Below are 122,915 nucleotides of genomic sequence, written 5' to 3'. Positions count from 1 at the left end.
TAACAAAAATATTGATAAGCCCCACCCCTTTGACTAAGCTCAACCCCATCAGAAATTCACCAAAAGAAAACAGATCAGCAAAAGATTAACTCCTTTGTTATCTACAAGAACAAGCAGAAAATCCTGCTGACAGTAGAGGGGGGAGTTTAATCTAGGTGTACTGTCCCTTTAAGGAGAAAGCCACTTTAACTGGGTGTCACCTATAACTATGTAATTCCTCTATAGCGCCACCACAGGGGAAATCAGGCATTACACGAATTCCTCCATTGATATCAAAAGTCGGTCTGTGTAACGTGCGACAGAGGTCAGGACCTCCGGATACAGAGACCGCTTTATAGCCGCTTTGAGAATGGGATACACCCCTCCTCTTTTTACTAAAGCAGAAAATGCTGGGATTTGTAGTCCTGCTGATGCATTACAAATAGTAACTATATGGTGTGTGTCAAAAAGAATGAACAAAGTCGGAACCTCATTCTCATTCTCAGTTTGGCACAAATTCATTGAAGTTGATTAAATTTGGTAAATTTCCTGCGGAATTTTCTTTTTTAGACCTTTCACAGCAAAATTGAGAGGCAACGACTGTGATCCGATCCTGCAACACAAAAAGTCCATTAGAGAAATGTATCCGCTGTTATCACGAGCTCCGGCCAAGCAAAAATTACCTGTCGGGGATCACGGTGAAGGCTCAGATTTTAGCTTTAGGGCTGACTGTTATGTTCTCATTAGATACATCTCCTGTGATAGGAAAGAAAAAAATCAGCAGGTCTGCACCATCAGGACACTCAGCAAAATTATATCCTATATGTGCTTAGGGTGACACTGACCCTCGAGGATTATCTCCACCCTGGAAGATTATCTCCACCCTCCAGGACTATCTCCTCCTTTGAGGCTTATCTCCACCCTGGAGGATTATCTCCACCCTGGAGGATTATCTCCACCCTAGAAAATTATCTAGAGCCTGGAGGATTATCTCCACCTTTGAGGCTTATTTCCACCCTGAAGGATTATCTCTACCCTAGAGAATTATCTCCACCTTGGAGGATTATCTCCACCCTCGAGGATTATCTCCACCCTGGAGAATTATCTCCACCCTCGAGGATTATCTCCACCCTCGAGGATTATCTCCACCCTGGAGGATTATTTCCACACTAGAGGATTATCTACATCCCAGATTATCTCCACCCTCGAGGATTATCTCCACTCCTCCCTCCCCATTGTCATAGAGCCCATAAGTGTAGTGCACTGGTCACCACCATTTTTCCTTCTAGGTACAAATCAGTATAATCTTTTCACAGAAAATCCGTCCGATTATACCCTTCGGAATCTGATCAGAGATTGAGTAGGAACAGATTTTCTTGGAAGTGGAGAAAAAAAAAGTTTATCCATCTTGTCTACGTCTACATTGTCAGTCCATGAAGATCACACTGCACTCAGATGTCATCTGAGTGAGCTCCAAAGTTTTCCACGGACCCATAGAGTTGAATGGGCGAGTGCCATCTGATTCGCGGGAGGCAAATTGTGTACACTGCGATTTTTTTCTTCACACTGATTCGGTCCTAAGTAAAAATCAGACGTGCACGGCCCCATAAAATAACATGGGGTCGTGTGCTAGTCATCAAAACAAGGGATAGTAATAGTCCAATTTTTACGATAGTGCGCACAAGCCCTAATAACACAGGTCAACGAAAAAAAATTTTTTTTCTGGTGTCCAAAATATTTTAATGAATTTGGGGTATTTTTGGGGTGCTGATTCTGAATATGTCATCAGTTTTGCCAGATTGGCTCAAGTTTTTGAGATTTTTGGTATCTTATTTATAGCACTTGTTGGTAAATGCGACGCATCATCTCATTAATTTCTTTGGATTAGTACTTGAACTGAGCAGTTCTCAATATAGTTTTGTGTTAATTAGTGTTCTAAAAGTTTGTTCATAGCTTGATTTTTGCACTAACTTTATGTTGTTGTCTGTTTTCCAGTGAAAAGCATGAACTCATCATGAAGAAGTTGTCTTAACGATCCAGACTCATTCTGTTACATTTGTGGTGAATATACACTGCCAAAACATAGAAGAAACATAACACACTTCGTAAAAAAAGTGTATTTTGCCTATTTTGGGGTTATGCTTGGGGACCAAGACAAGTTTTGGGCACCACACATAGTGTGCAAAGCATGTATCGAATTATTACGAAAATGGAGCAAAGGACAAAGAAAAAGCTTCAAATTTGGTGTTCCAATGGTGTGGAGAGAGCCAAAAAATCATCATGATGACTGTTATTTCTGTGCAGTGCAAGTGCAAGGATTCAATAAGCATAAGAAACGAAAATGGGAGTAACATGGAATCTGCAAGAAGGCCTGTCCCTCATTGTGAAGATGTGCCTGTACCTGTGTTTACCATAAATAACAGTCATCATGATGATTTTTTGGCTCTCTCCACACCATTGGAACACCAAATTTGAAGCTTTTTCTTTGTCCTTTGCTCCATTTTCGTAATAATTCGATACATGCTTTGCACACTATGTGTGGTGCCCAAAACTTGTCTTGGTCCCCAAGCATAACCCCAAAATAGGCAAAATACACTTTTTTTACGAAGTCTGTTATGTTTCTTCTATGTTTTGGCAGTGTATATTCACCACAAATGTAACAGAATGAGTCTGGATCGTTAAGACAACTTCTTCTTGATGAGTTCATGCTTTTCACTGGAAAACAGACAACAACATAAAGTTAGTGCAAAAATCAAGCTATGAACAAACTTTTAGAACACTAATTAACACAAAACTATATTGAGAACTGCTCAGTTCAAGTACTAATCCAAAGAAATTAATGAGATGATGCGTCGCATTTACCAACAAGTGCTATAAATAAGATACCAAAAATCTCAAAAACTTGAGCCAATCTGGCAAAACTGATGACATATTCAGAATCAGCACCCCAAAAATACCCTAAATTCGATGAAATATCTTTGGCACCAAAAATGCTGTTGACCAGTGTAATGGACAAAACAGCCCCTTAGAGAGAAAACCGAAGATTAAAATATGACCATCCAGAGATAGCACTATACTGAGGAAAGAGAGAAAGAAAGCGAGAGAGAGAAAGAAAGAGTAAGAAAGAGAGCAAAAAAAAGACAGAGAAAGAGAGAAAAAAAGTGAGAGAAAAAAGAGAGAGAGAACAAAAGAGAGAAAAACGACAGAAAAAGAGAGAAAAAAGAGAGAGAACAAAAGAGAGAGAGAGAGAGAAAAAAGAGAGAGAGAGAGAAAAAAAGAGAGAGAATGAAAGAGAAAGAAAGAAAGAAAAACAGAGAAAGAAAGAAAGAAAGAAAGAAAGAAAGAAAGAAAGAAATTACTTTCCACTTGTTTTGGCATTGCTAAATGGAACCTGTCAGTAGGATCGTCCCTCCTAAGCTGTCTCTATGGGCATGCAGGTCATAGGAAGCTAAATAAAACCATACCTTGATATCTGGGATCTGATGTTTTATTCCAGAGACCTCCATAAGGGGACTGAAGCCTTCATACCCATCAGACTAACATCTGCCAAACCCACCGATATTGTCAGGATTGGCCAACAGTCTAAGGCTAGGTTCACACTGGGCGTTTTTGCTATTTTTTTTTTTTTTTTTTTTTTTTTTTTTTTATGCAGCAAAACCTGATCTCTTGGCAGGAAAGAAGCTGTGGCAGGTTTTGCTGCGTTTTTGGTGCTTTTTTTCTGTGGCTTTTATGCATTGTTTCCTGCTGTTTTGGCATGCTACATTTGTCTCTTGTGCATGCTGGTAAAGTTCATTCTATTTCATCTGTTTTTGGCACAAAATATACGGATTTTCAGCAGGTTTTTTTTTCACCAGTTAATACTTTCAATGGGTGAAAAATTGCTGAAAAAATTTATAAACAACGCTGAAAGAAGTGACCTGCTCCTTTATGCAAAACACATGCAAAGCACAAAATTCTCATAAAAAAACAAGCTGTGTGCATGAGATTTCTGAAATCTTACAGGCTTTGCTGGTACTGTAAAACACAGCTGAAAATTTGCATAGAAAAGCATTAAAAAAAAATGCTGAAAAAACACCTTGTGTGAACACAGCCTCATGCGTAGGGGGGTCTCCTGACTCTCTTCCAACAGATGATGTCAGGTGAGAAGGATCCCACGGGTCTGATTTCTGATAGCTGATCCGTTTGTTCTGTGGGAGATAACAGCAGTCCGGCAGCAGCTCGCTCACAGCACAGAGCTCTAAGCTTCAGCAAGGAGAAGCCACTGAACCCCTGACTCTCCCTGCAGCCTTCTGGTCTGGATGTTTGGGGAAAAGTTTATTGGGGGCCTTTCCCCTGTGGGAGTGGGTTGCAATAGACTGTGTACTATTGCTCGTTTGCTTGGTGGGCTTTTTTTTGGGGGGGGTGCTTTTTCACTTTTTTGAGTGCTCTTGGGTGGAGAGTATGATGTTGGACTTTCAATAGAAAAAGTCTAAAGTTGCAAAGATGATGGTTTCTGCAAATGGATAATGATCCTAAACACACATCACAATACACAATAGACGACCTCAAAAGGCGCAATCTGAAGGTTTTACAATGGCCCTCACAGTCCCCTGATCTGAACATCATTGAAAATCTGTGACTAAACCTCAAAATAGCAGAGAATGCAAGACACCCCAGGAATCACACAGAACTGGAAGAATTCACCAAGGAAGAATGAATGAAAATACATCAAACAAGAATTGAAAGACTTGTCTGGCTACAAAAAGTGTTTCCAAGTTGTGATACTTTTAAAATGGGTGTACTAACCATGCAGGGTGCTCAAAGTTTTGCATCAACCCATTTTCCTTTTTGAAATTTTTAAAATGTAAAAAATTGCAATACATATATTTTGCCTAAAATACAAAGGACGTGTGTCATCTGTAACTTTAGTCCTTTTAGAGATCATTTCCTCTTCACCTTGCTTAACTGTTCACAGTAATGGTCATTTTGACCAGGGGTGCCCAAACTTTTTCATGTCACTTGTATGTTCTTTTGGCTGCCAGATCTAAATAACTGATCATCTGTTAGTCAGGTGATGGACCCTCATGAATCTGATGTTGATGATCTCTCCTGAGGACAGGTCATTAGGTAGCGGAAGAGGACAATCCGGGAGAAGCTCCAGACTTTGCTTTCGGATGAGTAAACAATCGCATTGCGCACTGAGGCTAAGTGAGATCGGGTTTTGTGGCGGTAGATGTACGTAATATTTATATGTGTGGTAAGTGTTTATTGGGTCTTCTAGTGAAGAGGATCGCTAAACCTTAGGTCAGGATGAGCTGTTCAGACAAGAGCAGAGCTGGCACATGGAGCAATGAAGATCAGAATAGCTGGTTGGGCAGGAAGGCGGTGGGTGGATCAGCGGAGCTGGAAGCACTAGAAGCAGCAGGGTCAAATGTGTGGACAGTACCAGAACAGCAGAGTTGAGTAGTTGAGTTTAGGGTTCCAGACATAGTACCAGAAATAACAGGGCTTCCTCTTATATGCCAAAAAATTATAGATGTTTTCCAGCTGTAAGTTCTTGCCAAGCTTGCCCCAAGAAGAAGCCAACAGGCGAAACTCAGGGTCGGGTAGAAGATGGTGTGCTGTGTGTTTTATATTTTTTTTTATATGTTTTTAACTTATTTATTCTTGTGAGTATAATATAAAGTTACTGCAATTGAAGCTAATTGTCCGGCAGTGCTTCTCTACGTCCACTGTTTCTCTAAGGGAAACTCGTGACAGTATTGCTGGTGCTGATCGCTTGTGGAACTACTGGATTCAACAAGACTGATAGCTACATCAAAGGAAGAGTACACCGATCCTGGAAGTGTGATGAAGATGATTCCGTGTGATGTGGATCCTGCTCCAAGGATCATTGTTGTGATAAAGTTGCATTCTATCTGACTTTACCGTGAAGCGTGTTGGGCCGCTTCATTGAAATTTGCCTTGCTCCATTCTCATTGGTGACTTTGCGGCAGAAAGATGGCCTGGAGAAGTGATTAGGAAATAAAAAATGGCTGAATCTCCATCAGTCCCATAGATACTGTGGAGAAGCGGAGGGCAAAAATATGTATAAAATATGTATATATATCATCCAAAAAATTTTTTTTTTAAATTCTGTGGAAGCATGGTGGAAAAGCAATGTCTGACTTTCATTTGTTCATTTTCATAGATTTTTGATTTATTATTCCTTTTGTCAGATTCAAGTTATTTCTGTCACCATTGTGGGTTTTTCTGTAATCAAACGAGGGGTATCAACAATTTTGATCACGTGTGTATAGATAAATAATAGAAAGATAGATAAATAATAGGTAATAAATAGATAATAGATAGATATTTAGATAGATAGATAGATAGATAGATAGATGTTTAAAGAAATAAAAATAAATTATAAGGAAAGTTAGAAATACGTGATTTATTGAAAGAAAGAAAGAAAAAGACAAAATGAAAGAATAGATAGACCAATAGATGTTTAAAGAAAGGAAAAGAAATAAAGAAATAAAAATGCAGACAAAATGAACGAATGAATAAACCTTTAACATGGGAGGAACCTTCTATACGATCTAATTGGGATCTTACACTGCCGTGTAGTAGTGTTTAGTGACAGACTTAGCTCTGCTCCATCTGTGTACATGAGTCCATTACTGCTACTGTAATAGACCCCACAGACCGAGAGCTGCTCCCTTCATTAATCCTTAATCTATTGCATTTAAGACTTATTACCAGTCCGCCCCATCCAGAGTCTCCTACTTACACCTGTCACTTGCCTCATTAACCAAGTACATATAGTACAATTTGCCATTAAATTGCCGCCGTGTTGGATAAGTAGTAGTCATTAAGATCTGATCGGCGGCGTTGTCAGCTGGCATTGTTACTATGTCACTTTGTTCCTGCAAAGGTTTCTCCTTTAGCAATGTGAAGGAAAATGAATCTTTCCATTTTACATGATTATGTTGGATATTTTAATCTATTCTCTATTGTTATAACTATTAAATTGTATTCAGTAATAGGTGGCGATATGGTGAGATAACTGATAGGAGAGAGAAGATATAGGAACACCACAAGTAAAGAATGATATTACCAAGATATGAAACCTGACAAAGTGTAATGTCTGCATCTAAATCCATATAGAAAACGTGCAAAACCAGCACATAAGGAGCACGATATACAGTACATAGAGGATCTGTCAGCTCTGTGTGTGGTGGAGTATATAGAGGATGTGTCCCGTGTGGTGTAGTATATTGAGGGTGTGTCCCGTGTGGTGTAGCATATTGAGGGTGTGTCCCATGTGGTGTAGCATATAGAGGGTGTGTCCCATGTGGTGTAGTATATAGAGGGTGTGTCCCGTGTGGTGTAGTATATAGAGGAGGTGTCCCGTGTGGTGTAGTATATAGAGGACGTGTTCTGTGTGGTGTAGTACATAGAGGATGTGTCTCGTGTGGTGTAATATATAGAGGAGGTGTCCCATGTGGTGTAGTATATAGAGGGTGTGTCCCGTGTGGTATAGTATATTGAGGGTGTGTCCCGTGTGGTGTAGTATGTAGAGGATGTATCCCGTGTGGTGTAGTATATAGAGGATGTGTCCCGTGTGGTGTAGTATATAGAGGATGTGTCCCGTGTGGTGTAGTATATAGAGGATGTGTCCCATGTGGTGTAGTATATAGAGGAGGTGTCCCGTGTGGTGTAGTATATATAGAGAGTATGTCCCGTGTGGTGTAGTATATAGAGGATGTGTCCCGTGTGGTGTAGTATATAGAGGACGTGTCCCGTGTGGTGTAGTATATAGAGGACGTGTCCCGTGTGGTGTAGTATATAGAGGGTGTGTCTCGTGTGGTGTAGTATACAGAGGAGGTGTCCCGTGTGGTGTAGTATATTGAGGGTGTGTCCCGTGTGGTGTAGTATACAGAGGATGTGTCCCGTGTGGTGTAGTATATAGAGGGTGTGTCCCGCGTGGTGTAGTATATAGAGGATGTGTCCCGTGTGGTGTAGTATATAGAGGATGTGTCCCGTGTGGTGTAGTATATAGAGGATGTGTCCCGTGTGGTGTAGTATATAGAGGATGTGTCCCGTGTGGTGTAGTATATAGAGGATGTGTCCCGTGTGGTGTAGTATATAGAGGATGTGTCCCGTGTGGTGTAGTATATAGAGGATGTGTCGCGTGCGGTGTAGTATATAGAGGATGTGTCCCGTGTGGTGTAGTATATAGAGGAGGTGTCCCGTGTGGTGTAGTATATAGAGGTTGTGTCCCGCGTGGTGTAGTATATAGAGGATGTGTCCCGTGTGGTGTAGTATATAGAGGATGTGTCCCGCGTGGTGTAGTATATAGAGGAGGTGCCCCGTGTGGTGTAGTATAGAGAGGATGTGTCCCGCGTGGTGTAGTATATAGAGGATGTGTCCCGTGTGGTGTAGTATATAGAGGATGTGTCCCTGTGGTGTAGTATATAGAGGATGTGTCCCGTGTGGTGTAGTATATAGAGGATGTGTCCCGTGTGGTGTAGTATATAGAGGATGTGTCCCGTGTGGTGTAGTATATAGAGGATGTGTCGCGTGCGGTGTAGTATATAGAGGATGTGTCCCGTGTGGTGTAGTATATAGAGGATGTGTCCCGTGTGGTGTAGTATATAGAGGATGTGTCCCGTGTGGTGTAGTATATAGAGGATGTGTCCCGTGTGGTGTAGTATATAGAGGATGTGTCCCGTGTGGTGTAGTATATAGAGGATGTGTCCCGTGTGGTGTAGTATATAGAGGATGTGTCCCATGTGGTGTAGTATATAGAGGATGTGTCCCGTGTGGTGTAGTATATAGAGGATGTGTCCCGTGCGGTGTAGTATATAGAGGATGTGTCCCGTGTGGTGTAGTATATAGAGGAGGTGTCCCGTGTGGTGTAGTATAGAGAGGATGTGTCCCGCGTGGTGTAGTATATCGAGGATGTGTCCCATGTGGGCCCCCACATAGTCCTGCAAACAATATAATGCCCCCCCACAGACCTACAGACAATAAAACAGCCCCCATATAAGCCGGCAAACGCCACAACATAGCCCTCCGGCCCTCACAAAGCCATCTATTTAAATATTTGCCTTGTAATGTTTTCATTTCCTGTTCTGTCCAGATGTCACCGTATCCCAAAATTCCAAGTGGAGTAGTTCACCGACCGCCATATTGGGACACCCAAGTGATGGGTGTCTCAAAATGGAAACAACTGCTGGTTCCAACTTATTGCACGGTACCACCAGCAGAACACCTTCGCACCACACACACTCACACACTCTATACGCCGTACACACCTTACACACTCACATTCACACTCACACACTCAGACTCACACTCATACACTCACATTCACACTCACACACACACACTCAGACTCACACTCATACACACACTCACACACTCACGCAGCATCTTGCGCCGTACTACCAGCGGAACACCGTCGCAAACACGCAGGGGATCACAGAGGATTCATTTTGTGAGGTAAAATATTTCACTGACTGTTTTTAAACAGACACAGGGGTGAGAGAGACAGAGCACAGAAGGGAGACAGCTCAAATGGGACATCACATGAGGGGAGAACACAGCACAGGAAGGAGAGAGACAGCAAACAAGGGGGATAGCACATGGGGTAGACAGGTCAAAGAAGAGAGCACAGACGGGAGAAGTCAGCACATGGAGAAAGAGAGAGTGGATAGGTGGGTGAGCACATGGGGGGGAGATTCTCAACGCTGCAAAGCCTGACCCATCGTGACATTACCTCCCTCCCAATGCGATAGCATCCGGCTTCCATCTAGTTATATTTATAATGGAAGAGGTCTAGGAAGGGGAACACACAAATAAACTGCAGGAGAAGCAATAGAAAAAAACCTCAGCAAGATAATCCTTGGCTGGGGAACTGGGAATCCAAACAACCACCTAAGGCTGGTTTCACATTTGCGTCTGTGCGCACAGCGTTTGATCTGCATAGATTTGCATGTGTCATGCGTACATACACTCACTGGCCACTTTATTAGGTACACCTGTCCAACTGTGTGTTATGACTTAATTTCTAATCAGCCAATCACATGGCGGCAACTCAGTGCATTTAGGCATGTAGACATGGTCAAGACAATCTCCTGCAGTTCAAACCGAGCATCAGTATGGGGAAGAAAGGTGATTTGAGTGCCTTTGAACGTGGCATGATTGTTGGTGCCAGAAGGGCTGGTCTGAGAATTTCAGAAACTGCTGATCTACTGGGATTTTCACGCACAACCATCTCTAGGGTTTACAGAGAATGGTCCGAAAAAGAAAAAAAATCCAGTGAGCGGCAGTTCTGTGGCCGGAAATGCCATGTTGATGCCAGAGGTCAGAGGAGAATGGGCAGACTGGTTCGAGCTGATAGAAAGGCAACAGTGACTCAAATTGCCACCCGTTACAATCAAGGTAGGCAGAAGAGCATCTCTGAACGCACAGTGCGTCGAACTTTGAGGCAGATGGGCTACAGCATCAGAAGACCACACTGGGTGCCACTCCTCTCAGCTAAGAACAGGAAACTGAGGCTACAATTTGCACAAGCTCATCGAAATTGGACAGTAGAAGATTGGAAAAACGTTGCCTGGTCTGATGAGTCTCGATTTCTGCTGCGACATTCGGATGGTAGGGTCAGAATTTGGCGTAAACAACATGAAAGCATGGATCCATCCTGCCTTGTATCAACGGTTCAGGCTGGTGGTGGTGGTGTCATGGTGTGGGGAATTTTTTCTGGGCACTCTTTGGGCCCCTTGGTACCAATTGAGCATCGTTGCAACGCCACAGCCTACCTGAGTATTGTTGCTGACCATGTCCATCCCTTTATGACCACAATGTACCCAACATCTGATGGCTACTTTCAGCAGGATAATGCGCCATGTCATAAAGCTCGAATCATCTCAGATTGGTTTCTTGAACATGACAATGAGTTTACTGTACTCAAATGGCCTCCTCAGTCACCAGATCTCAATCCAATAGAGCATCTTTGGGATGTGGTGGAACGGGAGATTCGCATCAGGGATGTGCAGCCGACAAATCTGCGCCAACTGTGTGATGCCATCATGTCAATATGGTCCAAAATCTCTGAGGAATGCTTCCAGCACCTTGTTGAATCTCTGCCACGAAGAATTGAGGCAGTTCTGAAGGCAAAAGGTGGTCCAACCCGTTACTAGCATGGTGTACCTAATAAAGTGGCCAGTGAGTGTATATTTAACATGGTGTATGCAGGGACATGCGTTTGCATGCGTTCGCTTGCGGATGCGTATGCATGCGTAGTTTCGTGGTCTGTGGCGGTGTCCGGCAAATGCAACATGTTGCATTTTTTGAGGGATCAAAAATCCGTCAAATATGCGCATGCGGATGAGTGCGTAAAAAAATGCATTACTGTCTATGGGAACGCATGCATACGCATGCGTTGGATATGCATGCGTTGTTCAAAATACATACAGAAATCCCATGAGACACGCCCATTTTTGTCTGATGTCATATCAAACGCATGCGCATAAACAACGCAAACGCAAGCAAAAACGCATACAAACGCATGCACATGCACGTTTATTCCGTCATGCGTAAGATCAGGGGCAGACCTACCGCCCGTGCAGCCGGTTCATTGCACGGGGTCCCCGGGGGAGAGGGGGCCCCTCCAGCCTCCAGCACCACATGGCTAATTATTCATGCAAATTAGCCATGTGGACTTGTGGAGCGCCAGCGCCGCAGAGCCAGCAAGGAGGAGAGGAGAGCAGCCCCCCTGCAGGAGGCAATGGGAGGGGTCTGACTCCTCCTGAGGCTGCGTGCCAGCGCGGCCCAGTGCAGAGGAGCCAGCCCTGAGGGCTGAGGTGGGAGATCATCAGAGATCAGCCAGCAGCGTCAGTGCCGTGGGGGAGGAGAGGAGGGTAGACAGACTGTCTGACTGTCACTCACACTGCCTGCCCTGTGGCGCTGGCCAGACGGTGGCTGCAGTTCAGCCGCAGGTCAGTGTGTGACATCACGTGTCTGTCTGAGTCTGTGTGGCCGTGCCCCGGCCCATAGCAGCAGCTCAGTCAGGAGGAATGTGCGGAGTGCAGACACTGTGACTGGAGAGTGGAGTGGACACAGTGTGGAATGGATCCTCTTGGTCTGGACTCTGGCCTGCCCTGCCTGCCTGCACAAGGTAAGAGTACTGGAGCTGAGCAGGACTGAGGGACTGGGACCGAGGAGGCAGGCATGATTTTGGGGGGCTCCTTGGGTGGGGGAGAAAACTGAAGCATGGCAGGCATGATTTTGGGGGACTCTATCCTGGGGGAGAACTGAAGCATGATGGCCTGGCTGATCATGAATGGGGGCCCCTGGCCTTGGGAGAAGCATGGCCTGGTGTCTTGCTAAATTTTCTCCCAAATTAGGTTATTTACCTTAACTTACGTAGCGCTCACTGGCATCCCAACCAGGCAAAGATTATTGACAATCTTTTATTTTAGCAAGCAATCATTTTGTTTTACATAGCACATGAATAGTCTCATTGATTTAAAAACGACAGTTATGACATGAAAGATTTCAGCATCAATAATAATTACCGAGTTATTGTAGCATCACCCTTCACATCGGGGGACCTCGATCAGCGGGAAGGGGTTTTCCTCGGTCAGCATCACAGACTAAGTGCGTCCACTTGAATCGTCTGGAAAGTCCCTACCCGCTGAGGAGGTCAGTACTTTTTATAATATTAATTGGAATGATCACGCACTGACATGCGCAGTGAATCAGGTTTCACCTTGATCACGCGCTGTCATGCGTAGTAACTTGTTTTTTTTCACATTCCTCCTTTATCTCAGTTGGTTTGGTTCTCACATTCCTCCCTTCCAACTCCCACAACAATGCCTGAGCAGGTGGTTGCTTTTCACATTCCTGAGTGTGTGCTCTCCTCATGGTAGGAAAAGTTCAGATTCCGGTCACAATCCATAGTATCCAAATGGATGTTTCAATGTACTGCAATCACTACCTTATTGACTAGATGCCTATCTATACCAGTCTCTCACTCATGCATATCCCATTTGTATCACATCTGGCTGCTCATGAATGGGGGGGCCTGGCCTGGGGAGAAGCATGGCCTTGGCTTCTCATGAATGGGGGGCCCCTGGGGAAAAGCATGGCTGCTCATGAATGGGGGGCCCCTGGCCTGGGGAGAAGCATGGCATTGGCTGCTCATGAATGGGGGGCCCCTGGGGAGAAGCATGGCTGCTCATGAATGGGGGGGCCCTGGGGGAGATGCTTGGCTGCTCATGAATGGGGAGGACCCTGGCCTGGGGCAAAGCATGGCATTGGCTGCTCATGAATAGGGAGCCCCTGGGGAGAAGCAGGGCTGCTCATGAATGGGGGGGCCCTGGGGGAGATGCTTGGCTGCTCATGAATGGGGGGGCCCCTGGCCTGGGAAGAAGCATGGCTTGGCTGCTCATGAATGGGGGGGCCCCTGGCCTGGGAAGAAGCATGGCCTGGCTGCTCATGAATGGGGGGGCCCTGGGGGAGATGCTTGGCTGCTCATGAATGTTGGGCTCCTGGGAGAGATGCTTGGCTGCTCATGAATGGGGCAGCTCATGGGGGGAGAAGAAACCTGAATCAGGTGGCCCACATAGGGGGAGAAGCAGCATAAACTGGGGGGGCCACATGGGGAGAAGCAGCATAAACTGGGGGGGCCACATAGGGCGAGAAGCACTATGCTTTTGGGGGAGAGCATTATGAAACAAAGGGAAACGGGGGTGCCTATATATATTACCTGGAGGCTGTCTTGGGCTATTATATTATATAGAGGCTATGCTGGGCTGTATATATTACCTTAAAGCTATGCTGAACTGTATATATAACCTGGAGTGGAGGCTATGCTGGCCTGTATATATCACCTGGAGGCTGTGGTGGGCTGTATATATTACCTGAAGGCTATGCTGGACTGTATCTATTACCTTAAAGCTATGCTGAACTGTATATATAACCTGGAGTGGAGGCTATGCTGGCCTGTATATATCACCTGGAGGCTGTGGTGGGCTGTATATATTACCTGAAGGCTATGCTGGACTGTATCTATTACCTTAAAGCTATGCTGAACTGTATATATTAACTGGAGGCTTTGCTGGGCTGTATTATATATTTCCTGGAGTCTGTGCTGGGCACTGTATATATTACCTGAAGGCTGTTGCTGTACTGTATATATTAACTGGAGTCTGTGCTGGGCTGTATATATTAACTGGAGGCTGTGCTGGGCTGTATACAGTCATACAGTGGGGCAAAAAAGTATTTAGTCAGTCAGCAATAGTGCAAGTTCCACCACTTAAAAAGATGAGAGGCGTCTGTAATTTACATCATAGGTAGACCTCAACTATGGGAGACAAACTGAGAAAAAAAAATCCAGAAAATCACATTGTCTGTTTTTTTTTTCATTTTATTTGCATATTATGGTGGAAAATAAGTATTTGGTCAGAAACAAAATTTCATCTCAATACTTTGTGATATATCCTTTGTTGGCAATGACAGAGGTCAAACATTTTCTGTAAGTCTTCACAAGGTTGCCACACACTGTTGTTGGTATGTTGGCCCATTCCTCCATGCAGATCTCCTCTAGAGCAGTGATGTTTTTGGCTTTTCGCTTGGCAACACGGACTTTCAACTCCCTCCAAAGGTTTTCTATAGGGTTGAGATCTGGAGACTGGCTAGGCCACTCCAGGACCTTGAAATGCTTCTTACGAAGCCACTCCTTCGTTGCCCTGGCGGTGTGCTTTGGATCATTGTCATGTTGAAAGACCCAGCCACGTTTCATCTTCAATGCCCTTGCTGATGGAAGGAGGTTTGCACTCAAAATCTCACGATACATGGCCCCATTCATTCTTTCATGTACCCGGATCAGTCGTCCTGGCCCCTTTGCAGAGAAACAGCCCCAAAGCATGATGTTTCCACCACCATGCTTTACAGTAGGTATGGTGTTTGATGGATGCAACTCAGTATTCTTTTTCCTCCAAACACGACAAGTTGTGTTTCTACCAAACAGTTCCAGTTTGGTTTCATCAGACCATAGGACATTCTCCCAAAACTCCTCTGGATCATCCAAATGCTCTCTAGCAAACTTCAGACGGGCCCGGACATGTACAGGCTTAAGCAGTGGGACACGTCTGGCACTGCAGGATCTGAGTCCATGGTGGCGTAGTGTGTTACTTATGGTAGGCCTTGTTACATTGGACCCAGCTCTATGCAGTTCATTCACTAGGTCCCCCCGCGTGGTTCTGGGATTTTTGCTCACCATTCTTGTGATCATTCTGACCCCACGGGGTGGGATTTTGCGTGGAGCACCAGATCGAGGGAGATTATCAGTGGTCTTGTATGTCTTCCATTTTCTAATTATTGCTCCCACAGTTGATTTCTTCACTCCAAGCTGGTTGGCTATTGCAGATTCAGTCTTCCCAGCCTGGTGCAGGGCTACAATTTTGTTTCTGGTGTCCTTTGACAGCTCTTTGGTCTTCACCATAGTGGAGTTTGGAGTCAGACTGTTTGAGGGTGTGCACAGGTGTCTTTTTATACTGATAACAAGTTTAAACAGGTGCCATTACTACAGGTAATGAGTGGAGGAAAGAGGAGACTCTTAGGCTACTTTCACACATCCGTTTTTTTAAATCCGGCATGATGCGGCGAAATTTGTGTAAACCGGATCCGGAATTGGATCCGTTTTTTTCACATAGAATATAATGATCGCCGCATCATGCCGGATGGACATGCGGCGCCTCCGGGTTTTGCCGGATACGGCAAACATGCGCCGTCCGGCATCTGCAAAAAACGTTGGCTGCAACGTTTTTTTGCAGCGCCGGACCGGCTTTTTCAACTGCGCATGCCCGGGCACTATGAGTTTTAACCCCACAAGTGCCCGGCGCGCATCTCTCTCTCTCTCCCCCTCCCCTTCTCTCTCTCTCTCTCTCTCTCTCCATACGCTCCATACCTTTCTTTGGCTGGCTCTCTCGTCCCCCTCTGTCTCTCTGGCTGCTCTCTCGTCCCCCGCTGTCTCTCTGGCTGCTCTCTCGTCCCCCGCTGTGTCTTCGGCTGCTCTCTCGTCCCCCGCTCTCTCTTCAGCTGCTCTCTTGTCCCCCGCTGTCTCTCTGGCTGCTCTCTCGCCTCCCGATCTCTCTCCGGCTGGCTCTCTCGACCCCCGGTGCTGCGGCTCCTTTAAATGTCCTCCAAGCCGCATCAGGGGCCGCATGTACATCCGGTGTCACCGCTGCAGGCCGGATCCGGCGGCCCGGCTATTCGCCGCAGGCCGCCGGACCCCTGACACCGGATGTCTGAAAGAGGCCTTAAAGAAGAAGTTACAGGTCTGTGAGAGCCAGAAATCTTGATTGCTTGTTTCTGACCAAATACTTATTTTCCACCATAATATGCAAATAAAATGAAAAAAAAACAGACAATGTGATTTTCTGGATTTTTTTTTCTCAGTTTGTCTCCCATAGTTGAGGTCTACCTATGATGTAAATTACAGACGCCTCTCATCTTTTTAAGTGGTGGAACTTGCACTATTGCTGACTGACTAAATACTTTTTTGCCCCACTGTATGTTAAAGTTTGGGCACCCCTATTAATGTTAACCTTTTTTCTTTATAACAATTTTGGTTTTTGCAACAGCTATTTCAGTTTCATATATCTAATAACTGATGGACTCAGTTATATTTCTGGATTCAAATGAGGTTTATTGTACTAACAGAAAATGTGCAATCTGCATTTAAACAAAATTTGACCGGTGCAAAAGTATGGGCACCCTTATCATTTTCTTGATTTGAGCACTCCTAACTACTTTTTACTGACTTCCTGAAGCACTAAATTGGTTTTGTAACCTCATTGAGCTTTGAACTTCATAACCAGGTGTATCAAATCATGAGAAAAGGTATTTAAGGTGGCCACTTGCAAGTAGTTCTCCTATTTGATTCTCCTATGAAGAGTGGCATCATGGGCTCCTCAAAACAACTCTCAAATGATCTGAAAACAAAGATTATTCAACATAGCTTTTCAGGGGAAGGATACAAAAAGTTGTCTCAGAGATTTAACCTGTCAGTTTCCGCTGTGAGGAACATAGTAAGGAAATGGAAGAACACAGGTACAGTTCTTGTTAAGCCCAGAAGTGGCAGGCCAAGAAAAATATCAGAAAGGCAGAGAAGAAGAATGGTGAGAACAGTCAAGGACAATCCACAGACCACCTCCAAAGACCTGCAGCCTCTTGCTGCAGATGGTGTCACTGTGCATCGGTCAACAATACAGCGCACTTTGCACAAGGAGAAGCTGTATGGGAGAGTGATGCGAAAGAAGCCGTTTCTGCAAGCACGCCACAAACAGAGTCGCCTGAGGTATGCAAAAGCACATTTGGACAAGCCAGTTACATTTTGGAAGAAGGTCCTGTGGACTGATGAAACAAAGATTGAGTTGTTTGGTCATACAAAAAGGCGTTATGCATGGAGGCTAAAAAACACAGCATTCCAAGAAAAACACTTGCTACCCACAGTAAAATTTGGTGGAGGTTCCATCATGCTTTGGGGCTGTGTGGCCAATGCCGGCACCGGGAATCTTGTTAAAGTTGAGGGTCGCATGGATTCAACTCAGTATCAGCAGATTCTTGACAATAATGTGCAAGAATCAGTGACGAAGTTGAAGTTACGCAGGGGATGGATATTTCAGCAAGACAATGATCCAAAACACCGCTCCAAATCTACTCAGGCATTCATGCAGAGGAACAATTACAATGTTCTGGAATGGCCATCCCAGTCCCCAGACCTGAATATCATTGAACATCTGTGGGATGATTTCAAGCGGGCTGTCCATGCTCGGCGACCATCAAACTTAACTGAACTGGAATTGTTTTGTAAACAGGAATGGTCACAAATACCTTCATCCAGGATCCAGGAACTCATTAATAGCTACAGGAAGCGACTATTGGCTGTTATTGTTGCAAAAGGAGGATCTACAAAATATTAATGTCACTTTTATGTTGAGGTGCCGATACTTTTGCACCGGTCAAATTTTGTTTAAATGCAGATTGCACATTTTCTGTTAGTACAATAAACCTCATATGAATCCAGAAATATAACTGAGTCCATCAGTTATTAGATATATGAAACTGAAATAGCTGTTGCAAAAACCAAACTTGTTATAAAGAAAAAAGGTTAACATTAATAGGGGTGCCCAAACTTTTACATATGACTGTATATCACCTGGAGGCTGTGGTGGGCTGTATATATTACCTGAAGGCTGTGCTGGGCTGCATATATTAACTGAAGGCTATGCTGGGCTGTATACCATATTTTATTTGGAGGCTGTGCTGGGCTGTATATATTAACAACTAGAGGCAATGCTGGGCTAGTGGGCTATATATGTTATTTGGAGGCTGCAACTGGCAAATAATAAATACAACCCAGCAGTACCCTACAGATATTACATCCATCCCTGCATAGCCTCAATATTAGATATACAGTACATTTACGGTGGGAAAATCCGCAGCAAAAATTGACATTGTGTAGATTTTCCCGCTCTAAAAAATGCAGCATATCCGTTGTATATTTTAGTGGTACCATGAAACGCGGATCTAGCACAACTGCACTTGCCACGGCCGGCCACAAGCCCGATAGAGAATGAATGGGGCTTGCCGGATCGGTGCCACAAGTCGCCCGTTAGGCAGCAGAGATGGGGAAGTCTGCCGGATGTGCTGCTAGTAGGGGGGGCCCGAAAAATTTCTTGCACAGGGGCCCACTACAGTCTGTGTGCGCCCCTGCGTAAGATGATGCGCATAAAAATGCGTAAACATGCTTTTTGCATGCGTTTTTGCATGTGTTTGCGGATGATACACTGCGGACTCAAACGCTAATGTGAACCTAGCCTTACTTGGAATATAGTCAGAAAAGACTACATGTGCTAGTAGAGTATAAATAGCTCCTCCCAAGTGTTCTATTTATGTACTGATGATGATTTTGGTTTCGTATTCATGTACTGATGATGGTTCTGATGTTGAATATAGCATCCGAACCATCATCACTACATGACTACATCACCACAACCATACGTAGTACATGAATACGGCACCAGAACCACCATCAATATTGCAATACATCACCAGAACTTCCATAAGTACAGGAATACAGCACCAGAACCACCATCAATATAGCAATACAGCACCAGAACCACCATCAGTACAGGAATACAGCACCAGAACCACCATCAATACAGGAATACAGCACCAGAACCACCCAGCAAGCTGTATTTGTCACATTACGGACGTAAAAACAATCATACATATCCCTTTATTTGTAATGGGGTCCGATTAGTTTCCATTAGGGTATCCATCATATGCTGAACACCTTAAATTAAACCAATTGGCCTCGATTACAGTTAAAGTTCATTTATTTTCATAACTGTTCTTGTGTCTGACATAGAAAACATAACACATCAAGGATGAATATCACTATTTGTCCCTGGTATTGTCTACAGCAGGGGTCCTCAAACTTTTTAAACAAGGGGCCAGATTACGGTCCCTCGGACCGTTGGAGGGCCGGAATATAGTTTAAAAAAAAAATTATGAATAAATTCCTGTGCACACAATAGGCAGCACAGGTCCCCATTAGGCAGCACAAGTCCCCATTAGGCAGGTAGATGTCCCCATTAGGCAGATAAATGTCCCCAATAGGCAGCACAGGTCCCCATTAGGCAGGTAAATGTCCCCATTAGGCAGGTAAATGTCCCCATTATGCAGCACAGGTCCTCATTAGGCAGCATACGTCTCCAATAGGCAGGTAAATGTCCCCAATAGGCAGGTAAATGTCCCCAATAGGCAGCATAGGTCCCAAATAGGCAGGTAAATGTCCCCAATAGGCAGCACAGGTCCCCAAAAGGCAGGTAAATGTCCCCAATAGGCAGCAAAGGTCCCCATTAGGCAGCACAGGTCCCCAATAGGCAGGTAAATGTCCCCAATAGGCAGCACAGGTCTCCATTAGGCAGGTAAATGTCCCCATTAGGCAGGTAAATGTCCCCAATAGGAAGGTAAATGTCCCCATTAGGCAGCACAGGTCCCCAATAGGCAGGCAAATGTCCCCATTAGGCAGCACAGGTCCCCATTAGGCAGGTAAATGTCCCCATTAGGTGGCACAGGTCCCCATTAGGCAGCACAGGTCCCCAATAGGCAGGTAAATGTCCCCATTATGCAGCACAGGTCCCCATTAGACAGCACAGGTCCCCAATAGGCAGGTAAATGTTCCCATTAGGTAGCACAGGTCCCCACAGGTCCCCATTAGGCAGGTAAATGTCCCCATTAGGCAGGTAAATGTCCCCATTAGGCAGCACAGGTCCCCAATAGGCAGGTAAATGTCCCAAACATAAGACACTCCATTTGGGAGCAATCCATAACTCAGTTTCTGGAGGGGTTAGAACCGTGAAAATTAGGGGTTAGAAAGCTGGTTTTGTGCCCTTCGCAGAAATGTAATTATTATATCTCTGCGATGTATGGTTTTTGCGATATGACTTGTTTTAATACTTCCCATAGCTGAATTCAAGCCCCTGATTTTAAACAAAGACATGCTCTCCACTCAGCTTAATTAACATTCCTAGCTTCACAGGAAATGGCCGGTGTCCTGTTTCAGATGCAGGCAGACCAGCACACGCAGCTGCTAAGGAGGGGGGAAGGGGGGATGCTGCAGCTATGACAGGCCACAATGTCCTCAGTAGAGTGAAATGGGAGATTTCTAGCATGTTCCAGAAACATCATGCTTTACAGACATATCTTACATTACATAGAGATGGAAAGATTTCAGCTGCTTGCAGTTATTGCAGCTTTCTTTGCTATTAATGTTCTCTTTTTTATAAATTGCATCTATGTGGACAGTGAGATCTGCATGTTGTAGTAAGAAATATCTAGATAGTGTCCTGCCTGGACCTTCTTTCTCAATGACTATGTTGGAGTTCCGCGTTGACTTCATGTGTCAAAGTAAAATCTCAGGCTACTATCTATGGCTATTCCTTGGAAGTTGTGGTGCATAACCAATAGGAATAGAGTGACACTGGCAGCGGCAGAATGGAGGGAGAGGAGACCGATGTAATGAAAAATCACTAGGTTGAGTGGAAGACGGGAAAGATACAAAAAAACAAACAAAAAAAAGCTGAACTTAGGTACAAGAAAACTCCCTAAACTTTCTGTTTATGTATCAGTCTCATTTGAGATGCTCATCCGTCCCTAATGCTTTACACTGAAGCACAAGATTACCACGTTCACACGTTCAGTATTTGGTCAGTATTTTACGTCGTCGGTATTTGCAAAATCAGGAATGGGACAATCAGAGGAAAAGTATAATAGAAACTGTTGTGAGTTCATTTTCCCCTTCACCGTCGATGTCTGATGAACTCCCTCTTCTGGTGAAGGAAGGTAGTGAGGCTGATTACCAAACACCTGAGCTGGTAGATGATGACTGGGTAACAGGAACTTCTGACTGGATATAAGGCAGCCAACGCCCCTCTGAGTCGCTGGTGATTTCTCTGCTGGATTCTTGGAGACCAGTCTGATTCCTGCTTCCCAAAGATAAGTTTTTGCACTGCTATTGAACTTATTAGTTTTGTTTTGTTTTCTTTGTATTTTGGAGTTCAGCCATCCCCAGTCGGGGGTGTGCTGAGTTCCATTTTTGTCTCTGATCAGTTTGTCTCTTTGCTTTGTCTTCAGAATTTACCTGAGTGCTGATATAGTCATTTTGAAGTCCTAGCGACTTCAGGGCCTGTTTTTCCTATCAGACGGTTGGGACATTTTTTGGTAGGGTTTTTTACGGATTGCAGACAGCAGCTTTTCTATCCTGTCCTTTTTAGTTAGCTTGGGCCCCATCATTTGCTCAACCTATCTTTCAATCTGTGTTAGTGTTTTCATCTTGCTTCACCGTCATTATATGTTGGGGGCTGCCTATTGCTTTGGGGTCTGCTCTGGGGCAGTTTAGATTTCCCCTTTCTTTCTTTAGGCCTATTTAGTTCTCCGGCTGTGATCGAGGGGTCTAGGGCATCGTAGGAACCCCCCACGGCTACTGTTAGTTGTTGTGGATAGGATCAGGGGTCTGCAATCCGATAGCTACCAACCTCTCCTGTTTTCTGGACTTAGCTTGTATTTTTGTTTTTTCCTCCTTCGGTGACTCATCATAACAAGAAACATTTGCACCACTTCTGTATTTTTCACCCACTCCTGGTTTTGACTTACAAATACTGATGTAAAATACTGACCGGATACTGAACGTGTGAACGTGGCCTTAGAGTGCGTACAGAATGCCATATACTAAGGGAACGGTACATGGCTACTGATACTGTTTTTTTAAGTTCTTTAGTCACACATGTACTTTCTAGAATCTAAGCAAAATGTTTAGGAACATTTCTGCTTTGTTGGTCAAATTTGCAGAACGAAAATGAGACAGTAAGTGTTGCACACCATCTGGATTACCGACTCCTGCTGCAAACTGCAGACAGGAAAATAAAAGTCTGGACGGAGCAAATATTAAGATTGTCCTAGTCTTCAAAGACATGGAAGGTTGAAGCAAAAGTAAATTGCTAAAGGACACGTCAACCAAAGGTCATAGCGTCAGAAAGCACAAAGCAATCATATAAAACTAAGGCATGATGTCATGGTCACCACCAGTGATGTCACCTGTGAGTACAGGAGCCTGGAGAACAATCACATCTCACCCAAGAAGTAGGAGGCATGTAGGATCCATGTACTGTATACAGGAGAATGGGACAATGATCCTAGGTAGACAGGACATTCAGGGATAAGAGGGGTTGGATCTTGTTGCCCTCTTCTCCTGCTTCTTCCACACATACACTTTTGAGATAAAGGTGGGTTGAGACTCCTAATATTTTTCACCTGTCCAAGACTGTCAAGAAGTGAATTTCTTAGTGCCCCCTCAAAGCTGCTCATATGGTATTTATGGCGTTTTCTTGTCCCATCTGCTACCAACCCATCCAGGAAATCAGGCCATCATTACCCTTCAGCCTGCTTTAAGTCACCATTTCCTGAAACGAGGCATGGCAACAGCACATCACCCATGGTGAAAGAGGACATGTAAGCGGGGTTACTCTTTGTTCATTGAAACATTGCCATTACACACCTGTCCCTTATCTGGGCTCTGCTCCCTTCACCCTCTGATCTTTCCTGTTCTCCACATCAGTCTTTGCAAGTAGCCAGCATGACTCAAGGTGATCATCTACCTAGGCCTACATAATTCCCACCAAGACACACACCGGCGACTAATAGTCGGCTCACCATGCCTGGTCTTCCAAGACCTCTCTTCTCTGTCTGCAGCTATCAAGACCTCTGCTACCTGTTACCGGTCTTCCAGGACCTCTGCTATCTGTCATCGGCTTCCAGGACCTTAGCTACCTGTTCTCGGTCTTCCAGGATGTCTGCTACCTGTCAGCAGTCTCCAAGATGTCTCCTGTCTGTCTGCGGCCTCCAGGAACTCTGCTACCTGTTTGGGACCTGCAGGACCTCTGCTACCTGTTTCCTGCGTGCCTCTACTGCCTGCTACACAGACAACCAGGCCCATGTGCCCACCCAGACCTTGAGTTTTGAGGATCCACCTCTCCTAGTGAGCATAAAACTTGAATTTTCTATAGTATGCATCGCTTTGGCCACATTTTTTCTCATTGGTCTACCCAACATATATTATGTATTGAATAGAGGAAAATTAGGCTATGATATTAAAAACCTTTATCCTTTATTGTAATTCCATGAAAACATCTCGCTTACGCCGTTTCAGACCACACTGGGTCCTTAGTCATAGCCAACATATATAGAGTTGGATCCTGGATCCATATTGTGGAGAGTGGAGTGTTGGCTAGACCACTTCACCCAAGGAAAAGATGGCCATCTAACCTGTGGTCCCACTTCCACACTGATCCATCCTTCATGGGGCTGCCTTTTTATTATGTATGGTTTTTCATATGAACAATACAATGAGGCTACATTGGGATCCATGGTTGGTCCATATTACCCATGGGAAAAGTGGCCACCATCTCCACTGGCCCATTCCATCCATAGGGGCTGCCTCAATAGTATGTATGGCTTTGACACAGACTTGCTTACCCTATGAGCTACCCAACACATATAGGGTTATAGAGCTACCATGAAGAGGGGAACTGTCATCTAGTGACTAGGGATTGTGGGTGGAGTGCCCGCCAGGGCCGTGGGGATACTCGGTACCGGGCCGGTTCTTAAGGGGATATGTCATGGCAGCAGTGACCCGGTCCATGGCCCTGAGCATCCAATGAAAATTATCATAAAAGGGGAATAAAGTTTACAAGATATAGCTTGTGACGCCACCTGTGGTATTCGGCAAGGGATATCCGATGCTGCTTAAAGAGACCGCTGGGGCTCATGATGATGCGGCAGAGTTGATTCAGCTCTCCACAGGTAGAGCTAAGTCCCAGGGCACTTATGATGTTAAAGATAGTGGTGATGGTTGTAGTGCAGAGTGATGGATGTAGTGCAGAGGGGATGGTGTCGTAAATGACTCTGAGGACACAGCAGGGTGCAGTCTTCACACTTTTACTCACGGTTTGTGGTGCAGTCCAGGGCACTGATTACAGATGGTAATGGAGATCCGGGCAGCCTGGAAGCAATTTGGGATCCCCTAAGCCAGGTGGTGTTGGAGGCCTCCTTACTGCGCTGTCCTCTGAGGTCCTTGCTGCCTGAAGCTATGCTCAGTCCTCTGTTCCTTACTGTTTTTAGTTCTTGCCTGTATGGCAGGCAGCTTGAGCCTTTTACAGGTGTCACTCCTTCGTGATAGCTCCGGCTCTGGTATGCTGCTGTGCCTTCAGGTGTGTGATGGGGCCAGGAGGCCTGCAGTCTCCTGCCCTCCAGATTTGGCTGCTGGGACTGTTGTAGCCATGCAGCCATGGACTCCGGCGTCCGGTGTCAAGCGCTCTTCCCTGGGGTGAGCTTGGTCACAGCTCCAATCCCCAGGCTTTCCTAAACTTCCACTTTCCTCTCTCTTCACTCTGCTCATGGGACGAGCTCCTCACAGCTCCTGTATCCCTGTACAGACTCTCACAGACTGCAACTAACTAACTCCACCTACAGCCCAGAACTTATAGGAAAGCTCCCCTGAAACTGGGTTTAGAGCTCCCCCTTCTGGTCTGGAGTAGGAAAATTGTTGGATGTTGGTGTTATCTGGCTAGGGAAACCCTCCTTGCTTCCAGCCATGACATCACCCCCTGTGAGGGTGGCAATGCTACTGTGGCATCTGGACTCCTGGGGTGCCACATGGGCACCCACCTGATTCCTCGAACTAAGGGGCGCCCCTTTATATCCCTGTCCCCCAGATTAGCATGGAAGGTGGACATGCTGGGGTCACGTACCTTGCTATGTTCTTATCTTAAACCTTAACTGATCCCTTCCCACATAGGGAGGTGTGAGGTTGAAGAGTACAAGATTACACTAACCAGACACACAAGACAGACAGGAATGAAAGAAAACTACAAACAAATATATTAATACACGCTGTCATAAATAGGTGATTGACACCTCCAAATCAAGATATAATAACACTTCGTAATTAGTATTTGATATCCTCATGATTATTTCATATAGTAAAGTGCAGGTGGTGCTGAGAAATTTTAAGAACTTAGTATGTATTGGTTTATAGTAAATGAAAGTGCTGGGTACAATTTAGTGAATGTAGGTCAGGATGGGGTGCTGTGTTTTATAGTGGTAGGTAAGTACCTTTAATCCTAGGGAACCCATATAAGGATCAGTCTTTCATATCGTTAGTATATGGCTATAACAACAAGTATAATGATAGGAAATAATCTGGTGTACAGTTGATATTCAGAATGACTTACTGCAATAACGAGGGACTCCTGTATGCCTGGGCTGCCACCCCAATGACGCCGTTTCGCCTTAGCTTCTTCCAGTAATTAAGTAATATATTTTGACTATTTTAAAATAATAACTGACTACCGTGCCTTCATTTACAGAGATTCAAAAAATCTCTGGAAGTGTTATTAAATCAAACGAAAATACTTACAAAATAACAGAGTGGAACACAGGGGAGGGATAGGTAGGGGAAAACAAATAGGAAAGGATAAGGATACACGTGCAAACCAACTCCACTCATAAAGCCCCTGAAAAACTCTCCAATCACCTACTCCAAACACTGAATAATTCCTCCAACGCCTAACCAGGAAGTAAAACTATCCCTGGCAACTCCCAAGTGCCAGTGGCGAGCATATATACCAGATGGGAGTGGCCAACACAGAACAGATGAGGCAATTTAGAATGGAAGCAGTTCTAATCCTTCTATGACGGAATCACTGATTGGGTGGATCAAGGAAATGCTGTAGATATAGTATATCTTGACTTCAGCAAAGCATTTGACAAAGTCTCTCATACAATCCTTATTGAAAAAATGACTAAGTATGGAATGGACAAGGCAACTGTTAGGTGGATTCATAACTGGCTTAGTGATCAGACCCAAAGAGTGGTCGTAAATGGCTGCACATCCAGTTGGAAGAATGTCTCAAGTGGGGTACCACAGGGCTCTGTCCTGGGCCCTGTATTGTTCAATATCTTTATCAACGATTTAGATGAAGGAATTGAGGGTAAACTGATTAAATTTGCTGATGACACAAAGCTAGGAGGGATAGCTTATACTAGAGAAGAGAGAGAGAGAGGATTCAAAAAGATATAAATAAACTGGAGAAGTGGGCAGCAACTAACAGAATGGTTTTTAACAGGGAGAAATGCAAAGTACTACATCTGGGCAATAAAAATGAAAAAAGCATATACAGAATGGGAGGAATAGGGCTAAGTGACAGCACATGTGAAAAAGACTTGGGTATACTAATAGATCACAGACTGAATATGAGTCAACAGTGTGATGCAGCAGCAAAAAAGGCAAATGCAATTCTAGGATGTATTAACAGAAGCATACAGTCTAGATCACGTGAAGTCATTATTTCCCTCTACTCCTCTTTGGTCAGACCTCATCTGGAATATTGTGTCCAGTTTTGGGCGCCACATTTTAAAAAAGACATCAACAAACTGGAGCAAGTTCAGAAAAGAGCGACCAGAATGGTGACCGGTCTGCAAATCCTGTCTTATGAGGAAAGGTTGCAGGATTTGGGAATGTTTAGTTTGCAAAAGAGAAGACTGAGAGGAGACTTAATAGCTGTCTGCAAATATCTAAAGGGCTGTCACATTGTAGAAGGATCAACTTTATTCTCATTTGCACAAGGAAAGACTAGAAGCAATGGGATGAAACTGAATGGGAGGAGACACAGATTAGATATTAGAAAAAACTTTTTGACAGTTAGAGTGATCAATGAGTGGAACAGGCTGCCACGAGAGGTGGTGAGTTCTCCTCCAATGGAAGTCTTCAAACAGAGGCTGGACAGACACCTGAGTGGGATGATTTAGCGAATCCTGCTTTGAGCAGGGGGTTGGACCAGATGGCCCAGGAGGTCCCTTCCAACTCTACGATTCTATGATTCTAATCAATGCAGGATTTCGTGTGACCAGATGTAACGATCTTCTGGCCCCTCTTTGTTGCGGTATGCCTTAGACAGGAGCCCTAACCTATCTACATCACTCATAGGGGAGCTATGGTTTCTCTTCTCTCTACTGGCCAATCACATCCAAGGTGTTGGCCCCTAAAGTATGTGTACCTTTGGCCCCCATTCACATATCCCATCAGCTTTCCAATCCTCACAAGATTGTGAAGTCCTGGCTACACATATGGGGAAGTTTGCCACATGACTAGGGTTCCTCATTCTCCTTATCCATAGTGCCCTCAAGTACTGGCATTAGATTATGTATTGGTTTGGCTCGCAATTGCTTGCTCCATCCAACCTTGTAAGGCTGCACCGTTACTATGAAGAGAGGAGCTTGGCTTATCCATCTAGTTACCCCTCATATACTGTTCCAGAGCGTTCGTACGGGCTACCTGTATGCGCTACATTTATAGAATGATGTGCATTAATATTTCCACATCTTCAGTCAGTTGACAGGTCTGTGTGTGATTCACAGTGTGGAGACCCCCAGACAACAACCTGTAACATTCCCTCTAATAACTGGATCCGTCAATCAGGAGGTGGAGGTGAATGCATTACGTCCTCCGGAGGATGAAGTGTCAGAGTAAAATTATCCGTCATTCTCAGGAACATTTACGTGAAATCCTTCTACACTTGGCTTTTATTGTAAACTGTTGTCGTAAAAAAAAAGAGAGAATTTATGTAAAGTGGGAAATAAGTGTTTCTTCCTCAAGGTTGGAGGAACTTTAGGCATCAGATTTATTGTGTGTGAGTGTCCGGGCAGACGGGTCAGTGGCGTGGATCCATCGAGGCATCCAGTAGTGAGTCAGCCAGTCAGCTCGCCCCGGGTAATACTTCTCAAAGATCTGACGGTAGAAGTAACCTTCCTTTGTCTTGGGAGAATTAAAGGGAAACTTTTCGGCAGATTTCTCCAGCATTGTGTCATCGACCTGGAGATAAAGAAACAATGGTCATTCAGTCCTGCAATAATGTATCAAGCCGAGGTTCCATCAGCTCCTACTAAAGAACGGCGCAGCATGACCCAGAAAATAACTTGTGACCACAGCTCTGGTGGGCTGGGAGCCGGACAGGCGGACACAGCAGAGTTTAGGCCGCTTTCACACTTCAGGCTTCCGCTATCCGGCATGGTGCGGCGAAAAACCAGACTACTGGATCCGGCCGCAAACGCAGACACCGGATCCTTCTTTCTGCTGGATATATTCCTGGCAGAGGTTTCCGGGCATGCGCAGTGCGAAAAACCGGTCCGGCGTTCCGGAAAAAAACGGACGCGCCGCATTGCCATCCGGCGCAATGCGGCAGCTATGAAACAGCACGGGGAAAAAGCCGGATCTGGTCGTAACAGGCGCCGGATCCGGCAGTCCGGTTTTTCGCCGCACCATGCCGGATACCGAAAGCCTGAAATGTGAAAGTGGCCTTAGTGTGTTATAAAGGAATAAGACTATTATTGTAATTTAAGGAGCATAGCTCACAACCATGCCGGATTCAGCGTGACTGGCCGGCACGTCAGGGATTTTGTCCCGGCGTCTAATTCTCACCATTCTCTTGGACATCTCCATCGTTCCTCCTTCTCGGTGGGGAGGGGGGCCGCGTCTCTCTGCTCAGTGCATAAGTTAAATTATATCATTCACATATGTTCTCCTGTGATCAGGTCTCCCTGGGATTCAAACTCAAGCCTCCATGATCTCAGGCAGCAGTCCCAGCTAGGTGCCGAAGCCCATAATATCAACCATAGGAGAATTTGGTAATCTTGAGATTTATTGCAGGCAGTGACCCCAGAAGCAGATTATACATGTTCTGTACATTATATACAGTAGTGTATTTCTTTGTACTTCTATACTGAGGTTAGGAAAAAGTCAGATTTTTTCTTTGTTCCTAGCAAACTACTAGAAATAATTTAAAAAAAAATTACAAAAATGTTTTTTGTGTGAGTTTCCTACAACATTCAGCATTAGAGGCAGGAGATAAATCTACCACAGGCTCTGATGCTGTCACTGGGATAATTCTGTGTACTTGATCTGTAGTGCAGGCTCTGATGCTACAGGCAGATTTCATAGTGATAAATCTGTAGATAGCATTGTACTTTTATGTCTCTGAATTCTAGAGGGAGAATAACAGATTTTTTTTAATCCTATAAAATTAATTACTAAAAAACAATTCCAATAATGTCATTTTTAATTTGCTTTTTTAAAAAAAAATAATAAACATCATAACTCAGCACATAAGAGACATATTTGGTGTCACTGTAATCGTAACGACCCGCACACACAACACAGCGATCAGACTATTTACAAAAATTAATAATGGCGTAAAAAATGGCGTGATTCATATTTCTCTCTATTAAACCCATAGAAAAACGTAATAAAAATGCAACGCAGAGGTCGTGATTCTTCTACACATTTTCTCCCGATGTCCGCACAGCAGGGCGCGATAACAATCTTCTCTGATTATTGCAAGTTTGCTGCGTTTCTTTATGTGTGTTCCCCCGTATTTGATGCTTTTTTATTCAGATTTGAAGACATGTTTTCACTGCTTTTCTAATACTACAGAAAATCTTTGATTTTGCACTTAAAAATGCAACAGCGCTTTTTTCCTTGCAGTTTTTTTCAAGCGCTACATAGACGCCTTAGGCTATGTGCACATGTTGCAGATTTCCTGCAGAATTTTCTGTACAGAATCTGCATCTCTTGGCAGAATCCGCAGGTGAAAATCCACGCTTTTTTTTGCGGATTTTGTGCATTTTTTGTGCAGATTTACTGAGGATTCTTTGCGGATTGGCATGGGTTTTTACCCCTGCGGATTTCTATAGTGGAATGGGTGTAAGAACGCATGCGAATCCACAAAAAGACCAGCATTAGCTCCCACGCTGTATAATGGCCCCCACATTAGCTCCCACGCTGTATAATGGCCCGCAGCATTAGCTCCTATGCTGTATAATGGCCCCGAGCATTAGCTCCTATGCTGTATAATGGCCCCAGCATTAGCTCCCACTCTGTATAATGGCCCCGAGCATTAGCTCCCATGCTATATAATGGCCCCCAGCATTAGCTCCCACTCTGTATAATGACCCCAGCATTAGCTCCCACTCTGTATAATGGCCCCCAGCATTAGTGCCCACTCTGTATAATGACCCCAGCATTAGTGCCCACTCTGTATAATGGCCCCCAGCATTAGCTCCCACTCTGTATAATGACCCCAGCATTAGCTCCCACTCTGTATAATGGCCCCCAGCATTAGCTCCCACTCTGTATAATGACCCCAGCATTAGCTCCCACGCTGTATAATGGCCCCCAGCATTAGCTCCCATGCTATATAATGGCCCCCAGCATTAGCTCCCACTCTGTATAATGGCCCCCAGCATTAGCTCCCATGCTATATAATGGCCCCCAGCATTAGCTCCCATGCTGTATAATGTTCCCCAGCATTAGCTCCCACGCTGTATAATGACCCCCATATTAGCTCCCATGCCTTGGGTTCTGGTCTCTGTCTGTCCCTGTCTTTGTGCTGTTACTTGCATAGCCCTGATATAGATGACAAATAGCTAAATAGAAGAAAACTGAAGCAGTTAGTAGGTGCGTATAGAGGCCAGCATATGGGCAAAGCTCTCTGAATCTATCCAGGTAACACCAAAAAAATACTCCTGTCTGGACAAGACCCAAAGAGGGAAATGGAGGGAATCAGAAGAAAGAGGAGGAGGTAGAATATTACCAATCTAAAGAGGAAAGTGCGCCCCCCCCCGACTCGTATTTTCCTCTTCTTCTTTGGGGTCTTGTCTAGACTGAGCATATGTTCAGGGGCCTACACCCATATGTGAGTTTCTATACACACCTACTTGCTGTTTCTATTTTCTTCTATCTGGCTATTGTGTGGTAGCGCTGTCATTGAAAGTTGGGGGACACTCGCATGGCAGTGAATAATCACGTCCGGCACAGGTTTCCATAAAGCAATATCACAGACCATGAGGTTTATTCATTATCATAAACCAATCACGATATGCAACAGTCTTACAGCAGACATTAAGGTATCTTCACACTGGAGCTCTGCTCCCCTATAGCCTCCTAGTCACACAGGCTGTGCTTCATCTAGCCAACCGGCTATACAGCCTCTCAGTTGTAGTCCCGTCTCCGGGTTACCTTGCATGCTGCTTTACACTGCAAACGTTCATTCCCTCTCCCTGGGCACTGTCAGGCACACTTCGCCATTAGTCACAGTGTCCACACGTGCTGTCAAGCAGGAAGCCACACGAGACCTTCCAAACGGACCAATCGGGTCTCTGCATTCACCACCATGTGACCAGACCTCAGGTACCTTATATGGTCCATAACCACACCCACAGGTGATCACATGGCTATGACCTCACCCAAGGTCCTATTGCACACAGCCACACACAGGCTTCCCTGACACATTGTAACAGAACGTACTACTCAGCAGTACCTCTGCTGATCATTATGATCTTTCAGTATCCTACACCTATCAGGGCAATGGAAATGCTTATACGGCTGTCCTGGGACACCCACACAGTGTCCCCTAGTGGACACAGCGGTCACTGCACCACATACCTCCCCCCTATATTCAAACATGTGGGGTTGAACACACAGCATAACCCTGGCTCTCGAGACTGGGCACTCACTACACCTTGCCCACCAGGTCGAGAGAACTGTCTCCATTTGTCATACGGCCTCATCTCTACATTTGGTCTCCCCCCGCTCTCAGCGGGCATAATACCGGTGATTGTCTTTGACCCTCCAGTCACGGTTTGTCTGCGTCATCAGACACTCTCTAGTCTCCACCTGTCTGCAGTATGCTTCGTCACTTGATCTTTCTCTCACTGACCGTCTCTCTCGGTTGGTGCGGTCATAAGTCTTAGTAGAGCCTGCTGTCTGGTCTGAGTCTGACTCAGTCAGTGTCTCACAGGAACTATGGTCTTTCAACGTCATCCTGCCAGTCGAACTACCCCTTGCTGACACTCTTCTGCCATCTGCCCTGTCACTTCTTGGAGGAACCGTTCAGGTCCTTAAATCTTGGGTTGGAGGCGGCCGCCACCTGGTATTCTGTATTTCTTTATTAATTTGCCGACGGTCCAGCCTCAACTGCTCAATTTCTTGCAGGTACTCCACTCGATACTCCACCAGCATCCGAAAGTCTCTCAGGCTTTCCACGGAGCCAACCACCATGATGGAAATCCTATCCACTTCCCTGGATACCTGGTCATCATCAGGAGGGATCCTCACCCTCACCACACCGGAGATATTCACAAGGTCTTGCATTACCTTCCCGGACCTTCCAATGATTCTCCCAATCAGAGCTTTGGGTACCGGAACAGCATCTTTCCTCAAACCCAACCGATCCATAGCCTCTCTTGCTATGTCTAGGCATCGAGCAGCCTTCATATTACTCTGTCTAACCAATTGTTTGACACGTAGGCACTGCAAATGCATCTTTTTCAGGAGAGGTACTCGGTTTGATGTATCTTCCCTGGCTGATACTATCACCAACTGCCGAGTCTCAGGTGCCCAGTGCACCTCACACGCTTTGACCGCCTCTTTGAAAGCCTCATGTACACCTTCCTCCGCACAGGCTTCTTGCATGTCTTCGGGTACCTCAATCAGAGATTTGAAGGTCGTGGTCTTGCTCTCTTCCTGGACAGAAGACTCTGGCTTTGCCACGGACACTTCCCTCACTACAGTTGATCCGACCGGGTGACTGTCTTCTTCGGCTCTTTGCTCACCAACTTCAGGAGATTTTATCTCTTCGCGAGCCTTTGCCAAGATAGGTACCGGCAGTTCCGTCTTGTTATCACTTGGACCCAGCCACTGCACATCTCCGTCCAAGCTCTTCTCCCGCAAAAGACCTTCTACTACTCCTCTGAGTTCCTCCATCTCTTCCTTAAGGCTCTTGTTCACACTTTGCCCGGTGGACAGGTGACCTCGGAGCTCCAAGACTTCTTACTCGAGCCCCTCCACCTTGTGCTCAGCCACTTGTCTCAAGATTCTTTCTTGTTTGACATGTTCTTTCACTGTCTCTTTTATTAACTGTATCTCCTGATCTTGTTCTCTTTTAGCCAGCACTTGTCGCACCACTAATTCTTTAATTATATCGTCAAAGGGTACCCCTGGGTTAGTCCCATCAGGCGAGTGAACCCCCGAGTTACCCTCTGACTGTGTCTCTACTCCCGTTATCTTCTCGACCAGGTTACCCTCAGTCCTGTCACGAGTTTCAGTCAGCACAGCACTAGATTCTGTCCTAGGGGTGGCTACTGGAAACAACACGTCACAGTCACACCACATGGTACGGTGAACCCCCAAGGCACTCTCTATCCATGTGTCAACTCCGCTCTTTTTGTTTACCACACTCTTCTCATTCACACTGATGTACCCTTCAGGTGACGTCAGGTCAGTAAATTCGTCTGACGCAATTCTTTCTCCGATCACCCTTATGTCTGGCCTGTCCACGTTAGGAGGCGTCAGCGTCTCAGTGTCTGCTAGCGCTACCGTAGAAACGTCTCTATCCTCCTGCCCCACATCTTTAAACATGACAAAGTCCCGGCGTCTCTCAAAGGTATACACTAAGTTTGGTGGCATACTACCACCTTGGCACTCCCCCTTTGTCATCTCAATCAGGACTCTGTCCACTTTATAATTCACAATGACCCCGTGGACGCAGCGAACTCTGACGTTTTTCTCGGTCAGAGCTAAAACGAGTGGAGTTCCTGTCAGAGTCACCTGACTCTTTGAGTCCAGCCTACCAGGGACTCCTTCCCGGTGCAGCATCACGTTACACACCTGTGGCTCGTCGTTATCAGGAAAAGACACATCGCATTCCTCCCAAGACATGCACTCACACCGCAGTTCCACAGACATACCCACTGAGTCACCCAGCGCTGTCATTCCTTCAAACTTGGCCCCTTTCTGGACCACCACCCCACTTTGGGTTGCTGCTCCCTCCCGGGACTCCACCTCTTTTTGGGTTACCACCCCGCTTTGGGTCGCCGCCCCCTTTTGGGACTCCACCCCCTTTTGGGATTTCCCCATGTCCGTTATACCGGTCTTCTCTGACCACAGTTCACAAAACACAGTTTATGTCTTAGCGATACCACACAAGTCCTTGTTGGCACACCACAGCTCCTGCTGTCACGATCACCGACACCACCGGCTGCTGTTCACACACACAGCGGCTGGAGTCCCTGCAGCTCCTGCTGCGCCGTCTTCGTGGACCCGCTGATCCACCGGAAGCCGCTTGTCCCCTTCGTAACCCCGCCGGGTTACCTGGAAGCCGCTTGTCACCCTCGAAGATAAAAGAAACCACAACAGCGTGCCCATAGGGCCTTACCAGTGCAGGTATAATGGGTATAAAGAAATAATACAGGGTACTCACCCTTAATAGTTGTGTAAAGCCACAACTACTGTATCCGCTTAGTCACATGCAATAAAGCTGCAGCAGGATGGTGTAGACAGACAGCGTCTGCTACCAATGCTCAAAGAGGAGATCTCAAAAAGGAAAACACCAGGTCCCTGTGCTGCGAGACCTTCGTGACCCCACTGAGCCACAGCAAGCATCTTCAGGTTTTGCAGAGGAAAAAGAAAAAACACATGCACGAAAAAACTCCAAAAAAAACTCACGTATCCTGTCTGTGCACTATTCAGGACGTACTGTCTCCGCCTGAGACCGTCCAACACACAGGGCACAACGGGTGCTATTCAGGGAGCCGACCCTCCTCCCAGGGTCTCCCAACACACCAGCCTCACCAGGTCCAAGGTCATATCACGTGTTCCAGGGATCCGACTCCTCTCCCAGAACCTCCCAACACTGACCCTCCAGGATCTTGCTCACTGACCCAGGTCAGTACAACAACGAACACCTGTCCGTTACCTGTGTCGGCCACACAGGTCCTCGGGTCCCTCTTATCCGCAGAGGCACCCTAGCAATCACCAGTCTCTTTCACTGAGCTGCTGTCAGTATACGGCTTCCACAACAGTCAGCCCTGCTGGCTCAGCGTTGCCAGCACTGCAACATGTGCTGTTGGAACCGCAGCCCTTAGCAACAAAGTTTTTTTTTTGGCAGCCCTTTTCCATTGCCCCCAGCAACAAGGCTACTATATTGCCCTTAGCAATTCTCCATCATTTGTGAGGTAGCGCTGTCATTCAAGGTTGGGGGACACTCGCATGGCAGCGAATAATCACGTCCGGCACAAGTTTCCATAAAGCAATATCACCGTCCATGAGGTTTATTCATTATCATAAACCAATCACGATATGAAACAGTCTTACAGCAGACATTAAGGTATCTTCACACTGGAGCTCTGCTCCCCTATAGCCTCCTAGTCACACAGGCTGTGCTTCATCTAGCCAACCGGCTATACAGTCTCTCAGTTGTAGTCCCGTCTCCGGGTTACCTTGCATGCTGCTTTACACTGCTAATGTTCACTCCCTCTCCCTGGGAACAGTCAGGCACACTTCGCCATTAGTCACAGTGTCCACACGTGCTGTCAAGCAGGAAGCCACACGAGACCTTCCAAACGGACCAATCGGGTCTCTGCATTCACCACGATGTGACCAGACCTCAGGTACCTTATATGGTCCATAACCACACCCACAGGTGATCACATGACTATGACCTCACACAAGGTCCTATTGCACACAGCCACACACAGGCTTCCCTGACACATTGTAACGGAACGTACTACTCAGCAGTACCTCTGCTGATCATTATGATCTTTCAGTATCCTACACCTATCAGGGCAATGGAAATGCTTATATGGCTGTCCTGGGACACCCACACAGCGCCCCCTAGCGGACACAACGGTCACTGCACCACACTATTTATCATATATATTCATCCTCAACTTTTTTATTATTTAAAAGGTTTTATCATGGGGTTTTCATGTTTACCACCTTGGATTTGCTGATATGAGATCATACAGACACTGGTCTGATAGGACCCTGAACCCTGCTACAGGACTGTATATATTTACAGTAGGTGCGGAAAGTATTCAGACCCCTTTATATTTTTCACTCTTTGTTTCATTGCAGCCATTTGGTAAATTCAAAAAAGTTCATTTTTTTTCTCATTAATATACACTCTGCACCCCATCTTGACTGAAAAAAAACACAGAAATTTAGAAATTTTTGCAAATATATTAAAAAACAAAAACTGAAATATCACATGGTCATAAGTATTCAGACCCGTTGCTCAGTATTGAGTAGAAGCACCTTTTGAGCTAGTACAGCCATGAGTTTTCTTGGGAATGAAGCAACAAGTTTTTCACACCTGGATTTGGGGATCCTCTGCCATTCTTCCTTGCAGATCCTCTCCAGTTCCGTCAAGTTGGATGGTGAACGTTGGTGGACAGCCATTTTCAGGTCTCTCCAGAGATGCTCAACTGGGTTTAGGTCAGGGCTCTGGCTGGGTCAGTCAAGAATGGTCACAGAGTTGTTCTGAAGCCACTCCTTTGTTATTTTAGCTGTGTGCTTAGGGTCATTGTCTTGTTGGAAGGTGAACCTTCGGCTAAGTCTGAGTTCCAGAGCACTCTGGAAGAGGTTTTCATCCAGGATATCTCTGTGCTTGGCCGCATACATGTTTCCTTCAATTGCAACCAGTCATCCTGTCTCTGCAGCTGAAAAACACCCCCATAGCATGATGCTGTCACCACCATGTTTCACTGTTGGGATTGTATTGGGCAGGTGATGAGCAGTGCCTGGTTTTCTCCACACATACCGCTTAGAATTATCACCAAAAAGTTCTATCTTTGTCTCATCAGACCAGAAAATCTTATTTCTCATAGTCTACGAAAAAAAACTGCAGGAGAAATAAGTTCAAAATAGGGTCTTGTCCGATGGATATTCAAGATATATATTTCAGATTGTGCTCACCTGGTGCTGCTTTCATTGAGGCATGAAAATACAGACAGATTATCAGCTGAAGAAGATCAACGGGCCAGCAAATGACTGAACCAGGAACGATAAAATTGGAAATTTTGAATATAATCCGTGCTGCTTAATAAAATAGGAATCCAGATGTTTAAAATATAGATGTTGGTGGCTTATTATCAATGCGTTTCAAAGTCCATACAACTTCTTCCTCAGGGGACAACCTGTTGGGATATGTTTGGTGCAACAACTCCATTCCTGTCTATGAGTGTTTAGTTGCTAGATTTGTATGCTATTCATAAAGTTAGAACAAAAAAATAAACTCCCAGAGGCTCACACAGGGATACCATGTGACTGTATTTCCTGCTTTTTCCTGTGTCTGTGTATGAGAGAAGCAGCCTGCTGTAGATGCTGCACAGATAGAGACACACAAATGATTTATTCCTGGTCTATTAAGCTTATCATATATTGTTCCTGATTGTTCCTGAATAAAGAAGCTCTGTTGTCACACGCTTGGAGAGTATCCTGAATAATCCGCTGCCAACACAACCACATGTGGTTGTCTCCTGAGGAAGACGTTGTATGGACTCTGGACTACAATATTATTTCAGAACCATGGACAGCATCACAGCCAACATAGAGAGGTAGCAGAGCGGAGCTTGTCCTTTAAAGTATACCGATAATAACAAAGGAAAATAATCAAAGTCGCTGCAGGTATGTAACGCTAGACTATACTGGAGGTGGTGCAAACAAAATTGTAATCCGCCTTTGTTTGTGGTTTTCCATCCCTCTGGATTTTAACCCCTTAGTGATCAAGCCATTTTTGACCTTCATGACCAGGCCAAATAACTCTGGAACGCTTCAACGTATCCCACTGATTCTGAGAATGTTTTCTCGTGACATATTGTACTTCATGATAGTGGTAACATTTCTTCGATATGACTTGCGTTTATTAGTGAATATATCGAAATTTAACAACAATGTCAAAAATGTACCAATTTTCAAACTGTTAATTCTTATGTCCTTAAATCAGTCACACAAAATAGTTAATAAATAACATTTCCCACATGTCTACTTTACATCAGCACAATTTTTTTAATTTTTTTTGTCTTTAAAAGTTAGAAGGGTTAAAAGTTGACCATAAATTTCAAATTTTTCCAACAAAATTTAGAAAACCAAATTTTTTAGGGACCACATCACACTTGAAGTGACTTTAGAGGGGGCTATATGACAGAAAATAGCTAAAACCTGCACTCCTCAAAATGCTCAAAAACACATTCAGGAAGTTTATTAACCCTACTGGTGCTTCGCAGGAACTGAAGCAAGGTGTAAGGAAAAAATGAATATTTCACTTTTTTTCCACAAAAATGTTAATTTAGCTCCAAATCTGTTATTTTCACATGGGTATTAGGAGAAAATGGACCCTAAAATTTGGTGTACAATTTCTCCTGAGTACGCCGATACCCCATATATGGGGGAATACAACTATTTGAGCGCACGGCAGGTTTTGGAAGGAAAGGAGCGCCATTTCACTTTGATGTAATGATCTGCAGGGGTCATGTCATGTTTGGAGAGCCCCTGATGTGCCTAACCAGTGAAAAACCCCAACAAGTTACACCATTTTGGAAACTATACCCCTCAAGGATTTTACCCAGGGGTATTAGTGAACATTTTGAATTCACGAGTACTACACAAAATTTGATAACATTAGGTCATCATATTGAAAATTTTAATTTTTTTCCCGAAAATGTTGTTTTTAGCCCCAAATTTGTAATTTCACAACAGATAATAGGAGAAAACAGACCCCATAATTTGTTGCACAATTTTTCCAGAACATGACTATACACTATATATGGTCAAAAACTTCTGCTTGGGCACATGGCAGGGCTAGGAAAGGAAAGAGCACTATTTGCCTGGGATTTACTGTGAATGAAATGTCACCATCTGAAGATCCCCTGACGTGAAAACAACAGAAACCCTTCGCAAGTGACCCCATTTTGGAAACTAGACAGCTCAAGGAATTCATCTAGGGGTGTAGTCAGTATTTTGAACGCATAGGTGCCTCATAGAATTTTATAACATTGAGACTTGGAAATATGAATTTTTTGTGGTGAAATGTAATTTCTGAATTAGCTGCAAATTTGTCAGGTAGACAAGGGTTAATAGTTGAAACTAGACACCACAATTTCTTACGCAATTTGCTCCATATGTTGTCAGAAATTACTGTTAGGCCACACGTCAGGCTGAGAAGAAGTGAGCGCTTTTGGAGCACAGATTTTGCTAGAATAGTTTGCGGGTGACATTTGCGGAGCCCTGAAGGTGCCAGAAGAGCAGAAAATCCCCAAAAGTGACCTCATTGTACAAAACTGCACCTTTCAATGCATTCATCTACGGCTGCAGTGACTATTTTGTAACATCCATGCCAGGCTTTTTTTCAGGAGAATTTGCAAATCTGCCAGTCTAGTGCCCATATATTGTGTTCCTAAACAGTGTAGAGCCTCCATATATTGTAGCGCCCCCATACATTGTACCCAGTTTGTGCTTCTGGCGATATGCACCAGCAAATTAAGTGCCTTCTTTCTATTATAATAATGCCAAACATATGGCCGCTTACTGTGGTTTAGGCTTGTTTCACACGACCTGATATTTCCGGTATTGGATAAAACAGTACTGGAGATATCCGTGTTTGTGTGTCATATTTGTGGCAACCGTGTGCTGCATCACTACGCCATGTACCGGCACCAGGGAAGCAGCAGTGCTGTTAGCGCTATTACCCGGCACCAAGTGCTGAAGATGGCTCTCATCATTATCCTCTGCTCTGCTGGTGATCAGAGCGAGCAGGGGAGACTGATGAGAGTTATATTCAAATGATGACAGCGAGAGCAAGCAGCGGTTCATAGGACTACTAAACCCATCAGCCTATACCTGCTGCCACTAATAACAGTGAGAACAGGCAGCAGCTCATAGGCGTATTCATCAGCAACCATCTGTGCTATAAATAAATGAAAAATCCGGCATGGGTTCCCTTTATTTCTGATAACCAGTAGTGCTGAAGTTGTTAGTTTTGCCTGGCTGGTTATTAAAAATACGAGTGGTTCCCACAACCCCATTTTTGAAAACCAGCCTTGCTAAAGCAGACAGTTGGGGGCTGGAATTCTCAGGTTGGTAATAGGCCATGGATATTGAACCCCCCAGACTAAAAATAGCAGCCCACCGCCGCCCAGAAAAGGCACATCTATTAGATGCACCAATTCTGGTGCTTAGCCCGGCTCTTCCTGCTTGCCCTGTAGTGGTGGTAAGTGGGGTAATATTTATAGGGTTGATGTCACCTTTGTATTGTCTGGTGACATCAAGCCCATGGATTACTAATGGAGAGGCGAATAAGACACCTATCCATTACTAATCCTATAGTTATATTGTAAACACACAGCCAGAATAAAGTCCTTTATATTAAATCAAAACAAAACACACTTTTCCATTTTTATTTAAAAATAACAAACACAGCTATACTCACCTAATGTTAAACTCCACCGAAGCCCTCAACTTCTGTAATAAAACAAAAATACAACCAGATCCCTCACCTGTCCATCGGTCTGTCCCCCGCCATAATCCATGTCTGGTGATAAACAGTTTTCATCCTGGACAGTGCCAAGATGCGACAGTCCAGGTTGAGAACCACTGGGGAATGAGCTGCTGCGAGAGCATCATCAGTGTCCAGTGGTGACGTCATCAAGGTTACCACTGGTCACTGAGGCTGCGTTTCCAACCGGGCTGAACTGCAGTTACTTCACTGTGAGATTAAGTCACTGAATTCACCGCAGTTCAGCTTAGTGAGTTCACCGCAGATCTTTGAGGTGAGTATCTAGCTCTGGTTCACACAGTCCTACTAGCAAACAATGTTTGGTGCCAAACTCTCTCTAAAGTCTGCATGCACGCTCCAACCGGGATCCCAAAAGTGGGGCCTGAGGTCAGGACTTACCGGCTGTAACCCGGCCACTGATGAGCCTAGCTGATTGTATGCTAGGTTGTTTGGCTGGGAGGCCGAGGGGTGAATCCTGGACTTATTACCTAAAGCGTAGTTTTTAGCCTTATAGGAAAACAGGAGGCCTTCTACATCACAGCAGATGCCTTGGGGGGAATCCAACTCTGCATCCAAGTGTAACCGCCCCCAAAGTAATTCTTCCTCTATAACAGGAGTCACAGGAACAGTTAAACTTAAGGATGTCTATAGATTGTCATACTAGTCTTGTGTCAGCTCTCTGCACCAACTGAAAAACAACCCATGACCTACAATAGAGTCTACTTAACCCCTTTCCCACATCGAGCGTAATAGTACACCGACATCGGAATCCCTCCCTTTGATGCTTTTAGCTTGTAGAATGCTAGCGCTTTTCTAAGCAATTTGAAGCATCGCTTGGAAAAGTGATTGACAGGTTGGTCATACTTGTCAAGCATAGTGCTTGACAAGTGTGACCAACTTTTTACTATTGATGCTGCCTATGCAGCATCAATAGTAAACGATAGAACGTTAAAAATGATAAAAAAAATAAAAAATAGAGATATACTTATCCTCTGACGGCCCCCGGAGTCCTTCCGGTCCTTAGCGGCACTCCCAGTACGTTCCATTTCCAGGGATGCATTACGCGAAGGACCTTTGTGACGTCATCTGGTGTGACTCGCACAAAGCATCCCTCGGAACGGAACTTGCCGGCAGCATCGTTGACGACCGGGAGGACTCCGGGGGCCGTCAGAGGGTAAGTATATCTCTATCTTTTATTTTAATTCTATTTTAATTCTATTTTTTACAGGAATATGGTACCCAGGGCCTGGAGGAGAGTCTCCTCTCCTCCAGACCCTGGTACCATCCGCACATGAAGCACTCACTTTACGCATGGTGGGCATAGTCACATGCTTAAAGTGAGCGTTTCAATGCGATTCTGAAGACCTAAAATCCGCAGCATTAGCACAGCAACTGCGGAATCCCATAGGATTGCATTGGAATGCGTTTTGTTAGCGTTTTTTAAGTGTTTCCACGGCGGCAAAGATGCAGCGGAAACGCTTAAAAAACGCAACGTGGGCACACAGCCTTACAGTGTGATCTGGAATAGTAAAAAACATTATTCCCCAAAGTTTCCTAAAGTGTTTTTCCATGTAATCAATGTAAATACTTTTATGCTATCAATTATAAAAGTATTCTAGCAGTGATACCTTCATTGGCTAACCAGAAAAAATTCTATTTGTAAGATGTCAGAGCATAGCGGATACTTCATGTTTGAAGAAGAAGCCTCTGTGCTCTGAAAGCTTGCAAGTACGGTATGTTTTTTTTCTGGTTAGCCAATAAAGGTATCACTGCTAGAATACTTTTATAGTTGTTAGCATAAAAGTATTTACATTGATTTTTCTGGCTAACACAATGTCACAATATAATATTTTATTACACATCCATGTAACCAAAGATTTTTTTTTAGACAGATTATTTCAGGCGCTTTTGTCAGAAGAGACATTCACATCTGAGTCACTGTGTAAAGGATGCAGAAATAATAGCGGTTATAACATTAAACACAAACCTAAGAAAACTAGTGAAAGAACAGTACAACACCTCCCCCTGGGGATGAATGGGGAAACACACCTCAAAATCTCATGCATTCAACTTCAGAGACTATATATAGTGAAATTATGACTTGTTAACATTTAGTATGTGGCGCCCCTGAGGGTTCAGTCGCCACAGAGGTACTGCACCTCCTCCTGAGGTGTGGTACCCCACCATCCAGGTAAGGTGGAGACACCTGACCACACTCCAACACCTGCATCCCACACAACATAGTAGTGTAGCAGAGCACCTTTGGTGGCTCCCTGCTTGGAACATGAAGCGTGCTGGGAGGCGGGTGGAGCTTAGTCTGCACCAAAAGAGCGGGAGATTATTGGGACGAGGGCAGTCAGTCTGACGAGGAGTCAGGGAGAGGATCCCCTGAGTGGGATGGATTGAAGGAAGTGCTGCAGCAGACCTCAGTGACCTGGGTCTGCTGGCACAGGAAAGAGATATTCAGAAAGCCTAATTCTCCATAAGAAAGATTGATTTGTACGGAACGTAAGGAGAAGAAGTGAACTAAGGATTAGGGTTAGAGCAGAGCCCTTCCTCAAGTTCTAAGCGCATGGCCAGGGTCCGGTCCCCGAGGTTGTATGGATACTAATGGTCCTGGGACAGACACCGGAGGAATAGAAGTTGTCACCACTTTATTCCCACACAAGACTTGGGGGCACAACAGCAAAGAGAGTGAGCCGGGACTTGGTAGCAAAGAGTCCCCGAAGCAGGCTACAGCTGTCTGCCGTACAAGTAGCGTTCATTGGAACATCTGACAGGAGGATCTCCAGTGTAACTCAGTACTGTGAATACTTCACTGCGAGCGCTAAGGAGGGAGACGTTCAGAAAAGGCACATATGTTGGCGGAGTGGTGGAACAGAGTACTTCATCTTGCCTGGAGGTTGGCTGAGCCCCTGACCTTGAAGACACGGCACTGAGGCGGGCACCTGTACCTGCAACAGACTGTGAGTAAAGCTTTGGAACTACATGCCCTGGTGTACTCCACTTATTCCTGCGCCAACACACTCAGCACTGCTACATCACTGTGCCTGACGCCGCACCATCTACGTCTCCTCCCTATCTCTTCACCTACTCTGCCCTGTGACTACAGCCCTGCCTGTGGAGGGCCACAACATCATTGCTGCACCACACCATCTGTCCCAGAGGATCTGTCTGCAGCGTCGGCTTAACATCTTCATTGCCGAACACCACAGGTGGCGTCACGACTCATTCATTCATAAACTTTAATCATCATCCACACACTCAACATTCCCCCTTTTACAATGGACGCCAAGGGCCACGGACCGGGTCACAGCTACCGTGACATCTCCCATTGAAATCAACGGGCCCGGCTCCGAGTACCCCGCCGCCCTGGGTGCGGGGGCGATACAAGTACACTGTTGATGTGAGAGGTGACAGGAGTCAGACCCCCTCTGATTGAATATTGATGGCATAGATTAAGGGTAGACCATAAATATTTAAGTCACATGGCAGGAGAGCGCAGCAGCCTAAGCTTCTTGTGAGACAGTAGATAGATTTCAGTCTACCACGGACTCGCAACAGACAATGCAGCTCAGCTGGAGTCACTTGTCATACCCACCAGCACTGAAGAAACAGCAGGTATAACCCAGATGCATTAACACTGCTGCCTGTCTTGGCCTCTCCCTTCCTAGTAATACTGCTGCTTGTCTTGACCTTCCCCTTCCTACATATACTTAGGGGAGGTCCGGCAGAGTCATATGTATGCATGTTCCCCCCTCAGCTTCCTAATGTATCTCAGACCCCTGTACCTGCTGTTCTAAATGGTCCTGCAAAATGGAAAACCAGGACTTCTTCGTGGAGCTCAATCCATCACTGAACGCTTCCTTGGGTCTCCACAGAATGTCTTTAGGGATGAGGTCGGAGCTCTCGAAGGCTTCTCTCAGGAGGTATTTTTCGACGCCATTCTGGCAGAATAATAAACTATAGTCAGAATGTGTCACTATCCGAGAGTGATGAGTACAATGTACAGAATAAAGCACAATACCGCACCTTAGGTACCCGCAGCTCGGGAGGCAGAGAGATGTAGTAAGCCGTAAAGCGGTGATCCAGGAAAGGCACGCGAAGTTCAAGGCTGTCACAAAAACATTACAAATAATGTGTATGCAAAATGTGCTGCATAATAACAATGTGCTGAATAATAATGTGCTGCATAATAATAATGTGCTGCATAATAGCAATGTGCTGCATATTAGTAATGGGCATGTGTGCAGTTTGGAGGTCTACAAATTTCAATGGCTCTAAGCAAGGCTGCTACGTGTATGGCGGCTGCATTAAAGGGAATCTGTCACCCCTTTTTTCGAATACGAGTTGCCGGTACTGACATCAGTGGCTTATCTACAGCATTCTGTAATGCTGTAGATAAGCCCCCGATGCAACCTGAAAGATAAGAAAAAAGAGTTAGATTATACTCACCGGGGTGGCGGTCCGGTCCAATGGGTGTCGCAGTCCGTTCCGGCGCCTCCCATCTTCTAGCTATGCCGTCCTCTTCTTTCCTTCCTGTCGTGGCTCTGGCGCAGGCGCACTACTCTGCCCTGTTTAGGGCAGAGCAGAATACTGCAGTGCGCAGGCACCGGACCTCTCTGACCTCTCCCGGCGCCTGCGCACTGCAGGACTCTGCTCTGCACTCAACAGGGCAGAGCAGTGCGCCAGCGCTGGAGACACGACAGGAAGGAAAGAAGAGGATGGCATCGCTAGAAGATGAGAGGCGCCGGACCGGACCACCACCCCGGTGAGTATAATCTAACTTTTTTTCTTATCTTTCTGGTTACATCGGGGGCTTATCTACAGCATTACAGAATGCATTACAGAATGCTGTAGATAAGCCTCTGATGTCGGTGGCGGCAGCTCATATTCGAAAAAAGGGGTGACAGATTCCCTTTAAAGTGCAGAGGCGGCAGATAAGTGCATAATTAAACACAATTTCATAGTTTAACTCACAGCATAGTTTTCCTTTGTTTTTCTGCTTTTATCTGTACTGTTTATCCTCATTTAGTAGGTGCTCCATGGACAATGTTACCAGGTGTGCGTCTTGTGAGATGTATGCATGCCATGAATAGCCGTTTGAAAGTGAATATATCTGCGTTCGATGTCAACTAGTTACATGTTTGGAAGCCCAGGTAATAGATCTAAATTTGCATCTGGCAACGCTCAGGACTGGGATCACTACAGCAGACCAAGGACTGGGATCACTACAGCCGGCCCAGGACTGGGATCACTACAGCTGGCCCAGGACTGGGATAACTACAGCAGACCCAGTACTGGGATCACTAGAGCAGGCCCAGGACTGAGGTCACTACAGCAGGCCCAGGACTGGGATCACTACAGCAGGCCCAGGACTGGGATCACTACAGCAGAACCAGGACTGGGATCACTACAGCAGGCCAAGGACTGAGATCACTACAGCAGGCCCAGGACTGGGATCACTACAGCAGGCCCAGGACTGGGATCACTACAGCAGGCCCAGGACTGGGATCATTACAGCAGGTCCAGGACTTGGATCACTACAGCAGGCCCAGGACTGGGATCACTACATCAGGCCCAGGACTGGGATCACTACATCAGGCCCAGGACTGGGATCACTACAGCAGGCCCAGGACTGGGATCACTACAGCAGAACCAGGACTGGCATCACTACAGCAGGCCCAGGACTGAGATCACTACAGCAGGCCCAGGACTGGGATCACTACAGCAGGCCCAGGACTGGGATCACTACAGCAGGCCCAGGACTGGGATCATTACAGCAGGTCCAGGACTTGGATCACTACAGCAGGCCCTGTACTGGGATCACTACAGCAGGCCCAGTACTGGGATCACTACAGCAGGCCCAGGACTGGCATCACTACAGCAGGCCCAGGACTGGGATCACTACAGCAGGCCCAGGACTGGGATCACTACAGCAGGCCCAGGACTGGGATCACTACATCAGGCCCAGGACTGGGATCACTACATCAGGCCCAGGACTGGGATCACTACAGCAGGCCCAGGACTGGGATCACTGCAGCAGGCCCAGGACTGGGATCACTACATCAGGCCCAGTACTGGGATCACTACAGCATGCCCAGGACTGGGATCACTACATCAGGCCCAGGACTGGGATCACTACATCAGGCCCAGGACTCGGATCACTACAGCAGGCCCAGGACTGGGATCACTACAGCAAGCCCAGGACTATGATCACAACAGCAGGCCCAGGACTGGGATCACTACATCAGGCCCAGGACTGGGATCACTACATCAGGCCCAAGACTGGGATCACTACAGCAGGCGAAGGACTGAGATCATTACAGCAGGCCCAGGACTGGGATCACAACAGCAGGCCCAGGACTGGGATCACTACAGCAGGCCCAGGACTGGGATCACTACAGCAGGCCCAGGACTGGGATCACTACAGCAGGCCCAGGACTGGGATCATTACAGCAGGCCCAGGACAGGGATCACTACAGCAGGCCCTGTACTGGGATCACTACAGCAGGCCCAGTACTGGGATCACTACAGCAGGCCCAGTACTGGGATCACTACAGCAGGCCCAGGACTGGGATCACTACAGCAGGCCCAGGACTGGGATCACTACAGCAGGCCCAGGACTGGGATCACTACAGCAGGCCCAGGACTGGGATCACTACAGCAGGCCCAGGACTGGGATCACTACAGCAGGCCCAGGACTGGGATCACTACAGCAGGCCCAGTACTGGGATCACTACAGCAGGCCCAGGACTGGGATCACTACAGCAGTCCCAGGACTGGGATCACTACAGCAGGCCCAGGACTGGGATCACTACAGCAGGCACAGGACTGGGATCACTACAGCAGGCCCAGGACTGGGATCACTACATCAGGCCCAGTACTGGGATCACTACAGCAGGCCCAGGACTAGGATCACTACATCATGCCCAGGACTGGGATCACTACATCAGGCCCAGAACTGGGATGACTACATCAGGCCCAGGACTGGGATCACTACAGCAGGCCCAGGACTGGGATCACTACAGCAAGCCCAGGACTGTGATCACAACAGCAGGCCCAGGACTGGGATCACTACATCAGGCCCAGTACTGGGATCACTACAGCAGGCCCAGGACTGGGATCACTACAGCAGGCCCAGGACTGGGATCACTACAGCAAGCCCAGGACTGGGATCACTACAGCAGGCCCAGGACTGGGATCACTACAGCAGGCCCAGGACTGGGATCACTACATCAGGCCCAGTACTGGGATCACTACAGCAGGCCCAGGACTGGGATCACTACAGCATGCCCAGGACTGGGATCACTACATCAGGCCCAGAACTGGGATGACTACATCAGGCCCAGGACTGGGATCACTACAGCAGGCCCAGGACTGGGATCACTACAGCAAGCCCAGGACTGTGATCACAACAGCAGGCCCAGGACTGGGATCACTACATCAGGCCCAGGACTGGGATCACTACATCAGGCCCAGGACTGGGATCACAACAGCAGGCCCAGGACTGGGATCACTACAGCAGGCCCAGGACTGGGATCACTACAGCAGGCCCAGGACTGGGATCACTACAGCAGGCCCAGGACTGGGATCATTACAGCAGGCCCAGGACTGGGATCACTACATCAGGCCCTGTACTGGGATCACTACAGCAGGCCCAGTACTGGGATCACTACAGCAGGCCCAGTACTGGGATCACTACAGCAGGCCCAGGACTGGGATCACTACAGCATGCCCAGGACTGGGATCACTACAGCAGGCCCAGGACTGGGATCACTACATCAGGCCCAGGACTGGGATCACTACAGCAGGCCCAGGACTGGGATCACTACAGCAGGCCCAGGACTGGGATCACTACAGCAGGCCCAGGACTGGGATCACTACAGCAGGCCCAGTACTGGGATCACTACAGCAGGCCCAGGACTGGGATCACTACATCAGGCCCAGGACTGGGATCACTACAGCAGGCCCAGGACTGGGATCACTACATCAGGCCCAGGACTGGGATCACTACAGCAGGCCCAGGACTGGGATCACTACATCAGGCCCAGTACTGGGATCACTACAGCAGGCCCAGGACTGGGATCACTACAGCAGGCCCAGGACTGGGATCACTACAGCAGGCCCAGGACTGGGATCACTACATCAGGCCCAGTACTGGGATCTCTACAGCAGGCCCAGGACTGGGATCACTACAGCATGCCCAGGACTGGGATCACTACATCAGGCCCAGAACTGGGATGACTACATCAGGCCCAGGACTGGGATCACTACAGCAGGCCCAGGACTGGGATTACTACAGCAGGCCCAGGACTGGGATAACTACAGCATGCCCAGGACTGTGATCACAACAGCAGGCCCAGGACTGGGATCACTACATCAGGCCCAGGACTGGGATCACTACATCAGGCCCAGGACTGGGATCACTACAGCAGGCCCAGGACTGGGATCACTACATCAGGCCCAGGACTGGGATCACTACAGCAGGCGAAGGACTGATATCATTACAGCAGGCCCAGGACTGGGATCACTACAGCAGACCCAGGACTGGGATCACTACAGCAGGTCCAGGAATAGAATCACTACAGCAGGCCAAGGACTGAGATCACTACAGCAGGCTGAGGACTGAAATCACTACAGCAGGCCCAGGACTGAGATCACTACAGCAGGCCCAGGATGGGTATACAAGGATGGGGATGAGGAACCATGCATATCAGGTAGGGATGGTGGGACAATGCATACCTGGATTATACTCGAGTCAATAAGTTTTCCCAGTTTTTTGTGGCAAAATTAGGTGCCTCAACTTATACTCAGGTATATACGGTAAGTGGTGCAGAAATTGGTGCAGGAAGTAGGGGTTTGGGCTCATGGAGAACTTGGCTGACTTCTCTAGACTACCTGCTCTACAGTAGAGACGGGCAGCACCTCAATTGAGAGGGTGCAGCTGTGTTTGGGGGAAGAAATGGTCTGACGGATGAAGGAGCTTTTAAACTAGGATCTGGGAGGAGAGGGTAGTTGTGCTAATAAGTGGTGATAGAGTAGACAGAGAGAGTGAGATAGTTGGGTGGTTAATGAGGATTTATGGGGTCTGGGACATGAAAAGAAATGTAGGGAGGTGAGTAGGAGTACAAATGTACTAATAGTGGTAAATGTCTGCTGGCAAATGCACAAAGTCTCGCAAACAAAACAAATGAACTGGTGACTCTTATGACGGTCACAGAATACAATGTTTCTGGAAACCTGGCTGGATGAAAGGCATGACTGTGTGACAAACATAGACGGTTACACTACATTTAGAAACTACAGTAAAGACAAAAATAGGTGGCAGGGTGTGTATATTCGTAAAAGCCAACTTAAAACTTGCGCTCAATGATGACATTGGGGGCGCTGCAACAATGTAGAGTCAGTGTGAATAAATGTACATGGGGATGGCAATAATGGAAAGCTGCTAACTGGAGTTTGCTACAAGCTTCCTAATATAGCTGAACAGGTAGAAGATGAAATGCTGCAACAAATTAAAAAGGCAGCAAACAGTAATAGGGTTCTCATAATGGGGTATTTTAACTATCCAGACATTCAATGGGACATAGAATCTTCTAGTTGTGCTAAAAGCTAAAATTTCTTATCACCAGTTCAGGAAAATTACCTCTCCCAGCTGGTAGATGAACCGACCAGGGTGGTAACCGGCTGGATCTATCAAATAAACCATATACAATTACAGATCTACAGGTCAGGGAGCATTTGGGTTGTAGTGACCATAATATGGTAAGTCTCTATGCAATTTTCAATCAAACATTCAAAAGGGGAAATGCAAAAACCTGGAACTTTAGGAAAGTGGATTTCAACAAATTAAGGGAAGAGCTTAATCAGGTAGACTGACACCCCGTCATGTTAACTGGGGATACCGAATGTAATAGGGGCATGTTTAAGGAAATACTGCTAGAATCCTGTAGAAAACTTATACCCTCTGGCAATAAAACGTCAAAGAATAAACAGAAAACATTATGAATAAATAAGACAGTACAAAGTTTAATAAGACAAAAACTAAGGACAAAAACTAAGGACATTAAATATCCTGAAGACCGAGAATACAGAAATTGCGTTTCGGGAGTATGAAGATCTCAATAAGAAATGTAAAAATGAAATCAAGCTACAATGTTATCTACAAAGAAACAAATCACCAGCGACAATAAATAAATCCCCAAAAATGTTATAAATACATCAATGCCAAAAAGTTTTTAAAAAATGATAAGATAATTATAGAGGACAAAGAAAAGGCTGAGATATTAAACAGGCGCCTTTCATCTGTAGAGGTAGTAATGGCCGACACTACAACAGCTTTTATAAAAGGACTGGATGATTTCCTCAGTACACAGAACATTATGGGATATAGTTAATTTAGTGACAAAATGAACAATTGGTGGAGTAAGGTTGAACTTGATGGACCGGGGTCTATTTTCAACCTATTTAACTAAAAAGGTGCTGCATAATATGAGTGTGCTGCATAATAGTAATGTGCTGGATAATAACAATGTGCTGGATAATAACAATGTGCTAGATAATAACAATGTGCTGCATAATATTGTGCTGCATAATAATAATGTGCCTCATAATCGCAATGCGCTGCATAATACTAATCTGCTGCTTAATACCAATGTGCTGCAGACTCAGAAGTTTACTTACTGGTGATTGAGCTGTTTGCAAATCGCTTTGTGAAGAATAAGTGTGATAGCACTGTCAAGTACAGTATTCAGATGTACGGGACATATTGTTCTCCAGGAACCATTTTTGTGCTTGCGACGCCATTTTGTTGTTTACAACTTAAATTTTGTAACTTAACTAGATGAAAGTTCAAGGTTGTTATGAAACCAGACTGTTCCAGCTTGTACAAGATATGAGATATGAGACCCTGAAGAATGTGCTATTGTTCTATTTTCTACGTCATGCAGATAGGGCCATATTCCAATTTTCTTGCAATACTATTGGCTTATAAAGTAAATGTATTATGATTCTATTGGTAGCTGTATACTTTGCATAATTAAGCAGAATGCTATGTAATGTGAGATTCAATAAACGGGGTTAGTGATCTGCTTTGATCCTCCCATACAGAGACACATCTCCGTGTGGTCATTCTCAGTTGCTAGCAACATCCTATGAACTAATTTGGAAATCACTGGAACAACCGTGAAGGGTTAATTTAGCCCTCCCTCAATAGCTCCCTCAACAGTTTGGCGCCCAACGTGGGGCCCCCGAACAGGGACGCCTCTGCCCCCAGAGGACAACAAGACAAAGGACCCTAGGAGTGGACACAAGCGCTGGAAAATTGGGACTGATCATCCCCCACAACAGCCACGGTAAGTTGGCAGTTATACTGTTCAGACTGACCGTTCGTGTGGTTTTCCTGTGCTTGTTGCTACAAAGAGGATCTGAGGTTTGTCCTTGATGGTGGGGTGATTCATGGGTGGAATCATATATAGGTGCAGTCTCGTTGGGGGTCCAGTGCTCGAACCGTACCTCATAAGGGATGGACACCCCGGATTGACCAGTGATTGTGGCTCTCTTTATAGTCAAAATATCCTGAAATCCTGATCACTGTTAGTATCGGGCATGGTGAGGTGATCGAAGATTGGGTAGGATACGTAACTCAGGTATATATAGATATATATATATATATAACCAGAGGTGTCCGGAGGGATAGTCTGAGATGCCCTCCTCCTTTCACTGAGTACCGCATTGAATTTTGGGCTTCCCAGAGGGTGATTGACCCTGTGAAACAGAGACTGATACGGCCGCCAGTACTGTGCACAACTGAAGTAAGGATATTTAGCTCTAAATTAGAGAATCCGTGGAAGGAAAAGAAGAATTTCGTGGCTTGGCACATGAATTGTGTGACGAAGGTGTTAGGAAGAATAGAGAAAGTGAATTCTGAATGTTTCTGTTACTGCTATGTTGAAGAAGAAAAATTGTCTATTATGACAAGGACTGGATGTTTTGTGGTTCTAGGAAGTGACTGTGGTGTGAGAAAGTGATTGAAAAAGAAGGATCTAAGCTTGAGATTAATGTGTCAGGCAGAAAAATAGTTAAAAGTGATGATTTGAAAGAAGAGGTCTCCCTGCTAGATGACAATTGTACAAGGAGACCGGGAGAAGCAGCCCCCACCTTTCCTTAACGCTGACGGTACCTATTATCATCCGCCGCCAGCCTCAGTCCCCGCTATGCCTAATATTGCTAGTGGTTTTGAATATCCACCCCCTCCTACTTTAGTTACCAGGTCAGAGACAGGATACTCAGAGGAGATAGAAGATTTCCAGGAAATGTATTCCGATGTTATTCCTGGACCCCACTGTTATGATGTGCTCTTTAGGATAGGGACAGGGGATCTCACGAAGCAGCGTGTTGGAGCCATAGTAAATGCCGCGAATAATCAACTTCGCCATGCTGGAGGACTGGCCGCAACAATTTCACAGAAAGGCGGACCCATGATACAGGAAGAATCTGATTCGTATATACAAATGTATGGCCAGGTAGAAACAGGACAGGTCACAGCAACCAGAGCAGGACAGCTGCCGTGTCAATATGTAATACATGCAGTGGGACCACGATATGATCCTACCAATATTCCTAGGTCCCAACAATTGCTTACTGAGGCTGTTCAGAACGCAATCCTGTATGCCTCCTCTGTTCTCCCCGGTACAATGCCTCAACGCACAGTGGCCATACCATTAATCTCTGCCGGTATTTTTCAATATCCTAGGAAGGATTCTGCTATGGTCATAGTATCAGCAATAGAGCGGTGTATACAGGAAAACCCCATAAAATTGGAAGAGGTCCGATTTGTTCTCAACAGCCGCCTAACGGCCCATCAGGCAATACAATCTCTAACTGTAACAGAGCCTCCTGCCCAGCTCCCACAGCAGATGCCTCTTGTGCCCGTACTACCACCACCTCCTCCCCCCGAGTTGTCAGTAATATCCGAATTTGAAGAAGATAATGTGTAAACCAATCCTGACAGGTCAAAGTATACTCCCTTCACCCCATCCCAAATAGACACCCTTTGCAATCAATTACCCGATCCAGAGACTTCCCCCATGGCTTTCTACATGCAAATGGCAGCAAATTGAGAGTAATGTGCCGACTCCGGACGATGCATACAGAAGAAAAAAAAAGGTTTCCAGAAGAAATTAACCTGAAAGGGAAAGCTAGCAGCTGCAGCTGCTTCAGTACCCCCTCCCATTTCAGCCCACACCATATCCCCCTTCGCCCCCACCGCAGCTGGGAACATAACTCGTTCCTTATCAGCACACACAAATTCAGCTCCCTACTCCAATATCTGTTTCAATCCTATGACTGGGAACCCTGCTCCTCAGCCCCATCCTGCTAATTCTTGTCTGCAATGCTGGCGCTGTGGCTGACTCGGTCACTTTCAGAGAGATTGCCATTCCCCCGCTGTTTTAATCAGAGTAGATGGCAGACCCAATAAACATACTTTTACAAAACCCATCCCTGTGGGACCCTTCCCCGAGGTTACTGCTCAGTTCGTAATCTCTCCCATATGTCCAGTAAATTTACTAGGGGCAGATTTATTATCACAGTTTCTCTCCAGAATACAATGTCAAAGTGATGGTCACATGGTTCTTACGTTACATAAACGCTATGCAGATGAAGACAGTGAGGAAATCTGTATTTTGCATGCCCTTCCCACAGTAATGATGGCCCTGATAGGCCCAGATCCACCCTCAATATTGCCTGAGGATCAATGACTCACCCTATATCTCCCAGAGATACTATCTAAACTTGGGTCAAATGATATAGGGAAAATGCCCGTAGAACCAGTAAAAGTGTTTCTCAAACCTGATACCCCTTTTCCCAAAGTCCATCAATATCCTTTGAAACATGACCAGGAGCGGGGCCTCCAGGAACAAATACAAACGTTACTTGATAACGGTGCTTTGGTACCCTGTGTTTCTCCGTGTATTACAGTGGTGTTTGCAGGTATGCAGGATGCAGTGACGAGTCGCGAGACAATTTGGTGCTTTCTATAATAACGTTTATAAGACTAGAGGGAACTTTCCTCAGTCATGGCCTGATCACAAAAAGGGGTAACACGGGTTGCCCTCGCAGGGGCTCTATACAAGCAAACACAAACGGGTAGAACACGACTACTTCCGGCAATAGCCGGTCACTATAGGGCCGCGGTATGGCCGACTACGGGTCCTTAAATATAAAGTCACCTTAGCCAACCAGACGTCCCTCGCCGTTCGGGATGGTGGTCTTTCGATGTAGTAGTTGCTGGGCCCAGTTGCTGAGGCGATGACGAAGTCTTCGCGCACTCCAGCGCGCAGATGACACTGGAGCCCCACAGGCCCCGGCGGAGTCCTTGGCGGATGGGCCACAGCCCCTGGACCGGGGCAAGTGGCAGCGATGTGTGGTGGCAAATGACAGGCCGCCTGTTTAGCTAACGGCTGCAACGGGGAGTCCGCGGTCAGCAGAGGCCCGGCCCCTGCTGCGGACCGGAGCGGGACAGCGGTGGCCGCCGATGGCACTGTACTTGCCGCGGCCACTGGTGAGAGCAGGGCGGCTGCAGGTGGCGGGGAACAGGCCGCAGTCGCGGGCTGGAGCGAGACAGCAGCGGCCGCGGACGACCGCGGGTAGGCCGCAGCGGCGGGCAGAGGGGAGGCGGCAGCGGCCACGGGTTGAACTGGGGCCGCAGTGGCAGCGGGATGGAGCGGGGCAGCAAGTCTTGGATGATCGCCTTGGCACCGTCCTTCTGGAGTCCTCGGTGAGCGTCTTCCCTGGCACTGGTAAGTCGCTCTAGCTTATCGTCGCTCCCACGGTCTCCTGCTGCCTCTGTCCCGGTCTGCTGACTCATCGTCCGGGAATTCCCTGCCTCCTATATACTGGTCCCTCCCCCAGCCCTTCTGTCTGTAACACCGGTCCGTCCCCGAATTCTGTCCCCCGAGGACTGTTTCCCCCAGAACCCAGATGACGGCTCCCTTGGTTCCGGCTCGGACACTCGACGGGGGCCGTTCCTCCCACACTCCCCCGCCCTGTATGCTCGCCAGTCCTCGGGCGAGGGTTTTTGCAGACTTGGGTTAGTTTTTTGGGACGACAGTCCTTGTCACCATATGAACTGGTCCTGTTCGTAACGTTCAGGGGGTTTGCCAGCTGTTGACTGCTCGGAGCGTCGAAGCTCGGGTGTAGAGGAGTCTTCTGGGGTGGTGGAGGGAGGTCGAATAGTTGGTTCTGGTGGGATTTCCGGGTCTACTGTAGAGCCACTACTGGGGCGACCCGCATATGTGACGGGGAAGTCCTCTTCGTCATCCAGGTCCCAGACCGTGGGCAGGGGGTCGGGGACCTGGAGGGTCGGTTCAAGCCACGGGAGATCAATAGACGTAAAAGGTCATAACATGTTACGGTGCACAACCCGAGTGAGAGGTGCTTTGTTCCTTTCAGATTGTATTTCGTACACAGGCCCGTCGGGGCTTATTCGGCGCAACACTCGGTACGGGTTCACCTCCCAACTTGTTTTGGGGACGTTGATCAAGTACAAGTACCCGATCCCCTGTCTGAAAGGCAATGGGTGGGGGCAGTGCTCCCCCCTGGTGTTCTAGATCCTGGAGCTTTGTATGGACGATACGGTGGAGGGTCTGCAGCCGTTGCCGGTGGTTTCGGACCCACGAGGATACCCCGGTCCAGGGTTGGGGTTCCTCCGGGTTCAATTCCACCTCCGTAATTCCTTTGCCTTCCCGTCCGAACAGCAATGAGTAGGGGGTGTAACCAGTCACTCGATGCACCCGATTGTTATATACCCACACCAGCTCGGGGACATATTCAGGCCAGCGGACCTTGTGGTCGCTCTCCAGGGTGCGCAGCATTTGGATTAGTGTACGGTCGAATCGCTCGCAGGCCCCGTTTCCCTGCGGGTGGTATGGCGTAGTCCGTGATTTATCGATACCGTAAAGATGGTGTAGCTCTTCCATGACTTTTCCTTGGAAGCACGCTCCTTGGTCCGAATGTATTCGTTGTGGACAGCCGTACACTTGAATAAAGTTCTTACAAATCGCATATGCGGCCGACTCCGCTGTTTGGTCTCGGGTGGGGGTGACCACGGCGAACTTGGTGAAATGGTCCACCATAATGAGACAATGTTCATACCCCTGTTAGGCAGGACCTATGGTCAGGAAGTCCACCGTAAGAAGCTCCAGAGGGGCTGATGTTACAATAGTTTGCACCGGGGCTCGTTGTGCGGGGGGTTTAGCGAGCTTGCACGGGCGGCAGGTTCGACAAACTTCTTCTACAGCAGTGTGCAAGTGTGGGTGGTACACTATCTGCTGCAACCATTGTAAAGTCTTTTGAGCACCAAAATGAGCCCCCTTGTCATGGGCTTCCCGGGCCAGTTGTTTGAGATGGGCTCCGGGAACGATCACCTGCCATATCGTAGCTGACGTGGTTCGTGACATGGCTTTTCGATATAAAAGTCCCTTTTTGATGACTAGTTTTTCCCACTGGCGCAATATCAGCAACATATCTTGGGTCAAAGTCTGTCTCTGTGAGCCCGTGGGCAATTTAACGGTGGCCACCCATCGGTGCAGGAGTCGAATTTCTGTATCTTCTTGTTGCTGCTGGATCCAGTTGTCGCGGGGCTGTTCCAGCATCCCTCCTACGAGCCCCGGATGAGGCGCTTCTTGCGTGTTGACTGTAGGCGTGGCGGTGGTGGTGGCGAACGGCGTCTCGTCTGCTTCTAATTCGTCGTCTCGACTTCTCCCTGGGGTGGTGTGTCGGATTCTGGAGAGCGCGTCGACGTGCACGTTTTCAGCTCCCCGTTTGTAGATGATCTTATAATTGAATTTGGCCATCTGAGCCACCCACCGTTGCTCGAGGGCCCCCAGTTTGGCATTCTCCAAATGGGCTAACGGGTTGTTATCGGTCCGCACTACTACTTCGGAGCCTGCCAGATACTCTGAGAATAACTCCATCGTTGCCCACACTACCGCGAGGAGCTCGAGCTTAAAGGAGCTGTAATTGTCCGGGTTGCGTTCTGAGTCGTGCAGCAACCGGCTACCGTAGGCGATCACTTTCTCCCGGCCGTCCTGCACCTGTGACAACACAGCTCCCAGTCCCTGGAGGATCCCGTCGGTATGCAGGATGAACGGTTGCGAAAAATCCTCATATGCCAATACCGGGGCGTCCGAGAGAGCAGCTTTGAGATCTTGAAACGCATCCCTTTGTGGTTGCTGCCACTGGATCTTCTGTCCATTCGCCCCGGCGGGAGCCCCCTAAGCAGGTCTTGCAGAGCTCGAGCTCGAGGTGCAAAATTCTTCACGAACCGACGGTAGTAGCCGGCCAACCCCAAGAAGGCCGCACGTCCTTCACCGTCTCAGGGGTAGGCCACCCCTGGATGGCAGCGACCTTTTCCAGGGATGGTCGGACGCCCTCTGCCGAGACGGTATGCCCCAGGTACTCGATCTGGGTGCGGAACAGGTGGCATTTCTGGGGCTTTACCTTTAACCCGTACTTCTGCAGCCGGCCAAGCACCTGCTCCAACCGCCTCAGGTGGTCCTCGAACGTGGCGGAATAGATGATAATATCGTCCAGGTATATCAACGTGGATTCAAAGTTGAGGTCTCCTAGACACCGCTCCATCAACCTCTGAAAAGTTCCTGGGGCGTTGGCCAGCCGAAACGGAATCCGATGGAACTCGAACAGTCCCATGGGAAGGATGAATGCCGTTTTGGCTCTGTCTTCCTCCGACATCGGCACCTGCCAGTACCCACTGGCCAAGTCTAGGGTTGAAAAGTACGTCGCGTTCCCCAGGGCGGACAGAGACTCTTCTATGCGGGGCAGTGGATACGAATCCTTGATGGTGCAGGCGTTCAACTTCCGATAATCCACACAAAAACGCAGAGTGCCATTTTTTTCCCGAACCAGGACAATAGGGGCCGCCCAAGGGCTTTGGCTTTCTCATATGACTCCCTTCCGGAGCATTTGGGCTAATAGAGTTTTCACTTACTGGTATAGCTGCGGTGGTATTTGCCGATATCGCTCCCGGATGGGGGCCGCTCCTGCTGTGGGGATCCCATGCGTGGTGGCTGTGGTACATTCGAAGTCGTCCTCGTGGCTGGCGAAGACACAGTAAAATTGTCCAAGAAGTGACTCTACTTGGAGAAGCTGGGCTGGCGCTAGGCCGGAAAGTTCAGCCCGCATTCTCTCCAGAATGACTCGACCTTTTTCTTGGGCCGCGGATGCGGCAGCCTGTTGAGTTCGTACCGTTACTGCCCAGGGATCTTCGGGTTGCACCCTCAACTGGACTGCGGGGTCCGGCAGCATCTTCTCCAATGGCCTTACTAGTTTGGCCATTTCGGCCCAGGGCTTCAGGGCGATATCCTGATCTTCCAGGTTGACACAACGTACCAAGACGGTCCCTTCCCGCACTGTGGCCAGGGAGTGGGCCACCAGGATGCCAGGGTGCAGGCGCTCAGAGTTACATGGTTCCACCTGCACCTCCACGCCCTCCAGTGGCATTGGGGCGCGGATCGGAGCCACCACCATCTGCCCCGGAGGAAGCACGAGCGGGGGGGGCCGCCAGCGCAATGACCTTGCCCAGCGCCTCACCTTCCTGACACTCCTGGAGCACTCGCACCTCCCGCACCAACCGCTGGAAGACCTTCCCCTGAACCGTGCGAGAACCCCACTGACTTAGGATCTCCTGCGTGGAATCGTTTGAGGAGTAGATTGCCGAACTCCCGCAGTATGTTCATGCCCAAGATGATCGCATGACGGTCATTAGCCTCTCCTTGGGTTAGGACCACTCCCCGGCGGCCGAGGGATTTACCACACAATGTCATCTGAAGCCACACCACTCCGGCGAAATGTACCGGCAGTTGGTTTGCGGCCAATAGTCGTATCATGGGCCCCCACTGGGGCCTTGCCGCTTCCGGAAAATGCTGCCAGAAGTACTTTGCCGACATGGTCGTCACCTGCGACCCTGTATCCACTAGGCACCGCACAGCATGACCCTCAACTTCGGCCCATACTATTGGGCACTTAGCGACCAGTTCTTCGGGACTTCCACCACCCCTCGTTGTGGCTTCCGGCTCCGAGCGGCGTCCCCCATGCCCGGAGCCCTCTAGTTTAATGTCCGCCGGGGTGGGTATTTCCCACACTGCGGACACTCCCGTGCGAAGTGGCCCAGTTCTCCACACTCATAACCCCGGGTATTGCAAGGCCCCCAGGGCCCAGAATTGTAGCCAGGTCGGCCAGGCGCGGGCTCCGTTCTTTTCTTCACTTCAGCCAGCTCGCCCCAGATACTCTTCAGTTCTTGTCTCATTTCCTCAATCCTTTGAAGTTCTTCAACAACGCTTACGGAAGACTTCATGCTCCGGGCCTTCCCCACAGGAGCCGTCATCCCCTGCTCTTGCTCCCGCACCCGGGCCTGACTCCCCACTTCGGAGAAGGCTAAACGTGGGTTCACTCGGACCTGTTCCCGCAATGCCTGCTTGATTAGCGGGTCCCAGAGTCCAGTCACTAGCAGGTCACGCAGGGTAACGTCGATGGGCCCTACCCCTATTCCGTCCTTCCTTTCTATGGCGGTGTGTAGCTCCTGGAGGGCGTTCATATACTGAGTGATGGTCTCCCCCTCCCCGTGCATCCGACTGAATAACCAGGTTCTCAACTCCCCCACGTCTGTTGGATCCCCGTGGGTCTCTTCCAGGATCTGCAAGACCCTGGCGAAGGTGTTACGACGCCCCGGGGGTCTCAACATTACCGACTTCCGGGCTTCCCCATCTAGCGCCATAAGGGCCACCTCAGCCTCTAAATCGGGGGTCATGGGGTGCATGCGGAAAAGGCCCCGCATGCATTCTGTCCAGCTCCACAACAGCGTATCGGAGCCAGAAAACCGGGGCAAGTTACTTAGCATAGCCCCCAGGGAGTTGTTGGAGCAGGGACCCCCATCATCAGCAGCGCTCGCAAACCCACTCTGATCAGGCGCACTGACGTCTGCGCTCGGAGACTGCATCCTGCCGACTACGCCAAATGTGGTGTTCGCAGGTACGCAGGATGCAGTGACGAGTCGCGAGACAATTTGGTGCTTTCTATAATAACGTTTATAAGAATAGAGGGAACTTTCCTCAGTCACAGCCTGATCACAAAAAGGGGTAACACGGGTTGCCCTCGCAGGGGCTCTATACAAGCAAACACAAACGGGTAGAACACGACTACTTCTGGCAATAGCCGGTCACTATAGGGCCGCGGTATTGCCGACTACGGGTCCTTAAATATATAGTCAACTTAGCCGTCCAGACGTCCCTCGCCGTTCGGGATGGTGGTCTTTCGGCGTAGTAGTTGCTGGGCCCAGTTGCAGAGGCGTTGACGAAGTCTTTGCGCGCTTCGGCGCGCTGATGACACTGGAGCCCCACAGGCCCCGGCGGAGTCCTTGGACGGATGGGCCGCAGCCCCCAAACCGGGGCAAGCGGCAGCGATGTGTGGTGGCGAATGACAGGCCGCCTGCGCAGCTAACAGCTGCAACGGGGAGTCCGCGGTCAGCAGAGGCCCGGCCCCTGCTGCGGACCGAAGCGGGACAGTGGTGGCCGCCGACGGCACTGTACTTGCCGCGGCCACTGGTGAGAGCAGGGCGGCTGCAGGTGGCGGGGAACAGGCCGCAGCCGCGGGCTGGAGCTAGACGGCAGCGGCCGTGGGCGACCGCAGTTAGGCCGCAGCCACGGGCTGAGGGGAGGCGGCAGCGGCCGCGCATTGAACTGGGGCCGCAGTGGCCGCGGGCTGTAGCGGGGCAGCAAGTTTCGGATGATCGCCTTGGCACCGTTTGTTGTGAGCTCATCTGTTCATTCATCTTTTGTGTCCGAGGATCTCCCTCTTCTGGTGAAGGAAGGTAGTGAGGCTGATTACCAAACATCTGATCAGGTGGATGGTGACTGGGTAACGGGAACTTCTGACTGGATATAAGGCAGCCGATGCCCTTCTGAGTCACTGGTGATTTCTCTGCTGGATTCTTGGAGACCAGTCTGATTCCTGCTTCCCAAAGATAAGTTTTTGCTCTGCCATTGAACTTATTAGTTTTGGTTTTGTTTACCTTGTTTTTTGGAGTTCAGCCATCCCCGGCCGATAGGGTTTGAAGTCTAGTGACTTCAGGGTCCTTTTTGCTTATCAGTTGTGTTGGTAATATTTTTTAGCAGGGTTTCCTCGGATTGCAGACAGCAGCTTTTCTGTCCTGTCCTTTTTATTTAGCTTGGGCCCCATCGTTTGCTCAACCTATCTTTCTATCTGTGTTAGTGTTTTCATCTTGCTTCAACATCATTATATGTTGGGGGCTGCCTATTGCTTTGGTGTCTGCTCTGGGGCAGTCAGTTTTTCCCTTTTCTCTCTTTAGGCTTATGTAGATCTCCGGCTGTGACGAGGTGTCTAGGATCACACACTCCACGGCTACTGCTAGTTGTGTGATAGGATAAGGGGTCTGCAATCCTATCTATCTTTCAGTTCTGCTGACTTATCGTCCCGGGAATTCCCCGCCTCCTTTATACTGGTCCCTCCCCCAGCCCTTCTGTCTGTCACACCGGTCCGTCCCTGAATTCTGTCCCCCGGGGACAGTTTCCCCCGGAACCCAGATGACGGCTCCCTTGGTTCCGGCTCGGACACTCGACGGGGGCCGTTCCTCCCTCACTACGCCCTTGTTTCCCGTTAAGAAAAAGATCCCACCTGGCCAGCCCCCTGTGTACCGGCTGGTACAAGATCTACGGGCTGTCAGTGCAGCTACTGTTCTGGAAACTGCAGTGGTGCCTAATCCACATACTCTTTTGTCCCAAATACCCCAGGATGCTGCTTGGTTTACAGTTATTGACCATATCAATGCCTTCTTTAGCATTCCGTTACACCCAGATTGCCAGTTTCTGTTTGCATTCACTTATCAGGGCAGTTATGCCACAAGGGGCCCAAAACAGTCACAACCAGTTTGCAAAAAATATGAGTGAGTGTCTCTTGCCCTGGCAGTTAGATCCCCCAGGTTACGCTGCTTCAGTATGTGTATGATCTTTTGTTGTGTGCACGGACGGAGCAGGAAGCCATTGCTGCCACTGTTAGCCTCCTCAAGCATCTGGCAGCACTGAACTGTCGGGTTTCGGCCTCAAGACTTCAGTTCTGCCTTGGTCAAGTGATATTCTTGGGTCACTGTCTCCTTCAGGGTGTCAGACACCTCTCAGAAGAAAGAAAAATAGCTGTCAACTCCCTTCCTTTCCCAAAAGATGAATCTAAACTCCAGCGTTTTCTTGGACTATGCACTTATTGTTGTCAGTGGATACCGGCTGCATCCCGCATAATGCAACCCTTTTACAACGCCTTAAAAGACGGTATAATGAACTATAAGGAAAGATGGCAGTGATGAGGATTATCTCCAATATGACTGTTCCCAACTTCTGACTGAAGAAACAGCTACTCCACCAAATGTCAGTAAGAATCCACTTCCAAATCCTGATCTGGTGTTATACATGGAAGGTTCAAGATATGCTGATGAGTTTGGTAGATTCCACACGGGATATGCTGTTACCACCCACAGAGGACACTGTAGTGCACAAGAAGAAGTCAGCACAAGAAGCAGAACTCCAGGCTCTGTCTACTGCATGTACTTTGGCCAAGAACAGACGGGCTAATATATACACGGACTCACGGTATTCATTTGGTATTGCTCACGATTTTGGGGCTCCATGGGCCAATCGAGGGTTTATTACTACTGCCGGAACCCCAGTGAAAAATGTTGAAGCTGTTAAAACCCTCATGGACTCAATCAAATTATTTACTCAGGTGGCCATTATCAAAGTTAAGGCACACGGTCCTAGGAACAGTCCACAGACTGTTGGCAACGCATTTGCGGATGTGCAAGCAAAAGCCGCCGCTCTTTTACCCGTTGAACCAACCATAACAACTATGGTGACCACACGCTCTCAGCGTAAACAGTTACAAGGAGCATTGACCCTACAAGAACCTGATGATCTACAACAGACTGAAGTTTTCTGACGGACCCCGCAAGACCGCTTAATGACGATGCAGAGAATGTCTCCAAAGGAAGAGGTGAAGCAATGGAAGACTGATGGAGCACGTATGGATAATGTTCTCTGGAAAAAGGACCAACTGGTGTGTCTCCCTAGCGGGTGTACACTGCTATTGCCACATGGGCACATGGACCTACACATCGAGGAAAGAATCAGGCCCTCCCACTGGTGTAAAAATTCTACTGGGCCCCGGGAATTTCCACAGTTTTGACAACTCTCAACCGTGCCTGTAATATCTGTCAGACTTGTAATCCCAGTCAACTTTAACGTGTACCCCCGAAGCATCTTGCTAAGCCCGACTATCCTTTCCAAAGGCTCCAGGTGAACCATATCATGTTGCCTAATTCTGGAAGGTATGAATACTGTTTGGTTGTTGTTGACATGTTCTCCAGTTGGCCGGAAGCATTCCCTGTTACCAGCATGACTGCAAAAACCACAGCGAAGAAACTGGTGATGGAAGTCATATGCAGATATGGGGTTCCAGAAGTTGTTGAAAGTGATCAAGGTCCGGCCTTTTCTTCTCATGTGTACCAAGAAGTTCTGACAATGCTTGGATCCACTGTAGCCCTCCATACTCCGTACCATCCACAATCCAATGGGAAAGTTGAGAGGCTGAATGGCACACTGAAGGGACAATTGACCAAAATGATGCAGGAGACTATGGCTCCATGGCCAGAGCTCCTACCCATTGTACTAGACCACATCCATACTACCCCTATTGCAAAACATGGCCTGTCCCCATACGAGATATTGTTTGGAGCTAGGCCCCATGTTGCAAATTTCCAGCCTCAGCAGTTATCAGAAGAAACTGACCGTGCTATTCAATATGTTATTCAGCTTAGCAAGATTTTTACTAACACCCATGCTCTAGTTTCCTTTTCTTTTCCAGATTCAGCAGAAACCGACACCTGTCATAACCTGAAGCCTGATGATTTTGTAGTCGTGAAAAGGCATGTCAGGAAGCAAGGACTAGAACCCTTGTATGACGGTCCCTATCAAGTTCTCCTCATCACCCAACAAGCCAATAGCAAATAAAGGGGGGGCAAATGTTTTGGTTTTCCGCATTTTCCATATTATTATTGGTAGAAGTTAAAGTTAAAAGACATTCAAAGACTCAGAGATTAATACAATAAAGACAATGATCGTAATAAGGACAGTTGGTTGTCAGACACTTTCTCCTTTCTCAATCCAGCCAATTGGTTTAAGGGAATTGGGGGCTGGGTAGCTGGGATCTTACAAAGCTTGTTACACATCGCTGCCTGTATCCTTGCTGTATATGTGATGCTAAAACTTGTTTTTTGGTGTATTTCTGTATGTATTAGGAAATGCTGCACTAAGACAGCTAATGAGGATACCAAAGGTGTCGTTGCCCCTGCTCTTCTCTGCACCGATCTCAAAAGGCTACTTGATGAAGATGTTGAAGCCAAGCATATGGCCATCTTCAAAAGATCTCCACCACCGTCATCAAAAGTTGTTATTCGTGAATTGCAGTATACAGGGGGACGGGTGCGCCACGACAGCCATGACTGGTAACACAGCATCAGCCATGTGAAGACCAGTACCCCTCGAGCTTATGGCTTGGGATAGCACCTCTGATGCTGCATATGTGTTAACAAAATTTATCTAGGGAGGATTGTGAAGTACAGTATTCATATGTTCGGGACATCTTGTTCTCCAGGATCCATTTTTGTCCTTGCGATGCCATTTTGTTGTTTACAAGTTAAATTTTGTAACTTAACTAGATGAAAGTTCATGGTTGTTATGAAACCAGACTGTTCCAGCTTGTACAAGATATGAAATATGAGACCATGAAGAATGTGCTATTGTTCTATTTTCTACGTCACGCAGCTAGGGACATATTCCGATTTTCTTGCAATACTATTGGCTTATAAAGTAAATGTATTACGATTCTATTGGTAGCTGTATACTTTGCATAATTATGCAGAATGCTATGTAAAGTGAGATTCAATAAACTGGGTTAGTGGTCTGCTTTGATCCTCCCATACAGAGACACATCTCCGTGTGGTCATGCTCAGTTGCTAGCAACATCCTATGAACTAATTTGGAAATCACTGGATCAACCGTGAAGGGTTAATTTAGCCCTCCCTCAATAGCTCCCTCAACAGCGCCATCTGCAGGTGAAACTGATGAACTACTATACTTTATATGTTTGATGGCAGCGGTTCATCTACTCGGGGCATCCCAAGGAGGATTTCATCAGTAGTTACTGATTTCATTTCCTAGTAGTTGGAGATGAGGAGAAGAGAGCGGAGGGCGAGTCAGGAATCCTGAAGCTCTACTAGACTTTTTGGGTACGAAGAATTTCTTAAACAGTTGATAGGAGCTCAGATGAAACAGTTATACATTTTATAAACTCTCCATTAACATAAGCTCAATGATGGATTTTCAGTTAACTCATTCTACAGTCAAAAAACAAACAATGCAAAAAGGAAACCAAAATTTAAAAATTATTCTTAGCCCAAAATAAATGCTATTTAAGCAAAAGTAAAAAAAAAAAAGTTCTTCCAATTATGTCCTCAATGTGATGCTCACCCATGTGCGGCGGTCGTCCTGTCAGCGCGAAGCACGTCGAACAAGTACAGCTCTCGTAGTAAGCGCTCGCTGTCTTCTGCCGCCTCTTCCTCAGAAGGGGCCTGTAAAAAAAAAATTCCATGTAAAGCACAACCGCATCAGCAGCGAATACCAGGCCTGGACATATGAAGTAAGGTGTCTGCGTGTCCCGACATGGATAGCGCTGGATACCTAACAACACCCCCAGGACGTTCCCCTATGTGCCCGCCATCAATTCTCTGCACCAAGCTAATCAATGTACCGCCATGCGGGCTCAACTCTTATGTCTAAAGGCAATTTCAAAAAACAAATTCCATAGTAAACTATTACAAAAAATTCTCTATATGTAACAATATTATTCATACCCAAATAGGAGGATTACTAACCTTGTGGAAGTAGATGTAGCCCTGGGTGAGCTCGTCGGAGCCTTCCCCGGAAAATATCACCACGCTGTTCGTCTTTTTTCTTATGTACTTGGAAATCAAATACATTCCTGAAAAATATACAAACAAAATATCATTAATATTATTTGTACTCAGTGATATTTTTGTACAAACGAGCTATCGTTGCATGCTGGGAGTTGTAGTTCTGCAGCTCGCTGACCTCTACTGTGACCTTTACTACTTAGAGACCCAGGCAATTCTCAGTCAGAACTGACCCTATAAGAATTGCAAACCACATCATTTACATTGCGGTTTGATTTGCTTCTGTTGCAGCACTATATGGCGGTATAATGTAGGCACATTGCTGTATTAGTTTAACACTGGTAAAAAGTATTATATGTATTTTCGAGGCCACCTTGACTCAATAAAGGGACTATGGCAGAATTTTAGTTACATCCCAACTTATGCAATTCCACGTGTCCTATCCCTTAAACAATCCCTCCAAAACAAAGAATTGTCACAATCATCACAAACTATTTGTATCAATTTATTTATTTTATTTACTAATTTTTATTTTTTATTTAATTGTTTTATTTACATTTATTTACATTTATTTATTTACTTATTTTCAATTTGCTTATTTTTGTTTATTTGTATTTCTTTTATGTACTGTATATGCTTATTTTTATTTATTATTTATTTTACTTATTTTATTTATAATGTATTTCATTTTAAGATTTTTTTTATTTACTAATTTTTATTTATTTACTGATTTTATTATTTCTATTTTTTATTTACTTATTTTATTTATTTTTATGTTACGTATATACTTATTTTTATTTTATTTATTCACTTATTTTATTTTTATTTCATTATTTTATTTACTTATTTTTATTTTTTTCACTTTTTTTATAGATTTTATTACTTTTATTTATTTTTATTTGTTTTATGTAATTACTTTATTTTATTTTGTTTACTTATTTTATTTATTTATTTTCATTTACTTATTTTTACTTCTTTATTATTTCTTTATCACTATTATTATTTTTGTATGTTGACCCAGAGATCTCAATTGTTCTTTTTTATTTCAAAGCAAGAAAGTCTAAGCAAAGGATAAAAGAAGACGGATTTTCTCCTGGGTGGGCTACGTTAACACTCACCCCTTGCGGGATTACAGAATAAAATAAAAAATTGTATATTTAATTTTTAAGGTTGAAATTTAAAAAAAAAAAAAGGTATTCAACAGCGAAAGGTTAAGAAATTTGGTTTTGCTCAATAGAAGAAAAAATGTTTATGTTTATAGATCAAAGAAAGGAGATGACGGGCACGAGCCTATGGGTAAGGAGTCGAATTTAAGTTTTAGTGCTGGACCACTTTAATGGATAATTTTAGGATATTGCTTACAGTAAATGTTCATTTTTTATTTTTTTTTTCAATCTAACATTTAATAAAACTTTTTGTATGGACATAGTTTTGTTGATACAACCTCTGCTGCCTTCAGCCACCACTAGAGGGAGCTCCTATTGAACTCAATGATAAAACTGCAGACAGTAATGTTGTGAGCTCCCTCTAGTGGTGGCTGCAGGTAGCCAAGGTGCATGTATGGCTGACCATAAACAATGGAGACTATTTCTTACCTACAGACGCTCTCACATTTGAGACATCATAGGTCTCCACAGTGAAGATGACCTCATCCACCGCCTGGATTCCCTCCTCAGCACCAAAAATAATTTCATGATGTTCACTACCAATATGATTGGCGACCTGGGAGGACGATAGAGCTGGTATCAGTATCGTATGACATATATCTAACTGATATAAATTTGATAGCTCTGCATCGATCGTCAATCCAACATCGCCTACAACCACAAACATTTCTAATGATGGGAGTGATTTTCCATTTCGGGAATTAAGACTCCTGTTGGCACAGACACATGGCATTGGGTGTATAATGATACTACGAACATGCTCACATTCAAAGTACCCTTCTAGAACTTTCCATTCACACACACTGAGCTTTACTACATCCATTAGGTCTGTGCAAGACACAGGCTGTAGGCTTTTTGACCCCCTCCCCTCCCAGCTCCTTCTAGCTCCACACTCCGTGTAACGTGATACTAGTTTATGACCCTAAGTTGGCTGAAGGCAGTTGGGGAAACGTGCTCTTTTGTCTAAGGCCTGTTTCACATTTCCGTTTGTTGCCATCAGTCAAAATCCTCCGTTTTGCAAAAAAAACGGATCCGCCATTTTTCTTGGCGGATCCGTTTTTTTTCCCATTGACTTGCACTAGCGGCGGACTTTGACGGATGGTCATCCGTTGGATCCGTTTTTTAACAGATCCGTCAAAATTTTGGCATCCGCTGACTTCAGTGGATGGACAATGAAACGTTTTTTGTCAGCATCAAAATAGCTGATAGCAACGGATCCGTTTTTTAACGGAATCCTGCAACGGATCCGCTTTTTGACACTGAGCATGCCCGGAAGAATTTCCTTGCCGGAATTTAACCCCAAATTACGTTCTGGCGGTAGTAAAATATCTCTCTCTCTCACTCTCTCTCTCTCTCTCAAACTACCTTTAGCTTTCCTTAAAATTTCATTGTTTTCCTTAAAATTTCAGTCACTAACCTACTAAAGCGGATCCGTAAAAAAAAACGGATCCGTGCCATCCGTTTGGCCCACAATGGAAACGGATCCGTTTTTTTTAAACTCATGGCGGATTTTGACTGACGTCTAATAACTGAAATGTGAAACAGGCCTAAGCTAGAGTTTATTTAAGATCTAAATATTAGTGCATATCTTGACCCCAGTTGGTGTTATAGGTTTGAAAAGTTACATATTTGGGATGCGCTTCGATAGAGCTACCCACCCATTTAGTTTTCTAGACTCCAGCTTCAGCGGAATCCAAGAAATGGATTCCTACTTAACCGGTTCATACAGGTTCTTCGAGTTTGGGCTCAAATTAACGCCAACATCATGCTGAGGAAAGTGATACTTTGGTTGTTGCTCTACGAGGTTCCCTCCCCGAGATATGATACTTATGAGTTTATTAGGCAATTCTGAAAAGAGGAGGGCTTCCATAACTCAGCCCCCCCTCAGTGATGTCACGACCAGTGGGTATAAGATAGTGGGAGCTCATTTTGCAGGGATCTTTGCCCTGGAAGCCTGATACAGAGAGGCTCTGTGATGCATTTTGATGTATTGCCCCTCCCCCGCACTCCATGGTCTGCTATGAAATGACTTAAGCAACCGTGTTTTTCTTCTTTTAATCCCTGTTATTTTGTGATCACTTGTATATATGATTGTCTCCCTTTTTAATATCTTTTTATACATTTTGTAAACACTGCTTAACTTTTGGAGTAAAATCTATAAAATTACTAGCTTTGTTTCTCCTTGCTCTACAACGTACGTTAACGTCTTCTGAGGCTAAATTCGTTACTGATTGGGTTGGCTCCTGACACATTACTAATCATAGAAATAGAAGCTGGTGGCGGCGCCATGTCCTGGGCTTGTTGGGCAAAGCTGGCAGTGATGGAACAGGTTTTATAAGCATATTGCCTGGCTGTGGCTGGGAGTAGTTATATTTCCCTCACTTCGGCGTACCTAATAGCCAGTACACATCCAGGCGGCCTGTCTGGCGACTAATTACCCAAGTTGCAGTTCCCTAACTGACCTGAGGGTAAGGGGGCACCAGAGAGCCGCAAGTTCCAATACAGGAACTGGAGTGGGGTCGTAAAATAGGATCTCTGACGAACTGGGGGCAACCAAACACCCCAGTTCATGACAAGGTGATGTCAATATGTGGTTAGTATTAATGATTATGTCACGTGACCAATGAACTTTCCGATCCGTGGCTCTGGGCGTCCAATAAAAGGGAAATATTTACAGGGGAAAAATAGAGTTTGTAAAGTGTTTGTGATGCCACCTGTGGTATTTGGTCAGAGGCGACAAGTGCTGCAGTGCAGATCCTCTGGGACTGATGGTGTGATGCAGCAGAGTTGGAATAGCTCTCCACAGGCAAAGCTGAGTCCCAGGGCAGATGAGAGATGTAGAGAGATGGTGTTGTTGGTAGATGTAGCAGTGCTGAGTAGGTGTTCAGTGCTGAGTAGGTGTTGAGGAAAAAATTCACAGTGGGATGCAGTTCCAAGGCTTTACTCACAGTTCTGTCTGCAGTACAGATGCCCACTTGGTGCCGTGTCCTCCGGGTGAGGAACCCAGTCAACTTCCAGGCAGATGGAGCACACCATTCCAGCACTCCCTTCAGTATATGCCTTTCCTGGCCATCTCACTGTGTTGCTCTCTCGCCTCTTCCTACACAACACCTCACAGTCAGTGTCCCAGGCCAGCAACCGCAGACCTTGTCGGATAACATGCCCAATGCGTTTCCTTGCTCTTTTCTGGCTGCCTTTCCAGTGAAGATGACTGTGGTTAGTGGCTATGACCCCTAAAGTTGCCACAGCTGTCGGCTTACTGGCTGAGTCCTGTTGTCCACTCTACCAGGCTAGGGGTCAAGACCCTTCTGTGACCTGGATCCCTCTACCTGACGGCTATCAGCATTGAACGAGCCCCACGGGTGGCTTCTGCCCTGCCCCTGCCTCTGGGATCTCTTTCCCATTCAGGGAGCTTCCTTCAGTCCCTCTCCTTCCCAGCAGCTCCTGCTGACAGGGAGCTGCCTCCACACACATCCTCTCCCTTCTCCCCCTAGGGGGGGACTGATTTCACTTCCTTTCAGTTTTCCTGCTCTGAACCTAAACTCCACCCACCTCCTAACACCCTTTATGAACCAAGCAGGGGTCAACCAGGGTGCCCTGCTGCCATAAGTGTGTGTTGGATGCAGGTGTAAAAGTGCGGTCAGGTGCCTCCACCTTACCTGGGTAGTGGGATACCACACCTCTGGTTGAGGTGCAGTACCTCTGTGGCAATTGAACCCTTAGGGGCACCACACATGCACTATACAGAGCCATGTACCAGACACAGTGTGCACTATACACTGCCATATACCAGACACATGGTACACTACTGTATACACTGCCATGTACCAGTCAGTGTGCCCTATACACTGCCATGTACCAGGCACAGCGTGCACTATACACTGCCATGTACAAGTCACAGCGTGCCCTATACACTGCCATATACAAGACATAGTGTGCACTATACACTGCCAGGTACCAGACACAGTGTTCCATATACACTGCCATGTACCAGACACAGCGTGCACTATAAACTGCCATGTACCAGACACTGTGTGCCATATGAACTACCAGCAGCAGCCTCCCTCATAAAGTAAGAGAGTCTAGCCAGCTGGTGTGCCTTATATAGTGTCAGTTCCAACACTCTTCTAGTATCAGTCCACCAGTGTTCTGAATAAGAGACCCTCAAGATATCTCGTAGATGCAGTTATAATGACATGTACTGTACATAAGATGTACAATTAATTGTATGATCTCTCTATGGCCGCACTGGTGTTTTGATTTACAAAACCACTATGGGAATGTGTAAGGGTGGTATACTGTGCTGTCGCATTCCTACCCCTGAAAATCACGTTGTGTGTGTATTGTGTCATGTGTATGTTTGTAAATACCATGTCATGTATTGTGTATAGAATGTGATAATTGTTATTATAAAGTTAGGATATGATAATGTAAAGTATAGTGTTATCAGATAGGTAGCGTAATGTATAGAGCTGTAGAAAGAAAGTAAATGTTCGAGACTAGCCCATAGTGGGAGGGGTTATTGTTAGGAAAAGGGATTGCTTCCTGCTAGTTAGAGAGATGGGGTTTAGAGTGCAGAATGTGCAGAGCTGCATTGTAGGGTGACCCTGAGTGAGAGGAGACTAAGGACAAAGGCTAGAAAGATCCTAAATAAAAGTGACTGATAAGTGGCCTCCCAGAGAAGGGTCCTTGGAGACTACGTTGAGTAACAAACACTAGAGCTTGTAAAATAGAAGGTAACTAGTATAAACAATACTGAGTATGTGGGACTAGTGGGGGTCCCGAGTGCAAGGGTTCCACGGTGCTAGCAGTGAAAGAAAGAGGACACGGAACCGCTAACCAAGTACGGAGATTTATGGATCAGGACTGTGCTATTAAATCTGGGATGTGGCGAAGTAAGGCGAAACAGTGTGCCTCACCGGCCCTGGAGTAGACTACAGCAGAAAGATTATGTGTGGAAAAAGAAACCACCGGAGCAATAGGTGGAGGAGGGCATGACTTTTGTGGTGGGCGGATGTTTTAACTCCTGCAGTTTTGTGTGTATAGCGGTGTAGATTTTAAGCAAGAGTTTGTGCCTGGTGAGCCACTGTGAGGAGGGTGGGACTCATGGTGGTTAACAGGCTCGGCTTTAATGGCCAACCTCAAGGATGGTGTAATGGTAACGTCAGTCAGGGGCGGGCACAGTGTTAAGCACAGGAGTGAGGACAATAGGGTCATTGGTGCCCTGAAAGTTTACTGGCTCTGCTTGAATGGCAAGCCAGTGCGTGCCGCCCCTTTATGGCTGTCTGTCCTGGTGCCGCCCCTTTATGGCTGTCTGTCCTGGTGCCGCCCCTTTATGGCTGTCTGTCCTGGTGCTGCCCCTTTATGGCTGTCTGTCCTGGTGCCGCCCCTTTATGGCTGTCTGTCCTGGTGCCGCTCCTTTATGGCTGTCTGTCCTGGTGCCGCCCCTTTATAGCTGTCTGTCCTGGTGCCGCTCCTTTATGGCTGTCTGTCCTGGTGCCGCCCCTTTATGGCTGTCTGTCCTGGTGCCGCCCCTTTATGGCTGTCTGTCCTGGTGCCGCTCCTTTATGGCTGTCTGTCCTGGTGCCTCCCCTTTATGGCTGTCTGTCCTGGTGCCGCCCCTTTATGGCTGTCTGTCCTGGTGCCGCCCCTTTATGGCTGTCTGTCTTGGTGCCGCCCCTTTATGGCTGTCTGTCCTGGTGCCGCCCCTTTATGGCTGTCTGTCCTGGTGCCGCCCCTTTATGGCTGTCTGTCCTGGTGCCGCCCCTTTATGGCTGTCTGTCCTGGTGCCGCCCCTTTATGGCTGTCTGTCCTGGTGCCGCCCCTTTATGGCTGTCTGTCCTGGTGCCGCCCCTTTATGGCTGTCTGTCCTGGTGCCGCCCCTTTATGGCTGTCTGTCCTGGTGCCGCCCCTTTATGGCTGTCTGGCCTGGTGCCGCCCCTTTATGGCTGTCTGTCCTGGTGCCGCCCCTTTATGGCTGTCTGTCCTGGTGCCGCCCCTTTATGGCTGTCTGTCCTGGTGCCGCCCCTTTATGGCTGTCTGTCCTGGTGCCGCCCCTTTATGGCTGTCTGTCCTGGTGCCGCCCCTTTATGGCTGTCTGGCCTGGTGCCGCCCCTTTATGGCTGTCTGTCCTGGTGCCGCCCCTTTATGGCTGTCTGTCCTGGTGCCGCCCCTTTATGGCTGTCTGTCCTGGTGCCGCCCCTTTATGGCTGTCTGTCCTGGTGCCGCCCCTTTATGGCTGTCTGTCCTGGTGCCGCCCCTTTATGGCTGTCTGGCCTGGTTCTGTATGTCAGACAGCTGGGGATATCACAGTACTTGTGAATCCCAATGTACTAGCACTTCACCTGACTCCTACTGTGATTGTTTTAATCCTGTGATTTAACCCCTTACCTACAATTGACGTAATATTCCGTCCATGTGACCATGGACCTAATTACCATGGACGGAATATTACGTCATCGCGATCAGCGGCGCCCACGTGGTGAGCGCCGCTGATCGCGGCCGAGTGTCAGCTAATTATCATAGCTGACACCCGGCACAATGTGTCAGGGGCGGTCACGGACCGCCCCTGACACGTTAACCCCTTGCACACCGCGATCAAACGCGATCGCGGTGTACCGGGGGTTAAAGGGAAGCATCGGCAGGGAGGGGGCTCCCTCCGTGCTTCCCTGAGCCCCCCACGGCAGCGCAATGTGCAGCGCTGCTGCGGGGGACTCCCTTCCTCCAGGCCCCCGAATCCAAGATGGCGACGGGGGCCTTCGGGGGCCTGAGGAAGCTGGCTTCCTCAGTGCCTGCAAAGCGCAGGCATGAGGAAGTCTGCAGCAGTGCCTGTGACAGATCGCTGATCTGTCACAGTGATCTGTGATGTGACAGATCAGCGATCTGTCACAGGACAGTGATGTCCCACCTGGGACAAGGTAATAAAGTAAAAAAAAAAAAAAAAAAAGTGTTAAAAATAATTTAAAAAAAATCGCTAAATAAATTAGTTAAAAAAAAAAAAATATTCCCCAATAAATCCATTTTTTGAAAATAAAAAAAAAACAAAACAATAAAAGTACACATATTTGGTATCGCCGCGTCCGTAATGACCTGCCCTATAAAACTGTCCCATTAGTTAACCCCTTTAGCGAACCCCTTAAAAAATAAAAATAAAAAACGAAGCAAAAAATAATGATTTATTATCATACCACCGAACAAAAAGTGCAATAACGCGCGATCAAAAAGACGCATATAAATATCCATGGTACCGCTGAAAACGTCATCTTGTCCCGCAAAAAACGAGCCGCCATACAGCATCATCAGCGAAAAAATAAAAAAGTTATAGCTCGCAGAATAAAGCGATACAAAAATAATTATTTTTTATATAAAATTGTTTTCATTGCAAAAAACCGACAAAACATAAAAAAACGACCTAAATGAGGTATCGCTGTAACCGTACTGACCCGAAGAATAAAAACGCGTTATCAATTTTACCGCACGCGGAATGGTGTAAACGCACCCCCCCAAAAGAAATTCATGAAAAGCTGGTTTTTGTTCATTCTGCATCCCAAAAATCGGAATAAAAAGCGATCAAAAAATGTCACGTGCCCGAAAATGGTACCAATAAAAACGTCAACTCGTCCCGCAAAAAATAAGACCTCACATGACTCGGTGGGTCAAAATATGGAAAAATTATAGTTCACAATATGTGGTGATGCAAAAACTATTTTTACAATAAAAAGCGTCTTTTAGCGTGCGACAGCCGCCAAACATAAAAACCGCCATAAATCGTAAATCAAACCCCCCGTTATCACCCCCTTAGTTAGAGAAAAATAATAAAACTAAAAGAAAATGTATTTATTTCCATTTTCCCGCTAGGGTTAGGGTTAGGGTAGGGTTAGGGCTAGGGTTAGGGTTAGGGCTAGGGTTAAGGCTAGGGTTAGGGTTAGGGTTAGGGTTAGGGCTAGGGTTAGGGCTAGGGTTAGGGTTAGGGATAGGGTTAGGGCTAGGGCTCAGATTAGGGTTAGGGGTGTGTTGAGGTTAGGGTTGGAGTTATAATTGGGGGTTTCCACTGTTTGGGCACATCAGGTGCTCTCCAAAGGCAACATGGCGTCTGATCTCAATTCCAGCCAATTCTGCGTTGAAAAAGTCAAATGGTGCTCCTTCCCTTCCAGGCTCTGCCATGTGCCCAAACAGTGTTTTACCCCCACATGTAGGGTATCAGCCTACTCAGGACAAATTACAAAACAACTTTTGGGGTCCAATTTCTCCTGTTACCCTTAGGAAAATAAAAAATTGGGGGCAAAAATATAATTTTGCGGAAAAAAATGTTTTTTTTATTTTCACGCCCAGGCGTTATAAACTTCTGTGAAGCACTTGGGGGTTCAAAGTGCTCTCCACACATCTAGATAAGCTCAATGGGGGGTCTAGTTTCCAAAATGGGGTCACTTGTGGGGAGTTTCAATAGTTTAGGTACATCAGGGGCTCTCCAAACGCACATGACACCCGCATACCAATCCATCAAAGTCTGCATTCCAAAACGTCACTACTTCCCTTCCGAGCCCCGACGTGTGCCCATACAGTAGTTTTCTCCCACATATGAGATATCAGCGTACTCAGGACAAATTGGACAACAACTTTTGGGGTCCAATTTCTCCTGTTACCCTTGGGAAAATAAAAAAAATGGGGACTAAAAGATGATGTTTGTTGAAAAAATACGATATTTTTATTTTCACGCCCGGTCGTTATAAACTTCTGTGAAGCACTGGGGGGTTCAAAGTGCTCACCACACATCTAGATAAGTTCATTAGGGGGTCTAGTTTCCAAAATGGGGTCACTTGTGGGGGGTTTCCACTGTTTAGGTACATCAGGGGCTCTCCAAACGCAACATGACACCCGCAGACCATTCCATCAAAGTCTGCATTCCAAAACGTCACTACTTCCCTTCCGAGCCCCGACGTGTGCCCATACAGTAGTTTTCTCCCACATATGAGGTATCAGCGTACTCAGGACAAATTGGACAACAACTTTTGGGGTCCAATTTCTCCTGTTACCCTTGGGAAAATAAAAAAATGGGGACTAAAAGATCATGTTTGTGGAAAAAATACGATTTTTTTATTTTCACGCCCGGACGTTATAAACTTCAGTGAAGCACTGGGGGGTTCAAAGTGCTCACCACACATCTAGATAAGTTCCTTGGGGGGTCTAGTTTCCAAAATGGTGTCATTTGTGGGGGGTTTCTACTGTTTTGGTACATCAGGGGCTTTCCTAATGCGACATGGTGTCCGATCTCAATTCCAGCCAAAAACGTCAAATGGCGCTGCTTCCCTTCCGAGCTCTGCCATACGCCCAAATAGTGGTTTACACCCACATGTGGGGTATCAGCGTACTCAGGATAAATTGCACAATATCTTTTAGGGTCCTGTTACTTTTGGAAAAATAAGTATTGAGGGTGAAAAGATCATTTTTGTGGAAAAAATATGATTTTTTAATTGTACTGCTGTACGTTATAAACTTCTGTGAAGCCCTTGGGGGTTCAAAGTTCTCACCACACATCTAGATAAGTTCCTTGGGGGGTCTAGATTCCAAAATGGTGTCATTTGTGGGGGGTTTCCACTGTTTTGGTACATCAGGGGTTTTCCAATCGCGACATGGTGTCCGATCTCAATTCTAGCCAAAAACGTCAAATGGCGCTGCTTCCCTTCCGAGCTCTGCTATGCGCCCAAATAGTCATTTACACCCACATATGGGGTATCAGCGTACTCAGGACAAATTGCACAATAACTTTTAGGGTCCTGTTACCCTTGGAAAAATAAAAATTGTGGGTGAAAAGATCATTTTTGTGGAAAAAATATGATTTTTTAATTGTACCGCTGTACGTTATAAACTTCTGTGAAGCCCTTGTGGGTTCAAAGTTCTCACCACATATCTAGATAAGTTCCTTGGGGGGTCTAGTTTCCAAAATGGGGTCACTTGGGGGGGTTTCCACTGTTTAGGTACATCAGGGGCTCGCCAAACGTGACATGGCGTCCGATCTGAATTCCAGCCAATTTTGCATTGAAAAAGTCAAACGGCGCTCCTTCCATTCTGAGCTCTGCCATGCGCCGAAACAGTGGTTCCCCCCCACATATCAGGTATCAGCGTAGTCAGGACAAATTGCACAATAACTTTTGCAGTCCAATTTCTCCTGTTACCCTTGGTAAAATAAAGAAAATTGAACCTGAAGTATTTTTTTTGTGAAAAAAAGTTAAATGTTCATTTTTTTTTTAATATTCAAAAAATTCCTGTGACTCACCTAAAGGGTTAATAAACTTCTTGAATGTGGTTTTAAGCACCTTGAGGGGTGCAGTTTTTAGAATGGTGTCACTTTTGGGTATTTTCTATCATATAGACCCCTCAAAGTGGCTTCAAATGTGAAGTGGTCCCTAAAAATAAAATGGTGTTGCAAAAATGAGAAATCGCTGGTCAATTTTTAACCCTTATAACTTCCTAGCAAAAAAAAATTTTGGTTGCAAAATTGTGCTGATGTAAAGTAAACATGTGGGAAATGTTATGTATTAAGTTTTTTGTGTGCCGTATCGCTGTGATTTAAGGGCATAAAAATTCAAAGTTGGAAAATTGCGAAATTTTCAAAATTTTCGCCAAATTTCCGTTTTTTTCACAAATAAACGCAAGTTATTTGAATGCAATTTTACCACTAACATGAAGTACAATATGTCACGAGAAAACAATGTCAGAATCACCAGGATCCATGAAAGCGTTCCAGAGTTATGACCTCATAAAGGGACAGTGGTCAGAATTGTAAAAATTGGCCCGGTAGTTAACGTGCAAACCACCCTTGGTAGTGAAGGGGTTAAATAAAGCTGTGGCCATTTTGACAACCAAAATAATGTGTTGTGTATTTATTCTAGTCCCTAGGTTTACTGTAGTTATGGTGGTTTATGATGGAGTGAGGGTCTGTCCCATATCTAAAAGTTATGCTCCGTACTGTAAAAGAGGTATCCATTAAGCTTTGTACCCGCTATCCCTTGTTTATTGAATGGTGGTCTCCCTCCGTGGAACATGTAATCCTGGCAACCCTACCATAAGTTTCATGCAGCCAGCACCGGCGTAAGGCCCTCACCGCACGAGGGCACACATCCAGCCGGGACCCACATTTTCATGTAGTGTGCCGGGGTGCTGAAGGTTAGTGCCTCACCGACGGCTAGTTCCTTGCACCACATTACACATGCTGACACTGCCAGGCGTCCTACACCCTTGGGCACAGCGGCGAGGAGCTTGGCAGAGCCGGGTACAGATCTGTTTATATAACGGGAAAGTTCACCGTGTTCTTGGCTTGTTAGTGCCGTCTGTACAGGGCATGGCTGACACGGGCACCCGACAACTGCTCTTCATGCAGCATTATATGAAAACCCTTATTATAATGGCGGCTGAACGGCACAGAACAGTCACGTTCTACCACGTTCTACCTATCGTGCCCCCTATTTTCCTATGCACTGTAGCTTGCGAGCAGCAGGACCCTCACTCCTCCGGTAACTGGTGAACTCTGTGTTACTTGGTAATATCTTTACTGTCTGTACATCTCCCCGCTTAATTGTAAAGTGCTGCGGACACTTTCCAACTTTTGAAGAACAGAAAACAGGACAAATCATGTGGCACGTGTAGCGCCCCAGCAATGAGGGGAGCAGGTAGTAATTTGGGAATATAATTTCAGAATAATGCCCTGTTCACACGGTGCCGGACATTTCGGAAGTTGGTTACAAATCCACAATGTATCTTCGTGTAAAATCCACATGTTACTTGCAGATTTCCTTCTGGAATTAACTGCAGATTTCACCCTACTCCAATACAGAGCAATGTACGGGGTGAAATCAACAGCGAAAGTCCGTCCAAGAATGGGCGTGCTGCAGATTTAGTGTCCTCTCCATGCTGTCATAGTCATGCGGATTTTATTCTGCAACACGTGAACAGGATTTAAAAAAAAAAAAAAAACAATTTACATTGCAGCAGTGCAGATTCCACAGCAAAACTGCTGATCTTGTGGCCGCAGCATTGTGCACCATATGGCAATATTTTTTTTAGGAAATAAATTGCAGCATCTCTTGGACACCATTTTGTAATAGTTTTATTTAGAAAACTATCTGCAGTATTAGTTGTGCACCAAATGACGGTATTATTGAGGCGGTATATGGTAATAATATCCTGGTAGTGCAGTTGTGTTACCTTTCGTGCAGCCAGTAAATCAGGGCTATCATCCATTCCAATTGCAAATGTCTGCAGCGGGTAAGGCAAGTTACTTTCTCTCATCAGTTTGAGTAGAGTGGCAGCAACCAAACTGGAGTCCAGGCCACCTGGGAATAAAATAAATGATCAGCACCATACTGACCTGTGGCGCCAACTTTGTCCTAACGGCAGCAAAAATGACCCAATTTCCAACTACAAGTCCCTGACACTGACATAGGTCACCGATCTTCCAAAAATTGCACCACTCCTGTTTACAAATTGACATATCGGTCTGGTCATTAATATCCAGTGAAAAAGTTTGAGACTTTACTTAACATATCTACAGATCATCTTATGATCTTCTTCCAATTACTTAGTGTACGGCCGCCCAGCAGTTACTGTGCCTTCCATAATACTGTACACTGATTGCAGAGCTGGGAGCTACTGGCCACCGCATCTAATGTCCCCCCAGATAGTCCTCCTACTGTGAATGGTGGATCCTGTGTTATCTACTGTATATAGAGGTGTTTTCTGTCATTGTACAGGAGGAGGAGGTGAGCTGTGACATCACCTATTGTGAATGGTGGATCCTGTGTTGTCTACTGTATATAGAGGTGTTATCAGTCATTGTACAGGAGGAGGTGAGCTGTGATATCACCTATTGTGAATGGTGGATCCTGTGTTGTCTACTGTATATAGAGGTGTTATCAGTCATTGTACAGGAGGAGGAGGTGATCTGTGACATCACCTATTATGAATGGTGGATCCTGTGTTATCTACTGTATATAGAAGTGTTATCAGTCATTGTACAGGAGGAGGATGTGAGCTGTGACATCACCTATTGTGAATGGTGGATCCTGTGATAACACCTCTATATACAGTTGTGCTCAAAAGTTTACATACCCCGGCTGAATTTTTGCTTTCTTGGCCTTTTTTTTCAGAGAATATGAATGATAACACCAAAACTTTTTCTCCACTCATGGTTGGTGGTTGGGTGAAGCCATTTATTGTCAAACTACTGTGTTTTCTCTTTCAAAATCATAATCACAACCCAAAACATCCAAATGACCCTGATCAAAAGTTTACATACCCCCATTTCTTAATACCGTGTATTGCCTCCTCTAACATCAATGACAGCTTGAAGTCTTTTGTGGTAGTTGTGGATGAGGTTCTTTATTTTCTCAGGGGGTAAAGCTGCCCACTCTTCTTGGCAAAAAGCCTCCAGTTCCTGTAAATTCCTGAGCTGTCTAGCATGAACTGCACGCTTGAGATCTCCCCAGAGTGGCTCAATGATACTGAGGTCAGGAGACTGAGATGGCCACTCCAGAACCTTCACTTTGTTCTGCTGTAGTCAATGACAGGTCAACTTGGCCTTGTGTTTTGGATCATTGTCATGTTGGAACGTCCAAGTAGGTCCCATGCGCAGCTTCCGGGCTGATGACTGCAAATTTTTCTCCAGGATTTGCTGATAATGTGCTGCATTCATCTTTCTTTCAACTTTGACCAAGTTTAATGTGCCTTTGTAGCTCACACATCCCCAAAACATCAGCGATCCACCCACCTCTGTGCTTTACAGTAGGAATGGTGTTCCTTTCATCATAGGCCTTGCTGACCTCTCTCCAAATGTAACGTTTATGGTTGTGGCCGAAAAGTTCAATTTTGTCCCCACTCCAAATGACCTTGTTCCAGAAGTTTTGAGGCTTGTCTCTGTGCTGTTTTGCATATTGTATGTGAGATGCTTTGTGGCATTTGTGCAGTAATGGCTTTCTTCTGGCGACTCGACCATGCAGCCCATTTTTCTTCAAGTGCCTCCTTATTGTGAATATTGAAACAGCCACACCGCTAGTTTTCAGAAAGTCCTGTATTTTAGCTGATGTTATTTGTGGGTTTTTCTTTGCATCCCGAACAATTTTCCTGGCAGTTCTACCTGACCGTGGTTTTGTTTTTACAGGGTCCCTGATTGTCCATTTGTTAATCACAGCTTGAATGCTGCTGACTGGCATTATCAATTCCTTGGATATCTTTTTGTATCCCTTTCCTGTTTTATACAGCTCAACTACCTTTTCCCGCAGATCCATTGACAATTCTTTTGCTTTCCCCATGACTCACAATCCAGAATGTCAGTGACTGGATGAAAGATGCAAGAGTCTGTCTGGATCCCAGAAACTCACTCAGCTTTCATGCACACACGCTGATTACAAGCAAACAGGTCACAGGTGAGGATGTTACCTCTAGTAGCCAGTCAAACCCATTTGTGTCAACATGTGTGCATGTCATCAGGCTAAAATTACCAGGGTGTGTGAACTTTTGATCAGGGTCATTTGGATGTTTTGGGTTGTCATTATGATTTAAAAAGTGAAAACACAGCTTCACCCAATCACTAACCATGAGTAGAGAAAAAGTGTTGGTGTTATCATTCATATTCTCGGAAAAAAGGCCAAGAAAGCAAAAATTCTGCCGGGGTATGTAAACTTTTGAGCACAACTATACAGTAGATATCAGTCATTGCACAGTAGGAGGAGGTGAGCTGTGACATCACCAATTGTGAATGGTGGATCTTGTGTTATCTACTGTATATATAGGTGTTATCAGTCATTGTACAGGAGGAGAAGGAGGTGAGCTGTGACATCACCAATTGTGAATGGTGGATCCTGTGTTATCTACTGTATATATAGGTGTTATCAGTCATTGTACAGGAGGAGAAGGAGGTGAGCTGTGACATCACCTATTGTGAATGGTGGATCATGTGTTATCTACTGTATATAGAGGTTTTATCAGTCATTGTACAGAAGGAAGGTGGATAGTGATATGGAAAATTAAAAAGAAAAAAAATGTTTTAACAAAAAAATATCAATAAGTCATTTTCTGATGACGCATTCCCTTTAAATTGCTCAGATAAACGTCAGCTGTAGAAGGGGGCACATAGTATTTCACACCCGTTTATATTACTATCCTAGGACAGAATTGTGCCCGTCCTTTCCTCGCTATGATGTGTCTCGAATCAGGAGACATATAATGATATAATGAACGGTATCCTGCCTGATCCAGAACCGCTGACTACATGAGATAAATGTGTATGAGGACCTGAGATCTCCTCACCGCATACCAGAAGAAGGGAGCGGCCGAAAACATATTGCCCTAGACCCCCATACCTGACAGCAGGCAGCCGATCCTCCTGTGCGCCATTAACCGCTTTCTGACCGCGTTCTCAAACAGGAGGCAGATGTTTCTTTTAACCGTTTCACGATCCATGCCTGAGAGAAAAAAAGGGAAAAAATGAAATCAGAATCAGTTTGTTTTTCAGGGGTCTTTACGCAAAATTAACCTTAAAAGGGTTGTCCAAATGTATTAAAATATGGCTACTTTCTTCCAAAAACAGTGTCGAATTCATCCACAGGTGCAGGTCAGCCCAATTCACTTCAATGAAGCCGAGCTGCAATACTAGGTATAACCTGTGGTCAGGAGTGGCGATAAGGGGTGGAGATAAGGTGGACAACCTCCCACCTTCTCTATGGTTGTCCTAAAAAACCCAGCCCTAAAAATAGCTGATTACCCCCTCTCAACACATAGAGTGCTGGAGCAAACGTCTGGGTTTCAAATCACTGAAGCCAATAGCCTCGGTGAAATGTGTCCCCCCTTCATCACTTTGCCAGGGACTCTGTCACCGTAGTATAAGATAAGATAATCCTTTAATCGTCCCACCATGGGGAAATTCAGAGCATTACAGCAGCAAGGCAGGAACAAGTACAGATACAGATGCATAAAGGCATTACATTGACAGTAGGTAGGTACATATCCGAAAAAAAAAAAAAAATGTAACCGGACTGTCACAACTTTGGATCTATCAGTTCTCTGTTTGGGTCTTTTCTCCGTTTTGGACAGTGCTGGTTATACAGCCTAACTGCAGCAGGAAGGAAGGACTTTAGATAGCGCTCCCTCTCACATTTAGGATGAAGTAGCCGGTCACTGACAGTACTGCACATCTTTGTCACGGTCTCATGCATGAGATGGGAATCATTCTGCACCATGTAGCTCACCTTGGCCAGTATCCTCCTGTCGCCTACTTCCTGAACTGGGTCAAGGGGGCATCCCAGGACAGAGCTGGCCCTTCTAATCAGTTTGTCCAGCCTATTCCTGTCCCTGGTTGATATGCCATTACCCCAGCACGCCACACCAAAGATGACTGATGCCACAACAGAGTTGAAGAAGGATGCAAGGAGTGCCCCTCTAACTCCAAAGGCTCTCAGCCTTCTGAGCAGATAAAGCCTGCTTTGGCCCTTCCTGTACACTGCATCCAAGTGATGGGCCCAGTCAAGCTTATTATTGAGGATCACACCAAGGTACTTATAGGTGTCGACTATCTCAATGTCATTTCCCTGAATGTTCACCACTACTGGTGGATTTTTGCCCTTGCGAAAGTCCACCACCAATTCCTTGGTCTTCCCGGAATTAATCCTAAGGTGGCTCCTCTGACACCACTCCACAAAAGCTTGGTTAGTATCTCTGTACTCTCTTTCATCTCCTCCTGTGATGAGGCCTACTATTGCAGAGTCATCAGAATACTTCTGCAAGTAGCAGCCAGATGAGTTGCACCTAAAATCCGCAGTGTACAGTGTGAAGAGAAAAGGGGCAAGAACTGTACCTTGAGGTGCCCCTGTATTGCAGATCACCGTGTCTGACACACTGTCCCGAACCTTTACAAACTGAGGTCGGTTCGTGAGGTAGTTAAGGATCCAGGTGGAGAGTTGGAGGTCCACACCAACAAGGCCCAGCTTGTCTCTCAGTAGACCTGGCTGTATGGTGTTAAAAGCACTAGAGAAATCGAAGAACATTATTCTCACAGTGTTCCCAGGTTTCTCCAGGTGAGAGAGAGCCCTATCTAGAAGGTGGATAATGGCATCATCCACACCAATGCCCGGCCTGTAGGCAAACTGGAGAGGGTCCATATCCGAGCTCACTAGAGGACGGAGACGTGTGAGAACCAATCTCTCTAGTACCTTCATCAGGTGTGATGTCAATGCTACAGGTCTATAGTCATTAAGGTCTTTCGGATAAGGTATGATCCTGCCCTCACGTTACCTGCTTGCAGTTTTCCTAGAGAGTCGTACTCCGCGTGCTGAGGTTCATCCTTGAAACTGTGGAACTTTATCAATTCCACTGACGCCACTTTTCCGCTTAGTTTGAGATCGAAAACTTCACAGTGACCGGGCGGGAACGGATCAATCTTCGAACTTGAGGTCCTTGAGTGTTTTAGGTCAATAAGGCCTGTAGAAAACGATAATTATACACAATTATGGGTGAATTAAAGGAGCACTCTAGGCAAAATTGATACATTGTATCATGCCTGGTGCCTATAGATTTCAGAGAAAACTGTAATGCATCGTTTCTCCTGCAGGGGTGCTGCAGGGAAATTGAACACTTTCAAATTTAAACAAAAAAAGTGGACAATTCCTTTAAGCTTCATGGGTCACTCATACAATACCTTTAGCTTCTGAGCAAACTGCCAAAAAGCCATCGTCAGTGAGCAGCTTAAACAGCGGCCGGACTCCATAAGAGTCTCTTCCCAGAAAGACTTTCTTATTGGCGGTGTCCAAAAGGATGAAAGCGAAAACACCGTCCAGTAACGCCGCCATCTGTTCAATGCCATATTTACTGTAGAGATGGAGAATCACCTCACCGTCCACCATCGTCTGGTACTCGAAACCCAGATGCTTCTCTAGCTGGGGAAAACCAAGCGATAGATTAGATAGATAGATTAAAGAGATTTTGCACCGTTTCTCCTCCATGCTTTACACTGCAGTTACTTGCTAACTTTTTGTGCTATGTATATGAAGTCAGTCAGAGTAATGATGACAACTAGAATGCCACCATTATGTGTCTCCGATGCCTTAGACTACTGAGTGGCAGTCGTCCCAGTTCGGCAGCATCAGGGCAGCGGATGTTTGTCTCTTTAGCTTTGCTCTCACCTGCTTGTAATTGTAAATCTCCCCGTTGTAACACAGCCATAGGTACGGGAACTTCTTCACCCGCAGAGGCTGCATGCCATATAATTGGTCCACAATCGCCAGGCGGTGGAAACATAAGAAGCAGTTGGTGAATCCGTTCACATTCTCGAACCGAAACGCATCAGGACCTCGATGTGCGATTTTCATGGCACTGAGACACTGCACCGAAAGGCATTCATCACTGCCAAACAGTGCCCATATACCACACATCCTGGAGGCTCAGTATCTGCAGATCAAAGGGAAACACACAGACCATTAATTTATAGATTATCATTTACCTCCACCTTAAAAGGGTTGTCCTGGACTATAATATTTATGACCTACCCCTTAAATGGAATGTCCAAACTCTGCAAGTTATCGGCCGATTTGGGACAACATCTTTATAGGGAATCTGTCACCTATTTTTTGGCATATAAGATGCGGCCACCGCCATCATGGGCTTATCTACAGCATTACAGAATGCTGTAGATAAGGCCCCAATGTAACCTGAAAGAGAAGAAAAACTATACTCACCCAGGGGCGGTCCAGGTCCGGTTTGGGTCTGGAGGGTGTCGTGGTCCGGTGCCTCCCATCTTCTAGCGATGACGTCCTCTTCTTTGCTTCCTGTCGTGGCTCCAGAGCAGGTGCATTGCTCTGCCCCTGTTGAGGGCAGAGTAGAGTGCTGCAGTGCGCAAGCACCGGAAGAGGTCCAGCACCTGCGCACTGGGCAGAGCAGTGCACCTGCGCAGGAGCCACGACGGGAAGCAAAAAAGAGGACGTCATTGCTAGAAGATGGGAGGTGCCGGACCGAACCACGACACTCTCCAGACCCGAACCGGACCTGGACCGCCCTTGGGTGCGTATAATATAACTCGTTTTTCTTCTCTTTCAGGTTACATCGGGGGCTTATCTACAGCATTCTGTAATGCTGTAGATAAGCACCTGATGGCGATGGCCGCATCTTATATACCAAAAAATAGGTGACAGATTCCCTTTAATGGGCTTTGGATGCTGGGTGCCAAGGGGGAGCACCAGCGATGTTGGCACTGTTTGGACACTATATGGTAATATACAGTGGCATGTAAATGTTTGGCCCCCCTGGTCAAAATTACTGTTATTGTGAACAGTTGAGCAAGTTAAAGATGAAATGATCTCTAAAAAGGCCTAAAGTTAAAAATGACACATTTCCTTTGTATTTTAGGCAAAAATATGTTTTTTAAATTTTTTACATTAAAAAAGGACAATTGGCCCATGCAAAAGTTTGGGCACCGTGCATAGTTAGTACCTAAAAAACCTACAAGAAGCAATATAAGCATAAACCCTGTTGTAACTAAATAAGTAAAAAGCAAGAGTGCATTTAAATAACACGGGGTTCTTAGTAACACTGTTTTTGATCAAAAACAGCATAAAAGATCAGGTTTATGGTTAGTACCTAGTAGCACCCTCTTTTGAAAGTATCACAGCTTGTTAACGCTTTTTGTAGCCAGACAAGAGTCTTTTCAATTCTTGTTTGAGGGATATTCAACAATTCTTCCTTGGAGAATTCCTCCAGTTCTGTGCGATTCCCGGGTCATCTTTAATTCTCTGCTATTTTGAGGTCTAGCCACAGATTTTCAATGATGTTCAGATCAGGGGACTGTGAGGGCCATTGTAAAACCTTCAACTTGCACATTTTTGAGGTCTATTGTGGAATCTGACGTGTGTTTAGGATCATTATCCATTTGTAGAAGCCATCCTCTTCCTCTTCCTCTTTTCACCTTCAGCTTTTTTACAGTCGGTGTTATGTTTGCATCAAGAATTTATTGAAATTTCCTTGAATCCATTCTTCCCTCTACCTGTGAAATGTTCCACGTGCCATTGGCCTCCGTCCGCCTCATTATAGGGAATATTCTGCCAGAAGTTCCATCTGAATCACGTATTTCAGAGATTTACACAGAAACCCCGGTACAAGAGCTCAACTCAGAGAGCAGGATAAATGTGCGCCAAGCCTTATTGAAATCTTTGAGAGACAGAATGAAAAAATCAACAGCAGGTGAAGAATTGGTTTTATTATTTTTTACGCAGTTCCTAGTGCAGTATAAGTGATTAGGCAACTTTATTTTTCGGGTCGGTGCGATTACAGCGATACCAGATTTATATTGGGTTTTTATGTTTGGCTTCTGTCACACACTAAAAGACGCTATTGAGTGCAAAAAATAGTTTTTGCATCACTACATTTTGAGAGCTATAATTTTTCCATATTTTGGCCCACAGAGTCATATGAGGTCTTATTTTTTGCAGGACAAGTTGACGTCTTCATTGACTCCATTTTCAGGCACATGACATTTTTTGATCATTTTCTATTCTGATTTTTGTGAGGCAAAACAAACAAAAATCAGCAATTCATGAATTTCTTTTGGGTGGGGCGTTTATACCGTTCCGCGGGTGGTAAAATTGCTAAAGCAGTTTTATTCTTCGGGTCAGTACGATTACAGTGATACCTCATTTATATTTTTTTATGCTTTGGCGTTTTTATACAATAAAAACTTTTATAGAAAAAAATAATTATATTTGCATCCCTTTATTCTGAGAGCTATAACTTTTTTATTTTTCCGCTGACAGAGCTGTATGGCGGCTCATTTTTTGCTGGACAAAATTACGTTTTCAGCGGGTCCAATCCATGTTTATTTATAGCCGTCTTTTTTATTGTGTTTTATTCCACTTTTTGTTCGACAGTATGATGATAAAGCATCGTTTTTATCTGTTTTTTATGGTGTTCACTAAAGGGGTTAACTAGTAGGACAGTTTTATAGGTCGGGTCATTGCGGACGCAGTGATATCAAATGTATGTACTTTTATTGTTTTTTGGTTTTGTTTTTCATTCAATATTTATTTTGAGATGCAACATCTTTTGATCTTTTTATTATTATTTTAGATTTCTTAAAAAATATTTTTACAATTATTTAAGAAAAGTTTTACTTTTTTCTAACTTTTTTATATTGTCTCACTATGGGACAATCAGTTTTTTGCAGACTGATCGCTTCTATAGCATGCAGATGAAGCAGCATCTGCATGCCATAGAATCTGTCAGCGCTGCACTGACAGAGAGACATGCTGATCATGCACTGCGCATGATCAGCAAGTTTCCTAGCTGTGGTGACCCGGTTGTCGTCATGATGACTTCCACTCACCATGTCAACAATCGGGACCCTGCGTCATTCTGCAGGGTATCCAATCCAAAGGCAGAGGGGCTGTTAGCCCTCTGCCTGCTCCTGGAATGCTGCGATCGGGGGTTAAAGTGCCAGAGGCGGTCTGTGACCACTCCTTGCATTTAGTGCTGGGTGTCAGCTGTCAGGATAAGCTGACACCCGGCAGTGATAGCCCAAACACAGCCCGAGTGCGCTGGCGATCACTTAGATGTAATGATCCTTCCCTGGTCAAGTTGGCCCAGGTCACATGGACAGATCATTATGTCCATTGTCAGAAAGGGGTTAAAGTTAGTCCATATTTGAACAGTTGTACAGAACTCTCATTGAAAATGTAAAATCACAACCGATGAATAAGACATTTGTGAATAAGTTTGGATTTTTGGATTCTGTTACATGTGCTCTTGCGTCACAAAGAAAGTTTTTATTTGAATGTGTGCAATTGTTCGATATTGCTAGAAAACCTCAGAATAATGAAAGAAAAACTAATAAAACAATTTTTGTAAAAATCAGACAGGGTAACATTTTATCAAAAGCCAACATCAAAATCTCCTAAACTGTGTTATCCCCGTAATCAAATCTATGAAGTACGTAGAAAATGACATATTTGTTATAAGCCTTATCAAATGATCCAAAAATCAATTTCTTCACAAAAAGAGTTAAAAAAATAAAAAGTTCTAACCTTTTCTCTCTAAAAAGACAAAGAAAATGACACACCGGCGACGGCTGGTTTCTGAGAGTTATGTTCCTACTGACATGGAAGGTAAACTGACGAATGTTCAACTATCTGAGCGCTTCAAGGAATGCTTCAATTTTATGGCATGAAATAAGTATTTGATACAATAGAAAAACAGAACTTAATATTTGGTACAGAAACCTTTGTTTGCAATTACAGAGGTCAGATGTTTCCTGTAGTTCTTGACCAAGTTTGCACACACTGCAGCAGGGATTTTGGCCCACTCCTCTAAACTGATCTTCATATCTTTCAGGTTTTGGGGCTGTCACTGGGCAACATTGAGTTTCAGCTCCCTCCAAAGATTTTCTGTTGGGTTCAGGTGTGGAGACTGACTAGACCACTCCAAGACCTTGAAATGCTTCTTACAGAGCCACTCCTTAGTTGCCCTGGCTGTGTGATTTAGGTCATTGTCATGGTGGAAGTCTCAGCTACGATTCATCTACAATGTTCTTACTGAGGGAAGGAGGTTGTTGGCCACAATCTTGCAATACATACCCCTATCAATCCTCCCTTCAATACGATGCAGTCGTCCTGTTCTCTTTGCAGAAAATCACCTCCAAAGTATATTTTTCCCCACCATGCTTCACGGTTGGGACAGTGTTCTTGGGGTTGTATTCATCTTTCTTCTTCCTCCAAACACGGCAAGTGGAGTTCATACCAAAAAGTTCTATTTTGGTCTCATCTGACCACATGACTTCTTCCATGCCTCCTTTGGATCATCCAGATGGTCATTGGCGAACTTCAAATCAGACCTGGACATGTCCTGGTGTGAGCAGGGGGACGTTGCGTTCCCTGTAGGATTTTAATCCATGATGGCGTAGTTTGTTACTAATGGCAATGTTTGAGACTGTGGTCCCAGCTCTCTTCAGGTCATTGAGCATTTAATCTTTTATTTTTTTCCTTAGAATTTTCATTTCAAAGCAAGATTTGATCAAAAATCTCTTATACGGATTTATTTCTTTATTTACACTGCAAGTTGTAATTGCTGCATTATTTTATATATCTAATACTTAAAAGTAATATATGCTAATTGAATGATATTTTCTGTGAGTGACATTAAGATTTTTTGTGTGAAGGTCGTGAAGTACTATTAACAACTCATAGATACCCTCCACTCCCGAGTCTGAAACCGGCAAATTACCGCAGAGCACAGAGCGCGCGCTGGGGGGATTCGTAAGTCTGCAGTCACACAGACTAACTGCAGACTTATCAGTTTTGACTGGACACCCCTTTAATAACTAGGGCACAATAATTTCTGTTAAGAAGCTATGAATACATATAACTTATGTGGAATATGTGGTTTAAGCATAAATTGGTGACAGTCTGAAAATGAATGTATGATCAGCTGCTAAGAGTGAATGTAATATAAGAATAAAGTGGTATGTATTGAGCAATTGTTTGGATGTGAGGCCTCATGCCAGGAAAAAAAGATTGAGATTGTTAGATTTTGTTGTGATTTATTACAAATATAAATTAATTATTAGAATATTAAGATAAATAATGAAACATTATCTACACAAAATATATATCTATATTAATAATGATTATTTCTTGATTTATTTGTGGATAAGTGTAATCACACATCAAAGCTGTATATAAAGAAGATTTACAATTAGTAAAGTTTTCCCCAAAATGATAATTTCATAGTATTCAATGTTATTTTTTAATGGTTAAAAAGACGGGTACACACATCATCAGATAAATATATGGTATAAATTAATAGGAAATTTATACAGACTATTTCTAAAAAAATATATTTTTCATTTTGGTTCTAACATATGAAAGATTTCATAACATAATATCGCACGGTATTAGGGGAAATGTGTTTTTTTCCTCCTGATTACATAATCACATTTGATCAATACATATTCTTCACACATTTTAGTAAAGAAGAAATATTAATACGGTACAATGGTAGAACTATCCGGTCTAATAAAAAGAAGAATTAAAATAGTCAGTCATTCCTTATGTCAAAGAAGAGAATTATATGCACAATTGTATAACTTGATTATTTTGGTAATATGACCTTAGGATAGATATGAAATCATCCAGATAATGGAAGTATTAAGGGTATGTGTTACTGAGAACCTAACTACTCTGCATTTGTCATCAACACATATAAAGGCCTTATTTTTATTTTCATTCTTTTATTCTTACTTTATTGTTATTTTTCATTCTTAGTTTTATTTTTTTTTTCATTCTCTTTCAACATTGTAATTGAGGAAACACATTAATATTTAATAAAGTATTGTCTAGTGCAAAAGTATTGCTTCATTAAATATGGTGATGGTATGGTTCCACTATAAGAAGAAAAATGTTTCAATTCTTTGAATAATAAGATTCATTCATTCATTTATATATACTGCTCAAAAAAATAAATGGGTCGCCCTCCCAGGGCTGTGGGGTACTCGGTACCGGGCCGTTGTCAGCTGGATGTGTCACAGCAGTGGTGACCCGGTCCGTGGCCCTGGGCGCCCAATGTAAAAAGGGGAGATTGGAAATGGTGGAATGTAAATGAATAGTTCGTGACGCCACCTGTGGTGTTCGGCAAGTGAGATGTTAAGCCGACGCTGCGTGCAGATCCTCTGGGACTGGTGGTGTGTTGCAGCCAAGATGGTGAAGCTCCCCACAGGTGGAGCTGTAGCCCCAGGGCAGTGTAGATGAAGGGGTAGAAGAGAGGCACAAGCGGTGTAGAAGCTGGTACCCAGATGTAGCGGTGCTGGGTGTGTTAGCGCAGGAATGAATGGAGGACACCAGAGCTTGTAGTTCCAAAGCTTTACTCACAGTCTGTAGTACACACAGGTGCCTGCCTCCGTGCCGTGTCCTCCGGGCCAGGGACTCAGTCAACCTCCAGGCCAGATGGAATGCTCCCTTCCAACACTCCGCCAACATGTACCTTTCTGAACGTCTTCTTTTATAGCGCCTTTAAGTGTGAAGCACACCTAGTACTGAGTTACACTGGAGTTCCTCCTGACAGATGTTCCCAAGAACTCTACTTGTACGGCAGACAGCTGTAGCCTGCTTCGGGGACTCCTTACTCCTGAGTCCCGGCTCACTATCAATGTTGCTGTTGTGCCCCCAAGTCTTAGATGGGAGTAGTGCATTTACAGCCCACTACTCCACCTGTGTCTGCTGTAGAATCCTTAGTGTCCATACAACCTCGGGGACCGGGCCCCGGCCTTGCGCTTAGAACTTCTAGGCAGGGTTCTTCCTCTAACCCACGTCCTCTGTTCCCTTTTACTCCTACGTTCCGTACTAGTCTTTCCTTCTTATGGAAGATCAGGTTTCGGTTCAATGTCTTTCTCCTTCTTTCCTTTCCCGTGCCAGCAGACCCAGGTCACTGAGATCTGCTGCAGCACCTCCTTCCTCCATCCCTCTCCCAGGGATCTTCTCTCCTCACTCCTCTCTGAGTGACTCTCTGACTGACTGACCTCGAACTCCCTGAAATTCTAAACCTTCCCACTCTTTTATGTATTCTAACTCCACTCTCCTCCCAGCATGTTTAGTGTTTCAAGCAGGGAGCCACCAAAGGTGCTCTGCTACACTCCAAGCAGGGAGCCGCAATGTGGCTTTGCTAAACTACTGTGTTGTGTGGGGTGCGAGTGTTGGAGTGTGGTCAGGAGCCTCCAACCTACCTGGATGGTGGGGTACCACACCTCAGGAGGAGGTGCAGTACCTCTGTGGCAACTGAATCCTCAGGGGCGCCACATAAAGGGAACACTTAAACAACACAATGTACTAGGATGTGTTCCCTTTATTTATTTGAGCAGTATATATAAATGAATGAATGAATCGTATTATTCAAAGAATTGAAACATTTTTCTTCTTACAGTGGAACCATACCATACCATTATTTTTTGAGCAGTATATATTCATCCTGATTCATGGTTATACATGCTTTGGTATTATCGGTCTAATAAATATATCCAATTAATAAAGTTTGAGTAATAGAGATGGAAACACTTGTTACGTCAAAACTCACATTGACACCTATAGGTTGAAAAGGTAATTACACCTATAATCTAAAAAATGTTCCATCAGATGAAATGCATTGTTAATAATGTATTATTATCTATTATTGCTTTATTATTCTAAACATCATTCTTATTAATATTCTGATAATAATTATATGGGTATTACTGATTGCTATGGTAAGCTGTGATATTAGAGTTTAGGAAAATTGCCAGATTTGGCATTAGATTAGGGAATGAAGTATACAATCAAAATAACGGAATTATATTTAATAAAGACTTTTCGTATTTCTAAATTCAAGTGATTCTCGAAAGTTGAAAGAAGAAAAAGCCGATGTCCAGAAGTGCCTGAAGGTAACAAGGCTATGATTGCTGAATAATAAGAGAATGTGTCAATTACAATTCATTGCCACCACTGACAACCACGACTGCAGCGGACGATGATCCTATGATGCTAAATGGACTGTGTTATTATCAACTTTTCACCAACTTCCAGTGGTTGCTTATCACCTGCAAAACTTCCATGAAAGCTGGTAAACAATAAAGATAATTGTCTGGAATCTACGATCCTGAAAGGTGTTTTGTGCATGACTACTAGGGACTGTTTAAGGTGCTACAGAAAGCAGGGAAGCGTCAAGTTAATCCTTGCTCTACTGACCAATGACGTCGCCCCTGTTCCAAAAGTGACATGAGGCCAGTGCAGATGACATGGAGGGATTCCAGGAATATCCAAGGCAATCTAATGTAAGTCGGGGTCTTTAAAGGTGATACTGCACAGATATTAAAGCTATATTTCATTTATGTGTAAGGATATGGACATGCTGCCCACGTTTCCGCCTTCTTGAAAAATACAAATTGTATTGTTGAACTTTTTGTAATGTGATAAGTGTTAATAATATGTAATTTGAACTGTGTCGTGTAATGTGAATAGTGTAAGTGTGCTATTAACTTGTGTAGTTTGACTATAGGAAGAGTTAATAGTTGGGACTAGTCCACAGTGGGAGGGGTTAGTGTTAGGAAAAGTGACTGTTTCCTGCTGTCAATATAGACGGAGTGGGTCGAGGCCGAACAGGAGCCGTGACCATGGCTACTGCCCCTCGTCACATTACAAATGGACTTTGTTTTCTTATCAACATTTAATTTATGGACTTTGATTAAAATATGGACTTTGCAAAAAAAAAACAGTACAGTTCATGGACTGAATGACAATAAAATTATGGACTGTACAATATCTATAGACATGCTATAATTTATCCCAAATGAATTATCCCTAAAGACTGTTTTAAAAGAACCAGGAAGAAGACGGGAAGAGATCAGAAGATGAGGACCAGACGGCATCAGATGATGACAATTGAAACTGCTTCGATTTAGATTTTGAATAATTATGAATATTAGTTGCAGCTTACCATAACATGAATTCGCACCATTATGTTATTGAATATGTATAGTAATAATCTGACATTGATGGGTGGGTGTTAACGCTTTACAGCCCATGTGACATAAATTCCCTTGACACCTGGGGGTGGGGATCACTCACGCACCCCTGGAGCCTGCTATATCCTGGACTTTGACAGTAATGGATGAGAAGCTGACACGTGTTTCTGTCGTCTACTGTAACTCTGATGAACACTTATGGATAAGCATCTCATAAAACCGCTGCGCAGGATCCAGAGAAAGAAGGTTGAATAAACTGCAGTCAATTTAATGAACTAACCATGGGACTAATTCACATAATAAATATTTTGCTGCAATGACCTTTTTGGGTGGACAATCCTATAAACCATTATATTTTTTTTAGCATCATTATTGGAGCATCACATCTGGTAAGAAGTCCTTAATTAATAAATATATGAAATGTGTGTTGTTAATAATATGGACACTACGTCTGTACATGGGAACTGTATGATTATATTGCAAAGCTCCCAAGCGTCCCGGATATGGCAGGACAGTCCTGTTTTTGACTGCCTGTCCCGCTGTCCCGAGCAGGACTCTTTTCTTCCCGCACTGCACTGAGCCGCCACGCCCCCCCATGCACCGACCCCATCCTCACCCTCTTAGAGACCCCCTGCAGCGCCCCCCACAGCCTGTGATGACTTGCTAGGCTGTTGCTTCTGTGCGCAGAGGACCTGTGATGAGGACACAGGAGGGGAGGAATCAGGAGTCACATGATCAGGGGCTGGGTGTGTGTGTGTGTGTGTGTGTGTGTGTGTGTGTGTGCAGGACACTGCTGTGCTGGTTGTCATAATGCTGGTGAGGGGAAGTTTATGTGTGAGGTCAGGAGGAGTTTACAGGGCGGATGTAGCAGAGCCATGTGTGTATGGGGTATGCAGAGCGGAGCCGTGTGTGTAAGGGGTGTACGGAGCGGAGCCAAGTGTGTATGTACGAGGTATATGGAGCGGAGCCACGTGTCTATGAGGTGTACGGAGCGGAGCCGTGTGTGTGTATGAGGTGTATGGAGCGGTGCCGCGTGTGTACGAGATGTATAGAGTGGAGCCGTGTGTGTATGAGGTGTACGGAGTGGAGCCACGTGTGTACGAGGTGTATAGAGCGGAGCCGTGTGTGTATGAGGTGTACGGAGCGGAGCCACATGTGTGTACGAGGTATACGGAGCAGAGCCATGTGTGTGTGTACAAGGTGTATAGAGCGGAGCCGTGTGTGTATGAGGTGTACGGAGCGGAGCCACATGTGTGTACGAGGTATACGGAGCAGAGCCATGTGTGTGTACGAAGTATACGGAGTGGAGCCACGTGTGTACGAGGTGTATAGAGCGGAGCCGTGTGTGTACAAGGTGTACGGAGCGGAGCCATGCGTGTACGAGGTGCCGTCTTGTGTGACACGACCCACAGGCCGGTAACTAAAACAACAAGACACGTCACGTGTAACTGTCCTGTGTGACACGACCCGCAGGCCGGTAACTAAACAACAAGACACGGGGGAAGGGGAAACAGTTACAACGGTGGGCCCTGCGATAGGGAACGGGGTCGTGAAGACCTCCTGCACTCCCCTGAGTCAGCGTCCCTCACACTCCTAACGTTCCCTATACAGGCTCTTCACCTGTCGCCGAGCCGGAACCTGTCACCCTAGCACACCCTACACCTATCCCTTGCTAGGGAGCTGGATGGTGCAGGCAATGGCCCCACCGCTGTACTAATACAAACCAGGGGAAAATACAAACAGGGAAACACCACTTAGCTTTGCTCTGTTGCTATTGCTCCTAGCAATAGAGTCCACCACCAGAATGCAGCTTTCCTCCAGAATAGCTACTACTTCTCCAAGCTTTGTCCGAGCAGCAAGGAACACCTCTCTATAATTCCTTCCTTCACCAGACACGCCCGGTCACACCCATTCCGCAATTAGTCACACCCATGTCCACGCCTATTCGCACCCATTTAGCACTGCTGATCACACTGACTTGTACTGAGGGCACAGTGGCTGGCATTATGGGCACACTGACTGGCACTAAGGAAGAGAGAAAACAGAGAGAGAGAGAAAAGAAAAAAGAGAAAGAAAGAGGGGAAAAAAGAAAGAAAGAAAGAACAGAGAGAGACAGTGAAAGAACAGAGAGAGAGAGAAAGAAAGAGGGGAAAGAAAGAACAGAGAGAGACAGAGAAAGAATAGAGAGAGAAAGAAAGAGGGGAAGAGAGAACAGAGAGAGACAGAGAAAGAATAGAGAGAGAAAGAAGTAAAGAAAAGAAAGAAAGAACAGAAAGAAAGAGAGGAAAGAAAAAGAAAGAAAGAGGGGAAAGAAAGAACAGAGAGAGAGAAAGAAAAAAGAAAGATTAGAGAGAGAAAGAAAGAACAGAGAGAGAGAGAAAGAAAATGAGGGAAAGACAGAATAGAGAATGAGAAAGAACAGAGAAAGAAAGAAAAAGAGAGAAAGAAATAAAGAAAGATTCTATAAAGATACTATAGCAGCCCAGCTCCCACTGTAGTGCCCACCTGAGCCTCCCGATGCAGGACATATCATGATCCGCTCACATGGCTGGCATCCCCGATTCCAAGGCGATCCTGCTGTCTGCGCTGTCGGAGGAGGACACGGTGATGGATCTGAAGCATTCCTGGTTCTGTTACAATCTCCTCAAGAAATTATCTCATTTCCGGTCAGCTTCAAGCACGTCACTTCAGGTGGAACATCACGTGTGTGTTTTAAAATGCTCCTCGGGGCTCCGCCGTGTACTTCTGTGTCCGTGGGAAAAGCCCGCTTTGTATGCTTCGTACACACTTGGCTCCGCTCCGTACATCCCGTACACATATGGCTCCGCTCCGTATACCCCAAACACACGCGGCTCCGCTCCATACACCTTGTACATGCGGCTCTGTTCCGTACACCTCGTACACACACGGCTCCTCTCCATACACTTCGTACACACGCGGCTCCGCTCCGTACACCAAGTACACACGCGGCTCCGCTCCGTACACCTCGTACACACACGGCTCTGTTCCGTACACCTCGTACACACACGGCTCCTCTCCATACACTTCGTACACACGCGGCTCCGCTCCGTACACCTCGTACACGCACGACTCCGCTCAGTACACCCCGTACACATACAGCCCTGCTACATCTACCCTGTAAACCCCTCTTGACCCCACACATACTTATCTCATCCAGCATCATGACAACAGCCAACAGCACAGCAGAGTCTTGCAGACACCAAGAGGCAAGGCTGTGCGCACAGGACCTGTGATGAGGTCACAGGAGGGGCGGAGTCAGGGGTCACATGATCAGGGGTCTGGACAAAGGCTCCTGATCATGTGACCCCCTGACTCCTCCCCTCCTGTGACCTCATCACAGGTCCTGCGAACAGAGAAGGCAAGTGACACTGTGAGTGGCTGCGGGGGCGGGGGGTCTCATGCTACGGCGAGGATGGGGTGCGTGGGGGAGGCGTGGTAGCTTATCTCTATGCAGTGCGGGAGGAACTTGGAAACTATCACTGCCGTGCCCACAGAGGGCCGGCGGCAGGAGCCACAGTGGCCGCAGCCGCTGGTAAGAGGCCAGATGATCGGGCACTGCCGCCCGCGGCCCACATGACACAGCGGCCCAGCGGGAAAATGCCCGGTTGGTTATATTGCCAATCCGGGCCTGGGTCCATGGTTCAGCAGAAAAAAAAGTTTGGTTGGTGATAATGTGATGGTCAACGTGTGACTGGACCCACCGCCCCCAGCAGGGCGAACTTCTATGACACACGCGACCCTGGATACACCGCCTCCAGTAGGGCGAATTTAAATAATATAACATGCAGCCGGATACACCACCTCCAGCAGGCGAATTTCAGAATTACACGTGAAACTGGATACACCGCCTCCAGCAGGGCGAATTTAAATAATAAGGGGAAAGACCAGGGAAACCGATACAATGGAGGGCCCTGCGATATGGAACGGGGACGTGGAGACCTTCTGCACTCCCCTGAGCCAGTCTCTACACTCCTAACAGTCCCTATACAGGCTCCGCACCTGTCGCCGAGCTGGAACCTAAGAACCCTAGCTCGCCCTGCACCTAGCCCTTTCTAATGAAATGGACGGTGCAGAAACTAATCCCACCACTGCACTGAAACACACATAAGGGAAGTCACAAACAGGGATAACACCACTTAGCTTTGCTCTGTTGCTATTGCTCCCAGCAACAGAGTCCACCACCAGAATGCAGCTTTTCTCCAGAATAGCTGCTACTTCTCCAAGCTTTGTCAGAGCTGCAAGGAACACCTCTCTGTAATTCCTTCCTTCACCAGACTTTACACCAGAGCTCCCCTGAGCTGCTCTCTGTAGTTCATTCCTTCACCAGTCTTGGTTGGAAATGAGTAATATCACCAACAATGAGTGAGAGAACAAGACACTCCTATATAGTTAAACCAGAGCAATCACACCTGTTAGTGATAATCACGTGCACTAAACCAAAGTAACCAGAGTGCAATGACTAGTGTTGAGCGATACCATCCAATACCCTAAAATATTGGATCGGATGGTATCGGCCCTGTTGTGAGTTCATTTTCCCCTTCATCACTGAGGTCTGGTGAACTCCCTATTCTGGTGAAGGAAGGTAGTGAGCCTGATTATCAGGCACCTGGGACTAATGAGGATGACTGGCTGAGTGGAGTCACTGACTGGATATAAGGCTGCCGACGCCCTTCTGCCCTGCGGGTGATTTCTCTGTGGACTCCTAGGACACCAGTCTGATTCCTGCTTCCCTAAAGCTAAGTTTTCTGCTTTGCCTTTTGCATTTATGTTTTGTTTTTGTTTTCCTTGCTTTTCTGGATTCTGCCATTCCCTGCTGGGGTGAGCTGAATCTCCTTTTGCCTGTAGCTCTGTCTTCAGAATATTCCTGAGTACTGACATAGCTTTTTGAAGCCTAGCGTCTTCAGGGCCTTTTTCACTGTCAGTCTGTTGGCTCTTATTTTCATAGGGTTTTTCACGGATTGCAGACAGCAGCCTTCCTGTCCTTTCCTATCTAGGTAGTTTGGGCCCCGTCTTTGCTCAGTCTATCTTTCTGTCTGTGTTAGTGTTTTCATCTTGCTTCACCATCATTATATGTTGGGGGCTGCCTATTGCTTTGGCGTCTGCTCTGGGGCAGTTTAGATTTCCCCTTTCTTTCTGTAGGCCTATTTAATTCTCCGGCTGTGATCGAGGGGTCTAGGGCATCGTAGGAACCCCCCACGGCTACTGTTAGTTGTTGTGATAGGATCAGGGGTCTGCAATCCGATAGCTGCCAACTGCTCTGGTTTTCTGGACTTAGCTAGCATTTCTGTTTTTGCCTCCTACGGTGACTCAATCATAACAGAATCACCCGCCATACCGCAGATCCTAGGGTACTCAATAGCAGGAAAGAATTGTGTTTAAAAAAAAAAAAAGGTGTTTGTATATTCTTTCCTCTATATCTCTGAGGCCGTAGGGGGAATTTTTTTTTCTCTCAATGGAGATAAAGCAATTGTCTGATCATGTGGAGCAGCTCGCTGCGGAAGTGCGGGGAATTTCCGCCTACCTTGCTCGTTCGCATGCTGTTGAACCACACCTGATGTATTTTTTGGGGATCGATCTAAATTTTTGAGTTTCAAAAATAATTGCAAATTATTTTTTGCCTTGAAGCCTAACTCGTCAGGGAGCTCCGCGCAGCAGGTTAAAATTGTCATCTCTTTGCTGCGTGGCGATCCCCAGGATTGGGCGTTTTCTTTGAAACCAGATGATCCTATTCTGACTAATGTGAACGCATTCTTTCAAGCTTTGGGGTTGTTGTATGACAAACCTAATGCTATTGATCAGGCTGAAAAGACCCTGTTGGCATTAAACCAGGGTCGAGATTCTGCAGAGTTGTACTGTCAAAAGTTCCGAAAGTGGGCGGTCCTTACTACCTGGAATGATAATGCCTTGGCTGCTCTCTTTCGGAAGGGTTTGTCAGAAGCCGTAAAAGATACTATGGTGGGATTTCCTGTTCCCTCTGGTCTGGACGATTCTATGTCATTAGCCATTCAGGTTGATCGGCGTTTATGTGAACGCAGGATTGCACGAGAGGTGTTGCCACCGGTTGAACAGACGTCTGAACCTATACAATGTGATAGAGTTTTGTCTAAGGCGCAACGTCAGGAGTTCAGAAGGTGTAATAAGCTGTGTTTTTTCTGTGGAGATGCCTCGCATATTATTTCTGTTTGTCCTAAACGAGAGAAACGCTTTGCACACACGTTTTCTGTTGGTGGTGTTCAACCTAAGTTTCTTCTGGCAATTACTCTGATCTGCTCCCTGTCCACATTTTCCGCCAAGGCTTTTGTGGATTCAGGAGCAGCGCTAAACCTAATGGACTTGGATTTTGCTAAACGTTGTGGATTTCCGATGACACCTCTGCAGACGCCTATACCTTTGAGGGGGATTGATGCTACTCCTTTGGCGAAAAATAAACCTCAGTTTTGGACCCAGGTGGTCATGCGGGTCGGCACAGACCATCAAGAAAATTGCAGATTTTTGGTGTTGCATGGTCTGCATGATGCCGTTGTTCTGGGGTTTCCCTGGTTGCAAATTCATAATCCAGTTTTGGATTGGAAGTCTGTGTCTGTGGTGAGTTGGGGTTGTCGGTGTGCCTTTAGTGAGGCTCCGGTTTTTTCCACCTCTCCTCAGTCGCATGATGTTCCTGACTATTTGGCGGACTTTTATGATGTATTTAGTGAGAATGAGTCTGCGTCCTTGCCTCCTCATAGGAGTTATGACTGTGCAATTGAACTAAGCCCGGGGTGTAAATTTCCCAAGGGTCGGCTCTTCAATTTATCTGTACCCGAGCACGAGGCTATGCGGTCCTATATTAAGGAGGCGTTGGAGAAGGGTCATATTAGACCATCCTCTTCACCCTTAGGTGCCGGTTTTTTTTTGTGGCCAAAAAGGATGGTTCTTTAAGGCCTTGTATTGATTATCATGCCCTCAATAAAATTACTATTAAATATCAGTATCCGTTACCCCTGATTTCGGATCTATTCTCTAGAGTTAGAGGTGCTTGCTGGTTTACCAAGCTTGACCTCAGGGGGCGTATAATCTTATCCGCATTAAGCAGGGGGATGAATGGAAGACGGCGTTTAATACTCCGGAGGGACATTTTGAGTACCTGGTGATACCTTTTGGGCTCACTAATGCCCCTTCTGTCTTCCAGTGCTTCATGAACGATATTTTCCGAGACTTTGTCGATAAATTTTTGATTATCTATCTGGATGATATTTTGATCTTCTCCAAGGATTGGGATTCTCATGTGGAACATATTCGGACTGTGTTCCGGATCTTGAGGGAGAATTCCCTGTATGTCAAAGGATCGAAATGCCTTTTTGGAGTACAGAGGATTTCATTTTTGGGATTTATTTTGTCTCTGTCAACTATTGAAATGGACCCGGCCAAGGTACAGGCCATTTATGATTGGGTTCAGCCAACTTCTTTGAAGGCCCTCCAGAAGATTTTGGGTTTTGCTAATTTTTATCGGAAATTTATAGCAAAATTTTCTAGTATTGCCAAGCCATTGACTGATCTGACTAAGAAGGGTGCTGATGTGTTGAATTGGTCTCCGGAGGCTGTTGCTTCCTTTCAGAAGCTGAAGCGAAGATTTACCTCCGCCCCGGTTTTGCGGCAACCTGATGTCTCACTCCCGTTCCAGGTAGAGGTGGATGCTTCTGAGATTGGTGCAGGAGCTGTTTTGTCCCAAAAGGATCCTGTAACATCTAAAATGAATCCCTGTGCTTTCTTTTCCCGAAAGTTCTCTCCATCTGAACGTAACTATGATGTGGGGAATCGGGAACTGTTGGCCATGAAATGGGCATTTGAGGAGTGGAGACATTGGTTGGAGGGAGCTAAACATCAAGTTGTGGTCCTCACTGACCACAAGAATTTGATTTACCTAGAGTCGGCTAAACGCTTGAACCCTAGACAGGCTAGGTGGGCCTTGTTTTTCACACGTTTTGATTTTGTGGTCTCTTTTCTTCCTGGAACTAAGAAGGTCAAGGCAGACGCCCTCTCTAGGAGTTTCTTTGCTGATTCTCCTGTGGTGACCAAGCCTGCTACCATCTTAGGCGAAGGGGTAGTTCTTTCTGCCATCTCGCCCGATTTGAGACTTGCTCTGCAAGAGTTCCAGGAGGACAAACCTAAGCGTTGTCCCAGTGGAAAGTTGTATGTTCCTGACCAGTGGAAGAAGAGAGTGATGTCTGAAGTTCATTGCTCTGCATTGGCTGGTCATCTAGGTATTTTTGGTACTAGAGATCTGGTGAGTCGCTCTTTTTGGTGGCCCACCTTGTCTCATGACGTCAGGAATTTTGTGCAGTACTGTGGGACTTGCTCCCGGTCTAAATCTTGTTCTCGCTCTAGTGGGTTGTTGATGCCTTTGCCGGCCCCCAGGAGGCCATGGACCCATATTTCAATGGATTTCATCTCTGATATGCCGGTCTCTCAAAGAATGACTGTTATTTGGGTGATTTGTGATAGGTTCTCTAAGATGGTTCATCTTGTACCACTCCCTAAGTTGCCATTTTCCTCTGAGTTGGTGCCCCTGTTTTTGCAACAGGTGGTTCGCTTGCACGGGATTCCTGAGAACATTGTATCTGACAGAGGAGTTCAGTTTGTGTCTAGATTTTGGAGGACGTTCTGTTCCAAGCTGGGAATTCAGTTGTTCTTCTCCTCTGCTTTTCACCCTCAGACCAATGGGCAGACAGAGAGAACAAACCAGACCTTGGAGTCGTATTTGAGATGTTTTATTTCCGCTGATCAGGATGATTCGGTTTCATTTTTGCCCTTGGCCGAATTTGCTTTAAATAATACAGCTAGTTCTGCCACTTTGATGCCACCTTTTTTTTGTAACTTTGGGTTTCATCCTCGATTTTCTTCAGGGCAGGTGGAGCCTTCTGCCTGCCCAGGTGTTGACACTGTGGTGGAGAGAATGCACCAGATCTGGGACCAAGTGGTGGATAAGTTATCTCTCTCCCAGGAAAAGGCCCAGCGGTTTTCCAATCGACATAGGACCATTGGTCCCCAGTTTAAGATTGGTGATATGGTGTGGTTATCATCAAAAAATATTGCTATGAAGGTGGCTTCTCCTAAGTTTAAGCCTAGATTTATTGGACCTTAAAAGATTTTGGAGATTATTAATCCGGTCTCTTTTCGTTTGGCTCTTCCTGTCACATTTAAAATCCATAATGTGTTCCATAAGTCCTTGTTGAAGAGGTTTGTTGAACCAGTTGTTCCTGGGGTGGCACCTCCAGACCCTGTATTGGTTGAAGGTAACATGGAATATGAGGTAGATAAAATACTGGATTCCCGTCTGGCTAGATTGGTGCGTGCCTTTCATCGGGCTCACCCTGATCGCCCTGGTGGCGTGGTTGAGGGTTCGGTGACCCCTCCTCAAGGGGGAGGTACTGTTGTGAGTTCATTTTCCCCTTCGTCACTGAGGTCTGGTGAACTCCCTATTCCGGGGAAGGAAGGTAGTGAGCCTGATTATCAGGCACCTGGGACTAATGAGGATGACTGGCTGAGTGGAATCACTGACTGGATATAAGGCTACCAACGCCCTTCTGCCCTGCGGGTGATTTCTCTGTGGACTCCTAGGACACCAGTCTGATTCCTGCTTCCCTAAAGCTAAGTTTTCTGCTTTGCCTTTTGCATTTATGTTTTGTTTTTGTTTTCCTTGCTTTTCTGGATTCTGACATTCCCTGCTGGGGTGAGCTGAATCTCCTTTTGCCTGTAGCTCTGTCTTCAGAATATTCCTGAGTACTGACATAGCTTTTTGAAGCCTAGCGTCTTCAGGGCCTTTTTCACTGTCAGTCTGTTGGCTCTTATTTTCATAGGGTTTTTCACGGATTGCAGACAGCAGCCTTCCTGTCCTTTCCTATCTAGGTAGTTTGGGCCCCGTCTTTGCTCAGTCTATCTTTCTGTCTGTGTTAGTGTTTTCATCTTGCTTCACCGTCATTATATGTTGGGGGCTGCCTATTGCTTTGGGGTCTGCTCTGGGGCAGTTTAGATTTCCCCTTTCTTTCTGTAGGCCTATTTAATTCTCCGGCTGTGATCGAGGGGTCTAGGGCATCGTAGGAACCCCCCACAGCTACTGTTAGTTGTTGTGATAGGATCAGGGGTCTGCAATCCGATAGCTGCCAACTGCTCTGGTTTTCTGGACTTAGCTAGCATTTCTGTTTTTGCCTCCTACGGTGACTCAATCATAACACGGCCCGATACGAAAAAAGTATTGGGTATCGCCGATTCCGATACCGGAAGTCCCATTCAAGTCCCAAATCATTCTATGATTCTATGATTCTGTCCTTGTACAGCCTCTCGGGGGTGTGTATGGACTGCCGGGGGCTGTACCAGCCTGCCGGGGGGCTGTGCCGACTGTCCGGGGGTCTGTGCGGACTGCCGGGGGTCTGTACCGGCCTGCAGGGGGGCTGTGCCGGCCTGCCGGTGGTCTGTACCGACTGTCCGGGGGTCTGTGCAGGCTGTGGGGGTCTGTGCAGGCATCGTCCGATGGGACTACAAGTCCCATCGGGCGATGCCTGCTACCATGACGGTGATTGACACATTAGCCAATGATGGGTCAGTAGTAGTCCCATCATCCGGCCTATGTGTTGAATGTAAAAAAAAAAAAAAACATACTACATACTACATACATACTACATACATGCTACATACATACTACATACATGCTACATACATACTACATACATGCTACATACTACATACATGCAACATACATACTACATACATGCAACATACATACTACATGCATGCAACATACATACATACAACATATATACTACATGCATGCAACATGCATACTACATATATACCACATATATACCACATGCATGCAACATACATATATACTACATATATACTACATGCATGCAACATACATATATACTACATATATACTACATGCAACATACATACTACATATATACTACATGCATGCAACATATATACCACATGCATGCAACATACATATATGCAACATATATACTACATGCAAGCAACATGCATACTACATATATACCACATATATACTACATGCATGCAACATACATATATACTACATATATATTACATGCAACATACATACTACATATATACTACATGCATGCAACATACATACATACTACATATAAACTACATATATACCACATGCATGCAACATGCATACTACATATATACTACATATATACTATATGCATGCAACATACATACATACTACATATATACCACATGCATGCAACATGCATACTACATATATACAACATGCATACTACATATATACTACATGCATGAAACATACATACTACATATATACAACATATATACTACATGCATGCAACATGCATACTACATATATACCACATATATACTACATGCATGCAACATACATATATACTACATATATACCACATGCATGCAACATGCATACTACATATATACTACATGCATGCAACATACATATATACTACATATATACCACATGCATGCAACATGCATACTACATGCATGCAACATACATACTACATACAGTCATATGTAAAAGTTTGGGCACCCCTATTAATGTTAACCTTTTTTCTTTATAACAATTTTGGTTTTTGCAACAGCTATTTCAGTTTCATATATCTAATAACTGATGGACTCAGTTATATTTCTGGATTCAAATGAGGTTTATTGTACTAACAGAAAATGTGCAATCTGCATTTAAACAAAATTTGACCGGTGCAAAAGTATGGGCACCCTTATCATTTTCTTGATTTGAACACTCCTAACTACTTTTTACTGACTTCCTGAAGCACTAAATTGGTTTTGTAACCTCATTGATAGAGTTGAGCAATACGGTCCGATACTTCAAAGTATCGGATCGGAATGGATCGGCCGATCTTAAAAAAAAGTATCGGTATCGCCGATTCCGATACCGGAAGTCCCATTCAAGTCTATGGGACTTCCGGTATCGGAATAAGAAAAACCCTGTTTTTGCCTTGTACAGCCTCTCTGGGGTCTGTACGGGCCTTTCGGGGGGCTGTGCCGGCCTGCCAGGGGGTCTGTGCAGGCTCCGGTGGTCTGTGCCGGCCTGCCGGGGGGCTGTGCCGGCCTGCCGGGGGGCTGTGCAGGCTCCGGGGGGCTGTGCCGGCCTGCCGGTGGTCTGTGCAGGCTTCGGGGGTCTGTGCAGGCATCGTCCGATGGGACTACAAGTCCCATCGGGCGCTGCCTGCTACCATGACAGTGATTGACACATTAGCCAATGATGGGACAGTAGTAGTCCCATCATCCGGCTAATGTGTTGAATGTAAAAAAAACAAAAAAACAATTACATGCTACATACATGCTACATACATACAACATGCATACTACATGTAACATACATACTACATATATACTACATGCAACATGCATACTACATACATGCTACATTCATACTACATTCATACTACATATATACTACATGCAACATACATACTACATATATACTACATGCATGCAACATACATACAACATATATACTACATGCATGCAACATGCATACTACATATATACTACATGCTACATACATACTACATATATACTACATGCATGCTACATACATACTACATATATACTACATGCATGCTACATACATACTGCATGCTACATACATACTACATGCTACATACCACATATATACTACATACATACTACATGCATGCTACATACATACCACATACATACTACATACATACTACATACATACTACATGCATGCTACATGCATGCTACATGCTACATACATAACACATATATACTACATGCATGCTACATACATACTACATGCTACATACATACCACATACATACTACATACATACTACATACATACTACATGCATGCTACATACATACTACATACATACTACATATATACTACATGCATGCTACATACATACTACATGCTACATACATACCACATACATACTACATACATACTACATACATACTACATGCATGCTACATACATACTACATGCTACATACATACTACATATATACTAACTGCATGCTACATACATACTGCATGCTACATGCATGCTACATACATACTACATACATACTACATGCTACATACATACCACATATATACTACATACATACTACATGCATGCTACATACAATACATACATAGACATACAGTACATATAACATAGAGTAACATACTTACCAATACTTGTCACATTGTTCCCCGAAGCCATTGTCTTTTACGGAATAAATATTAACATAACAAACCACAAAAATACTCACCCACGATCCGAAGCAGTCCACGAGTGTGTCCCACGACGATCTTGGGTAGAGAACTGCAGCATCAGCTGATGCTGCCATTCTCTACGGGCTGCAGGAATCCAATGACGGAAGGTAGGTATCCTTCCGCACTGTATTCCTCCGCCACTTAAAAAAAAAAAGTCCCTAGTCTCACTTTATGCCATTGCTGCGTGGGAAATTCCCACACAGCAATGGCATAAAGTGAGACTAGGGACTTTTTTTTTTTTAAGTGGCGGAGGAATACAGTGCGGAAGGATACCTACCTTCCGTCATTGGATTCCTGCAGCCCGTAGAGAACGGCAGCATCAGCTGATGCTGCAGTTCTCTACCCAAGATCGTCGTGGGACACACTCGTGGACTGCTTCGGATCGTGGGTGAGTATTTTTGTGGTTTGTTATGTTAATATTTATTCCGTAAAAGACAATGGCTTCGGGGAACAAAGTGACAAGTATTGGTAAGTATGTTACTCTATGTTATATGTACTGTATGTCTATGTATGTATTGTATGTAGCATGCATGTAGTATGTATGTAGTATATATGTGGTATGTATGTAGCATGTAGTATGTATGTAGCATGTATGTAGTATGTATGTGGTATGTATGTAGCATGTAGTATGTATGTAGCATGCATGTAGTATATATGTGTTATGTATGTAGCATGTAGCATGCATGTAGCATGCATGTAGTATGTATGTAGTATGTATGTAGTATGTATGTGGTATGTATGTAGCATGTAGGTGGTATGTATGTAGCATGTAGCATGCATGTAGTATGTATGTAGTATATATGTGGTATGTATGTAGCATGTAGTATGTATGTAGCATGCAGTATGTATGTAGCATGCATGTAGTATATATGTAGTATGTATGTATGTAGCATGTAGTATGTATGTAGCATGCATGTAGTATATATGTAGTATGTATGTAGCATGTAGTATGTATGTAGCATGCATGTAGTATATATGTAGTATGTATGTAGCATGTAGTATGTATGTAGCATGCATGTAGTATGTATGTAGTATGTATGTAGTACTTTTTTTTTTTTTTTTTAACATTTAACACATAAGCCGGATGATGGGACTACTACTGTCCCATCATTGGCTAATGTGTCAATCACTGTCATGGTAGCAGGCATCGCCAGATGGGACTTGTAGTCCCATCGGACGATGCTTGCACAGACCCCCGGACATCAGCACAGCCCCCCGGCAGGCCGGCACAGCCCCCCGGCAGGCCGGTACAGACCCCCACAGGGTGCACAGACCACCGGCAGGCCGGCACAGCCCCCCGGCAGGCCGGTACAGACCCCGGGCAGTCCACACAGCCCCCCGGCAGGCCGGCACAGCCCCCCCGGCAGGCCGGCAGAGACCCCCGGAAGGCCCGAAATGACGGCGCATCATGATGCGCACACACCGCGCATCATGATGACGTCATTTCGGCTGTCAATCAACTTTGAACTTCCGATTCCGATGCCGACTTCCGATATTGAAAAAATATCGGAAGTCGGTATCGGAATTCCGATACAGCAAGTATCGGCCGATACCCGATACTTGCGGTATCGGAATGCTCAACACTACTCACTGAGCTTTGAACTTCATAGCCAGGTGTATCAAATCATGAGAAAAGGTATTTAAAGTGGCCACTTGCAAGTAGTTCTCCTATTTGATTCTCCTATGAAGAGTGGCATCATGGGCTCCTCAAAACAACTCTCAAATGATCTGAAAACAAAGATTATTCAACATAGCTTTTCAGGGGAAGGATACAAAAAGTTGTCTCAGAGATTTAACCTGTCAGTTTCCACTGTGAGGAACATAATAAGGAAATGGAAGAACACAGGTACAGTTCTTGTTAAGCCCAGAAGTGGCCGGCCAAGAAAAATATCAGAAAGGCAGAGAAGAAGAATGGTGAGAACAGTCAAGGACAATCCACAGACCACCTCCAAAGACCTGCAGCATCATCTTGCTGCAGATGGTGTCACTGTGTGTACGAGGTGTATGGAGCAGAGCCGTGTGTGTGTACGAGGTGTATGGAGCTGAGCCGTGTGTGTACAAGCTGTGTGCAGCTGAGCTGTGCGTGTACGAGGTGTATGGAGCTGAGCTGTGCGTGTACGAGGTGTACAGAGCGGAGCCACATGCGTACAAGGTGTATAGAGCGGAGCCGTGTGTGTACGAGGTGTATAGAGCGGAGCCATGTGTGTGTACGAGGTATACGGAGCGGATCCACATGCGTACAAGGTGTATAGAGCGGAGCCGTGTGTGTACGAGGTGTATAGAGCGGAGCCGTGTGTGTACGAGGTGTATGGAGCGGAGCCACGTGTGTACGAGGTGTATGGAGCGGAGCCGTGTGTGTATGAGGTGTATGGAGCGGAGCCGTGTGTGTGTACGAGGTGTATGGAGCTGAGCCGTGTGTGTACAAGCTGTGTGCAGCTGAGCTGTGCGTGTACGAGGTGTATGGAGCTGAGCTGTGCGTGTACGAGGTGTACAGAGCGGAGCCACATGCGTACAAGGTGTATAGAGCGGAGCCGTGTGTGTACGAGGTGTATAGAGCGGAGCCATGTGTGTGTACGAGGTATACGGAGCGGATCCACATGCGTACAAGGTGTATAGAGCGGAGCCGTGTGTGTACGAGGTGTATAGAGCGGAGCCGTGTGTGTACGAGGTGTATGGAGCGGAGCCACGTGTGTACGAGGTGTATGGAGCGGAGCCGTGTGTGTATGAGGTGTATGGAGCAGAGCCGTGTGGGTGTATGAGGTGTATGGAGCGGAGCCGTGTGTGTGTATGAGGTATATGGAGCTGAGCCGTGTGTGTACAAGCTGTATGGAGCTGAGCTGTGCGTGTACGAGGTGTATGGAGCTGAGCTGTGCGTGTACGAGGTGTACAGAGCGGAGCCATGTGTGTGTACAAGGTATACGGAGTGGAGCCATGTGTGTGTACGAAGTATACGGAGCGGAGCCACATGCGTACGAGGTGTATGGAGCGGAGCCGTGTGTGTGTGTATGAGGTATATGGAGCTGAGCCGTGTGTATACAAGCTGTATGGAGCTGAGCTGTGCGTGTACGAGGTGTATGGAGCTGAGCTGTGCATGTACGAGGTGTATAGAGCGGAGCTGAGTGTGTACCAGGTGTATGGAGCGGAGCCATGTGTGTATGAGGTGTATGGAGCTGAGCCGTGTGTGTACAAGCTGTGTGCAGCTGAGCTGTGCGTGTACGAGATGTATGGAGCTGAGCCGTGTGTACGAGGTGTACAGAGCGGAGCCACATGCGTACAAGGTGTATAGAGCGGAGCCGTGTGTGTACGAGGTGTATAGAGCGGAGCCATGTGTGTGTACGAGGTATACGGAGCGGATCCACATGCGTACAAGGTGTATAGAGCGGAGCCGTGTGTGTACGAGGTGTATAGAGCGGAGCCGTGTGTGTACGAGGTGTATGGAGCGGAGCCACGTGTGTACGAGGTGTATGGAGCGGAGCCGTGTGTGTATGAGGTGTATGGAGCGGAGCCGTGTGTGTGTACGAGGTGTATGGAGCGGAGCCACATGTGTGCGAGGTGTATGGAGCAGAGCCGTGTGTGTGTACGAGGTGTATGGAGCGGAGCCGTGTGTGTGTATGAGGTATATGGAGCTGAGCCGTGTGTGTACAAGCTGTATGGAGCTGAGCTGTGCGTGTACGAGGTGTATGGAGCTGAGCTGTGCGTGTACGAGGTGTACAAAGCGGAGCCACGTGTGTGTACGAGGTATACGGAGCGGAGCCACATGCGTACGAGGTGTATGGAGCGGAGCCGTGTGTGTGTATGAGGTATATGGAGCTGAGCCGTGTGTATACAAGCTGTATGGAGCTGAGCTGTGCGTGTACGAGGTGTATGGAGCTGAGCTGTGCATGTACGAGGTGTATAGAGCGGAGCTGAGTGTGTACCAGGTGTATGGAGCGGAGCCATGTGTGTACGAGGTGTATGGAGCTGAGCCGTGTGTGTACAAGCTGTGTGCAGCTGAGCTGTGCGTGTACGAGGTGTATGGAGCTGAGCCGTGTGTACGAGGTGTACAGAGCGGAGCCACATGCGTACAAGGTGTATAGAGCGGAGCCGTGTGTGTACGAGGTGTATAGAGCGGAGCCGTGTGTGTACGAGGTGTATGGAGCGGAGCCACGTGTGTACGAGGTGTATGGAGCGGAGCCATGTGTGTATGAGGTGTATGGAGCGGAGCCGTGTGTGTGTACGAGGTGTATGGAGCGGAGCCACATGTGTGCGAGGTGTATGGAGCAGAGCCGTGTGTGTGTACGAGGTGTATGGAGCGGAGCCGTGTGTGTGTATGAGGTATATGGAGCTGAGCCGTGTGTGTACAAGCTGTATGGAGCTGAGCTGTGCGTGTACGAGGTGTATGGAGCTGAGCTGTGCGTGTACGAGGTGTACAAAGCGGAGCCACGTGTGTGTACAAGGTATACGGAGTGGAGCCATGTGTGTGTACGAGGTATACGGAGCGGAGCCACATGCGTACGAGGTGTATGGAGCGGAGCCGTGTGTGTGTATGAGGTATATGGAGCTGAGCCGTGTGTATACAAGCTGTATGGAGCTGAGCTGTGCGTGTACGAGGTGTATGGAGCTGAGCTGTGCATGTACGAGGTGTATAGAGCGGAGCCGAGTGTGTACCAGGTGTATGGAGCGGAGCCATGTGTTTACGAGGTGTATGGAGCGGAGCCGTGTGTGTGTACGAGGGGTATGGAGCGGAGCCGTGTGTGTGTATGAGGTGTATGGAGCGGAGCCACATGTGTGCGAGGTGTATGGAGCGGAGCCGTGTGTGTGTACGAGGTGTATGGAGCTGAGCCATGCATGTACGAGGTGTATGGAGCTGGGCCGTGCATGTACGAGGTGGACGGAGCTGAGCTGCGCGTGTATGAGGTGTATGGAGCGGAGCCGTGTGTGTGTACGAGGTGTATGGAGCGGAGCCACATGTGTGCGAGGTGTATGGAGCAGAGCCGTGTGTGTGTACGAGGTGTATGGAGCAGAGCCGTGTGTGTGTATGAGGTATATGGAGCTGAGCCGTGTGTGTACAAGCTGTATGGAGCTGAGCTGTGCGTGTACGAGGTGTATGGAGCTGAGCTGTGCGTGTACGAGGTGTACAGAGCGGAGCCATGTGTGTGTACAAGGTATACGGAGTGGAGCCATGTGTGTGTACGAGGTATACGGAGCGGAGCCACATGCGTACGAGGTGTATGGAGCGGAGCCGTGTGTGTGTATGAGGTATATGGAGCTGAGCCGTGTGTATACAAGCTGTATGGAGCTGAGCTGTGCGTGTACGAGGTGTATGGAGCTGAGCTGTGCGTGTACGAGGTGTATAGAGCAGAGCCGAGTGTGTACCAGGTGTATGGAGCGGAGTCATGTGTGTACGAGGTGTATGGAGCGGAGCCGTGTGTGTGTACGAGGGGTATGGAGCGGAGCCGTGTGTGTGTATGAGGTGTATGGAGCGGAGCCACATGTGTGCGAGGTGTATGGAGCGGAGCCGTGTGTGTGTACGAGGTGTATGGAGCTGAGCCATGCATGTACGAGGTGTATGGAGCTGGGCCGTGCATGTACGAGGTGTATGGAGCTGAGCCATGCGTGTACGAGGTGTATGGAGCTGAGCCGTGCGTGTACGAGGTGTATGGAGCTGAGCCATGCATGTACGAGGTGTACGGTGCTGAGCCATGCGTGTACGAGGTGGACGGAGCTGAGCTGCGCGTGTACGAGGTGTAAGGATCGGAGCCCTGTGTGTGCAAAGTGTATGGAGCTGAGCCGTGTGTTTACGGAGCGGAGCAGAGCCATGTGTGTACAGGGTGTACAGAGTGGAGCCATGTGTGTACGAGGTGTATGGAGCAAAGCCGCATGTGTACAAGGTTTACAGAGTGGAGCCTTGTGTGTACAAGGTGTACAGAGTGTGGCCCCATGTGTACGAGGTTTACGGAGTGGAGCCATGTGTGTACTGAGTGGAGCCGTGTGTGTACGAGGCGTACGGAGCGGAGCCGTGTGTGTTATGATTGGGTCACCGAGGAGGAAAGCAAGACCAAGCTAAGCCACAGAAAACCAGAGAGGTTGTTAACTAAGCGGATTGCAGACCCTGATCCTATCCACACAACTAGCAGTAGCCGTAGAGCGTACCTACGATGATTCTAGATGCCTCGACACAGCCGGAGAACTAAATAAGCCTAAAGCAAGAAAGGGGAAATCTAAACTGCCCCAGAGCAAACCCCAAAGGAATAGATAGCCCCCAAACATATATTGTCAGTGAGACAAGATGAAAACACAAACGCAGGTAGGAAAATAGGCTGAGCAAATGATGGGGCCCAAACTAACTAGACAGGACAGGAAAGGAAAGACACTGTCTGCAATCACGCAAAAAACCCTGCGAAAAATTCCCAACACGTCTGATAGAAAAAAACACTGAAGTCACTAGACTTCGCCCACTATATCAGCACTCTGGTATATTCTGAAAGCAGAGCAAAGAGAGGCCAATCTAATAAGGGACAAAAAACAAACTGGCACAAACAGTAACATAAGGATGGAAATTCAGCGCAGCCCCAGCCGGGGCTGGCTGACCACACAAAACTGAAATAGACAAAACCAAATCAAATGTGAACAATAGCAAAAGAACACTTAGCTTGAGCATGCAGGGACTGAGCTGGAAACTAAGACCTCAGGAGGCAGGAAAAAATCACCAGCAGGGATAGAGGGAGTCGGCTGTCTTAAATCCAATCAGAAACTCCAGATGTCCAGTCATCCTCCTCATTATCAGGTGGCAGACCTCTGTCAATTAGATCAGCTCCACTACCTCCTGTAACCACCAGAGGTAGCCCGGAAAGAGAACTCGCGACCCCTCTGTCAATACAACCAGCTCCACCACCTTCACTAGTTACCAGAGGTAGACCTGAAAGTGAATTCACAACACATGTGTGTACGAGGCATACAAAGCGGAACCGTGTGTGTATGAGGTGTGCGGAGCCATGCGTGTACAAGTTGTATGGTGGGAGCATTCATACCTCCCAACCGTCCCGGATCCAGCGGGACAGTCCCGATTTTGAGAGAGAGTCTGTCCCGGCCGGGAGCTTACTTTTCCTGCGGACACAGGAGTACACGGCGGAGCCCCAAGGAGCACTTTAAAATTTGCATGTGATGTTCCACAGGAAGTAACGTGGTGGAAGCTGACTGGAAATTAGGTAATTTCGGGAGGAGATTGTGACGGAACCATGGAGGCACTTTAGGAAATGCTTCAGATCCATCACTGTGTCCCCCTCCGACAGCGCAGACAGCGGGATCGCCTTGGAATAGGGGATGCCAGCCATGTGAGCAGATCATGATATGTCCTGCATCGGGAGGCTCAGGTGGGCATTACAATGGGAGCCAGGCTACTATAGCATCTTTGTAGATTCTTTCTTTCTTTCTCTCTTTGATTCTTTCTCTCTCTGTTCTTTCTTTCTCTCACTCTCTAATCTTTCTTTTTTCTCTCTCTGTTCTTTCTTTCCTCTCTTTCTTTCTCTCTCTTCTTTCCCCTCTTTCTTTCTCTCTCTGTTCTTTCTTTCTCTCTGTTCTTTCTTTTTTCTCTCTTTCTTTCTCTAATCTTTTTTTCTCTCTCTGTTCTTTCTTTTTCTCTCTGTTCTTTCTTTCTTTCCCATCTTTCTTTCTTTCCCATCTTTCTTTTTCTCTCTGTTCTTTCCCCTTTCTTTCTGTCTCTGTTCTTTCTTTCCCCTTTCTTTCTTTATTTCTTTCTCTCTGTTCTTTATTTCTTTCCCCTCTTTCTTTCTCTCTCCTTCTCTGTTCTTTCTTTCCCCTCTTTGTTTTTTTCTCTCTCTTTTTTCTGTCCATTCTTTCTTCCCCCTTTCTTTCTTTCTTTCTTTCTTTCTTTTCTTTCTCTCCGTTCTTTCTTTTTTCTCTTTCTTTCTCTCTCTGTTCTTTCTTTCATTCTTTCTTTCTCTCTGTTCTTTCTTTCACTCTATTCTTTCTCTTTCTTTCTCTCTCTAATCTTTCTTTCTCTCCCTCTGTTCTTTGTTTCCCCTCTTTCTTTCTCTCTCTATTCTTTCTCTCATTCTGTTCTTTCTTTCCCATCTTTCTTTCTCTCTATCTCTCTGTTCTTTCTATCTTTCTCTTTCTTTCTTGTTTTCTTTCTTTCTCTCTGTTCTGTTTCTTTCCCCTCTTTCTTTCTCTCTGTTCTTTATTTCTTTCCCCTCTTTCTTTCTTTCTCTCTCTGTTCTTTCTTTCTCTCTATCTATGTTCTTTCTCTTTTTCTTTCTTGCTCTCTTTCTTGCTTCCTTTCTTTCTCTCTCTCTGTTCTTTCTTTCCACTTTTTCTTTCTCTCTCCCTCTCTGTTCTTTCCTTCTTTCCCCTCATTCTTTTTTTCTCTCTCTGTTCGTTCTTTCTTTCTCTTTTTCTTTCTCTCTGTTCTCTTTTTCTTTTCCCACTTTCTTTCTCTGTTCTTTCTTTCTTTTTCTCTTTCTATCTTTCTCTCTGTTCTCTTTCTTTCCCCTCTTTCTTTCTCTCTCTATTCTTTCTCTCTCTCTGTTCTTTCTTTCCCATTTTTCTTTCTCTCTATCTCTCTGTTCTTTGTTTCTATCTTTCTTTCTTTCGCTCTGTTCTTTTTCTTTCCCCTCTTTCTTTCTTTCTTTCTTTCTTTCTTTCTTTCTTTCTCTCTGTTCTTTCCCCTCTTTCTTTCTGTTCTTTATTTCTTTCCCCTCTTTCTTTCTTTTTTTCTTTCTTTCTTTCTTTCTTTCTCTCTATCTCTCTGTTCTTTCTTTCCCCTCTTTCTTTCTCTTTCTTTCTCTCTGTTCTTTCTTTCCACCCTTTCTTTCTCTCTCCCTCTCTGTTCTTTCTTTCTTTCCCCTCTTTCTTTTTTTTTCTCTCTGTTCGTTCTTTCTTTCTTTCTCTTTTTCTTTTTTTCTCTCTGTTCTCTCTTTCTTTCTTTCTCTCTGTTCTCTCTTTCTTTCCACGCTTTCTTTCTCTCTCTCTGTTCTTTCTTCCCCCCTTTCTCTCTTTGTTCTTTCTTTTTCTTTCTTTTTCTCTTTCTTTCTCTCTTTCTCCTTTATTTCGCTCTGTTCTTTCTTTCTTTCCACTCTTGCTTTCTCTGGATGTGATTGGGGCATGGACATGGGTGTGATTAGTTGTGAAATGGGTGTGGTTGGGTCATGGCCTAAAATTTGTCACAGCACGCTGCCCCTCTTTCCCCTTGTCCCTCTTTCCCTTCTTCAAAAGTTGGGAGGTATGATATTGCACTGTAGGACAGTATATAAGCACTGTATAACTATATATAGGACCACTGCACAGAATAAGAGCGCTGTATGACTATATAGAGCAGACTTTGGCATCATACGGGCACTTTATCACTATATACGGCACTGTAGAATAAGAAAAGGGCACTGTAAAACTACATGGCACTGTTTGGCAGTATATGGCACAATAAGAGATATGCTTAGATCTACTTTAGCCTCTGTACTTGCTACAGTGCCATGAAGCATGTTGGTATATTCATGATGCATCTGGACAATGTATGACACTCTGTGTGCAGTATATGGTTGCAGTATGGCACTGTCTGGGCACTGTATTGCAGTATCACAGCTGGGATTAGGGACAGACAATGGAGGCAGCTGTATAGAGCCCAGCTATCTCTCCATCCTACAGTGATGCCCCAGGACTCCTCTGGGTGCTGCACTCAGCAGATTCCGCTGACAGCTGCAGGAATCCAGTTTCCCCACATCTGCTCTTCTTTTCCTGCTCTTTCTAATGTCATGACATAGACTGCAGCCAGCAGCAGGACTACAACTCTCACTGTGGTTAGAAAAGTGAATATAAACCCGTCTAGTATAAATATACATATATGGATCCTGAGGTACAGATAAGTCTTATAGGAGTCTTATATATGTGTTATCTATTCAGTGATCACTGGGATCAGGCAGATTATAAAGCTTATAATGAAAATCACCTTCTCCGGGGACAGTCGGTGGGATTGCTGTACTCGTAGCTCTGGGAGATCAAGGTCTACCCCGGCAGCTGCACGCTGTTCTCCACACCTGTACACTCTGGAAATGCAAATATGACAATGTATGCATGGCTGCCAATGCCTGCAGGTCGGAGCGCTCTCATTGGCGGAGGCAGCCTTCCAGGCATCATTGGCGCAGCCTCATACTTTTATATAAATTCCAAAAGCAACTATGTGATACTGTGCTGCGGTGTATCTAAGTTTATCATGTGTGATAATGTGCTGCTGAGGCGGTGTATCTAAGCCTATCATGTGTCATACAGTGTTGCTGTGACGGTGTATCTAAGCCTATCAATTGTGATACTGTGCTGCTGAGCCGGTGTATCTAAGTCTATCATGTGATACTGTGCTGCTAAGACAGTGTTTCTAAACCTCTTAAATATACATTTTCCGTATCTTTATTTATTCAAAACTTCTTACCAGATGCGATGCTCCAAAGAAAATATCACGATAATTAAAAAATGTAATCATTTATTTGTATTGTCCTTAAAAAGAACCATGTTTAGTTTATTAAATTGGTTGTGGCTTATTCATCCATCTTTCTCTAGATCCTGTGCAGAAGTTTTACCAGCTGCTTATCGATGAGTGTCCGTCCATGTTACATATATTTAATATATGGATATAAGCAGGTAAACACAATGTTAGGAGTAATAATAATAGGAGTATTACAGTATTTTACAGCATTATTCTTATGGTTCAACAGTCAAAGGAATATTGTTTCTTTACAAACTTAGTTCAACAGGCCTCACTCTCAATATTAGGCCTGTCGCTGTCAAATTCTCTACAAGAGCTTTTGATTGAAACACTGGCACTTACAGGGATCACCAGTATTTCCTGCTAGGCCGCAAGTCCTTCATAAGCGAGTCACTTAGTACTCTGCGTGTGTTCGTCACACTGGCCGCCATCATCATTCCCTTTCGAAGTACTCCACAGCCCACATTCTGTACCGTACGCATATACTGGAAGTAAGGGCCCACAGGAATGGTCCTCCGCTACAGCCAGATTATCTCTCAAGTATGGTGAGCGTCGTGTAACAATATGCTACAACACCTGTTGTGTCCATTCATGGAAGTCCATATGGCGTACACACACCCAAACTAAGGGTACAAGAATAACAACCTAAATGTCATGTCAGCAAATATACGTAGTACAGAGTTGAGAGTAAAAATTAATTACCATAATTAATATTTAACAATTCCCCCTTTTGAGGGTGACAGACATCACTTGGAACCCTCAAAGTAGATAAATTCATCATTAGGCTTATAGGATATTCTTCCTTCTTCATTGGCAATTTAATTTAAAGTCCATAATAATAATGTTCATAATAATATCAATATAAGATTATTGTTATACGCATTCAATAACCTAATGATGTGAATTCATGTTATGGTAAGCCGTGACTAATATTCATATAAAATTCATAATTATACTTCACTAGATCTAAATTGAAGCAAAAAGGTTCCAATTGTAATCATCTGATGTCATCCGGTCTTCAGCTTCTCCTTGGTGTCTACTTATCACTTGATTCTGTTTGAAAACTTTCAGGCATGGACACAGTCCATAATTGTGTTTGTTATTGTTCAGTCCATGAACTGTAATCTTTATTGCAAAAGTCTATTTTTTAATCAAGGTCCATGAATTAAATGTTGATAAGAGACCATAGATGAAATGTAGCTTTAATAGCTGTTCACTGTCACCTTTAAAGACCTGGACTTACATTGGATTGTTTTGGATATTTCTTGAATCTGTCCGTGTCATTGTGACGTCTTTAGCCACCATAAAAAGGGTTAATTAGACACTCATCTGCTTTCTGTAGCAGTATTTTAGCATTATAGGATCATGGTCCACTATAGTCGTGGTTGACAGTGGTGGGAATGAGTTGCAATTGACACAGTCTATTATTACTATGCATTCACCTTCTTACCTTTTGTGGAATTCTGGACATCGGCTTTTTCTTCTTGCAACTTTTGAGAATCACCTTAATTTAAAAATATGAAAAGTCTTTATTAAACATAATTCCGTTAGTTTGATCGTATACTTCATTCCCTAATCTAATACCAAATCTGGCAGTTTCCTAACCTATAATGTCACAGCTTACCATAGCAATCAGTAATAGCCATATAATTATTATCAGAATATTAATATAAATGATGTTTGGATTAACACAACAATAATTGGCAATAATACACTATCAACCATGGCCTTCAAATGATAGAACATTTTTATATCCATAGGTGCCAATGTGCATTTTGATGTAGCAAGTGTTTCCATCTTTATTACTCAAATTTTATTTATTGAATATATTTATTAGAACGATAAAACTAAAAAAGTATGACAATGACCCAAAATAAATGAATATATGAATAAATAAATGAATGAATGAACTGTATTTACTCAGAGAATTTAAGCATTTCTCTTCTAATAGTAGAACCATACCATCACCATATTTAATGAAGCAAAATTCTTGTAATAGACAACATTTTATTAAATCATGATTTGTTTTCTCAATCAACATGTTGAAATAAAAAAAAACCTAACAAAGAATAAAAATATAGTAAAAATAAAAAGGAAAATATAAATAAGGTCTTTACGTGGGTTGATGACAAATGCAGAATAGTTATGTTCTCAGTACCAAATACCCTTAATATTTCTATTATCTAGATAATTTCATAACTGTCCTAACCTTGTATTGCCAAAATAATAAATGTATGCAACTTTGCATGTAATTCTCTTCTTTAATGTAATGCATGACTCATTATTATAATACTTCATTTTATTAAACCCATTCCAGTTCTGTGAGATTCCTGGGGTGTCTTGCATCCTCTGCTATTTTGAGGTTTAGTCACAGATTTTCAATGATGGTCAGATCAGGGAACTGTGAGGGCCATTGTAGAACCTTCATCTTGCGCGTTTTGAGGTCGTCTATTGTGGATTTTGATGTGTGTTTAGGATTTTTATCCATTTGTAGAAGCCATCCTCTTCCTCTTCCTCTTTTCACCTTCAGCTTTTTTACAGATGGTGTTATGTTTGCATCAAAAATGAACTGTTCCCCGTGCCATTGGCTGCAACACAACGCCAAAGCGTGATTGATCCAACCCTATGCTTAATGGTTATTATTATTATTATTTATTTATATAGCGCCATTAATTCCATGGTGCTGTACATGAGAAGGAGGGTTACATACAAAGTTATAGATATCGTTAACAGTAAACAAGTTTACAATAACAGACTGGTACAGAGGGGAGAGGACCCTGTCCTTGCGGACTTACATTATACGGGATAGTGGGGAAGAGACAGAAGGTCGGGGATGCAGCAGCTCTGGTGGTGATGAGGCGGCAGCTCTGGCGGTGGTGAGGCGGCAGAATGGTCATTGCAGGCTGTAAGCTTTCCTGAAAAGATGGGTTTTCAGGTTCTGTTTGAAGGATCCGAGGGTGGTGGATGATCGGACGTGTTGAGGCATGGAATTCCAGAGGATAGGTGATATTCGGGAGAAATCTTGGAGGCGGTTGTGTGGGGAACGAATACGTGTGGAGGAGAGTAGGAGGTCTTGGGAGGATCGAAGAGTATGTGAGGGAAGATATTGGGAGATTAGTTCAGAGATATAGGGAGGGGAAAGGTTGTGGATGGCTTTGTAGGTCAGTGTTAGTAGTTTGAACTGGATTCGTTGGGGAATTGGGAGCCAATGGAGGGATTTGCAGAGGAGGGAGACAGGGGAGTAGCGAGGAGAGAGGTGGATTAGTCGGGCAGCAGAATTGAGGACAGACTGGAGTGGTGCAAGAGAGTTGGCAGGGAAGCCACAGAGGAGAGTGTTGCAGTAGGCAAGGTGGGAGTGGAATGGGTCACCCTCCCAGGGCTGTGGCGTACTCGGTACCGGGCCGGTCTCTCAAAGGGGAATGTCACAGCAGCGGTGACC

The 122,915-nt window shown here is 45.7% G+C and overlaps 1 protein-coding gene across 1 annotated transcript; it reads right to left on the bottom strand.

The window, feature by feature from the left end:
- Nucleotides 1-28,144: 28,144 nt before the first annotated feature.
- LOC141095774 (asparagine synthetase [glutamine-hydrolyzing]-like) lies at nucleotides 28,145-119,034 on the bottom strand. Its single transcript, XM_073582078.1, has 12 exons — nucleotides 118,946-119,034; nucleotides 86,354-86,618; nucleotides 85,870-86,107; nucleotides 85,467-85,652; nucleotides 83,540-83,641; nucleotides 80,388-80,515; nucleotides 68,616-68,742; nucleotides 66,982-67,088; nucleotides 66,578-66,678; nucleotides 44,997-45,078; nucleotides 44,756-44,911; nucleotides 28,145-28,450 (listed from the first exon to the last, which is right to left on the bottom strand). The coding sequence occupies exons 2-12, from the start codon at nucleotides 86,600-86,602 to the stop codon at nucleotides 28,247-28,249; spliced, it is 1,680 nt and encodes a 559-aa protein (XP_073438179.1). The 5' UTR covers nucleotides 86,603-86,618; nucleotides 118,946-119,034; the 3' UTR covers nucleotides 28,145-28,246.
- Nucleotides 119,035-122,915: the final 3,881 nt, after the last annotated feature.

This window comes from Dendrobates tinctorius, unplaced genomic scaffold (genome assembly GCF_039654945.1).
Source record: "Dendrobates tinctorius isolate UK_male_01 unplaced genomic scaffold, ASM3965494v1 ptg000070l, whole genome shotgun sequence".
NCBI classification, from domain to species: Eukaryota; Metazoa; Chordata; class Amphibia; order Anura; family Dendrobatidae; genus Dendrobates; species Dendrobates tinctorius.
This window is presented reverse-complemented; position numbering and strand designations above follow the sequence as displayed.

What these genes read in the sequence shown, in the direction of transcription:
- LOC141095774 (XM_073582078.1), bottom strand. Translation starts at nt 86,602, where the DNA reads ATGTGTGGTATATGGGCACTGTTTGGCAGTGATGAATGCCTTTCGGTG. An exon ending in AGTTTGCTCAGAAGCTAAAG is followed by an intron (nt 85,653 to 85,869) that starts GTATTGTATGAG and finishes CGTTTTCTACAG; the next exon opens with GCCTTATTGACCTAAAACAC. An exon ending in CCGAGCTGCGGGTACCTAAG is followed by an intron (nt 44,912 to 44,996) that starts GTGCGGTATTGT and finishes TTATTCTGCCAG; the next exon opens with AATGGCGTCGAAAAATACCT.